The sequence below is a fragment of the Zootoca vivipara genome, chromosome 9 (assembly GCF_963506605.1).
Source record: "Zootoca vivipara chromosome 9, rZooViv1.1, whole genome shotgun sequence".
Taxonomy (NCBI): Eukaryota; Metazoa; Chordata; class Lepidosauria; order Squamata; family Lacertidae; genus Zootoca; species Zootoca vivipara.
The window spans coordinates 22607705-22729600 of record NC_083284.1 but is presented as its reverse complement, the minus strand read 5'-3'; the positions used below and the strand labels follow the sequence as shown (position 1 = coordinate 22729600).

The 121896-nt window shown below is 43.6% G+C and overlaps 2 protein-coding genes across 3 annotated transcripts; one reads left to right on the top strand and one right to left on the bottom strand.

The window, feature by feature from the left end:
- The first annotated feature begins 536 nt into the window (after positions 1-536).
- PPA2 (inorganic pyrophosphatase 2) lies at positions 537-18632 on the top strand. The gene is made up of 12 exons (XM_035113438.2): positions 537-866; positions 3261-3325; positions 4527-4571; positions 7218-7271; positions 7690-7809; positions 9157-9243; positions 10209-10335; positions 12931-13058; positions 15641-15726; positions 16323-16392; positions 17706-17745; positions 18413-18632. Exons 1-12 carry the CDS (start codon positions 665-667, stop codon positions 18439-18441), a joined length of 1053 nt encoding a protein of 350 aa, XP_034969329.1. The 5' UTR covers positions 537-664; the 3' UTR covers positions 18442-18632.
- Positions 18633-33826: 15194 nt separating this feature from the next.
- On the bottom strand, positions 33827-106034 carry TET2 (tet methylcytosine dioxygenase 2). 2 transcript variants are annotated; one of them, XM_035111806.2, is made up of 10 exons: positions 105667-106034; positions 53812-57250; positions 50608-50698; positions 48982-49075; positions 48192-48400; positions 46185-46335; positions 45175-45264; positions 40382-40519; positions 38912-39272; positions 33827-36964 (listed from the first exon to the last, which is right to left on the bottom strand). In XM_035111806.2, the coding sequence occupies exons 2-10, from the start codon at positions 57203-57205 to the stop codon at positions 35592-35594; spliced, it is 5901 nt and encodes a 1966-aa protein (XP_034967697.1). In that variant the 5' UTR covers positions 57206-57250; positions 105667-106034; the 3' UTR covers positions 33827-35591. The 2 variants fall into 2 exon arrangements, with proteins under 2 accessions (XP_034967697.1, XP_060134468.1); XM_060278485.1 differs by lacking the exon at positions 33827-36964 and adding an exon at positions 38146-38243 and having other exon boundaries at positions 105667-106032.
- Between the last annotated feature and the right edge of the window lie 15862 nt (positions 106035-121896).

Genomic DNA, 121896 nt, shown 5'->3' with positions numbered 1-121896 from the left:
CAATCCTTTGCACACTTTCCTCGGAGTAAGCCCACTGAAAACAATTTACTGTACATTCGGAAGGTACCACTGTATTATTGTATCGGAAGTGGATACAACTCTGTGTTTTAATCTTGCCGCGGCTGTATCTGCGAATAGGTTTTGTTTGTTTGTTTTCAACTCATTTTGCTATTTACTGAGGTTGCTCATACTCGGGAAATGCAGAAACAGAGCACAGTGCAACCCGATCTAACGTTAAGTTTTGCACTAATTAAATAGTACTGTTACCGGGGACTTCCTCCTAGGTAAACGTGCTTAGGACTGCAGCACCCCGTCTCTCTGCATGTTTACTCGGAAGTAAATTCCCTCCGAACTCCTGGTTCCCTCCGAACTCCAGTACTGGAACTGTAGAGCTACGGGGAAGGGACGGGTTTTGCCCTCCTTCGGGCTAGGCTGATAAACCAGATCCCCGCCTTGCGGGTTTCACGCCCCCGCGGGACTACCCACAAGCCCCATTCCCGGTTTCTGGCTCGCTGCCCGTTTCCTACTAATTAACCGAGAGGTAAAACCGGGCTGCTGGCAAAACCGGCCGGGCTGCGACTTCAAGGCCGTTTGCTGAGCATGCTCCAAGCTCCACCCGCTGCGCCGCGAGAGGAACTGCGCGGAGAAGCGGAAAGCACGAAGCATGCGTGCGGGGGCTGGCTTGGGTCGGCTGCTGTGGCTGCCTTGGGCGGTTCAGCGCCACCGCTCTTCGTGCAGGAGAGGGACGCCGGCGCGGCTTCTGCAGCCGTGGTTGCTGATCTGCCGCTCGCACGGCGGCCTCATGGCTCAGTACGGCACGGAGCAGCGGGGGCAGCTCCACTCGCCCGATTTCCGCCTTTACTTTAGTAAGTAGTCGCTCGGCAGGACCCGCGTGGGCAGCAGCGGTGACGCTTCCTTCGAACGCGCCGGCGTTCTATGGAACGCTGCCGGCAGATTCGCTTGGTTTGATCTTTGTTACATGGCGTTCTAGGGCGGGGCTTCAGCGCCTAGCGAACGCCCGCCCCTCTCCCTCCCTTCTCTGATGGGTGGAATTTAAGAGCAATTTAATAACAACAACAACAACAACAACAACAACAACAACAACAACAACAACAATAATAATAATAATACAGGGTGGTTCCGCCCCCTTCCCTTCTGATTGTACAGTAGTTCTAAACGCGTAATGAGTTACCGGGCGTCCTAGAGCGGCGTTTAGGAAAGGAATCCTTTCCCGGTGCCGACTGGTTATAATTTAAGATCCTTTGCTGGATCAGATCAGAGGTTAATCTAGTCCACTGTTGCGTTTCCTAGTAGTGAGTCAATTTGGAGAATGTGGTTGCTGAAGCTTCGTATCGAAATGTCTGCTGTGCGGGTGGGGGAGGGGGCAGTGATTCATGTTCGGGTGCCAACTGGAATCTGCCATGGCGAGGCTCAAGCTTTACGTTATCATTAAATTACGAAAAACAAAACCTAATTCAGAATTTGGGTGCGTAGCCTGTCTTGCTCTTACAATCACTTTTCGCATGCCACAGCGACAGGGAACTCTCTTCGTAACTGTGGATCTGAACAACCGATAACCCTACAAAGCGCAAATAGCAAACATATTACATACAGGGGTGCAGGTAGTGTAGAGCCACGGTCACTTGTAGCATCCTACAAGGGTGTATTGGAGGATAAGGCCATTTGGCTACTAGCCATGTTGGCCCTGCTCTGCTTCCGCAGTCGGAGACAGTAAGCTTCGGAGTATCAGTTGTTGGGAATTGCAGGAAGCTCTTGTGCTCTGGTCCTGCTTGCCGGTTCCCCACAGGTGTCTGGTTGGTCACTGAGAATAGGATACTCTGCTACCGTAGATGGGCCATTGGCCTGATCCAACAAAGACACACTTTGAATGCTCACTTTTCTCATCCTTGCAAAGTGTGCCCGGTAAGTGTTGCTGCATTTGCAGAGCAGATGTACAGCAGCCCTCCTGGTTTAAAAGTCCCATGGGGGGCCATAGTGCTGGAGTGCATGAGTTGCGTGCAGAGAGTCCCACATTCAACCACTGGCATCTCCATTATAGTACCTCCTCGCTTGCAGAGGTACTATAGACTCGCAAACAATGCAGCAGTAAAAATACTGACAGGGCACTGCCCCAGTGTTGACCTAGTGACTAGCCTCCCATGAAGGTAACTTCATACATTTATGTGTACCATAAATCTCCTCCACCATCTGATGAAATGAATCTGCATAGGCACACAGAGCAGGTAAATCACTGCAGCAACACCTTTCTATAGCACCTTCCTTCGTATCTGAAGACGTTTGCGTGCACACGAAAGCTCATACCAATGACAAACTTAGTTTGTCTCTAAGGTGCTACTGGAAGGAAATTTTTCTATTTTGTTTCTGCTACGGCAGACCAACATGGCTACCTACCTGTAACTTCCTATAGCACGTTAGCGGTACAGATCTTTGTGATTTACTCACTGTTTGTAAGGAATGATCCATCAAATGGTGAAATGTTGGCAAGTTCTAACACTAATAATAATAAATAATAATTTATTATTTATACCCCGCCCTTCTGGCTGGGTTTCCCCAGCCACGCTGGGCGGCTTCCAACAGAAATATTAAAATACACTAATTTCTTAAAGATTAAAAGCTTCCCTAAACAGGGCTGCCTTCAGATGTCCTCTAAAAGTCTGGTAGGTTTTTTTTTGACATCTGGTGGGAGGGCGTTCCACAGGGCAGGTGCCACTACCGAGAAGTCCCTCTGCCTGGTTCCCTGTAGCTTTGCTTCTTGCGGTGAGGGAACCGCCAGAAGGCCCTCGGCACTGGACCTCAGTGTCCGGGCAGAGCGATGGAGGTGGAGATGTTCCTTCAGGTACACTGGTTGCTAGGATCTGCTACCCTATTATCTAGAAAGTTAATTGAATTAATTGGGTTTTTTATCATTGGTTTCTTAGATCTGAAAATCATGGTGTTGAGGTGGGAGAGGAGGCAATGTTCTAGGTATGCTTGAATGTATATTATTGCTTACTGATTGTAGAGCAGGAAAGCAACCCAGCTTTTAAAGCAAGCTGAAAACTAGTTCTCTGCCACAATAATGTGAATTATTTGTGCTTTGAAGAGGAGGTGGTTAAAATTGTATTGCCAGGATTTTAGCTGAGCAAGCGGAGTTTTTAGCTGAATAACTACAAACTAGGTTTTTTTTACCAATAAAGATGCAAGCAATTGTATACACTGCATTTGTGTATGTGCTTATAACGTTTTGTTTAATCTTGTAGAGAATTCAAAGGGAAAATACATTTCCCCATTCCATGACATTCCTCTGTTTGCTGGATCAAATGAGGTAATTAACACATGTAACACTCTTTATTTGTTGAAATTGCTGGAAGTTGAGATCTTTTAAGGTAAGAATGAGTCTCTCACTATTAACTTAACTAGTTTTATAGTCATAACTTTTTATTGTCAGGAGAAAAAAATCATTTCAGCCAAATTTTGATTTCACCCACATATCATCAATTCTGAAATTATCAGTGACATTTGAGTTGTGGTCTTGCACTGGTAGATGGAGGTCAGGAGACCTCGTTAATTGCAGTGATCTGTCAGGGCCTGCTTTGGGCTAACTTGTGTGGTCCACTTGTTACTAAAATCCTCTTCCTCGTGGTCATCTGATGTATTTTAAATGTGAGAAGCAAAAGTGAATATTCAATACACAAATTCGTTACGCCTTAACTGTGTTATGTGTTTTTGAGAATGTATTTTCTGTTTTGGGACAGAAGTAGTCAAAGAAGCACCAAGTCTAGAATTATTTGCAAGAATTGCAGTAATGAGGATTTCCTATTCTGGAAGATAGGACAGTCTGCCGATCCATTCTTTCTTTTTTTATATAGCATTTTATTTTTTACAAGAAGAGACCAGGATAGTGTGTTCTATAGCAATCCTCATGGTTACAAATAATTGCAAATTCAAAGATCAACACATCTCAGGGATGGGGAACCCCAGGATGCATTCCAGTTAGGCAAAAATTCTCAAGGTTCGTGCAAGCAGAAGTCATCAGATTGAGAGGCCTAGAGGGATGCATTTGGGATGCTGGTTCCTAGGGCCGTCTTAAGCGCCCCTGGCGCCGTGGAGCGACGGATCCCTCCAGCGGACCGGCCGGCCAGCGGGCGGGCGCAGCTCGCGGCGCCCTCCTGGCGGGCCAGCGCCGTGGTGCCCTGCGCCACCCAGCCTGGCCGTAGGGCCGGCCCTGCTGGTTCCCCACTCCTACTGTAGATGAGTTGCTCATTCAACAAATATCCACAACCTTTAAATAACTTTTTGGGGGGAGGAAGGTGTTGAATGTAGTTAGCAAAGTCACAGTGACAGACCTATTCACAGCAATTAGCCAGCAAACTCATAATATTTTTGAACACTCTGCTGCTGAGCTTGACACCTGCATTCGATAGTGTTCAGTCAACCCACTTTATCACTTGGCACCATTTTTTAAACTTGTCTCCTTACGAGTTAGCCTTGTGTATTCACACTGATTTTTATATTTTCCTGTACAGGATAAGGAGATTCCTGCAAAGAGATCAAAGAACAGTGAAAGTGAGGTATGATCACAGAGCCCTTTATTGAGATTATTTGCTGTACCTAGTTTAGCAGGGGAAGGAGAAATGTGGGGGGCCTCTTAAAAACTAAAGGCAGTTGTCTGATGTGTTCAGTTCCTTGCCTTCAAGCCAGGGTTGAGGAAAATTAGGGTGCAATAATTCTGGGCATCAATAAGAGGATTTTGCTACACTTCTTGTCTTGTATCCACTATATGGTCTCAATTAAATATTCATATATTTCAGCAAAGCCTGTATTTGTCATTGCCACCACTCCAGATGGAATTTAATTCATATTTCAGTAGACAAATGTTTCAAGATACAAATGTCATCACTTGAAAGTCCTCACCCTTTTTGTGTCTCTTTTAAGTGGGCAACTTTTTTTTTAAAGTAAATCCTCCTGCATCTAGCAATATTTTTTTGGAAGATAGCTATAGTTTTAGGTAGTACCTTGGTTATCAGTATTTCTATGGGCCCTGTGAAACATCTATAGACAGAGTGTGGTGTAAACTAAGAAATTGTTTAATTTTAGGGGATGTTTACATCTGGCAAACAGCAGCCATAGACCATGAAGACTGCCTTATATGATGAAAGTGACCGGCAGATCTGAGTTGCTTTCATGGGGCATCAGTGGAAGAAACTGCTTGGTCAAATACAGTGGTACCTCGCAAGACGAATGCCTTGCAAGACGAATTTTTCTCAAGACGAATGCGTCTTGCGATCTGATGGTGACTCGCAAGACGAATTCGTTTTGCGAAAAATTCATCTTGCGAATCACAGTTTCCCATAGGAATGCATTGAAATTTAATTAATGCGTTCCTATGGGCAAAAAAAGAAATTTCAATGCATTCCTATGGGAAACCGTGATTCGCAAGACGACTTTTTCGCAAGACGAATTGACTCATGGAACGAATTAAATTCGTCTTGCGAGGCACCACTGTACAGCAATTTTGATGATTGCATAGATTTATACCTCTGGTTGGTAGTGTCATGGCTGTTTGTGGAGAGGTAGAGGGGGAGAGGCAGCTGCGAGGGTCATGCGGTACAGACACACTGGGAAAGCCAGCCTGCTGCTTCTGCTGGTATGTTTGCACCTCACCAGCATCTCACAGCACTTTCCCCCTCCCTCTCTACATACCATTAACACCAGTGATGTGACCAGCTGAGCATCTCTGCCCACGCCTGTGATGATGAACTAGATGACCAGCATGGCAAATTAATCCATTAGTTCTTGATCGCCTGGTTGCTAGGCCCTGCTTATTATATTAGAGCTTTGCCCACATGTTTGTAGCCGGGCGTGTTCGTGCTGCAGAATGAAGCTCCAGAAAAGTGTCGTCAATTCATGGGCAGTCCTACTTAACACGGGGGAATCTGAATCTTGGAATGGTCCTTCATGATTGAAAAAGTAGATCCATGCAAAGAAACTCATCGCTGTAGGCAAAATGGCTGGTGCAAGGCTGTACCACAAAGCCACCTCATAGCTATTTTTACAAATTTGACAGAGAGGGCCTGGTAAATTTCTGTAGGAAGCACATTTCAGAATGAAGAGGAGCCATCTTTTCCCCTTGTGTGCTAGCTTTCTAGTTTATGCATAGTTTTTAGGTGGAAGAGCGTTCAGAAACAGCACACATGGACACAGCCACACACGCACCATGGCCTGTAATGGTACAGTCAACTTGACTCCCTCACTGACCCCATCACCTTATTCAGCTAGCCTGATTCCACATCCACACCATGCATTTAAAGCACTAAGATACCACTTTAAACAGTCATGGCTTCTCTCCCCCCCACCCCCCACCCCTAGAATTATGGGAGCTGCAGTTTAAGTGTGCTGAGAGTTGTTAGCAGGCCTATTCCCCTCACAGAGTGGTTCAACAAACAATGCCTCTTTACAGGGAACTCTTGAGAACTCTATAAGGGAAATTGTGGGTTTGCAGCAACTCACAGCACCGTTAACTTATTAAAGGTGAAACTCGGGAAATTAGATCGTCAAAAAGTGCATTTATTTCAGTAATGCAACTTATTATTTTTTCTTTTTCTTTTAATTTTTACAAATGCTTTCTTTTGGAAATTCCACAGTAAGAAAACAAATAGTTACAATAATACAAAAATTAACATCGTGAATACATTTCATAAATGACATTCCATTTACAATTGACCCGCCTAACGACAAATAATTACAATTACAACAAATAAAGGCTTGACATAACTTGCTTTGCATGTCATGCATCTATCTCATATATTGGTTTCACCTTTTAAGTTGCATTACTGAAATAAATGCACTTTTTGATGATATTCTAATTTTCCGAGTTTCACCTCCCAGAATTCTTTGGGGGAAGCTATGACTGCTTGAAGTGGTATTGTAATATTGTATGGTGTGAATGTGGTCTTTGTTTGAAGGTGGGCCATATTGGCCAATGGGCCGCTCTAACCGTGTTTAGGAAGGGACTGTGATGAGCAAGCATGAAGTCTTAAGGCTGGCTCCCAGCTGGCCAGCCATTTCCCGCAGAGAGCTAGCACTGTGTTTCCTTTGACCCTGAAGAGTATGATAATAACCATGGTTGCTCTGTGCTCATTCTCTGTATATTTGTGTCTGTTTTCCATTAATTTCTTAGTTGTTCCTTCCCACCCACTTTTTCTTCTTCTGTTAAGGTTGTACTTAACATGGTTGTAGAAGTGCCTCGCTGGACGAATGCTAAAATGGAGGTAACCATGGACAGCAGCTTGCAAAAAAGTAATACAATTGGAACTTGGCAAAAGTTTGTGGCAGTGCATCTTCAGGTCCCGAAAAGGATTGAGGAGAGTATAAGATATATAAGTTGTCAATTGGCTTGAACACACCCTAAACAGCATTTTGAATAAAGCATCCCTTAAATGGAAAGATGCACTTAATATCATTTGGCCTGGCATGTCAAGGGAATTCCCTAACCCACCCCAATATTTTTATCACCATAAATATGTTCAATGTACTGTTTCCCTCACTTTGGGAGATGGGGCAAATATATAAAGCTTGACGCTTTGTTGTGTTGTACTCTATGGGGATAACCAGTTGAATCATTTTACAGTAACCCTCCTTTCCCCTCCCCTCCCAAATCTCTCCTCTCCATTTTGCAACATGTTCCAGATTGCCACAAAGGAGCCATTGAATCCCATTAAGCAAGATGTAAAGCAGGGCAAGCTGCGATACGTAGCAAATATCTTTCCCCATAAGGGCTATATTTGGAATTACGGTGCCTTCCCTCAGGTATTGTGGTTTTTCCCCTCTCTCTCTCTGTGAAAGTTTTCTGTCGTCTCAGCAAAGTCTAGTCATAAGTCTTATAATTTTTTATGAATGCAAAGTGGTTGCATGGAAAACAAAGGTGTTCAGGAGGCTTGTGCATTGGCTAGAGGGCTGGGGAGATGTTATGCAACAATATTTGCCATTAGTTTTGAGAAGTATCTGTATTTAAAAGCAGAATGTATGTGTTTCTGGGAATATAGTCATGCAGGCTCATAGTGGTCTGGTTCATGCAGAATTGTAGAGTTGGAAGGGGCCACAAGGGTCATTAGTGAAAGAGTCTTTTGCCCAACATGGGCCTTAAACTCGCAATTCTTCAGATTAAGAGACTATCATACTACTAAACTATGGTTTACTAAATCATGGCTTAGCATCATGTGTGAACCCAGTCCAGTAGCTTAACTATGGTTTATCGACTCTGGTTAAAGGTTGCCCATTAACCAACGTTTGTAGCCGATTTATAAAACTTAGGTAACATTATCCTCATCTTGGCATTTTGTGTGAGACTGGACCTCCTCCTCAATTACGGTTAAGGAGTTGTCATGTCCCCAAAGCTATAGACCCACAACAAAGAGCGAGTTTCCTGGCTTTTCCTCCTTTAATGGGTGAACCCAATAAACCAAGATTTAAATCATTGTCTGCCAGATGTTTCAGTTTTAACTATACTCTGTTAACTATGGTTATCCTTAATAATGGTTAACGTGTACCATGGCTTAATGTCATGTGTGAACCAGGCTAATGCCCAGGGTTTTTTTCTGCACAATGCATTTATGTTATATTCAAAACTTTGGGCAGATGGTGAATAGCATCAAAGTGGAGGTGGGACAACTGCTGTTATATGGATCTGTGCGTTATATGGATCTGTTCCTTCGCACTGATATTTCATTCATTATATTTTTGCCCAGGACTTTATGTCAAAACACACACACCCATCCTGATTATAGCTTCACAATTCCTTATAAGAGCGGGTTGTTACTTTTCTACAGCAGAGTGAAGATTTGACCCAGATCTCTACCCTAGCCAAACACCCTGTAACATGTGCCCCTCACCCCCAGAAATTGTTGGACTCAAACTCCTACCATACCTGACACTTGGAGCCATACATCATCTGGAGGGCCACAGGTTCCCCTGTATTATTTGTTGGTGACACCCATATGCCATGATCTCAAGGGAAATGATAGCCACTCTTAAACCTAGTCCACACAAGAAGCATGGCTCTTTATTTCTGGAATCTTTGTAACCTGTATGGACCAGGAATAAGGCAAATGTTGATCACCAGAGCTTAAATTTAAGATCTTTCCATGCTTTCAACAGACCTGGGAAGATCCCAATCACAAAGATGATAGCACAGGATGCTGTGGTGACAACGATCCCATTGACGTCTGCGAAATTGGTTCCCAGGTCTGTGTTAACTATTTGCTCTAGATTTTAATCTACTGTTTCAACTGTTTATTTTCTATTATGAAGTAGGAGAGTAGGCTGCAGCAGTCCAACTGGGAGATAGGGATCAAAACCTTAGTTTAGCTCTGTGGTAAGTTAAAGGTAAAGGGACCCCTGACCATTAGGTCCAGTCGTGACCGACTCTGGGGTTGCAGCGCTCATCTCGCATTATTGGCTGAGGGAGCTGATGTACAGCTTCCAGGTCACGTGGCCAGCATGACAAAGCCGCTTCTGGTGAACCAGAGCAGCACACGGAAACGGCTTGGAGCGGACCCTATTTATCTACTAGCACTTTGAGGTGCTTTTGAACTGCTAGGTTGGCAGGAGCTGGGACCGAGCAACGGGAGCTCACCCCATCACAGGGATTTGAACCGCCGACCTTCTGATCAGCAAGCCCTAGGCTCTGTGGTTTAACCCACAGCGCCACCTGCGTCCCTGTGGTACCTGCAACCAAATATCACAGCGTTTCCTTTTACCTATACAGGGTTCTAGCCAGCTTGCTACCTGTATAAGCTAGCTGTAAAAGCACAAAGAAGTCCAGCAAGACATTTTCCTTCATCCCTCCGGTTTTCCATTTTTCCATTCCAGATGATGCTTTACGCTCTGTTTCCACTAAGCATCTGCAATGAATAGGTGGTGTTTGTTTGTTTGCACTCCTGCAAACCTTGGGGTTCCTTCAGCACCCTAATACCTCTCTCAACCCCATTTTAGCTTTAGTATTGTTGGCACTTGAATTTGCTATTAGAGGGAGCGATGCTGAGACCTTGGGAGGTGAAACAATACCAGTGATGTGGTAGAAGCAGGCTGGAAAATTAACATACCTAGGAAAGAAACTCCGATGCAGCTAAAAAAAAACACACAATCGTGGAGTCTTTCTTCTTTGCAGTACTCTTCTAATTCAGAAGCTCTTCTTCTGTGCTTTTAAGGTTCGAACGCTCGGTGAGGTGGTTCCGGTGAAGGTCCTTGGAGTTCTTGGTCTTATTGATGAAGGAGAAACTGACTGGAAGGTCCTTGTTCTCAGTGTGGATGACCCAGAATCACAGAAGATTCATAGTAAGCATTTTTAACCTCCCTGTTAAATCACCCATTGCATCTAATCTACAAACATCCTGTGTTTTCACTGTCATTGTTAGGAACCTTGAGAGTTGTGAGGCTCTATAGAGCACTGAAGATTGCAAGCAGAACTTTCTCAGCTTGCCCACCGAGCTACAATTTGTAGTGTTTGGGGTCAAAGCCATCGTAGCTAAAGAGGTTAAAAATTGGCTTGAGTTTGTGTTTGTTAGATCTGAGTTGCTTTGTGACGTGTGAAAGCATTTGAATCCGTGACATAGAATTCCTAACCAATCTTTTAATGGCGTGACTCTTTCCAGTATATATAATACCCACCGTTCTAGTTACTATGTTGATGTTTGGTACCTTAAAGAGTAAGATAATTTATTATGGCATAAGTTATCATGGACTAGAGTCCACTTCTTCAGATGCATGAAGCGTCAACCTGAGCTACGTGTGGATGCAGGTGAGAATTGTAAACAGTGAAATTGGAGGGAAATGAAACGCTTAAAGTACGTACTGTGATAATCGCAATATTAACAGCTGCCATTTTGGGGGGAATACGTATCTTTATTATTTTCAACCTGAAAGCAACTTCCTCCAAGTTTTTAAGGGACTCCAGTTGGTCCATCAGTTACGACATTTTATGGACAGGGATGACTTGTCATGCTCTGGATTATTGCAATGCTGTCTATGTGGGGTTTTCCTTGAAGATGACGAGGGAATGTCAATGGGTCCAGAATGCAGCAGGAAGATTTGTTGGGTTTCTATCACATAACCCTTATTTTAAAACAACTACACTGGTTGCAAGTTTATTTTGGTCCCATTTCAAGATGCTCTTGTTAAGTGTTTAAAGCCCTAAACGACTTAGGCCTGTCTGAAAGGCCCTCTCGAAGGACCATCTTGATAGTTCCTGTACCTTTGGAGGCCTGGGGAATGGGAGAGGGCCTTCTGAATGGCAGCCCCAAATTGTGGAACTCCCTCGGAGGTGTGTCTGGCACCTTCACTGTACATCTTGTGAATTCTAAAGATACACCGCTTTACCCTGGCTTTTAGACACTTGAGGTGTGTATATTGTTAGAACCCACCTGGTTTTGTGTTCGCAAGTTGTTTTAAACCAGGCATCCCCAAACTGCGGCCCTCCAGATGTTTTGGCCTACAACACTCTTGATCCCTAGCTAACAGGACCAGTGGTCGGGGAATATGGGAATTGTAGTCCAAAACATCTGGAGGGCCGAAGTTTGGGGATGCCTGTTTTAAGCTGTGCTTTCATGTTGTAACCTGCTCTGGGACCTATATTATTGCCGTTAGTGTTCAGTTCTCAGGGATTTTTTCAGGTGCAAAACCAGAACCTTTGCGTACTGTATTGGTCCTCCACAGATAGTGTTTCAACACGTTGAGCAACAAGGAAGATTTATGAATGCTTTGGAGCGAATTTGAATAAACATTCAATATTGAGCAGCATGAAACGTGTGTGAGCTTCCCCCCCCCCCCCCACTGCAAAACATTGCAAATGCCTTTATATGGTCTGAAGTGGTGCTTCCTGTAAATGTTTAGAAGATGTCATTAAAAACATATGTCCTCTTCCCACAGGCTTTTTCCCCCTGAATGCGTGCTGCAAATTGGGTGTGTTAGCTTTGCTAGAGAAAGAAAAAGGGAGAGGGAAAATGCCCACACACTCATGTGGGGACACACACACACACACACACACACACACACAGTAGTTATGTACAAATTGCTTCTCTTGGTGCCAGTCCCGGTAGAGTTGGGAACCGGCATTCAGTTGCTCAAGGCTGCTTCCATGTGTTCATCAGAAACATGCGCCAATTCACATTAGTGATCCAACTAGCCCAGCGTTGTCTGTTTTGACTGACACCAGCTCTCCAAGATCTCGCTGGGGCTGAGGGGGTGGGGAAGGAGCCCAAAAACACCCAGAACACCCCTCTCCCTGTTCTTCACTATCCTTTAACTGGTGATGCCAGAGAAGAGCAGTGTCTCAGTGGTATAGGACATGCTTCGCATGCAAAAGGTCCTGGTCTCTCCAGATAGGGTTGGGAGAGATCCTGGTCTGGAACCCTGGAGAGCTGCTGCCATCCATTGTAGATGATACTGAGCAAGATGAGCCAGTGGTTTGACTTTGTATCAGGAACCTTGAATCTCCTGTGTGCTCTGCCGTTGAGTGATGGTACCTCCTCACTATGGAGGAAGAGAGTCCATTATTCACCTTGGAGACACTTTTAGGCTTGCCAGGGAGTTTTGTTTGTGTGTCAGTCTTAGCTCCCTGCTGCTCAGTAGCATAGCGTAGGTTACTAGTGCCCAGGGCAAGGCAAGTATCCTCAGTACCGCTCGCTGATAAGCTGGAACTAAGGGTCAATAGTTCACAGTGCCTTATGAGTATTGGGCACAGCGGAGAGCAGGATGGGGGATTGTTCGGGAGTGGGTATATTTCTGAAGCCCATGCAGAGGGTGCCCAAATCTGCTCCTCAGTCTACCCATGCGAACATTGGGAGATTTTAGACCCTATGGAGTTGGGGCAAATTGGGATATAGCGCTATTTTGTGCATAAGTATAAACACCTGTTTTTCTAACCCTATGCAGATATTGATGATGTCCGGAAGTTCAAGCCAGGTTATCTTGAAGCTACAGTTGACTGGTTCAGATTATATAAAGTTCCTGACGGGAAACCAGAAAATCAGTTTGCTTTTAATGGCACATTTAAAGACAAGGTGAGGTACTTCCTTGTGAAAGACGACAGATTTGCTAATGGTTCTCATTGGAATTGTACTCTGTGGAATAAAACTTTTGGAAGAGTTCTGGAATCTCATGCAAAAAAGGGTGGGAATCTCCAAATAAAGTAAACTTTTATTTGTGTTAAAAATGTACACCTGATATTTCACCTTTATAGTTCCATGCTCAGCTATGGAACAAGAAGCATTGAGCCTCACCATGTAGTCTCCAAACTCAATATTTGGATGAGAGTTTAGTAAAAGTCTCCCCAATACTAGCAATTCATGTTGGACTCTGAAAATGCTGCTGGGGAACCTCCGGCCCTCCAAGTCCCTCTGACCAACCCTCAGGACTGCCCCCAAGTCACGCCTCCTTCACCACCCTCAAGTGACTTTGGCTGTCTGGAATGTGGCCTTGCAGTGTGATGATGCCTCTTGCTTTCCTGGTTGTGGGGGACAGAGAGAAATGGATTGTGTAGAAACCTCTGACTTTGGTGCAGCTGAATTGTAGCCTACTAAACCACTGGCCTGGCCACTCTGCCCAGCCCAATTTTCTCTCTGGCAACACTTCTGTGAAGTTATGAATTGAAGGAGAGAAATGGATGAGTTAGGTTTTGGGGAGCCCTGATAGGACCCTGTAGGAATTAAGAGTGGGGCTCATTGCAGATCCCTGCATAGTTTATATTGCAGCACGTGTTTTTCTTTTGTCTTCAAATCAGGGATGGGGATCTAGGTGTTGTTGGACTCAAGCTCCCCATTGCCACGGGTCAGGGATGACAAAGGCAGTCCATCAACATCTGCAGGGCCTGGGCCTCTCTAACATTTGTTAGTCTGTGCTGATGTGCCCAATTGATTTTAGCTGGACTAAAGCAGAAGTAGTTAACACACAGGGTGTGGGCCAAATCTAGCCCGCCAAGCCACAAGAAGTGACCCTCCAGCCCTTCCCCTCTCTCCAGTTTTATCACTCCGTTTTGCCAGATAATAAATCTCCCTGTCTGTCTTGTTGAGGGTGCTTTTTATTATTATCATTATAAAAGAGCTCTTTATCTTCCTATGGAGGATCTCTGAAGAACGTTCTGAGTGATCTTTCGTCTCTGATCTCGTTCTGTAAGAGTACAAGACGGTGTTTTCTTCCTCTCCAGTGCTGGAGTGTGGGGAGGGTTCAAACCCTGCCTTTTTCAACAGATCCATTGGTGGTGATGGGAAGGCTATGTGCATGTGCGGAAATGTCTTTGTATTTGTGTTCATATGCAGGAGTGTAGGTCAAAGGGATGGAACAACTCACCTTTGAGGAAATTTTACAGCATTTGATACTTTTTAGTTTAGGGGGAAAGGCAAGCAAGGCAAGGAACATAATAGAGGTGGCATGGAGAACGTGGAGAAGGCTTTCCCGCCTCTTTCATAATCCTTGAGCTTGGGGACATTCAGTGAAGCTGATAGCTGGAAGATTTGGGGCAGATAAAAAGAAAGGACTTCTTTAAACTATTGAACTTGCTCCCACAGGAGACAGTGATGGCCGCTATCTTAGAGGAGGACACAAATTCTTGGAGAAGATGGCCTCTAGCCATGATGGCCTCCACAGTTGGAGGAAGCAGTGCTTCTGAGTACCAGTTTCTGGAAGCCACAGGAGGAGAGAGGGCTCTTGTGCTCGAATCCTCCATGTGGCTTTCCCACAAGCCCCAGGGTGGCCACTGTGAGAACAGGATGCTGAAATAAATGGGCCATTGGCTTGTTGTGGTCAGCAGTTGTCAGGGTTATAAAGATTTCGAAAGGTTGTGATGACAGCAACAAGAAATGGGTCCAGTTAGTCTTGTAGACAATTCTGCTGCTGTAACTTAGGATGTTTTGGAAGAAAACCCACCTTGTCTTCCCAGTGCCTGCAACTTCCAAATAATTGCATGGTCGTTTGAAAGCTTCCCCTTTCCCAAAGTGCATTGTTGTAAGCTCATTGACGGTCTGCAGCGTTCTCCCTCTTTGAGGTTGGGGGAAACTCCCAAGTCTCAGTTATATTCTCAGACTGACCTTAATTAGACACTTTCCAACTGTTTTACTGAGGTCCAGGGAGGGCCGTTGCCAAAACAGCTGGCGTTTAAAATATTAAGCATCTGCTGAAAAGCTTTGCCTAGAGCAGAGCCAAGGCATGAACTGAATTCTTTCACTCTGGCTTGGAGAGGCTTCTCAAAACGGTTCTGGGAATGCTAAGAGGGGTTAGTCTTCCCCCAAATATGGCTTCATTCCCATGGCCTGCATGAAACATAGCTGTGCTCAGGCCATTCCATTCTTACGAAATGCACCTTCTCATTCCTGGTGTGTGTCCCCCCCCCTACTTTTTTGGGAGCAGATCAGTGGGGGCTTTTTTGGAAGTTTCCACAATGTTTGGTCTGAATTGGGGGAAGTTACAGCTTCTTATTTTTAGAATGGAAGTGGCTTAGCAAATGTATTGGGACATTCCAAGCTCTTGTTCACCCTGTAGTCTTAAGTGTTTTTTGAGTTCCTGTTTTGTTTTGCAAATCATACAATGTAACATTGATTTTAAAGAGGGGGTGGAATCACACCTCATTGTCATTTGTTTTAAAAAACAGGCATTTGCTTTTGAAATCATTCAGTCCACTCATGAGTATTGGAAGGCTTTGCTTCACAAAAAGGCTGATGGAGGCGCCATAAAATGGTAAGCATTCACTTGACACACTGATCTGTTGAAATCCAGTGTGAATTAATGCTCAATTGACATGGGTGGCTTTTATTACGGTGGTTGCCTTTCTCTTCCTGAAGATCACTTCTGCGTACCGCCTTTGTTGGCAATTTCACTTAAATAAAATAATTAAGTCACAACCGCATGAGCCCCGCAGATTATTCAGTAATTAAACCGTAGTAACGGCTCAAAAATAAATTGGCCTGTAATCTCCCACTTGTAATTTTGCTCACACACAAAAAAGGGGGAAACCTTGGCTTTTGCTTGAGGATATATTGCGTTTCTTGACTTTGCTCATTCTAGGGCCTCATCTGCACCAGACGTTTAAAGCACTATGATGATGCTTTTAACAGTCATGGCTTTCCCCAAAGAATGCTGGGAACTGTAGTTTGTTAAGAGTGCTGAGAGTTGTTAGGAGGCTCCTATTCCTCTCACAATTCCCAGAGTTCCCTAGGAAGCGGGTTTAATTGTTAAACTGCTCTGAGTACACACCAGCTTCTTATGTTCCTTCCTGTTCACATTTTCTGACATAGCACTTGACCCAGTTGTTGGTAATTCTGTTCTGTTTTCAGCACCAACACCCTGCTGGAGTCCAGTCCGTATTGCTGCAACGGAGAGGAAGTCCAAGCTCTTGTGCAGTCTGTAAGGGAATTTTTTTAACATCCCGATTCTTAAATGTATGTCATTAATTGAAGCATAAAATTTCCAAACGTGCCGCGAGGTGTAAAACAAAGGAAAGACCTGGCTTGAAAATTAAATGGAGAACACAGGTAGAGTGTTTGTGTGTGATGGAGCGAACGGGGGACCAGGAATCTAGGTGGCAAGGGGTAAAAATATTTTGCAGCTTTAAGTACTGTTTTCTTTGCCATTTCTCAATCTGAGTAATTCTATTACCAGTCTTCTCAATGCAGTGAATGTATTTCTCTCTTTACTTATTTCTCTGAAAGCTCCATAATGCTGGATTTTCTATCTCGCTAATACTGAATAATAGCAAGGTGGACCATTTGTATCTCGCTTACTCTGTGTGCTGGCTTTGATTTGCCCTGTTGCCATGCGGTACTAGCACTTAGTGTAAAGCTCATTGACTAGCAGCAGTATACTGTACTCTTAATCACAAAGAGCATACTTTATTGCCTTGTGTAATTCAGTGTATCTTGCAGGAAAAGATAAAGTGTGTGTGTGTGTGTGTGTTAGAAAGAGAGAATTATTTAAAAGATTATTTTCGGACCATCCACATGTTTCCATTTTCTTTTTTAAGAACACAAAAACTTAAGCAGAGGAGCTAAAAATATCAGAGCCTGCTTTTATCCTAAAAACGAAGCCTCGCGTTCTGATCTGTTTATAAACGGGCTTTGCCAGCTGCAATGATTGCATCAGTTACGTCGAGAGTTTTCCGCTGCCCCCAGGAGTGTTCCCAGCTATTTAGCCAGCTGATTTTTAACTATTAATGCGCTAAAGTGCCCATTTTGTAAACTGAGTCATGGCAGTTGTACAGATGCAGCTCGTACAAGGAAGCTTCTGTTTTCTATGAAGAATCTAATCCAAGCTTTCGGAGACTCGTCTTCCCCCACTTTTGATTACAGCAGAATGCTTAGTAGTGCATGTTCAGAATGTATAGCACATGCTTTAAATGTGCTTTAAAAGTATGGTGCCTTTCAGTGCAGCCTTTTTAGTAAATGAAATGTAAGCTTGTTTCTTTTTAAAATCCCTACTCAAAGTCAGCCCCTTTTTGTGTGTGCATGAACCCTTCAGCTCAGCCTCCAAGTTTTGCAGTTAACCCTAAGTGTATGTAACTTAAATAATTGCAAGTTCTCCTTTTGTCGACCGCTGTCTCCCCTTCCCTAGTTTCCCCTAGTGTCGAATTTTTGATTTATAAGCTTGTTGGATTAGAGACATCTCGCTTTGCACGTTGGTGATGCAAAGTAAATAAATACAACTGACTGTTCTTTCTGTAGGTTCCATCCCCTGCAGAAAACTATCCTGTTTCCAAAGAAGGTAAGACCCATTTATCCAGGCTTCTTCATCCCACAGCTGAAGCCTGCCTATCAGCCACGCATGTGAAAATTTACAACCCTTGTTCAATGTCACATACAGTTTTGTTCTAGTTGAAAACAATATGATTGTGAAATTGTGTCCTGTGGTCCTATTTTCTGTGACCTGAGCAAGTAGGGTATCCCCCCCCCCGAAACTCTGGAATGATGGCATGAGATGTTTGCACACCACCTCTAGAACTGGAATTCTTCTTAAAGGAAATTCAAAATATATTGTATTTATGCAACTTAACATATATCATTATATCAGCGTCTTTGCTCCTTCTTGCTACTTGTAAACATTGCTAACTGCTGGACATCTGTTAAACATAAATATTTAGCATGACTGTGAGATCAGGTTGGCACAAACTTGGAGGGGGGGGGCTTCTGCTAGAAATTAAAAACATGTCTGTTTCCCTGCCCCTTTATGCTTGTTCCTGATGTTGTGCTTTATGTTCTTAACATTTTCTGAGTTGCTTAGAGAAACTTTCTGCAGCAAGCAATTTATAAACTGAACAAATAATTATATATTGATTCATACACAGACAGCAGTGGTCTGCGTTTGAGTATTCTGTCCTTTTAATGAACAGCCTAGTAATGAATAATATTTGTTCTGTTTTTTTTTCTTTTAGTTGATAAGTGGCATTTTCTCAGGCAGTGATCATGAGCGTTCCCTGAAGTCAGTCTGTGCCATCTATCTATCTTCTTTACACACATTCATTTTCTCTCTCTTTCACACACACATATTTTTTTTAAAACATGCAAGAGAAAATATCACCAAATGGATTCTAAAGATACGAGTCTACATGTGCTGTGCAAATTTCTATCATGTAAATAAAAGCAGTGATTTTACATTCTCTTTGTGGTATTGTGTGTGTGCGCGCGTAAAAATTTAGATTGTTACCTAAAATACACTTTTAACCAGGTCTACCATTAGGTAATAACTGCAACCCCCCTATGTGTGCTTTACAAAGCAGATTGTCTTTTCCGCCTTGCTCCACTTTTATTTTGTTTTTTAGACAGAGCAGTTAGGACTATCGCCTTCTCCGAGCCATTGTTCACCATCCATGACCCCCCTCAAAGCAGTTGTACCCAAATGTGCTGGCATAAGTAACTCTGAAACAGCCCTGTCACAAATTTTGCACTTTAGTACAGGCAACTCCAGGGACCCAGGTGGCGCTGTGGGTTAAACCACAAGGTCTAGGGCTTGCTGATCAGAAGGTTGGCGGTTCGAATCCCTGCAACGGGGTGAGCTCCCGTTGCTCGGTCCCAGCTCCTGCCCACCTAGCAGTTCGAAAGCACATCAAAGTACAAGTAGATAAATAGAGATCGCTCCGGCGGGAAGGTAAACAGCGTTTCCGGGTGCTGCTCTGGTTCGCCAGAAGCAGCTTTGTCATGCTGGCCACATGACCCGGAAGCTGTCTGCGGACAAACGCCGGCTCCCTCGGCCTATAGAGCGAGATGAGTGCCGCAACCCCAGAATCGGACACGACTGGACCTGATGGTCAGGGGCCCCTTTACCTTTACCTTTACTCCTGTTTTAGGCGTGACCTATTTGTGCGCAATTACGCGCACAGCGCCGAACCCAGAAGTGACCCGAAAATGTCATAAAGATGTCCCTAAAAGAGTGGGATGGGGGCAGGGCAGAACGGGGTATTTTCAGTCTTTTTCAATGGGTTTCCGATTTCATGCAAGTGCGCAGTGACCCGGAACGTACCCCTCCCCACACGCAAACAGGGAGTTGTCTACAATTAAAATTTTAGTTTCGTTTCAAATATGGCATAAAAATGTGTTTTTAATCCTTGTGAATTTTTAGCTACAAGGGTGAAAAAGAACGAGTGTGGCGTAATAGAGTGTTGGACTTGGACCGTGGAGGCCATGGTTGAGTAAGGAATCGAACCCTGAAGCTCACTGGCTGAATTTGAGCCAGTCACTGTCTCTCAGCCTGACCCTACCTCGCAGGGTTGTTCTGAGGGTAAAAATGGGGAGCCATGTACCCCACCTTGAGCTCAGTATATAAATATGTTCGAAGTAAAGGGCACACTCCAGTCAAAAGCATTTTAAAACCACTGATTTGAAAGTGTTGGGCATGTTCTTAAATATTTCCATTGGAATTGATGTGCCACAGCAGAGCTACATATGGACTATCAGATATCTTTTCTTAGTTAATGCAAACAAAATTGTGCATTCTTGACTGCACAATTGACTTTGATTTTGTTTACGTAGCCTGGAGTTGAAAAGTAAGTTCTTATAAAGATTTGTGGTTCAGCTTAGGTCAGTATGCACCTAATAAATACTCTAAGAAGGGCTTCATTGACCACCAATACTTGGGTGGTCCTGACCGAAGTCAGTGGAATGTGTTCTACATTAAATCAACAATAAAGTCAGCCGGACGCCTCTACAGCCAGTGTTCTGTACACGCCAGTTATTTACAGGCTCAACCATCTAAACAAGACAGAAAAGGGTAGAAAGAACAACTCGCTGGCATTGATCTGTAGAACGGTGAGTAATGAAATGAAGTAGACTTGAGGAATTGCCCAAGAAAGAACTGTGGTGTACCATAAGATGTCTTGTGATGTGTGGGTTGACCTGGAGTTCTGAACATCTGTCAATGGCCACTGTTTAACTCTAGGATAACTGGAGGTTACACTGGACTCACAGTTCAGTTATGTTATGGGATGTCTTATCTGCATGCAACTATGGGAGTGTTTGCTTTAGTTCACATATGAAACTACCGTCTGCTGAGTGAGACCATTGGTCTATGTGGCTCGGTATTGTCCACACCAGAGTTTCCCAACTACAACTCCCATCAGCCCCGTCAGGGTTGATGGGAACTGTAGTCTAGCAACATTTAGAGACCCAAAATTGGGAAGGCTGGTCTACACTGACTGGCAGTGACTGAATTCAGCAGAGGTGTTGCTGCTGGTTTTTGAGTCTGGAACATGCATGCAGGAAACCACTCACTTGGGGAGATTGGCTTGTTCCTGGGCAATAATAATAATAATAATAATAATAATAATAATAATAATAATAATTTATACCCCGCCCATCTGGCTGGGTTTCCCCAGCCACTCTGGGCGGCTTCCACCCGAATATTAAAAACAGCACAGCATCAAACATTAAAAACTTCCCTAAACAGGGCCACCTTCAGTTGTCTTCTAATAGTAAAATAGTTGCTTATTGCCTTGACATCTGCTGGGAGGGCGTTACACTATTGAGAAGGCCCTCTGCCTGGCTCCCTGTAACCTCACTTCTCGCAATGAGGGAACCGCCAGAAGGCCCTCGGTGCTGGATCTCAGTGTCCGGGCTGAATGATGGGGGTGGAGACGCTCCTTCAGGTATACAGGACCGAGCTGTGCCCTTGATGATGTGTAAGAACATCACCTCTCTCCCCAACCCCTGCCCATAAGTAACCAAAGAATGATCCGAACTCAGGAAATGCACAGTTCTCAAAGAGACCAGGAATTACTGCCAGCCTGTGTGTTAATGACATTTCCCTTCCATCCACAGGATCTGTGTAGATAAACTACCTGTAGATGATAGTTCAAAGCTTCATAGAAGTGCCAAGTAGAAGTGGAGAGATGGGCACTAGCAACTGCCCTATTTACTCCTGATACATTACACCAATCTAATTTACATCCCAGGAAGAATTGCCAGCTGGACCCAGAGCCAGAGGAGCCCCTGTCTGCATGAACACAGTGGGCTCTGAGGCATAGAGAGCAGCGGGAGAGGTGCTCTGGGAGTCTGAGGCAGGCAAGGACCCACAGCCCAGCTCCCTAGCTGGCCAGGTGGGGCTCGCTAGCTCTGGAAGGACGGTTTGATTCCTCAGCTGGAGCAGGTGAGGGTCGCCTGCCTCATCAAGTACAGATGCTGCAATCAGCAGGCAAAGCACAAAGGGAAGCAGAGCTGAAGTGCTGTGTCTGCCCACGTTGATGGACCTTGGCTTGGAGGCTGGTGGACCTCGAGGGACTGTGCTTCAGGTTTGACTCTGGACTGTATCCTAACGGCTGGACCTTGTAAGAAAAACACTGGGGCCTGATTTGATCAGTGGAACGTTTGGTATCTGGTGGGCGGGGCTTGTGTGGACGCCCTGGAATTATCTCCTCCCTTCAGGGTGTTCCATTAAGTTTCAGTTAAGAAACTTGTCTCTCCTTGTTTCTTGCCTCAGACTTTCCTCATATTGTTGTATTGAGTTTCTCTCATTACGTTATTTTTGTTACAGTTATCTTTATTATTAAAGCTTATGGTGGTTGACATTTGCGTGAGCCGCTTACGGTATTTTTCCTCAAAGAAAAAGAAACACTTCTGAGGAAAGGCCTGGAAACGATGCCTTATGAGGAACGGCTTAGGCAGAGAAAGTTAAGGGGTGATATGATAGCCATGTTCAAATATATAAAAGGATGTCATACAGAGGAGGGAGAAAGGTTGTTTTCTGCTGCTCCAGAGAAGCAGACACGGAGCAATGGATTCAAACTACAAGAAAGAAGATTCCACCTAAACTTTAGGAAGAACTTCCTAACAGTAAGAGCTGTTCGGCAGTGGAATTTGCTACCAAGGAATGTGGTGGAGTCTCCTTCTTTGGAGGTCTTTAAGCAGAGGCTTGAGAGCCATATGTCAAGAATGCTTTGATGGTGTTTCCTGCTTGGCAGGGGGTTGGACTGGATGGCCCTTGTGGTCTCTTCCAACTCTATGATTCTACGAAAGGTGTTGAATGCCCTAAACTGCACTAGGGAGGGGATGTTCCCAGTTTGCCAGGAGGATGGTTTGGTTTTGCGGTTCGGATCATGTCATTGCATATTGTTGTAGCCTCTTATTGTGACCCACCCTGGGCTATACTGCCCTTCCTGTAGGAAGGGTGGTTTAGATCTATCTTGTTTGAATTAATGTGGTTTCCCATTTGGCATTTTGAGATTGTACAGTCCAGGGAGGACTGTACCATTTGCTGCTTATACAGATTTTTGAATTGGCCAGTCAGGTACTTTCTATGGAATCAACTCACAATGGGTGATAATCTAATGTGAGTCACAGTTCAAGTTAGACCCTTTGAAATCTATGGACCGTCAATGGATTTACTCAGAGTATTACTAACCCTGGATACTGCCCAATGTGAGTACAGAGGCCCACATCCTTCTAAGAGTGATGTACACTTCAGAAAATAAATACACTTCAATATCTCTATTGAATATATATATGTATATGGAAGTTTTTAATGTTTGTTGTTTTACTGTGGTTTTATAGTTTGTTGGAAGCCGCCCAGACTAGCTGGGCCAACCCAGTCAGATGGGCAGCGTGTAAATAAGATGTTGTGGTTGAGTTTTTCATTGTTACTGTTTCTTACACTTTTTCTTGTGACGTTTGGAATAATTCATTATTCTTCCACAAACCAAGCTTAAAGTCCTCCTCATAAATTGCTTTGACCACACATAAATCTGTGGTTTCAAAGATCCTTTGATTGCACATGTGCTTACAGTCTAAAAAGCAGCTTGAGTTGGATATTTGTTGTTGAAATCCCCTGGTTGAGTTGTCCCGTTGAGCTGCCAAAGAGATCTTAAACATCTTTTTGGTATCTGGAAGGCATCAATTAGGGCACTTCACTTAGGAGGAAGGCTCAGGGATTGTTGGTAGGGTTGTGTGTGTGTGTGTGTGTGTGTGGTTCACAATGGGATGTTTTGTTCTATATCTTTCTTTTTACAGTTAGCTTCAAATGACTAGGCACCAAATGAATGGCTATTCTGTGCCGTAGGCAACTCTCTTTCCATTAAACCTCATCCCAGATGAGAATGAGTACTGTTTTTACTGAGTTAGTGCTTTGCCAGCAAGAACGTAATTCTGGTGAACTCGACTTCCACGCAAGCCAAAGCGGGACGATAGGTGGCATCATTAGAAGTCAGGACGAACTAATTTGCCACCTCACTTTTTCCACTGCCAAGTCAGCAAGGCCACTTTTGCTCTCTTTTTGGAAGCACGATTCCCCATTTCTTATTGATGCAGATAGGAGTTGGCAGGCCGTAATTACATTTTCTTTATCGACCACCTGATAACAAATCAATTCAAAATTTGCCTGGGCTGTCAGTTCGGTGATCTAAAATGACAGAGGTGAGTGGCGATCATTGTGACTGAGAACTGAATACCTCGGGGTGTCCAATTATAACTGCGGAGAGAGGAAATTCAGAAAAGTCATTTTAGCTTCCTTTATGTTGGCCCCCGAATGAGCAGCTACTCTGCTCCTTTCAGGTTTCACAGTGGAAAGAGCATTAATGGCAACGCTGAGCAATTTTGGATTCTCATGTTCAGGAGGTCGAGAATCAATGCTTCTTTCCCCTCGCTTCAACTAAAACAAATTTACCATCCATGCTGGGCAGGCTGTTCACGTCTGTACCTGCTCCGAAATGGCAAGAGACAAAACTGCAATAGTTTTATATACGAGTGTTTCTCTCCGCATCCCCCCCATAAAGTAGACTCTGTGAGTAATTGAAATATACTTGGAGTCGAGAGTGAATTTCATGCTCTTTATTCAGCTCGTAGTCATCAAGGAGAAGAAGAGAAGAATGCCCTTTTCCCAAAACCATCTGCTTATATACATTATTTACACAATGGGCTTTGCGTGATTGGCTACTTCAGGGCCACACCTGTGGGCCAATCAGTTTGTGGATTGACTTCTGTCAGCAGCCTGATTGGCTGCTCCTGCAGGCCAATCAGGTTGCAGATTCACTTCCACCTGGAGTTGGATTGGGTGGCTCCTGCAGACCAATCAGACTGCTGATTCTGGATCCTATTGTTCTATGATTCAGCTCAGTACATAACAGTAATGCACAGTGGGAACAAAAGGGGGGAGCGGGGAGGAACTCAAGCAGGAGCAAGCACCTACTTTAAGAGGGCTTGACGTTTAGCAGCAACATGGGGGTCTCAAATATAGAACTTCCAACGGGAGACTGTAGCAGGAATTATGAAGTTTGAATCTATTCAGTTCAGATTTGGTCAGGTCAAGGAGCTGCATTCAGCCATTCAGAGATTGGTGAGAGGTTCTGTAGCAGCTATTTCATACACCCATAATATTTGTGGTTTTATATTTTGGTTTTATTCTGTGAACCGCCCTGAGGGGCAGTATATAAATTTAATAATAATAATAATAATAATAATAATAATAATAATAATATACTGATAATGAACCAATTTTGTGCCTGCTGGTCCATATTGGCTGGCTTATGGCACAATAATGTACATGCTGCAATTTTACATGTAGTGAGTGATATAAAGGAAGAGTAAAAAAATAAAAATCTAACCTTGCTCATTCCCTAAACCTTCAGGAGCTCTGCCAGTCATGAGTCGGACTCAAGCAGTCTAGTTTCCAATGACACAGAGAGCAGTATTTCCTATAGACATCATGCCATGCCACGATTTATTTATTTGTTTTAACCTGACATATGACGTGAAACTCTAAAGGTGTTTTGAAGGTGGTGGGTTCCAATCAGATCATTATTAAATTCCAAAAGGATTCCAAGTGTAATAAGAATGCGCCCTTCTGCAGAAGGGTCAAAGAATGGCTGACTGTTGCGGCCACAGGCTTACCTCTGACTGTTGATACAATAGTGCTCTGCTCAGCTTATGTTTCCACAGAAAAGCTCTGCTCCAGAGATGGGGGAAACTGTGGCCCTTCAGATGTTGTTAGATTCCAGCTCCCATCAGCCCCAGCCAGCATCGCCAAATGGCCAGGGATGATGGGAATTGTAGTGCAACAAAGCCACAGGTTCCTCAACCATTGTTCTGCTCTCAAGCTAGATGCGGCAATCAGGGACTGAGTCCTTTATCAATTAGCCTTGATTAATTAGCCTTGATCAGAACTTCAGGGTTTGCTTGTTTTACGTCTGTGTGTCTGTGTCTGTCTTAGCCCTCTCTTGGCCAGTCTTAGAGGAAAGCCAACTTTCGTCCCAGTTCTGGAGTCTCTTGATGTCTGAAGTTCTTCTGTCCATCAATCATCTACATAGATAGCATTGATATCTTTCTGTGATGAGAGATGAAGCCCTACTCAGAGTAGACCCATTGAAATTACTAATCCTCAGTTAGTCATATACATTAACTTCAATTATTCTACCTTAGTAGGACTAGCATTGAATGCCACCCACCCCATTTTTTGGTGTTGATATGCTGACCTCTGTCCATGCTCTTGTCTTTAAGGAGCAAAAGTAGTATTTAAAAGTTGGAGTGTTTTAAAACTCAGGGCTTTTGACAATTTGAAATTACCACATTTTGTTCTTAGTGACATTGACATACATTTTTTTATCTTATTTACAATCCACTTGGGCAGATCCCAAAATATGCAAAAGGGGGGGATGTATATATAGGATGACTTCCTTATATTTATTTATTTATTTTTTTAAAAAAACCCTCCACAAGTCAACACAACCACTTACTATATAGCTGCCCAGTAGAGGGAGCTCAAGTTTAATGGTTAATTATTTCCTTCAGGGGACCCAGGTGGCACTTTGGGTTAAACCACTGGGCCTAGGGCTTGCTGATCAGAAGGTCGGCGGTTCGAATCCCTGAGACGGGGTGAGCTCCCGTTGCTTGGTCCCAGCTCCTGCCAACCTAGCAGTTCGAAAGCACGTCAAAATGCAAGTAGATAAATAGGAACCGCTAAAGCGGGAAGGTAAACGGCGTTTCCGTGTGCCGCTCTGGTTTGCCAGAAGCGGCTTTGTCATGCTGGCCACATGACCTGGAAGCTATACGCCGGCTCCCTTGGCCAATAATGCGAGATGAGCGCGCAACCCCAGAGTCGGTCACGACTGGACCTAATGGTCAGGGGTCCCTTTACCTTTTTATTTCCTTCAGAGTTGTATTATGGAGGAAGAAGTTTTAGTTGCCATGATTTATATACTTTGGTACTGCAGTTTTCGAGTCTGTTTTTTGACTTGCGAAATGTTCGAAAACCAAGGCGCAGCTTCTGATTGGTGCAGGCACCCCAGAAACAGTAGGCGACAGCCGCATCGGACGTTCAGCTTCCAAAAAAAGTTTGAAAACCGGAACACTTACTTCCAGGTTTTTGGCATTTGGGAACCAAGGCATTTGAGTACCAAGGCGTTTGAGAACCTTACCAAGGTACCATTGTACTGTGGTTCTCGTTGTTAGCAAATGTGGTTTATCCTCTCTATCCAGATATCATCCCAGGTACACACTGTTCCTGTCACTCTGGTGGCTCCCTGCAAAGGCCAGGGCTACTCTCCAGCAGATGCCATTGCACCAGTCTGCATCTTACCTTGGCTGAGACCAACTAAGTGCCTTCTGGCTTCTCTCCTCCCAGAATTGCCTCCCACTGTTGAAACCGCTGGGTCTGGCACAAACAGAAGAGGCCCTAGTTCAAGCATAGACAGCATACTCCACATGTAAGATCCTGGTTTATTCCCAGCAATCGCCAATGTAAAAAGCAAGTAATGTAGTAGACTGCTGCCTGAGAGGCCCCCCCCCCCCGAGTCAACACAGGGTATCAAAATGGCCAAAATACCCCTTTCCCAACCTTGGGATCCCAGAAGCTGTTGGACAACAACTCCCAGCATCTCTGACCTATTGATCACATTGGCAGGGACTGATGGGTATTGTAGTTCCACAACGTCTGGTTCCTCACACCTGGCATTCTTGGGAGTAAATATTCCAACTTATGTAACTAACTCTGGGATTGTAGTCCAGATGTTGGGAACATAGAGCAGGGGGTCTTTACCTCAGTGCCAACGCCAGACACTTGGGGACTCTCAGGTAAGGCAGCCTACAGTGGCTCCCACCCTTTAAAAGTTGAAAGAGATTGGGCATAAACCAATAATCCTCTCATGGTACTGTTTGACTTCCTTGGGTGCTCTGCTCCAAGCAAGGCTCATGGTTGGATCTCATAATGCAATCCTTAAGCCTTGATTTTAAAAACTTGATAGTGCATATACAGTCGTACCTTGGTTTCTGAACACCTTGGTACTCATACGTTTTGGCTCCCAAATGCCGAAAACCCTGCACCTTTAAAATTCAAGAAAAAAAAGAGACAATACCAGGAAATAAGTCGGTCCCTTAAAATTTTGCAGGCACTCACACCTGTTCCGTTTTACCATATGTCTGTTTCAGCAGCGATATTGTAAAAGCCCATTTTTGTAAGGTCGCGAATTTAAGCCGCACTTTAAACTTTTCTCAGTCAGAATTTGGGGGGAAAGTGAGGCTTATATTCAGGCCAATACAGTAAGTGTTCTGGTTTTCCAACATTTTTTGGAAGCTGAATGTCCGACGCAGCTTCCGCTTGAGTGCAGGAAGCTCCTGCAGCCAATCGAAGCCACGCCTTGGTTTACAAACATTTCAGAAGTCAAATGGATTATGTTTGAGAACCAAGATGCGACTGTACAACTCTTTTTGCTCTTTAGTGGCCTGAGCCAATAGTCTTAAGTTCTTGGATTGCTAGCTTAGAGAGAGGGACTCTCAGGCCTAGAGGTCAAATGTGGTCGCTGACTCTCAGGGTTCTCCCTCGGCCAACCCCTCCCCAACCACAACCTCTTTCCCAAGGCCAGATTCGTCACCAGCCCCTTGAACTCTGTTAATGAAGATGGGTGTGAGAGCATGTGTAGAAACTAGCCTAATGGAGAATTTTCTGGCTTTGCCCACTTTTGGCTTTGATCTCACCAATCCTAGGCCGGTGGCCCCCAGGAGGTTACTTGGAATGGAAAGTGGCCCCTTGGGCTGAAAAAGCTCCTCCTATAGATGGACAACTCAGTCAGTAGAGCATGATGAGACTCTTTAATCTCAGGATTGTGGGTTCAAGTCCCACATTGGGTGAAAGATTCCTGCATTGCAGGGGGTTGGCGTAGATGACCCCCGTGGTCCCTTCCAACTCTATGATTCTGCGAACAACACATGATTCCACAAGACCAGCACAGAGTGCATTAAATAAATATAAATTTTATTAAAAACACCCACATTTCAGCATTATCAGGAATGATATAATAAAACAGCTTTTCAAATAACCTGCATTCATTACATTACAATACTTACAGTATTTATAACCATTCTCAGATTTTAATGGACCAAAAAAAAGCCCCTTTGAAAAATGAGGGAAAGTTTCTTTAAAAATAAAAAAACCAACTCAAACAGTAGAACATAAGCTTAGAAAATGCACACTTTTTTAAAAAAAGGTCATTATCTTAGTGTCAAACTGTTAACGTTTCCTACACAAAAGTTAACCACTAGCTTTAAAAGTGAACTTTTAACGCCGCTGTGCGTCAATCAAGATGAAGGGGACAAATCATTCAAGTAAAGTTGACACCACTCAGAAGTATCTTCAAGTATGGCTATAGTCAACCTGATAAATCCTATACAAGCAATGGTATGTCTGCTCCCCCCTCCCCCCAGTTCACTGAGGCAGGGTACTGTACATCAAAATTACAACTTTTATTTACAATACATATTTCTCCTCCCGGGCCCCACTCCCCCCCCCAAATTCCCAAACTAAGTTTTCTTCTTCCTGCAAGCAATTTGGCAAATGATGGGGGTTGGATACAAGCCCCCCCCCTTCGGCATGTGGATGGGGTCTTCCACTCACAGAAGGGATGCCTGACACTTTGCGCCTGAAGTACCACAAGAGAAAAAGGGAACTGAGCAATGTTCCTGCAACTTCTTGCAGAATTAGCAGCACCCTAGCTGCTCTAGAACCGAGCATGGCGCAGTGTGAACTCTCCTGCACAAACATGTGAAGAACAGCTCTACCAAAAATGTGCATGTTGCTCATGGTTCTTTGGCAGGGCCGGATTTAGGCTTGATGAGGCCCTAAGCTACTGAAGGTAATGGGACCCTTTATATGTCCAGCTGTCCTTTGTCAACAACAAATTGTCGCTGTATTTAGTTTTTTGTTTTGTTGAATATACGCTAGATGGTAATTTATGGACCTAATAGGTATCTAAGGCCATTTGCACATAACAAAATATGTATTTTATCAAAGTAATTGATATAGAAATGAGCAAACCAGTGATATTTTAGGGAGCAGGCTAGCAGGCGGGGCCCATTACTTACATCATAGGAGCCTACACAACACAAAACACTGTTGCTGTATGTAGCTTTTATTTTATTTATTTATTTATCTATCTTATATTTTGGAAATATACATCCAGGTTTTTTCCTTTAATTTTTTGGGGGGCCCCCAAGAGAGTGGGGCCCTAAGCTATAGCTTGTTTAGCTTATACGTAAATCCGGCACTGTTCTTTGGAATCCAACCTAGAACCTGTGTTTAAATCGGCACTTCTTGGCTTAAGTCAGCAAAGAAATGGTAAATGCAAAAAGATGACATTACTGGAGGATAGGTTTGATTAACTAGATTCAGCAGCTCCCATGTGGAGCTCCACACAAGCAGAGGCTGTTTGGTTTGGGTTCAATGCAATGTCGAGAATCATCACTGATGAGGTTTTTCTCCCCAACATGCAGCAAAGCAGAGCAGCCTTGGCTTGTACTGAGGTCTCCCATATTCACCCAGCTTTGGGTGATTGCAAGGATGCTCATTAATTAAAGTTGCAAAGGTTAAAGATTTGTTTCCAAGTAAAATATTCAAAGAACTTGTATTTACAGTTTGGTGTTGGTAATAGAATGAGGAGGGGATGTCTCTAACTGCAGTTCTTCAACATCAAACGGTGATTATAATGCCACTTTTAACGGGCCAAATTAAGGCATTGGTCCTGTAATGGTCAATATTTATGTTGCCCAATTTACACACAGTACTATTGGTGGGACAATTCGATGTATAGAGTGAAGCAGCAACTCGTTTCATGGGTCAGGGGGCTTTGCCTCATAATATATTGCCCAGCCAAACATTGAGGCATTAGGTCTGCATTTTTTAAAAGCTAGATGTCCTAAGAAGAACATTGCTCGATCAGACCAACATCCTGCTTCTCACATTAGCCAATCGGATGCCTCTGGGAATCCTAAAAGCAGGGCATGACTGCAAAAGCCCCTTCTCACGGTAGGTCTTCTGCAGCTGCCTGCAGGCAGCAGAGTCACCTTGACTAGAATTTGCCACTTATTCTTCATAAAATTGTCCAATCTCCCTACTCGCAGCTCCTGCTCTCGGCAATTAGCTTTTAATCTACTTGGAAACACACAACCCTGTAGCAATGGCCAGTTGCAAAACCCTTGCCTTCAAAACAGGAACGAGGAGTCTGTGGCCGGTTCCCATCATCCCTAGCCCACATGGAAGTTGTACAGTCCTGCAACAAGTGGGGGACAAAGCCCCCCTCCCTTGCTTTACAGTCTCCCTTTTGCCCGCTCAGTGCATTCTACTTTGCATTTTGTGACTAGAACATACAACCCCTCCCAGAGGAAAACAGAGTTTAAAACGTTAAAACACTCTCCATCGCTGTATAAAGGAGCGGATGAATTGACACAAAATATAGCTTTAATCGCCATCAGTACGTTTACAAGTATTAGAGAAAGAGAAAGATTGAATCCTCAAACAATAGAATAAAATAAAAAACCCTCAAGGATAATATTTAGATCAACATTCACAGCACATTCACACACCCTCACACAATATTCTGCCTCTTGCACAGACCCTCTCTCACACTCACTCTCACCCCTACTCTCTCACACACTTGGATGATATGTTGGCTTACAAAGGAGATCATGAGCTGATATATATTCCTGAATTTTTAGAACAAAAATATTAAAAAGTCGAAGTTCAAGTTATACTTGCTATAATGTCAAGTAGCGAGTGTGAGAGAGAAAATATCTTGTTTTTCAAAGAATCGGGGGGGGGGAGAGGGGGGGAAGGTGATATAACAACATTATAAGCTCCCGCTCCCAATTTAACATCCTATTGCCAACTAGTGTTGAGGTATATGACAAGTAGGAACAGCATTCAAACATTTTAATGTATTTTTAGATCACATTGTATTTTAATAGCAGGCTGAGTAGCACCGTGATGTGAATTCAGCTCCAAACCCATATATATATATATATATCTACATATATATATATATATATATATCTAGATATATAATAGATTCATATTTATATATTTGTACAGTATTAAAATACTAAAGCATAAAAAAATTGTTTACAAGTTAAGTTACTTACTATACATCTCTTTTGCTTGCATTTTGTTTAATACAAATTACCAATTTAAAAACCCGCCACAGCAAGCCAGCTGCCTGTTCTGTATCCTTCTCCCCCCCCCCACCGACACAGAATCGCACAGAATAACCCTGTATCTCGTGTCTTGATTCTACTCCAATCTTCCTAGCGAAGATGGGCACCTTACACTGAGCAGCGTGACGTATACTGTAACATAAATAATCCATTGAACACCTCAGTCTGCCCAGCTATTTGGAGAACTTTTATGGATCCTTAAAAAAAAAAAAGTAGACTGAACTACACAATTATCAAGTCTAACCCATGCTGTTAATTATCTGAAGCTAATATTAAACAAAAACAAAATGTATATACGGTTTGAAGGATACACTCGCCATCATAATTGTAAGGAAAAACATGTTCACAGTACAGCTGTGTAAGATGAGCACCAAGAAATTGGAAGATAGAGAGGGGGGGGCAGATTGTGTTGCAAAGGGATTGCCTTGCATCCATTCAACCCAAGCATGATTCTGCCTTTAAAAGCGGATGTTCCTCTTGTACACCAGTAGATGTTTAACTAAGAGGCTTATCTACATAGTCTCAACCCCTATTTTTTTGGGGGGGGAGGAGGAAAAGGATGCTGCAGGGAAAGGGATAATCACTCTCCTCTGCTACTTCTCAAGATTGAAATTGCCCCTCCCATTTTTATTTTTGAAAAAGCATAGTATCAGGGCTCTTTTACATGGATTTGTCCCAAAGATAAAATAAGCTTCTAACATGTTTTAGTACCCTAGTGGTGTTTGTCAATGCTTCAGGCAGACAAAGTAGTTTTCAAGCACCATTAAAAAACACACACACCCCCACACATTTCCATTATTTTTTTCTCCTTAATCAGGCCTTGGACTTGATGGATGCATTCAAATGAGATCCAACAGAGCGTATATGGGCATGCAGCCTAAGGGCTTTGGGGCTTTTCTAGATGACCCCATCACTCTATTTACTTTAGTCAGCAGTATGCTATTCCGTCTCTGCACAACAGAGTGTAAGTCTCCTTGCTGAAGCATAGAGCCACCGAGAAAATATTTTTAAAACCCAATATTTCCAGCAGAAATATAGCAAGTCAGAGGAAGGGATGGGCTAGGAATTAAAAGTGAGAACTAAGAACACAGAAACATGGGAAGAGCCTGCGAAATCAAGCCAATGGGCCATATTGTCCAGCCTCCCATTCTCAGAGTGCCTGGGGGAGCAACATGGCATGTTCCAGTGCTGTGGTAGTGGCACATCAGCAGAGCACATTGATAACATAACCCTACCCATAGGGACCCAGGTGGCACTGTGGGTTAAACCACAGAGTCTAGGGCTTGCTGATCAGAAGCTCGGCGGCTCGAATCCCTGTGACGGGGTGAGCTCCCGTCAACCTAGCAGTTCGAAAGCACGTCAAAATGCAAGTAGATAAATAGGAACCGCTACAGCGGGAAGGTAAACGGCGTTTCCGTGTGCTGCTCTGGTTTGCCAGAAGCGGCTTTGTCATGCTGGCCACATGACCCGGAAGCTATACGCCGGCTCCCTTGGCCAATAATGCGAGATGAGCGCGCAACCCCAGAGTGTCACGACTGTACCTAATGGTCAGGGGTCCCTTTACCTTTACCTTACCCATATAGCATCTATAAACTAGCCCTAGTGATTTGCTCACAGGTAGCAATTCTGACCGCAGTCCCAAACAACCATAAAGCTGGTGGGAAAGAAATTTGCACCCAGCCAGAGGCTTTTTGGAATTTTTTACTGCAGTTTCCCCACAAGGTTCAAACAGTGAAGTCTAGGATTGTGACCACTGGGGATTAAATTTCTTTTGACCCCGAGTGCTCAGAAAAATCTGTCAAAATCTCCACAGTCATTTGAAAACTAGGAAGTTAAGCATATTTACCAAAATTACAAAGAAAATGCCTTTCTTCATCTTACTTTTTTAATAAAAAAAAATCTAAACTCAAAGAAGTTTTCTAGGATTTGCTGAAAATCCATTCAGCACTCCCTTCTCAAATCCCTCCTTTTTCACACAGTAAGCGTGGCCAATTGAAATGCTTCCCTGTCCTTGTCGACATTAGCCAGGTCTTTACTTTCCTCTCTATGGTACAAGGGGTACATAGATGAGCAAGAGAGATGGCCAGTTAGACACACTGCAGTAGGATCCTAAATTCTGATGTTCTGCAGAGAATGGCTCACACATTTCAATGAAGGACGATATGATACACTACACATGCATAACTGTAACAAAAGCAGGCACTGACTTTTTCTAGGGAAATGCTCGCTAGGGAGGGAGATAGTGGCACCTTGGTGAGCATTTCAATTTCAAATATTCTGATTCTTTCTACTTTGAGTTAAGTATTATTGGCAGTCGTACCTTGGTTGTCGAATGCCTTGGTACTCAGACATTGTGGCTCCTGAACGCCGCAAACCCAGAAGTGAGTGTTTCGGTTTGCGAACGTTTTTTGGAAGCCAAATGTCTGACGGGGCTTCTGCGGCTTCCGATTGGCTGTAGGAAGCTCCTGGGGCTGATCGGAAGCCACGCCTTGGTTTTTGAACCATTCTGGGAGTTGAAGGGACTCCCAGAACAGATTCAGTTTGACAACCAAAGTACCACTGTACTTGACTGGGGGGGCAGCTGCCCCCCTGGCTACACCCATGGAGGAGGAGAGCATGCAAACCCAAGGCTTGATTCTGCTCATTCATGTACAGTAAACAATGTCTTAGTGTTATGTCTCAAACAGGCTGCTGTCTGGATGCTGTCTTTGAAACTTCCATTGCTGAAAAGGCAGGCTGCTGTTCAGTTTAGAATGTTGCTTTTGCTTCTTTGCCCATGCGACCAACCATAATGAAAAGCTCCAGGGAGCTCCACACCATATATAAGCTTTGTTGGATCTTGGTCCTGCCTGAGCACAATTCCCATATTTTAAAAACTGGGTGTTTTTTTCCTTTTCTTTTAAGCACCAGATTACAAACAAATACAATTTGGATACAAACACAAAAATAAAAAGGTCCTGTTTGCCGTTTAAGGAGAGCACAGCATACTTTTTTTTAACGTTTTCATGGTTATAAAAGGCATTGAAACTGTTCAGCTGCTGCATTAGACACCATTCTTATACATAGCACCATGTTTTAGAATAGCCAAACAAATTCAGTGTTTTGCTTCGTATTCTTTGTGTAATATATGTCACTATCCTGATTAATAAAAATCAAGTCAAGATTAAGATTACAGCAACAAACAAACCCCTGCATGTTAAAAAGCTGCATTTCCAGTATTTCAGCACATCATAGATTCAGCACCAGTTGGTAATTTAAAATTTTTGCTACTGAAATACTACAATATTTTTACTTCTCTTAATTAACTTGCTTTCATTTAAATGGTCACAGATGTAAAAAAATTTAAAGGTTAAGCATACAGATTCTCTGTCTTCCAGTAAGTAGTCAAGCCAGTATTTCAATGTTAAATTTGCATAGGGTGCTTTGGTTTTTAGTTGTTAACATGTTACCTGTGACCAGTTACCAAATGAATGTGGTGGCAATGTTACCTCTTTTGCTGGTACAAGGAGGTTTTCCCATTGACAAGTTAAAAAGAAAAGGGGAAAAAATACTGTCTCTTTCCCTATTCCCTTGTCTCCAGCCTAAAAAGAATGACTACCTACCAACATAAAAAAAACACCAAAAAAACAGATGAGGTAATGAACGAAGATCTGATGTTTATATATATCTGTTGTAAGGCCCTGTAACCCGTGTAAAGGCATATGGAGATGTGGTAACTGTGGAGTTTGTGGTGAGGGACATAGTCCTTTGTGCAAGAGACCTGATGAAACGCATGTAGGCTGGCTCCAAATTCTCATTCAGTTCAGCAGGCTCCCGCTTCACCTTTTTGCCATGCACTTTCTGAGGCACATAATCCGGACCGTACTTTTCGCAGTCCTCCTCTTTCTCCCTCGCCTTCTCTGCCATCTTTGCCTCCCACAAAGCGAGGCCGTGCTTTGGCTCGTTCATGCTTTTGTGCTGGTAGAAGACGAGCGATATCCTTGTGGGGTGGTTCCTGTTGGGGTTCTTCAGCGGGGTCGTCGCGTGGAGCTCACGTTTTGCGCACTCTATGAGAATTGATCCGTGCGACGGGGCGACCGCCACACCACCTATATCTGGATCCAGAAAGCTCTGCTCATTGTCTGACCAGACATCGTCGGGATCTTCTGGCTGGAGCACCTCAGTTTTGTTTGCGCCTTCCTGGGAAGCAGTCCGATTGTGGTTAAGACCTGGAAGCATGTTTGACAACCCATTTTGGTTATGCTTGTTCTGGAGGTGGAGTGGATGAGCAGGGCCACTGAACAGACCCGCGGCAGGGTGGTAGTCATGCGTTAAGTGCGGAGGGGGGTAGAGATGGTCGCCATTTTTATTCATGTAGTCCACACTTGGATTATTTAGATTTGATTTCAGTCTAGAGGCGATGTCCATAAAAGGACCATCAGCCTCATGTGTGGGGTAAGGAGGGAAGGAACCTGCATGCTGAATATTTGGTCTAATTGTGCAACTGTTGATCGCATCTACCTGCACATTTTGGTTTCCGTAATTCAAGTACCTGGGCCCAAAGTTCTGGTTGCTTCCAAACCTATGCTGATATAATGTATGAATTGGAGGTAGACTTAGCTTAGATAGAGAGTCTTGGCTCTGATACCTAAACAAGTCCATATGCTGAGGTTGAGACGGATAGGAGTTGTAGTAGGAGGAACAGTTCTCCAGAGGCAAGTTTCCATTGCATTGATAATGGGGATATTGGTTATTTTGACCCAAGTGTACAGAATAGGGATTCATGAGACCAGGAGAATTCAAATAGGCTCCTGCAGGTTGTGAAGACGTTGGGTAGATATTCATGGGGCTGGACCCAGCATAAGGATCTGAGGCATGTGAAGAGTTTGGATATGAATTGGCTGGATTTGGCAAACCCATGTAGAGGTTTGTGGGACCTGAAGCAGTGTATGAATTGATGTGGTTTGACTGAGGTTTAGTAGGGAGGGCATGATGTGGATGTTGGTAGAGCTTCTGCTGTGACATGGCTGGTCCTGAAAGACGTAACAGATCTGTGGAAGGGGAAAGAGAGAGAGGAAGAAATAGCTTTAGGAGGAAAGAACACCAATTATCACAGGTACAGGAATTGTTTTCTGGCTTCTTGTGGAGAGGTGCTGCTACTCCAAACCCCTCAAAGATGTTGGTGCAGCTCAGTACAGGAAAGTTCTCCCCTGTATTAAGAACATAAGGAACACCATCACGGGTCAGTCCAAAGGCCCATCTGCTCCAACATTTTGTTCTCACAGTGGCCAATGAGATGCCTGTGGAAATCCCACAAGCAGAATAAGGAGACAATAGCATTCTCCTACTTGTGCTCCTTGGTGACTGTTTTTCAAGAGGTGCATGCTGTCTCAGATACTGGAGATAACATTTCACCATTATGACCAGGAGCAACTGATAGCCTTATCAGTGTATCTAAGGCTGTGCACATGTTGCCAGCTGGGCTGCGCTCTCTCTCTCTCTATTTAAAAAAACAAATTTTATTAAAGGTTTTCTTCGTTTACAGAAGTGCGTGCATTGTCTCTTTTTCAGGTTGTGTTTGCTACATTTCAATTACATTTGTTGTGAGACATTAGTGTTATATGCAGTAATCTTGACTTCCTTTCCTTGCTTTCTTTCTAAGCCCAAACTTCCCCCAAATGAGCAACCTTTTCTCATAGGTAAGTTGTTCCAGACCCTTTATAATTTTGGATGCCCTTTTCTATGCCTTTTCCATCTATTGAAGAGAAAACGGGGATGCTGCTAGGGAAAGAACATCCTCAGGAGATTGCATACACACAGCTTTTTGCAGCTTCAGGAACCCTGAAGGCTATAAGGGCATTTCTGTGCCCTAAGAGTTTGTCCAGTCTTCATACTTATTCAAGAGGACCATTCAGATAGAAGACTAAGGGCCAACCTGGATTTGTTAAATGCATTATTGCTATTCTCTCCACTTCTATGCACTTTAGAAAATATAAATGACACCCAGGGTAGCTGTAATAGGTGGGGATGGACAACATAAACCTTAAAAGCTCCCCTCTCAAATGACGGTACTTACATTGGAATGAAAGCTCCCACTAGATGCATTTTTAAATAAATATATATATATTTAAGATCACAGTAAGATTGGCCCTAAATAACCTCTTGAATTATTTACTTCTAACATACTTTTCACATGCTTTATCAATGAAAAGGCATTGGGATTGCTGGGTGGCCCATCGGCTGCCTCCATCTGCACATCAGGTGAATGCTTCAGGAAAGCTGCTGCCAGTCAAAGTAGGCATTATTGGGCGATGTAGATGGACACATTGCCTGAATTGGTATAAGCATGTATGTTTAAACAACTATGGGTTGAGGTCTTATAGCTTGAATCAAACACTGCACTGGTGTGAGGAAAGGCAGTATACGAATACATTAAGTAACTGAAACATCGTCTACATATATTCTGAAGTTGTCCACTGAACTATAAAAAGGTAAAGGGGCCCCTGACCATCAGGTCCAGTCGTGTCCGACTCTGGGGTTGCGGCACTCATCTTGCTCTATAGGCCAAGGGAGCCGGTGTTTGTCCGCAGACAGCTTCCAGGTCATGTGACCATCATGACAAAGCTGCTTCTGGCAAACCAGAGCAGCGCACGGAAACGCCGTTTACCTTCCCGCTGGAGCGGTCCCTATTTATCTACTTGCACTTTGATGTGCTTTCAAACTGCTAGGTGGGCAGGAGCTGGGACCGAGCAATGGGAGCTCACCCCGTTGCAGGGATTCGAACCGCCGACCTTCTGATCAGCAAGCCCTAGACTCTGTGGTTTAACCCACAGCGCCACCTGGGTCCCTCCACTGAACTATAGAAGACACTAAAAGCTGAACACATGCACTGCAGGCCACCTAACCTGCCTCACCCTTATCTTGAGTGCAAATAATACATATGGCACAGGAAACAGAACCATGAACCATGGTGCATACTCATTCATTACAAACCATACCTGCTAACTGCTTTGCATGACCTGACGCCTCTGAGATGGCCTGCTTTTGGCGTGCTGCGGTCGACTTCTCTCTCTCGTGTTTGCTGGACCCATTTTCCATAGCAGCAAGCTTCTCAGTGGCTGCTTTCTTAGCTTCCAACTTTTTTTGCCGGCAAGTCTTAACTGGCTCAGAAAGCATCCTAACTTTTCTCCGGAAGGAGCTAAGGACCTGGATGCTGCCGTTCCGTTTTTTCTCTTCCTGACCTTCTGCACTTCCGAACTCGTCCACATTGGAGACTTTGTACAAAGGGAGGACGTGCAGTTGCTCATCTTCGGGCGTCTGGCCAATTTCACGATTGTCTTCTCTGGTGAGCGTACAGACCTGTTGAAACGATAAATGCCCTCTTAGCATGACAGAGCACAAAGGTCTGTCGTATGGCATGTGTTTCTAACGGGCTTATTTGCTTTATTATCCCATCTTTTCTGCAACAAGGGCAAGGTGGCATTCTCTCAACAGCCCTGGAAAGCAGGTTAGACTGAGAGAGTGGGGGCCACAACAGCAGTAGTGAAATATGACCAGTCTTCAGGTGACGCAGAAAGCAAAGTCACGTCCAAGAAAGGGGAAGAGCTCACATCCAGTCAAGGGTGACATTTCTGCCTCTTCAAATGACTGAAGCATAACAACACCCGCCTAGTGCCATTCCAGCGCCCACTCAAGAACTATTGATGGATTTATTTATTACATTTATACCCCACCTTTCCTCCAAGGAGCTGAAGATGGCATTCATGGTTCTCCCCCTCTTCATTTTAACCTCACAACAACCCTGTGAGGTAGGACAGGCTGAGAATGTGTGACTGGCCCAAAGTCACCCAGTGGGGATTTGAACCCTGGTCTCTTGGGTCTTAGTCTTAGCACTCTAACCACTACACCACCCTGGCTGTCTTTAGAAGGTTTACTTAGGACCCATAGTGATAAAGGGAGAGAAGGGACACTGGATTAGTTGGCATCTCCCAAACATGCTGTTGGGAGTCGAAGCACATGACTTTCTGAGAAAGTCCTTTGGTTTTCTCCGCTTTAAAGGAATGTGCTTCCCTCTGCCTCCAGCTGGGAACTTAAGAGTCTCAGGGTTCAAATGAAGATGTCAGATTCTGCACTTTTTGCAAGTTAAACTTCCCATTCAGGAGCCGATTATAACCACATAGCTCTTGAGCTCTCCTAGTCTTATATTGTTTCACTGTGTAATAAAAGCAAGGCTAGGAGCAAGGATTTTAAGAATGAACCCTGGGAATCTCCATCATCTTTTAATTAAAAGTCTGGAGAGTTTCACATTCCTCTTCATATAAGCATGTCACCATTCTCTCTCCCCCACCCCCACCTCCCCGACAGCCATCATGTGGCAATTTAATAGAAATACAGATTATGAAAAAATAATGAACTTAATAGAGGAAATTAGTTCTGCCTGAGAACTGCTGCATGCATCGCTGACTTACCAGTGTGCTGCCATTCTGCATATTGTGCAAGTCCCTGTGAGCATGAGCACAGAAATCCAGGCAGGCAGTGACCCCTGAGAACGGACGACCTTCTTTTAAACCCAGACGGCACTCGGGTGCTCTGTGTTCATATTCAATCTGAAAGAAAACGCGCGCGCGCACGCATTACTGAAATATTCTAATTTAAAAATTGCTGTATCATCCCAGAGGAAATCAGTCTCGGCTGTGTTTTTTTGTTTTGTTTTTTGACCTAGCTGGATTATTTTGATTTGTCATGTGGAGTGCAGGGGCCAAGTAACCCCCCTGGGGGGTATATCCATTACAGTGTTGGAAGTCAAAACCTTGTAGGGCAAAGACAGTGATGGAAGACCGCCGGACTCCCTGAAGCCAGCACTGCTAATGAGCTACCAAGTATAAGATCTCAGGTATGACCCAATGAGGAGGCAGAACGAGACAATGATGTCAGGTGTCAGGCATATGGAAGTAGAAAACTGGCTTCCTTGGACCTCCTCCTTACCTCCTTACTGGGCAGGTAGGCTTGGCAATGCATTCTGGGTGAGGTGACCTGGAGAATGCCAGTGGCGCTGCTTTCTGTAGCAGCTAGGAAGCCTGCTTAACCATCTTCTTTTTTTAAGGTACTTTGTTTCTCATATTTTAAGACATACCCATAAAATAAGCCATAGCAGGATTTTTAAGCATTCAAGGAATATAAGCCATACCCCGAAAATAAGACATAGTGATAGGCGCAGCAGCAATGCCGGCCGCGGCAGGAGGAGGAAAAAAATAAGACATCCCTTGAAAATAAGCCATAGTGTGGTTTTTTGAGGAAAAAATAAATATAAGACGTGTCTTATAATATGAGAAACACGGTACTTGTTGCAGCTTACAAGAACCTTTAATTTTTGTTCTAAGGTTAGTGGGCTTTCTAGATGCCATGTCAGGCCTGAGGAATCTTTCCCTCCCCTCCCGGTGGTTCAAGGTGCCAGGAGAAAACAAGAAAGCTTTGAAGTACAATTTATTCAGTCACTGCGGTAACACAAACAATTCCAGTCTTTGCGCCATGATGGAGTTGCTCACTCTGGCTCCTCCCCCTTCCCCCAACAGCATCGGGTCCTACAGAAGGCTCCCGTTGCCAAAGGTCACTGCGTACATTGTTCTGGTACTCTCAACGACCGCCACGTCCTAGGGGACGGAGGATCTTCTACGCTGTCTACTGGCTGCTGTCCCCCTCCCTTAATTGTTCCAATTCTGCGTAGATTGGCTGCTTGCCTGTCTGTACCTTGTTATCTTCCTCATAGTTTGGCTGCAATTCAAAGCTGTCTCTCCTTCGCCCCCGTCAGCTACAGGAGAAAGCTGGGGGGGGGGGAGATCCCCAACAGCCCTCTGCCTCTTCATTCCAGTCCCTGACATGCCATGACAAACTGTGACAGCAGCAAGGGCACTCTCTGGGCCACCCTACCTAGGGACCACCATGGCACCTTCTCAGAGCAAGGTTAAGGCAAGGAGGAGGATCAATCCCACCCGTGTTGCTGCCACTGCCAACACTGGTAGGTGGCAAGGGTGAAGTGGAGGATACCACTGCTGTCACTGTAAAGAGGAAGAAGAGGGAGGCAGCAGTGGCATTACATTCTTGTGGTGCCTCCTACTATTGTCCCTTGGGAAAAGTGATGTGATGGATAACACCAAGGTCCATCTATTCCAGCACTCGCCATTGGTGGTGGCCAGGCAGATGCACAAGCTGGGATGATGGAGAGAGCTATTCCATGCTTTTAGCCTTGTAATGTGGCTGCCACAGGCACAGGCCTCCAATATATACTCATAGCAAATTCTCTTGATTTTGGAGCTTTTCAAAGTCAAAATGGCACCACCCAGGAGGAAAGAATTAGCAGCATCAAAGAGCCCCAATCTTTGGGTGCACATATTGCAGGGGTGCCAACGTGAATAAAATATTGAGGGGCCCAGGTAAGCCCTGCCTCACATACCGTGTTTCCCACATTTTAAGACACCGTCTTATATTTATTTTACCCAAGAAAATAAGCCTATGGCTTATTTTCGGGGGGGGTGTCTTTTTAATTTTTTTTTAACTGTAATTACGGCAGCCAGCGTTGCTGCTGCTGGGTTCCGGAGGCAGCCTGCAGGGTCGGTGCCCAGCTGCGCCGGTGCTGGACACTGGAGAGAGCAGGAGACTGAGCAGCCACTGCGGCATCGCGCTGCCAGAGACTCGCAGCCACTGAGGAGCTTGCGGCGCCGGGGCTTGCGGGCGGCTCTCGCCTTTCCGCCCTTTCTCCTGCTCCCGGGGGAGACGTGGCTTCTATTCCCCATTGCCAAGGGAACAGCCCGGGGGAGAGACGCCAGAGCTGAGGCGCCCCCCGCCCGCGGATCCCACGTGCCGCCGAAAACGGCAATGCTTAGGGCCCCCCACTCCTCGCCCGAAGTGGAGTAAGGCCCCCCGAGCGGTCCAGGGCTTGCTTCCGAATGCGCAGGGACAGGACTGCGCTGTTAAACTCTTTGCAAACTCCTTGCCCAAAAGAAAGCTGTCCTGCAGAGTGCCGGATCGAGGAGCCGGTCTGCAGAGTCAGCGCCCAGCAGCGCGGCGCTGGATTGAGGAGGCGGTGCTTCGTGCGGAGCTGCTGGGCGCCGACCGGGCAGGCCGCTTCCTCGATCTGGCGGCCTCCCGGGTTGGCGCCCAGCAGCGCCGCGCGGAGCACCGCCGGTCTGTAGAGTCAGCGCCCAGCAGCGCGGCGCTGGATTGAGGAGGCGGTGCTTCGTGCGGAGCTGCTGGGCGCCGACCCGGCAGGCCGCTTCCTCGATCCGGTGCTCCGCGCGGCGCTGCTGGGCGCCCACCCGGGAGGCCGCCGGATCGAGGAAGCGGCCTGCCGGGTCGGCGCCCAGCAGCTCCGCACGAAGCACCGCCTCCTCAATCCAGCGCCGCGCTGCTGGGCGCTGACTCTGCAGACCGGCTCCTCGATCCGGCACTCTGCAGGACAGCTTTCTTTTGGGCAAGGAGTTTGCAAAGAGTTTAACAGCGCAGTCCTGTCCCTGCGCATTCGGAAGCAAGCCCTGGACCGCTCGGGGGGCCTTACTCCACTTCGGGCGAGGAGTGGGGGGCCCTAAGCATTGCCGTTTTCGGCGGCACGTGGGATCCGCGGGCGGGGGGCGCCTCAGCTCTGGCGTCTCTCCCCCGGGCTGTTTCCTTGGCAATGGGGAATAGAAGCCACGTCTCCCCCGGGAGCAGGAGAAAGGGCGGCAAGGCGAGAGCCGCCTGCAAGCCCCGGCGCCGCAAGCTCCTCAGTGGCTGCGAGTCTCTGGCAGCGCGATGCCACAGTGGCTGCTCAGTCTCCTCTCTCCCATGCCCAGCGCTGCTGGGAGCCGACCCTGCAGGCATGGCTTATTTTCGGGGTATGTCTTATATTTTACAAAGGCTTTAAAATCCTGCCATGGCTTATATTATGACTCCGTCTTAAAAAGGGGGAAACACGGTAATCAAACACGAGATGTGGTGCATGGACACCACTTGAATGGCAATGCACATCAACTCTGGGACAGGGGCCTCGGGCCCCTCAAATGTTTTAGAGAGGGACGAAGGGACCTCGGCTCCTAGGAGTTGGCTCCTATGCAGCTTTTGTGCAGAATTTGGTGGATTTTTTTGAAAAATATATTTAATAGAGATTATGGGATAGTATTAGATGTGTGTTGTAATCAATGTATAAGGAGCATCTCATGGAGTGACATTATACTGTGTGAAATGAAAAAAATCCCAACCTAAGTTTACTAGCAGAATTAATTTTTTGGACCACTGCAATCAGTGCCATGAAGAACATGCAAGACCAACTGCTGCCAAAAGCTGAAGAATTCTGGTGTGGGAAAGATCTGAACCCTGGGTCAGTCCTGGGAAATTCTTTCTTGGGGATTTGACCATTACTTTCAATACAAGATCAGAAGAGGTCCCAAATAACTCCTTAACATGTTTCATCCATTGTTCGGGTTCACATAATTAGAAGTAATTCTTATCCCACTTTCCTCCATTATCATAAGTACATTTACAACAATTCTGATTTGCATTAATCATAGCACGCAGTAATCTTAGGAGTGGTAGCTATTTCCAACTAATTACTCTAAAATAAGAAGCATGTGGTATTTAAAGGCACTCTAAAGATGTCATTCAAGCTTTTTTTTAAACTTCAGATTCCCAAGGTCTCTGCCAAAGACTTATTATTATAAGAAACTTATAGCAGAGAAGCAGAGACATCACCTTGCCGACAAAGGTCCGTATAGTTAAAGCTTTGGTTTTCCTGGTAGTGATGTATGGAAGTGAGAGCTGGACCATAAAGAAGGCTGATTGCCGAAGAATTGATGCTTTTGAATTATGGTGCTGGAGGAGACTCTTGAGAGTCCCATGGACTGCAAGAAGATCAAACCTATCCATTCTGAAGGAAATCAGCCCTGAGTGCTCACTGGAAGGACAGATCATGAAGCTGAGGCTCCAATACTTTGGCCACCTCATGAGAAGAGAAGACCCTGATGTTGGGAAAGATTGAGGGCACTAGGAGAAGGGGACGACAGAAGACGAGATGGTTGGACATTGTTCTCGAAGCTACAAACATGAGTTTGACCAAACTGCGGGAGGCAGTGCAAGACAGGAGTGCCTGGCGTGCTCTGGTCCATGGGGTCACAAAGAGTCGGACACGACTAAACGACTAAACAACAACAACATAATGAAATTTAATGTGATTGCAAAATAAATCAGGTTGTTTTAGTGTTGATAACTAGCATCCCACCCATTTTTAGCCTACCTGGTTGTTATACGCATCAGGTGCCATTTTCTTGTAAGTGGGGGCCATCAGAGTCGAGAGAGATTGCAAATTGGACTCCAGCTTTTCTTCCTATTTTTCAGTAAAGGAGTGATTTCGCATGTTAACATTCAACTGTATTAAGTTTACATTGTAGTCCTAATTATCAATTACAAGCCAAAAAGGGGGGGGGGAGAGATGGAACAGAGATATTGCAATAGATTAAGTCATTGCAGATACAATATTCAATGCTAGTAAATCGGGAAACACAGAGGAAAGTTAAGGTTATAAAGCAGAGGAATTTTTAATTTGAAAATAAACCAGGGAAACTGCTGGCTTGGCAGCTTAAAAAAAATGAATGAAGGGGGAATGAAGTGGAGAAAATATGAAAAGTGTGTTTCTGTGCATGTGTGTGAGAAGGGGAAGGAGGGAGGGGAAGGGTGACTCTGCTCACCTTTGGCTTTGACTCCACCCATTACCTGCATTCAGGCCCTACCCACTTCCCCCTAAAGGATTGCAGCCCCTGACTTGGAAACACTTAGAAATAAATACCATTCAAGGGTGGAATCCAGGTACCAGAGTTGTACTTTGACAAAACTTAAGACCATCATCAAACACTGTGAGTCATTTTAAAAAATTGAGTCCTATCATTCATTCATTCCCGACCCTTTTCCCTGACAAAGACTTAAGGCAGCTTACTGATAAAAACAAGAACAGCTAAAATCATAAGGGGGGAAACCAATAATTTAAAAACAATTAAACATGGATAGGATAAAAACTATATATAATCTATTAAAACCATGCAAATGATAACAAGAAGAAAGCACCAGCCTTTTTATATTCAAAGCAGTCAGTTCCAACAAGAACACCTGCACCTCCTGGCAGAAGGACAACGGCAAGGGAGCCAGTCTTAACACCTCTAGGGTGTGGGTTCCAAAGTCTGGGAGCAGCTACCACAGCTAGAATAGAAATGCTTCAGAGAGTGCCACACATGCCATCTATTTAGTCCCTACCTCTCTTGGATCATCCCCCAATAGTTTAAACTTCCTGGGGATCTTGCTTCTGGCAAACTTGCACCCATTGTAGTACATACTCCATGAGCAGCCGAAGGAAAAAGATGCGCCACAACTCTCGGGGTCCAGGCCTTGGCATGCGCAAGTTCGCCTAAGAAAGGAAAGAACGGAATTTGTAGCAACCTAAAAGCATAGTGTGGACACCTGCAAAGAATCCCTGCCTGGGGAAAAATTATACATCATAATGTTTTTGCAGCTATATGCACTAAGCCCAACTTCCACATTCCGTGAAGAACCCTTCAACAGGCCTTTAATAAAAGTTTGTTAGAAAGGAGAGCCACCCTTTGGCCATGTGTCTAAGGAAGTCTTGGCCATGATGTTGTTGCAACCAGAGCAAGCTGCAGCCAACTGTTCATCTTCTATGAAAAGCCTTTAGTAGTACCAAGAGTGGTTGTAAGTGAAGTCAATTGCTTGTGTTCTACCTTCACCTATAAATATTTGACACAGAAGCAAAACAACAACCTTCTGTGTGTGTGTGTGTGTGTACGTGCGTGGTATGAAAGTGGTTTCCTTACAAGCTTCTGAAAACCAGAAATTCACATTAAAGTTGCAATTCTATACATACTGTGAAGAAGTACCACTCAACTCAGTGGGACTTGTTTCTGTGTATTTATACATAGTATTGCGCTGTAAACAATTATTTAAAAATGAAAACCAAAGGAATGCACCTTAGCTTTGAATTATATTGAATAGGTCCAGAGATCCCATGAGTGGTGGGACACTCATGAAATGCTCCAGCTGATAGAAGGAGGTAAGGTGATGTCTACTGACTCTCCTTCCTGCAACACCTCCACTTCCCAAGTTTAATCCCAGTGGTTTTGAGAGACACCCAGAACATCATGGGCACAAGCCTGCTGGTGGGCTGCAGAGGGAAAGGAGAATAGCCCAAAATCACCTCCATAACTTTCTATCTGCAGGAGGATCTGCAGATCAAAAGACCCTTCTGCAAACAGAAGGGCCTCACCTGTTTGTGGAAAGGCCATGCTGGAGCCAATCTTATGAATTCACAAAATTCCAATACAGTCGTGCATACCCAGTACACCATTTTTACCATGCCTTGGAAAGAGGTACCTTATTGGAAAGAGGTATTCTTATTGGTCTTCTATGGTCCTGTCAAAAGCCACCAAAGCACATGGCCAGATGAGCCATACTTGTCTCACTAAAACTGTATAGCTATTCAGGGCATTTAAGATGTATAATAAATACATAGTGAGGGCTAATTTGGAAAGACAATTTGTGTCTATTGGAATACATTTCCATGAGACCATATGAGTTCCTTAGGAAAAGTGGGATGGGAACACCCAACAGGAAGTTGTCTTCATAATATGATTGGGGCTGCAAAGACACAATACACTAAAAAATACATCCTCCTCCCACAAAGGATCCCGGGAAGTTTACTTTACCCTTCCCAGAGCTACAGTTCCCAGCACCCCAACAAACTACAGTTCCCAATATCCTTTTTTTTTAATAGAGGGGGAAATGTGTTTTAAATGTATGGCATGTATGCAGACTGGGGTAACTTCATTGAGCAAGGCACCACAAATGAATCTTGCTCCCTATGTGGTACTCTGTGTACTGGGTAGAATTTGTTGCAAGAACTTTGATGCAGCAAGGAACATTAACAGAATCATGGTAGACATAGAACTAGACTCCAGCCACTCATGCATAGTCCCAAAAAGGGTGTGCTGCGGAACTGAATGTGATGGGAGTTGTGGCAATGATAGAAGGGAGGTGAAATGGACTCTCTGTTAAACAAAGATGACTTTCTTGGTTACTGACAACATAAAGACAATAACTTCAGTGAGACCAATGACTAACGTCAGCTAAGAGCATGAAAGGGAGAATGTAGGGTGCATGACTTTAGTAGGAATTGTTGTTCCTTAAATCTAGGCATTCAAGCTACAGCAAGATCACATTTTGAGAGAAACAAGTACATACTTCACTTACTCTTCATTTAGAGCACAGCGACGGTTTGTTAGCGTGCCATACTTCCTTAAAGTTTCGGAGAGTTCAGAATACAGCTTGTCTGCTAGGCTCCGAGAAATTCCTTCCCACACCAAGATAAGCACTACTATCACTGCTGCTTCACAGCTGTGGCCTGCACGTTCCCGTACCAAGCAAAGGAGTTTTTCTTCAGTGCTACTTCTACGAATCACCTGCAAATACACACACGCCCCAAAGAAGTTTTTTGGTTTTTAGTGAGATGCAAAATATGATAGAACGTCTGTTTAAGGAAGATGTTTATGCTCATATCCAGTCTGCACAGTTTACTGCAGTGTTGTGTGCAGGTGGTTTTAGGTTCAATCCCTGTGATCTCAAAGTAGGGCTGGGAAAGACCCCTGCCTTGAGACATTAGATAGATGTCAATCAGAATATACAAGACTGGGTACATTTTCAAAATACTATACTTTCCTTAGCTCAGTCCAGTACTTTTACTAGGTTACATTTCATCTTTGTATACATTTTGTTTTGCAACGTTTGCATGATTGGGCAGCCATGAACTTTGAGATACAGTCTGTGTTTAGGTATTTTTTATATATATATACACTCATTTCAAGGTTATAATACCTCTTTTGACATCTATCCTAGGTCAGAGGCTTAAAAATAAATAAATAAAAATGGTAATATTCACTTCCCTTTTAAAATGATCTTCATATTTACAGCAAACAAATATTAGTATTCTTTGTTAAACTTACAAAAAATATATTTTATATGACCAAGTGGAAAAAAGGCTTACCCATTTAGCTATAGGACATCCTTGGGCACTTTTGCCTTCTTTCCCCGTATAGACAACCCGCTCTATCCTTATGGCTTTGCCTTTCTGTCCATAACTTTAAAAATCCAAACAAATGAATAAAAGTGAGCATTAACATTTGACCTGAGCAACAGAGATTCACATGCAGTGTGTGTATATATATAGAGTGAGTGAGTGAGTGAGTGAGAGAGTCGAGTCAGCTTTGTGCCATTATTTGTCCATTCTTCCTCAAATCACATCTTTTATTTGTAGCTATTATGTGTGTACACGATGCTTCAAGAAACTCACACCCTACTTTGCAAGGGACAATACGTTCATTGAGATTCCGGCATTTACAGGGGGTTGGACTAGATGACCCTCAGGGTCCCTTCCAACTCTACAACTCTATGATATATCTATCTGACCTCCTTGCTTAAAATAATAAAGGCGCGAAGTGTCCCTAGAAGAATATTAAGACCTACCCTACAGGGCTAACACTATTTGTATCGCATGTTTAGCATAGCAGCTCTAAGAAAGAAGAACCTTAAACAATTGAACTAATTACCTGAAAAGGAACTGCGCGTCATTTACATCTGATAATCTGCTTTATCATATCCAACATATATGGAAATGTAAGTGTGCAGAGGAAAAGGAAGCATAGTCTTGAGAAAAGGTGGACCGTGCTTTAAATTTGCCACTAGCTTAGCCCCCTTAAAATATGGGAAATTTGTGTTGAAGAGAAACAAGACCTAGAGTTCAGAATTTAGTTAATTTCAATTATGCGTGCCTTACATATAATGAAATCTCATGTGGATATAGCATTTGTTTGGTTGCCACTTGATTCTAACAACACAGAACAGGGGGAAAAACTCACCCCGGCATATCAGATTAATGTGCTGTAAAAGGTACTATGCTGTAGTACCTTTTTATAATGACCAAGTTTCCAAGCCAAAACTGGTCATTTATTCCTTTATGGCAGGCACCACCAACCTTCGGCCCTCCAGATGTTTTGGACTACAATTCCCATCATCCCTGACCACTGGTCCTGTTAGCTAGGGATCATGGGAGTTGTAGTTCCAAAACATCTGGAGGGCTGCAGGTTGGGGATGCCTGCTTGGAATTCAATGGGTGGTACTAGATTCCTTAGTGTAAATAAGCAGAAGGAAGATGAACTTAATTGTGTTGTGGCTTTTGTTTTGTTTTGGTGGGGGAGCCTGCTTGAGGTTTTCTTTCCTTGAGCTGCATATGCTTTTTGCCATCTCCCCTATGTACCTTGGCATGTGTGGCGGCACGACTGGGAATGCTAGGTCCCTTCCTGCTTTTACAGTCAATGCCAATTAGCTAATTTGGCAGGCTGGCCCTGTTGCTGGCATCTGCCTCAGAGTGGGCAGATCAGGACAGCAAGCCAGCCGACCTGTCAAATGTTGTGGTCCTCCAGTGAATAGCACAGTGCCCTGTGTTGGCAAAGCAGGAATAGCCAGCCTACCAAATAATTACTTGGGAGTCTGGAATTGTGGTCTTCTTTGTATGCAAAGACCGTGTGTGTGTGTGTGTGTGTGTGTGTGTGTAAATCCTGACATGCACAATGGATAAATTTTAATCTGCCATGTGCCTTAGCAAATTCATTACCGTTCTTCCATTATTTCTCTAATAGCAGCCACATTAGGGCCGGCTCCAAGATGGGTGTAGAAAGGGCCTTCGTCTTTTTCGATAATCTGTTCTGTTTAAAAGAAGACAGAAACAAAAAACAAAAAAGGTTAACGCTGTATGCTTTTGAAGATGACTTTAAAAAATATTACATAGTAAAGCGTAGGTTCACCTTATACACATATTTTGCTCACTTCAGGAAAAAAATTCAAAATGAAATTTGTAACAAGACCTGTATGCTTACGGGACTGTCTCTCCCGGTATGACCTTGTACTTACGGGACCGTCTCTCCCGGTATGCCCCGCGGAGGACCTTAAGGTCCATAAACAGTAATACCTTAGAGGTCCCGGGCCCGAAGGAAATCAGTTTAGCCTCTACTAGAACCAGGGCCTTCTCAACACTGGCCCCGACCTGGTGGAACGCTCTGTCTCCTGAGACCAGGGCCCTGCGGGACCTGATTTCTTTCCACAGAGCCTGTAAGACAGAGTTGTTCCGCCTGGCATTTGGCCTAGAGCCAACCTGTTTCTCTCCCCCATTTTCCCTTTCTTTTTCCCTTTTATATGAGGCTGCATTTTTAATTTTTAATTTAATTTTGATGTATGTAGTCTTGTTGTTGAGTTGTATTTTAATCAGTTGTTTTATTTTTGGTGTTAGCCGCTCTGAGCCCAGCTTTGGCTGGGGAGGGTGGGGTATAAATAAATAAATAAATATAATTATTATTTTTATTATTACTAGAGTAGACATATGAGTAAAACCAACCCCAAAGACTCTTGGGCAGGTCATCTTTGCACCCGATCATTCATGGACTGATAGCAGGCTAGGGGAAGAGTTACTATTTTTACTTGGGAATAGCTTTTAAAAAAAACAACCTTTAAAAATGGAAATAGGGAGTGATTGTACCAAACAAGAGAGTGAGCAATATTTGGGGCAGTTCTAATGCATAATGCCAGATGAACTTTTTTTAAAAAAAAATAAGGCATGGTTAATACAGTTACTGTAATAGGGGCCAATTAGGATTTTCTCTGTCCCCGTTACCATCAGGAATCAATGAAAGTTATTGCTGTGGAATAGCTAATAGAAGAAAATCAGATAGGGCATATTCTCGACTTTTGATATGTCAGCACCTCTGCTTATTGCTTATTTTTGGTGCAGAAATACTGGAAGGTAAAATCCCTTTATTACAGAGGCAAGAAACCTATGACCCTCCATATGTTGAGGAACTACAACTCCCATTTCCCCTGACCATTGGCCATACCACATCGGGCTAATGGGAGCTCAAGTCCAAGAAGAACATCTGGAGAGTCACAAGTTCCCCATTCCTGCTTTATTACATCTGGTTCGACTATAAATAAAGGTTGGAAATGTGTCTAGATTTTCATTGATAGTATCAACCTTTTAGCTTTGCAGCAGTTTCTGCTATCTATATATGCACCCCAAGGCCCAGTTTTTATTTTTTTTAAAAAAAAGGTAAATTGGGGTTCAGATGAATTCCTTTAAAATCATCTGTTGAAAATGCAAATGTCTCCCTGTGACCGGTTCTATAAAGGCAGAGCAAAGTTTTGTACAAAGCGTTGAAAGATTCTCACACATTGTGTCCATTATTCTCATTATGGTGCATACAATAGATGACAACTGTTCAGGCCCAAATCACATGCATCTTGAAATGTTTCAAATAAAATGGGGTATGGGGATATGTCAAAGGAGTGTACAGTAGAAGAGGATGCTAAATGTCCTGCTGCTCTTCTGTACCCCATAGCCAGTTGCCAATACAGAGAGAGAGCCCACCTGGAGAAAAGGGGGAGCAGCTGTGAAGGGAAGAACCACAAATGGAGGATTCAGAACCCTCAGACCATGCACTTATTTATTACATTAAATCACACCTCTATCCCTTTGCTTTACATGTGGCTAGGCCAAAGGTCTTTTATGAAGACATTATCTTCCATTATGTGCAATTTGGGCTTAAGTCAGTGATGGCCAAACTTGGCCCTCCAGATGTTTTGAGACTACAATTCCCATTATCCCTGACCACTGATCCTGTTAGCTAGGGATGATGGGAGTTGTAGTCCCAAAACAGCTGGAGGGCCAAGTTTGGCCATCACTGGCTTAAGTCATTCTCTGGTTGGGCGAAACAAGGTATTATCCCAGAATCCTTGTTGTGCCATACCTTCAGGTTTTCCATCTGATCTGATATCTACATACAAGGAACGTTCGAATCCTCAAAGCAGTGATACGTGGAACATCATAAGATAAGCATACCATGTTGTGGTTATTGCAAATATGCCAATTTAGGAACCGAATGGACTTTATCTCCTGACCATCCACTGGACTTTAATTTCTCTTGATATGTTCTGTTTGCATGATGTGTTGGTCTATGGAATTACACTTTGTGAGATATTATACGTATGTTGAATTGTGTTTGAAATAGAAGTTACATAGTCAAAAACAGCCTGTAACGTTGTGTGTGTTGTTACCAGGATTGCATTTACACAACCTAAGGTTTAGTAGTATTTTGCTTAAGTCATTCTGCAACAACACTTTTCCAGTGTCCCAATTCACCGTGACAAAACTAGATGCAGCTTCCTCATTTTACTTGCACAGGTTATTTCAAAGATACAGTTTTCTATTCTGTTCGCCTAGGAAATCATCTTGCATTTCTGGCCCTGCTCAGGCGATACCTTCAGAGGAGAAATCATATCTGCAAGAATCTCAACTCCACATGTGCCTTCACCTTGTCCAATCACACCCATATAACGTGCTCAGAATGTAACAAACCAGCCATCTTTTTATGCCCATATTTGATTGTGGGGAAACCTAGACACCATAAACCACTCCCCCCAAAAAGTGGAGAGTGGATCATGGAGTCAGGATGATTCCACAGCCAACCACATGTTGTATACTAGCATCATTCAACTCACAGTATTTTCCATGAAGGAAACGGAAGGACAGAGTGGCTGGAACTGCAGGAGCCTGAGATACGTATAATTTTATGGATAAGAAATTCCAACCTGCGAACTGAGAAATGCAGTATGGGACATTTATTTGAGAAGACAAGGGAAGTATTCCCTATAGTAGAAAGGGGAGGAGGGTGACGTGAGGAAGGGAGCTGGTTAGGCTTGGAAAATTATAGCAGAATGGTATTATCCTATTCATTTAAAAACAAACTCTGAAACATCAAACTCAACTCACCAACACAGCTACATGATGGGAAATCGTACTGAGTTTTGATAGGTGTGTCCAGTAGGTTTTTCACAGGAGTATCTAATAACTTGGAAGGTGACTCTAAAAAATGATTGAGAGCTGTTCCAGCAGCCGTTCTTTTGGTTGGTGTTTTTTCACTGGAATGAATGGGCTGTTGATCTAAAGAGGCTGCGTGGCTGTTGAAATCTGCAGCGGCAGAATTCCTTGACAGAATAGTGATGGGTCCCACAGTTTCAACTTTCACATGCTTCGGCGATTTGATAGTAAGGGACTTGTGATCAAAGGGCGTTCTGACCTGAAACTGTTTCAGCTGCTGCTCCATGGTTTCAATTATACTCTTTTGTTGCATGCTCTCACAGCCAAAGTGCTGAATCTCTTGTTTAATTGTTTTTTTCCACGCTTTGTTCTCCAGCTGCCCAGCTGATGCAGGGGTGCAGGCATTCAACTTGGAGCCAGCTTCAGCTTTAATAGGCTTGTGTCCCACACCGTGACAGGTGTCAGATTTGTTTTGTTGTTCTTGCCTGTTTAAGATGTGGCACCTGAGAGCAGCATGCTTCTGAAAATCCCTTTGAGGTTGAGTTGGAAGATGGCAGCCTCTCTGATCAACTCCTGCATGGGACGCCAACTGCTGACTGTAGGGTACGTACCTTTGCTGAATCTGGGCAGGTTGCGGGCTACACATGTTGCTGCTCAAATTAGAATATCCCTGTGTTTGCTGGAAGGGTAGTTGTCCAGCTGATGTTGGTGGAGACTGCGAAGCTTCTTCCTGAAAGCAATGGGGCACATCCTGTTTGGGGGCCATACTAGGTGCGTAATATTGCATATGCTGCAAGTCATGAGTTACGTTTTCTGCAAAGAGCTCGGTGTTCATAGGGTTTTCTTTTTTCTCAGAGGCTAAGTGCATGTTGTTCAGGTAGGAATGCTTCATAACAGTATTTGCTTTAAAAGCATGATTGTAAAGGGAATCTTTACTGTTCATATCAGACACTGGACCTGGCCTGACCTGGGAGTTTTGCATTGGGAAGTCAGCTGACTTGAAGTAATTGTTTGCAGTTTCAAAACATTCTTCCAATTTCAGCTGGCTGAAAGACGCCCCTTCTAGTTGCTGCTCTTGTCTGCTTTGGGAATGAGGAAAGGTCTGGGGAAGTTCTCTGCTCTTCATTTGCAGCGATTGCTGCTGGGAGCCCATTGTTAGCTGTGGACTGTGTGGCAACTGCGTTGGCTGGGTCTGGAGCATCTGTTGCAATATATGTGAACGGAGGAACTGTTCATTTTCCAATGGTGGAAGATTTAAGTGCTGTGGCTTTATCTGTGCCTCTAGGGACTGTTCAGTGTGGTGTTCAGCTTGCGGCTGGAAGTGGAAGTGCTTTGCATTTTGCTGCTGTTCGTGGGGTTTTAGCAGAGTATCCATATTTGTAGGCTGCGGTGAGTGCTTTTGGAATTGCATTTGCTTCTCAGCTGTAAGATGAGGTGGCAGCTGTGTTGCCTCACCTTTGTACAGTGCTGGTATCTGCTCACATTGTGTGATGTTCTGGTAGCAAGTTTGCCCTGTAACCTCCTTTGATGCATTGGGGCTCCCGGGATATTGTTTTGGATGGATCTGATCAGCTGAATTTGACTGAAGCTGAAGCATTGTCCTTAAGAGCACCTCATTTGATTTTTGGGGAGACTCACTGGGGCGAAAGTGAGGGGAAGATATTCCTGTCCAAGATGTTTGCAAGTGAGGGTGTGACTGATGCACCTGATTTTTCACCAAGTCTTCTTCATTGCTAGTTACGGTCTCCTGGTTAATTTGGCCCAGGAGATGTTGATAATGTTGTTGCAGCTCTTTCCTGCTTCCTACTATTTCTGTGTCTTGAACCTGCGGCTCCAGTTTTGACTGCAGTTCATCAGGATATTGTTGCCTGGTGCCTGGTGCCCTTGCAGAAAGCATCAGATCTCTTGTTTCATTGCCAGTCTGTTGTGAAACCTGAACCTCTTGTTGAAGACCCTGTTGAGAACTAAGTGCTTGCTGGCAAAGGCCAGGAATTTGTGCTGCAAGCTCCCCCTGCTGCTGTTGCTGCTCTCCATTCTTCTCTTTCTTCAAATGAGTCTCTTGACTTTGGGTCTCATAATGGCTATGCACTTCTGAAACACTCATGGAAAGAATGCTGTTCATTTCTGGAAGAGCAGAAGAAGCTGCAACAGGAGGTGGGCTGAAATAACTCTTCTTGAACATGGAGTCTTGTTGGAACAAAGCACCATTTTCCTCTGCTGGCTCTGCTGGTCTCTCTGAGCTATTGTTATGAGCTTTCGTATTGCTGTTGGGATTTAGTGAGAAATCTTGACTGGGTAGTGAGAAATCTCGACTGGGAACCTGCCCCATGTTTCCTGAAACATCAGTATTCTCTGTAGGGGACTGGCATGCATTTTCAGATTTTTGCTGCTCCAATTGTGGTTCTGGTTTCTGAAAAGTGTAGCAGGCTGGCAATAGGGATATCTTACTGGCGTCTTCTGTGCTGTGGACTTCAGTGGCCACAGACTGATCTAGCACCTGAGGCAGCTCAGAGTTTGAGGTTTGTGGGGAGTTGATCTGCCCTGAGGTATGGGATGAATGTGGTGTGCCACAAGTCGATTCATTAGTAGCCTGTGTGTTTATGGCATTTGTAAGAGATGTGTTTTTCTGCATTGCAATGGACACATGATCTGGATTATACTGAGACAGCGTTTTCTCAAGGAGTTCACCATGCATGTTTTCCACAGAAGAGGCAGAAACTATAGCACCATTAGGTATTGACACCGCCTTGCACTTGTAGAGCGAGGCAATGTCCCTGTTGTGGCAATTCATGCTTTCACTCTCCTGTTCATTCTGAACCTGGGGAGCAGGAGGAGTTTCTGAAGCACCACGGTTGTTTTTGGAGGACTGCCTGAGAACTGAAGCTGCGTCTTCTTCCATTCTAAAACCCACCAAGTCCTCCTCACTGCATGAATTGGGAACACTCGGTTGATCACTGCCACCCAAAGAGGTTTCTTTCCCTCCTTTTGCTTCTTCATCTTGTCTAAGCTTTTTGTTCTGGTGAAGCCCGTACAGAGAAGGCTCGCTGAAAGTGCGTTTTATCCCACCATTTTGCATATACCTGCCACAGTCTCTCTTTTCTTGCAGGAGGTCTGGGCTTATTCTGTTGTTTGCATTTCCTCTTACGGCGTGCCTCATTCCATAGTTGGCCTTGAAATGCAGCCATGTGTGGTCACCATTGACTTCAACCTGGCCCTTCTCTGCAGGTGGGCTCCCATTCTGTAGCTTCACTGACAAAGGCTCTCCCTGGCAAACATGAGAAGGATGTGGTATTAGAAATGGGCTCAAACTACTGCCTTCAACATGGTTGGTTCTATCCTGTTCCATCTGGCCTACTCTGGGGCCATCCACAAGGCTGCCCTCCTATTGTATCTGAAAGAGAGAATGGGGGAGGGGGGAAATCCATGTTTATTTGATGCATGCTACACAACCCCCACATGGCAATTACACACTTCATCTAATGCACTTCCGCTTCCTAGATCGAGAGCCTCATGGAAATTGTGACAGTGTCTAAAAGTGCTGGGATATATGTTATGTCAAAAAAAATACACCTGTACATCTTTCTTGGAGAACAGCAATGTGTATGGGAAGACTCTAGAAGCGGTCTAAGAATCGCAAGTTCTCTTTCCAAAAGAGATATATTACAATCAGTGCTGTAATGGAACTCAGCAGCTCTGAGACTGAACAGATGATGGGGTTTTTTTTAAAATAAAAAAATACACTCTCAAAAGCAGTGAACACAGCTGGACAGATGTTCTCTCTTTCATCAGGGGAGAAGACAGGACTAAACAGCTTTGAGCCTTCTGAGGTTCCAACATCAAAGCTTACAACAGCACCCGCAGAGAATTCAGAGTCCCAAGAATGTCTCTGAATACCAGTTGCTGGGAATTACACTTGGTCGGGGCGGGGAGTACTGCTACACTCAGGTCCTGTGTATGGGCTTCCCATAGGCATTGAACTGGCCACTGTGAGAACAGGATGCTGGACTAGTGGACCTTTGGCCTGATCCAGCAGAGCTCTTCTCATATCTGGAGGTCTGCGAGCTCCATCTTATTAGGACAAGCAGAGTTTCAAATCCTGTGAAGTTTGTCATTAAAAACACTGCTGCTAGAGAAATGGGATGTGAATGCTTCAGTATGATTAATTAACACCTGCTTGAATTATTAAAACAGGGCATTTGCATGCGATGATTGCTGCAGCAAAGCCACTCTTTGAAAATGCCACCTATTACACAGACTCCAGCAGTAGAACAAGATTGCTTGCTCCCTTTTCTGTGTGTTGCCTGCTCCCTTTTCTGTGTGATGTTTGAATACCGTGCTCCACTTTCCATGGTTATGTCTGCCTTACAATGCAAAAAGTAAAAGAAAACAGAAATTCAAATTTTTGCAGTTATCTAAAATGACCACATGTGAAGAAAACCCCCCCAAAAGTCCTAGAAAGTCCTCTGTATTAGATCTCTGCATTTAATAAGTGAGCTGGGGTGAGGCATTCCACACCCCCAAAAAATCCCATTAATTTTTTCATTTGTGCCCTTTATTGGGGCATAAAGACAAACCATAGGTGGAGGTGGAACTGTAAATATCCAAGTATGTCCCTCTGCAAGCGCAAGCTTTCATTCCAACAATTCCCACAGAAGTCCAAAATTCTGAATTTCATTCACACAGTGCACATCTAAAGTATGGTAAGCACGGCAATCCAAATTAATCCTAAACAGATCCCCCTTTACTGTCCTCCATGGGACAGGAAAACAACTGGAGGAGGAGAAGTGGGCAGAGGCCAGAGAAAGAACAGTGAGCGGAGGGATGTTATTTTTGCATCCTTGGGACCCCCTGGGAAACTCACTAGACCTGCAGGACCCAGGTATGGAAAGTGCAGCTGACTGCTGAATAGGACACAGCTGTAGGAAGCCCCATCCACCCCAAACACTAAGGTTAAAGTTAGAGACATGGGGCGATGTTAACAGTTTCCAGGCACCCTTTGTGAGATTTTTGTGGGTGAACTATGAGTTTGTTTGGGCCCTTAGAAACCAGGCAGCCGAGAAGGAAGGCATGTCAAAAGGATGTAAAATTGATTATGGTTCATATTTACCGGTATTAATAATTTCATATTTTTATTAATGCAACTGTATTTTTGTAGTATTTAAGTTGTCTCATGTTTTTTTTATCTCTATAAACTACTTATAGTGCATGCATATACATGTATCTCTGTATATGTAAATAATAAACAAAATTCAGGGGTTGAGAAGGGGCAGGATTGTGCCAGTTTAAGATTTCCATATCAACATCTGCCCACCATTCATGGTAGAAAAACCGAGAGAGAAATTAGCCAATGCAAAAGTCAATTGGCTTATTCAACTGAGTTTGGGACATGGCTAATATGTCCTTTAGTAAGGAAGAAATCACAGCCAAGTTGAAGGTCATCCAGGGGTCAGCAAACTTTTTCAGCAGGGGGCCGGTCCACTGTCCCTCAGACCTTGTGGGGGGCCGTACTATATTTTGAAGGGAAAAAATGAATGAATTCCTATGCCCCACAAATAACCCAGAAATGCATTTTAAATAAAAGGACACATTCTACTCATGTAAAAACATGCTGATTCCTGGACCGTCCACGGGCCGGATTTACAAGGCGATTGGGCCGCATCCGGCCCCCGGGCCTTAGTTTGGGGACCCCTGATCTAGGGATTTCTGTTGAAGTTGGGTCACTACCATCCGCTCAATATCCCCCCCCCAAAAAAATGGGGAATTAGCAATCTGCAAATAGCTGGACAAATCCCTTTCCCTTTTGTATGAAGCAAATTGTACCTCTTCCAAAGCAGAGTCTTTCCCCAAGTATAGTAATTTGTATTTCCTGCCCCCTTCAGTAACTGAACTCCAGCCAATACACTATCAGCTTCTCTCTTTCTCTCTCTCTCTCTCTCTCTCTCTCTCTCTCTCTCTCTCTCTCTCTCTCTCTCTCACACACACACACACACACACACACACACACACACATGACCAGCCATAGTTTATTAGAAATTCATGGCACATCAGTAGCATCTGCGAAGCAATGATTACATCTAGGACCAATTCTGCAGTCTAATCCATCATAATTATGACTGGCCTCTTTGAAGATGTCATGATGCATGACTTAGAACAGCACATTAGCGTGCAAAAGGGATAGGGATCGTATTTGTCCAATATGAATTTTAAATAATTCCACCCACACCAATTGACACTTTGTGAAACATGGAAATGTTGATATATTACTTTTCTCATACGGGGCCTAAACTATTGCCAATTTAGACGTGTGCTGTTACTGTTGCTTTTTAAAAGATGCCCAACATCTCTTTTCATGTGCCTTCAAGTGCACCATATTGAGAAAAATGCAAGACACTACTTTTCAAGGAGGAGGCTGGGACCCCTCAAATTTCTGTGGTGGCTGTGTGCACATGCCGTGCGATGTGCTCACCTCACTCGCACACTTGCTAAATCATGGGGGCAAGCTGGCACGCTTGCCCAAGACAGACAGGTGCCAACAACCTTGACCTTTTACTTCTATGCATCTACCACAATTCTCAGTCCAGCTGCTCATCTAATGAAGTAGGCTGTTGCCTGTCAAAGTGTATAGCGTGGTGTGTCGTGAAGTTGCTATGGTGACAGGGGGTCCTTTGGTTTTCCTACTGTTACAGTCTAGTGTGTTTATTTGTCTGGAGTTTCTTACACATTACTCATTTGCTATATTTATATACTGCCATTCAACAGATGGTTTTCCAAGAGGACTGCATAGAAAAATTGGTCCCTACCCCAAAACATATTAATTGTAAGATCCTCCACTACAATTCTCTCTTCTCTCTTCTCTCTTCTCTCTCTCTCTCTCTCTCTCTCTCTCTCTCTCTCTCTCTCTCTCTCTCTTTTAAAAAACTGGATATTACTTACACCATGTAGGTGCAGTTGGGAAGGTGGTATAGGTGGGTTTTGGTGAAGTGGTTACCTGAAGGGAGAAAAAGGTCTCCCTGGAAATATACTGTACTCTCTTCTCCTCAGGAACATTCCAGAAAGGTTGGCGAAACCAAGACAGCATTGAATGGCACAAGCTGCTTGCTCAAAACACACTTGGGAATACATCTCGGAGGGAACAGGTGCCTAATCTTTTTATGGAAACATTGTCACAGCAGCATACCAAGCATGGCTTCCGCAGATAGAGAAACCATTCAAAAGTGTGATCTTAAAATTAAGTCCAGCAACAGATGCACAGAGCTGCATAGAAACTCAACACTGTACTAAAGAGGCAACGAGCTGGAATACCATAGCCAGTTGATGTTCTTAGTCTGTCTCCCCTTTCCTTCCAAAAGGCCGGTATCTGCAAATGCAAACACGCTCAGTGCTTATCACAGTGATAATACACATTATACTTTCCATTTTATTAGTCCACTCTCTTTAAGGTCTCATTCTATTAAAATGGTATGGGGGGGACCCTGCCTACATCTGTCCATGGGCATCCATGTGAATTTTTTGGTGGGAGTGGGCAAAGTAAAGCACTGAAAAGGATGGAGCAGGCTGGATTCATAGAATCATAGAGTTGGAAGCGACCACAAGGGCCATCCAGTCCAACCCCCTGCCAAGCAGGAAACACCATCAAAGCATTCTTGACATATGCCTGTCAAGCCTCTGCTTAAAGACCTCCAAAGAAGGAGACTCCACCACACTTCTTGGCAGCAAATTCCACTGTCGAACAGCTCTTACTGTCAGGAAGTTCTTCCTAATGTTTAGGTGGAATCTTCTTTCTTGTAGTTTGAATCCATTGATCTGTGTCCGCTTCTCTGGAGTAGCAGAAAACAACCTTTCACCCTCCTCTATATGACATCCTTTTATATATTTGAACATGGCTATCATATCACCCCTTAACCTTCTCTTCTCCAGGCTAAACATACCCAGCTCCCTAAGCCGTTCCTAAGCGATTCCTTCACGCACACAAATGAGAAGGACAGTACCTGTACATTTTGACTCCTATCTCACATTCAACATATGCTAGAAACCTTTTCTTTAAAAAAATGAAAGCTGGGAATTATTATTCATCGGGGATGGGAGCACCCCCCTCAGATACGCATTCATCTGAAAGAAATCAGTCACCCACATTTCACTGCTGGTTAGTTCTAGTCTTCGCCAACTAAGGCTTGGAACTACAATTTCGAGCAGTTCCACAGGGGCCTTTTGTACCCCTCTCCCTCACTTTCCTTTTCAAATGTTTTCAAAGCTTTGAGAATGGCACGTTTGACTTTGTTCTGGCAGTTTGCCATCTACTGCCAATTCAGTTTCAGCTCCTAATCTTCCAAAGTACCTAGAAACCCAATTAGATTCAGTATAATTTTAGATGGCTGAAGGAGTACTGAGTTACTTCCTATATTTTCAGATATTAAGGGAGACATGCGAAAGGTTAATGAAAAAATGACCCTCTGTCGATTTTTCCACAGAGTTCCCCTTCATAGTCTGCCAAAAGCCAGTCACAAGATGTTATTTCACAGATTGGTAATTGTCTCCCCCAAGCATGGATGTAACCATTGGTTCACAAAAGCATCAGTGTGGCTAAAATGGATTATTTCTAAAACAGGAGGGCTTTCCTGACTTTGGTTTGGGTGCTGAATGAAGCTTTTATGGTCTATCCTGATAGCAATGCTCCTCCCTACCATTTTTAGCAAGTCACCAAGGAGCTTCATAAAGGATGTTAGGATGAATAGAAGCATTAATCTTATACCTTTGCTCAACCATGGGAGTGAGGAAAAGAGGTTGCTTAACTGGCCTTCCCTGAAAGCTGTGAAATACTCTCGATTCTTTGAGACCCTGCAGATAGATGCCTGAATTATAAGATGTCAGGGCTTTATGGCGATGCATTTATAGAATATTGGTAGATAGGCTATGATTTGGCTAAAAACTAAGAGGAGTCAGAAGGTAGAGTTCATCCAGGAACTCTGTACCTTTCCCTCTATAATCTGAACACTGCTTTGGATACTTCCAGTTTATAGTTCACAACCAACAGGCATTTCTAGGAATAGCACTTTTCAAACATACCATTTACTTAACCTGGGGTAAAGGTAAAGGTAAAGGTAAAGGGACCCCTGACCATCATGACCGACTCTGGGGTTGTGGTGCTCATCTCACGTTATTGGCCAAGGGAGCCGGCGTACAGCTTTCAGGTCATGTGGGCAGCATGACAAAGCCGCTTCTGGCGAACCAGAGCAGCACACGGAAACGAAGTTTACCTTCCAGCTGTAGTGGTACCTATTTATCAACTTGCACTTTGACGTGCTTTCGAACTGCTAGGTTGGCAGGAGCTGGGACCGAGCAACAGGAGCTCACCCCGTCGTGGGGATTTGAACCGCCGACCTTCTGATCAGCAAGCCCTAGGCTCTGTGGTTTAACCCACAGCGCCACCTGCGTCCCTAATCTGGGGTAGGGTTAGCCAAATGCATCTACCTTGGTTTCTCAATTTTCCAATCCTATTTTCAGTGCATCCCATTTCCACATACATCTACAATTCTTTTTCAAAAGTCTACATGGATTTTTGAATGCACTTTCATGCAATCTCTTCCAATAGACACATTTTTGTATGCAGTGTTGCCTAGTATATGCATTCGTGCAGGCAAGTTACCCATAACAGAATGTATTTCAGCATGCACTTTACGCCAACATACACATTTTTGAGTGCATTCTTTGGCTGGAAAAAAAAACCCAAAACCCTGTACTGTATTGCAAAATTCAGAGAAACATGAATATGTCTCCTAATATGGAAAGCAAACAAATGGCTGCTTCACCCCTACTTTGGAGTACTTGTATGAAAATCAATGAAATGCTACCATAGATTGTGGTGGTAGCTATGGCCTAAGAATATACTAGTGTGGGATTTCATGAGTCTGATGAAGCTGAGAAAATATGTCAAGATTAAGAAATCTTGGTCAAATTCCACAGGTGTATGTTCAGTTTGAAATCTTTTAAGGCTGCAAGCCCTGATAGAAATGTAGCAGCAGCTGTTACAAAATAAATAAATAAATAAATAAATGGATGACTGCATTTGGTAGCAAAGAGCCTTTGGAAAAATGAACAGCTGTGGGTGGAAAAACATGAGATAGCCACAGAGACCAATTATTAATTAAATCTAAAAAGCCACTCCTTTAAATTGAAATGCATTGCTTTCAAAAGCATGTAGGGATTTGAAGCTGGGTTTCCTAAGGCCCAACTCATTACAGCAGTGTTCATGAGTAATCTTTTTTTTTTTTTAAGGTGGGGGAGGAAAAGAAAAGAAACACCATTAGTACATTTTATAAAGCAGGCTCACGAAGTAAATGGTTATTTTTAAAGGTTACTAAAACATCTTGTAGAGCCTCCTGTGACCTTCCACCAATTGGCCCTTGCACCCCAACATTTCCCATTATTTCCTTCTTAATGTCTGATTTCCCTATCAACGGGAATTTTCAAGCTCCCATTTTGTGCGTTGGTCCAACTGGTGTCCCTCAATTCCCCTATGAGGCAGCTCCCCTATGAGGAAACATTGGGGGCTTTCTTGGTTTAGGAAATGGTGAATAAAGGAGAACATGATAGAGGTGTACGTTATGGATCTTCCCATGGAAGGTTCAGAAAAGACCAAATATTTCTCCACAGTGTATAGTTAAATGATGGAATTTGCTCCCATAGGATGTAGCGATGGGCACCAGCTTGGATGGGTTAAAAAAGAAGATTAGACCATTTCATGAAGGATAAAGCTATCAGCAGCAACTAGCCACAATAGCTATGTTTTGCCTCGACTGTTGGAGGAAGTATGTCTCTGAATATAAGTGGCTGGATATCACAAGTGGAGAGAACTGTAACACCCATATCCTGGTTGTGGACTTTTCATTGGCATTTGGTTGGCCACTGTGAGAACAGGATGCTGGTACTTTGGACTGATCCAGCAGGGCTCTTAATATTTTGTTTTAGAAGCGTATAAGAACCCTTCCCCCTGCCACACTACAAAATGCTCAGAGATTCATTGCTTTGTGTTGTTCAACTCAATTATTAAGTTCTCCCAATTTACTTTAAACTGCCCACTGCATGAAGATGTATGTACTTTCAAAACAGCGGTGTTCTTATGATAAGAAACACCCACAGAGGCTATCCCCACTTCTAAATTAATGCTTTAAAGTGCAGTAATTCAACCATGCCGCAGGCATAGGAAGCTGCTCTACTGAGCAGGTATTTGGACAAAACATTAAATGAGACTGATCACATCCAGGCTGCATTTAGGAAAGCGCATAGTAGAAGTAAACACATCATAATGATAAAGGGCTTCAGTTATAATCAATCTATTGGAATCACTGGCAAAAAGAGTGAGAGATATACCTATCCCTGGAATATGACCAAGTCTTTTCTTCTAGAGGTGTTAAGCAGAGGTTGCTGTGAGCAGTGGTGTTGACATGCTGAGCAGGTTTGTGTCAGCATAGAAGGCACACTATGCTGCCTCCATTGTCTGGTCCAAAGGAGGTGGTAGAACCAACAGTAGCTCACTGTGACTTGTTTGCAAAGCACTCCCTCTGAAGGAGCAGGTACATAGCTTACAAATACTTCTGGATACTTTGCTGCCACTTGAGATATAAGTTGCCTTCCACCCGCCTTGGTTGGTGGCCCAGTTGCACCCCTATCTGGACAGCGGTAGCCTAACTATTGTTCTCTATTCTCTGGTAACCTCTAGGTTAGATTACCGCAACGTATTATACATAGGACTGCCTCTGAAGATGGTTTGGAAACTTCAACTGGTGCAGAATTTGGTGGCCAAGTTGCTCACCAGGGCAAGACTGTTTGAGCACATTACACCGATTCTGGCCTGACTGCACTGGCTGCCAATTAGTTTCTGGGCCCAATGCAAAGTGCTATGCTTGGACCTATACCTCTACCTCTCTTTCAAATCAGAACCAATGAAGGCGGTGAAGGTCCTGTGTGAGTGCCTGGAGGCGGTTGGAGGGTGGATGGCGGCTAACAGATTGAGGCTGAATCCTGACAAGACAGAAGTACTGTTTGTGGGGGACAGGAGGCGGGCAGCTGTGGAGGACTCCCTGGTCCTGAATGGGTTAACTGTGCCCCTGAAGGACCAGGTGCGCAGCCTGGGAGTCATTCTGGACTCACAGCTGTCCATGGAGGCACAGGTCAATTCTGTGTCCAGGGAACCTGTCTATCAGCTCCATCTGGTATGCAGGCTGAGACCCTACCTGCCTGCAGACTGTCTCGCCAGAGTAGTGCATGCTCTGGTTATCTCCCTCTTGGACTACTGCAATGCGCTCTACATGGGGCTACCTTTGAAGGTGACCCGGAAACTACAACTAATCCAGAATGCGGCAGCTAGAGTGGTGGCTGGGAGCGGCCGCCAAGACCACATAACTGAAAGATCTACATTGGCTCCCAGTACGTTTCCGAGCACAGTTCAAAGTGTTGGTGCTGACCTTTAAAGCCTTAAACGGCCTCGGTCCAGTATACCTGAAGGAGCATCTCCACCTCCATCGTTCTGCCCGGACACTGAGGTCCAGTACCGAGGGCCTTCTGACGGTTCCCTCGTTGCGAGAAGCCAAGTTGCAGGGAACCAGGCAGAGGGCCTTCTCGGTGGTGGCGCCTGTCCTGTGGAACGCCCTCCCATCAGATGTCAAAGAGAAAAACAGCTACCAGATTTTTAGAAGCCATCTGAAGGCAGCCCTGTTTAGTGAGGCTTTTAATGTTTAATTGTTTTATTTCATTTTTCTGTTGTAAGCCGCCCAGAGTGGCTGGGGAAACCCAGCCAGATGGGCGGGGTATAAATAATAAATTATTATTACTATTACTATTATTATTACTATAAAGCCTTAAGTAGCTCAGGACGCGAAAGGAAAGTCCGATGCTGTAAAGAAAAATATTGCATAGGAACCTGGAATGTAAGAACCATGAATGGAGGTAAGCTGGATGTGGTCAAAAATGAGATGACAAGAATAAATATCGACATCCTGGGCATCAGTGAACTAAAATGGAAGGGAATGGGCGAATTCAGTTCGGATGACTATCATATCTACTACTGTGGGCAAGAATCCCGTAGTAGAAATGGAGTGGCCCTCATAGTCAACAAAAGAGTGGCAAAAGCTGTAATGGGATGCAATCTCAAAAATGACAGAATGATCTCGATACGAATCCAAGGCAGACCTTTTAACATCACAGTAATCCAAGTTTATGCACCAACTACCGGTGCTGAAGAAAGTGAAATTGACCAATTCTATGAAGACCTACAACACCTTCTAGAAATGACACCAAAGAAGGATGTTCTTCTCATTACAGGGGATTGGAATGCTAAAGTAGGGAATCAAGAGATAAAAGGAACAACTGGCAAGTTTGGCCTGGGAGTTCAAAATGAAGCAGGGCAAAGGCTAATAGAGTTCTGTCAAGAGAACAAGCTGGTCATCACAAACACTCTCTTCCAACAACACAAGAGACGACTCTACACATGGATATCACCAAATGGGCAGCATCGAAATCAGATTGATTATATTCTCTGCAGCCAAAGATGGAGAAGCTCTATACAGTCAGCAAAAACAAGACCTTGAGCTGACTGTAACTCAGATCATCAGCTTCTTATAGCAAAATTCCAGCTTAAACTGAAGAAAGTAGGAAAAACCACTGGGCCAGTAAGATACAATCTGAATCAAATCCCTTATGAATACACAGTGGAAGTGAGGAACAGGTTTAAGGATTTAGATTTGGTGGACAGAGTGCCTGAAGAACTATGGATGGAGGCTCGTAACATTATACAGGAGGCAGCAACGAAAACCATCCCAAGGAAAAGGAAATGCAAGAAAGCAAAATGGTTGTCCAACGAGGCCTTACAAATAGCGGAGGAGAGGAGGCAAGCAAAATGCAAGGGAGATAGGGAAAGATACAGGAAACTGAATGCAGATTTCCAAAAAACAGCAAGGAGAGACAAGAGGGTCTTCTTAAATGAGCAATGCAAAGAAATAGAGGAAAACAATAGAATGGGGAAAACCAGAGATCTGTTCAAGAAAATTGGAGATATGAAAGGAACATTTCGTACAAAGATTACCATAATCAAGGACAAAAGTGGTAAGGACCTAACAGAAGCAGAAGACATCAAGAAGAGGTGGCAAGAATACACGGAGGAATTATACCAGAAAGATATGGAGGTCTTGTACACCCCAGGTAGTGTGGTTGCTGACCTTGAGCCAGACATCTTGGAGAGTGAAGTCAAATGGGCCTTAGAAAGCACTGCTAATAACAAGGCCAGTGGAAGTGATGATATTCCAGCTGAACTATTTAAAATTTTAAAAGATGATGCTGTTAAGGTGCTACACCCAATATGCCAGCAAGTTTGGAAAACTCAGCAATGGCCAGAGGATTGGAGAAGATCAGTCTACATCCCAATTCCAAAGAAGGGCAGTGCCAAAGAATGCTCCAACTACCGCACAATTGCGCTCATTTCACACGCTAGCAAGGTTATGCTTAAAATTCTACAAGGCAGGCTTAGGCAGTATGTGGACCGAGAACTCCCAGAAGTGCAAGCTGGATTTCGAAAGGGCAGAGGAACCAGAGACCAAATAGCAAACATGCGCTGGATTATGGAGAAAGCTAGAGAGTTCCAGAAAAACGTCTACTTCTGCTTCATTGACTATGCAAAAGCCTTTGACTGTGTCGACCACAGCAAACTATGGCAAGTTCTTAAAGAAATGGGAGTGCCTGATCACCTCATCTGTCTCCTGAGAAATCTCTATGTGGGACAAGAAGCTACAGTTAGAACTGGATATGGAACAACTGAGTGGTTCAAAATTGGGAAAGGAGTACGACAAGGTTGTATATTGTCTCCCTGCTTATTTAACTTATATGCAGAATTCATCATGCGAAAGGCTGGACTAGATGAATCCCAAGCCGGAATTAAGATTGCCGGAAGAAATATCAACAACCTCAGATATGCAGATGACACAACCTTGATGGCAGAAAGCGAGGAGGAATTAAAGAACCTTTTAATGAGGGTGAAAGAGGAGAGCGCAAAATATGGTCTGAAGCTCAACATCAAAAAAACCAAGATCATGGCCACTGGTCCCATCACCTCCTGGCAAATAGAAGGGGAAGAAATGGAGGCAGTGAGAGATTTTACCTTCTTGGGCTCCTTGATCACTGCAGATGGTGACAGCAGTCACGAAATTAAAAGACGCCTGCTTCTTGGGAGAAAAGCAATGACAAACCTAGACAGCATCTTAAAAAGCAGAGACATCACCTTGCCGACAAAGGTCCGTATAGTTAAAGCTATGGTTTTCCCAGTAGTGATGTATGGAAGTGAGAGCTGGACCATAAAGAAGGATGATCGCCGAAGAATTGATGCTTTTGAATTATGGTGCTGGAGGAGACTCTTGAGAGTCCCATGGACTGCAAGAAGATCAAACCTATCCATTCTTAAGGAAATCAGCCCTGAGTGCTCCCTGGAAGGACAGATCATGAAGCTCAGGCTCCAATACTTTGGCCACCTCATGAGAAGAGAAGAATCCTTGGAAAAGACCCTGATGTTGGGAAAGATTGAGGGCACTAGGAGAAGGGGACGACAGAGGACAAGATGGTTGGACAGTGTTCTCGAAGCTACGAACATGAGTTTGACCAAATTGCGGGAGGCAGTGCAAGACAGGAGTGCCTGGCGTGCTATGGTCCATGGGGTCACGAAGAGTCGGACACGACTAAACGACTAAACAACAACAGCTCAGGACTGCAATACCTCAATGACCTCTCACCATATGAACCAATCTGGATGCTGCAGTAATCATCTGAGGCCCTTCTTTGTGGGCCTCTTCTATGAGAGGTCTGGGGGGGGTGTCCACATGAGAATGGCCCTTTTCTGTGGTGGCTTCCCATTTGTGAAATGCTCTCCCCAGGGAGGCTTGCCTAGTGCCTTCGTTACATGCATTTAGGAACCAGGTGAAAATGTTTCTCATTAGCCAGGCCTTTGGCAGATTAACATTCTATGGCTTTTAAAATGTGTGGGGGTGGGGGGAGAGGGGAGTTATTGGTTTGTGTTATTGTATATTTTGTACTGTAATTTTGTATTTTTCTGTTGTGAACCACCCTGAGATCAACGGATGAAAGGCAGTAAACAAATTTGGTTATTAATAAGGATAATAAAATTTGCCATGCAACCCAGACCAACATGTGACAAGCTCACTGTCTGCTTACCACATGTCAGTGGATGACAGAAAAATGTACAACTGTTAAGAGGTTATACTGTGGCCATAAACAAGTATGCTGCTGTAGGTTATCTTTAGCAGACAAAGGGTACCATTTAGCTGTGGAAGGAAAGGAAATTTATCAAGAAAGGAGAACTGAAAGAAGATGGCATTTTCCAAGATAATACCCTGTTTCTCATATTTTAAGACATACCCATAAAATAAGCCATAGCAGGATTTTTAAGCATTCAATGAATATAAGCCATACCCCGAAAATAAGACATAGTGATAGGCGCAGCAGCAATGCCGGCCGCGGCAGGAGGAGGAGGAAAAAAATAAGACATCCCTTGAAAATAAGCCATAGTGTGTTTTTTTGAGGAAAAAATAAATATAAGACATGTCTTATAATATGAGAAACACGGTAATGGCCACTCAAGAGCTCATAACCCACCTACTCTCAGCAGCCAGACACTGGAGAGACCTCTCAGAAGTAAGCATGGACCAATGGTATCAAATAGTATGGGAAACAACCTTATTAGAAAAACTAACCAATAAACCAGGCACCCCCAAACTGCGGCCCTCCAGATGTTTTGGCCTACAACTCCCATGATCCCTAGCTAACAGGACCAGTGGTCAGGGATGATGGGAATTGTAGTCCAAAACATCTGGAGGGCCAAAGTTTGGGGATGCCGGCAATAAACTGTAACTGACACGGGGACAAAAAGAAGAAGACACCCTCACCCTGGTATGGCTCCCCTTTATCACATACACAGCCCCACAAGACAACAACAAGAATCCGTTAACAGTATACAAATCAAACTGGCTAACCTGATAAAAACAACCACCCACCCCACTCGCACATGAAAACAAAGTTCACCACAGCTAATCACAAACAAACAACCATACCCTAGGCCAACCCCAACCTGTCTCACCACCAAAGGAATACAAGCGAATAGTAAAGAGAACCCGCACAAGCGATGACACAAAACCCCACATATACATAGAATAGAAGCATTGCCACCCCACCCCACTCACCATTCCCCCTCCCACCTCTTTCTCCCCTTTTCTTCCTAATGTACCACTAATGTCTCAACAAATGAAACTGATCTGTAGAAAATGTAACTTGAAAAAAGAGACATTGCATATACTAATATTTAATAAACATTTAATAAAAAATGTTTAAAAAGAAGAAAAAAGAAGATCAATATTCTGATGCAATAAGAAAGAAAAAGAAAGAAAGATTTCAGATACAACAACTGCTGCACTTGAGGCTGCAAACACACTAATCAATTTATAGCACAAAAATACAGTTTTCCCCAATCTGGAATAATTTCATGCTCATCCACAGCTTGCTGCTTTCAATCTAGTTTCGAACGCCCCCTTGATTAGGCCATACATGTTTTCTCCTCTCTGTTCATGCCCAGACGTACATGAAGAAGGAAGAGAAGATTGTGATCCTAGTAGCTGAGACCACCAACATCTATTTTCAAATGGACACACTGAAATCATCAGTCTACAACACGTTTTAATTTCTGTAATGAAACCAGTTTCTTAAGCACATTTCAGGGGCAAAAAAATACGCAATAGATCTAGTTTGTGTGCGGACTACAAAGAAAGTCTCCATTGATTCTCGTTATGTGTACACAACCTTACTATCAGTATTAGAGCTGACTGCATAACATTGCCCCTGTTGGCTTATGCGGTACCGAATGGGTTACCTGCTGAGATGAGGTCACCTGGAGCTGGACCCAAATGCGCTTGCAGCAAGAGAACACTACGTGGTAAAAATCTGCTATTTTGGAGGAAGTGGGCAAACTCTGGCTGAATGTGCAGTGTACACAGCAAAGTTTGGGCATAATTATTTATGTTTGGATAGATGAATTTTCACAGAACAAGCAGGCAGATAGCAGGACCTGTGTGTATCATGAATGGGTACATTCTGAGGAGTTGGATTTTGGTTTTATGAATGTATCCTACTTTTGTGCATCCTGTAAATGATGTGTTGGGTCTGTTCACACAACCAGCTAAATGTGACCACGTCAGGAGCAAAGCAAACCTCTCTCAACAACACATTCATTGTACCTAGATTGAACATATGAACTGGGCTACTGCTGTCAACACTGGAGGGGGGATATTCAGAATTTTATTTAGTGTGTGTGTGTGTGTGTGTGTGTGTGTGTGTGTGTGTGTGTACCACATTGTGTGTGTACCATTGTACCACAAAAATATATCAAAAGTGGCTTACCCCAATTAGAACATAAAACCAAACAGTAAAGACATAAAAAGGTGGAAAAACACGTTAAAAACAAAAATCAGAATGAGGGCAATTGGTTTTGGATGGGATCACCATAGGAAGCAGTCCTTAAACAAACAAACAAACAAACACACAGATGCAGCAGTGAGAATAGTGACTGAAAGCACCCAAAAGCACCATTTTCCCACCCTTTGAACATATTAATGGATGAACAGTCAGTGCAGCCCTAATTACAGATAGCTTTTTTTCTAAAAATGAGGTGGTGGTGGGGAGAAGGACTTTCAGTATTTTTATTATGCCTCCAGGCTGAGCTAGTGAACCTAATATTTTTCAGTTGCTCAACAGTTTCATAAAAGCAGGCAGGTGGTACCCCTTGCAAGAGGGTTGGTGTGAAATTAAAGCACTGCCCGCAATGAAGACAGAAACAAGAAAGTGCGCACTCAGAAACCAGGAAAAGAACAAAGATGCAGATTGTTTCATTGGTCCCTTCTCATTTTAATTAGGGTCTTCTTGGTGGGGAAGGTTGAGATTCTTTCCAAGGAAGTCCCTGGTTTTTTACACATTCTCATTCACTCCCCACAGAATGAATAATCACCCTCCTGCTTTTTTGCTCCGTGCTCTTTTTATTTTATTTTACAGAAGACACCCACAAAAGTCTAAATTCTTCATTGTTTTACAATTAACATGCTGAGTAAATGCAGCAGCACTCCCAAAGGATTTTGAGCGATGCAAAATGTGAGATACAAAAGCTGAAGCTTGTTAACGGTAAAGAAACCTGTGCTCTTTGAAGTCTGGAAACACTGAATCTGTTTGCAGTGAGGGACTATTCTTCCCAAGGCTCTCTTGTTAAAGGAACAAAAGGAGAGAAAAGCGCTTCCCCCTTTCTCAATGTGCTTCGGAGAATCTATTAGCTTTTGTGCAGAAGCATCAGCGACTGGCAGAAATTGCCTGCCATTTTGATTGGGCTGCATTAAGATGTACATTAATCGGCTGCCCACCGTCTCAAACCTCCCCTGTTTTGCTCCCTTTTCCAATCATCGTCTCACTCCCATAACTCAGCTGTCAGAGATGCTTCCAGCACTTCTGCTGTTGTTGCATCTCGTACACACCCATCCCTAGAAGAAAATAAATCCTTGTACATAATACACCAGAGATGTGAACCGGATATGGAAGACATTAAAATGGAGGGTATTGTTGTCCAGGCTGCTGCTGAACTCAAATTTTAAGAAGAAAAACGATTGTTCTGAGTCAGCTTTATGGCTTTCATGAAAAGGAAAGAGTTTACACTTCCTCTGGTTTGTTTGCTTGTTCTTTCACCACTCAGAAAAGGGAGTGGGGAATCACAGAATCATCGAATTGTAGAGTTGGAAGGGCCCTTGAGGGCCATTTAGTCCAACCCCCTGCAATGCAGGAATCTAAACTAGATAATATATGACAGGTGGCCATCCAATCTCTGCTTATAAACCTCCAAGGAAGGAGAGTCCACCACCTCTCTTGGGAGTCTTCCACTGTCAAACAGCTCTCACTGGGTGGACTCCACCAGTTTACCTCTCAAAGCTTCCACTCTCTCTTGAACTCTCTCTTCAAAGTCCCTTTCAACTTTCCCTTAGGGCAGGGGTTCCCAACAAAATTTTCTCGAGGACCCCTCATCGAGCCGCTATTGTGACAAGGACCCCCATTAATTCCTAATCCTAAAATTAAAAAGTGAGAGCCAAATTAAGAGTCTTTATATATTTTATATTTATACGTTTTTTACAGTTCTTCCTCTTCATCTGTAGGCCTTTGTCGTTTTAACGAACCACCTTTTAACCAACGGTCCATTTTTAACTACGCGAACTGTAGCTTCCGCGAAAAACAACGCTTTGTTTACAAACACTACTGTTTTGCAAAGAGGCAGCGCGCGCCAGGGAGGAGGGAGGGGAATGGAGAAGACAGGGTACCTGCGCAGTAGCACACAAATGAAGCCGACGCGCGCAAAGCATCTTGGGGAGGTGAGCCTTAGAATGCGCGCGCTGCCTTTTTGCAAAACAGTAGTGTTTGTAAAGCGCCACCTAACGGCATACAGCAGAACTACTGCCTCTTTCTAATTCTAGTTTTGCGCTAGACTCTGCTCATGCAGGAAGCGGCCAAAACAAAAAATCTGTTATCATACGAAATATATTTAATATATTTTTTATTCTAATAGCATCTTGCGGACCCCTCTGGCATAGCTCGCGGAACCCTGGGGGTCCCCGGACCACCTGTTGGGAACCACTGCCTTAGGGTACTTGATGACTATCAGTCTCGTGGAGGAGTTAAAAGAAAGAAACTCTCATGTTTGGGGAAATGAAACATTTACTTCACCCGCCTGTAAGTTTTTGCCAGCCAACCCTTTTGATGAAGACCTATGAATCAGGAAACAACTTTAAAAAGCAGCTAACACTGAATCGTCTACTATAGGTGATGACTGTACAATTTCCAGCTCTCGTGCAATAGACATTGCGTTCAGAGAGTGACTGTTACGTTGGAGAAATAGCCCTACCCCAACCCCTTAACTACAAGGCCTGCTACTGTGGTTTCTTAGAAAACTTTATCCTCCCTTCTCCTGCTGTTGCTGTGGAAATTCCAGCTGCCTTCCCACTTGAGCTCTGGCTACCATCATTGCTCCAGGTGTAGGAGAAGATGGGATTTTTTTTCTCCCAAAGGGCAGATATATTAGACAGAAGCAGGGGACATTTTTGCAAACTGAAACTGAGAAGACTTTCCCCCACCATTACTGCAGCAAGTCCAGCTGCTCGTTGAAGGGGGGGAAATGAGGTGAAATTGACAAATGGTTTCTCTCCAGGAATCCATAGAACAGAATAAAGGCTGCCTACACCTGGGGAAATGGTACAGCTGTTAAATTTCACTAAGAGTTAGATTATCTGAGCTTTGAAGAGAGGGTGTGGGTGAAGGAAGCTGGACATGGAAAATCTGCAAGGTGTAGGACATCAGGCAAGCACCCCTTAAAGGTGAGTGAATAGAGAGCGGCTATTCAGTGTCAATATGCAGATAAATCCCAGATCTATTTCTCCATGTCACCTGAGACAGGTGAGAGCATGCAGCCTCCCAGAGCAGTGTCTGGATGTAGTGATGGACTGGGTGTTGGGCAATATTGAAATCAAGTGACAACAAGATGTAAGTCCTTTGGGATGATGTTCCCAGGTCTGAGAATTAGATAATTTTCAGTCAGCACCTTTTAGCACCACATATTTCCCCTGCCTGGCAACCTGTTAATTAGTGCCAACACTTAGCCCACTTCTTAAAGAAGTTATTGTAATCATGGAGCATGGCCTAAATAAAAAGTGCTTTACCACAAATTAGAAAGTGCTCTAGGAGAAAATGAATGTGTGTGTGTGTGTGTGTGTGTGTGTGTATTGATTTGGGGAAAACAGATGAAAGCAATGGCATATTCAGGTGAGTGTCCCTTCCCAGATTGCATAGCCACACCATAACTGCTTATATGGACAGGAGACAGGGGGATATACAAACTGAAAAGAGCCCTCTATCCCCAAAGAGTGAAGAGTCAGTTGCAATTCCACACATAGCAACAGCACCATAGAAATTATTAGCAGTGCTAGGAGCTGCCAGTCTGGAAGCTATCGTGTGCGCAAGTACTTGAGAGAAGGCGACATGATAAAAGTGCATGCAGTTATTCAGGACATAGAAAAAGCGCACAGAGAAAAGTTTTTCTCCTCCCTCATAACTCTAGAACTCGTGGAGATGCAATGAAGTACAGTAGAATGTTGAGGGATTCAGAAAAGACAAAAGCACCTCCTCAGGACATACAGGTAGTTAAAATTATGGAGCAGTGATGGGCACCAATTTGGATTAGAAGTAGGTTAGACAAATTCATGGAGTAGCTATGAAAGCTACTAAACATGACCGCTGTGCTCTGGCTCCCTGCCTGAGGCAGTATGCTTCTGAATACCAGGTGTTGGGAATTGCAGGAGGGACATGGGCTGCTGTGCTCTTTGGGGCTTGCACAGGTTGGCCACTGTGAGAACAGGATGCTGGACTAGATGTGCCATTGGCCTGATCCAGCAGGCTCTTCTTACGTTCTTATAAACTTGACAATAATCCCTACTGAATCCAATGGGATTAATTTAAGAGTAAATATCCCTAGGAGCGTTGCTTAGGACCACCTACAATTGGATACATTACTGTGAAAGATAAGGCATACACGTACTGCAATTTGCATGTGCAAGTGAAATGTGTTCTTGAAAAAGTTTGCGTATACCTGCTGCGTATTTATGTGCCCACTATTATCAGATCAAGTCCTTTCCGAACTTTTTTTTTTTGTATGCAGAAATTGCCAGATAGTAGTAATTGCTGGTTTAAAAGCAGCCTGTAAGTATTTATCTTACTGGACACCAACTCCTGTGTTCTTGATTGCAGAGTAAATGAACCAGACAGTAGAAAACGGAGGGGGAATTCAGCCATAATACTGTGAGGGTGAGAGTAAAGAAATAGTGTTTTGTTTGACTCAGTCTGTGTAATCATCTTCCTTCTCTGAGCTAACTTTCAACCAACTGCATGACAAAGTGAGAATGTGGTTTTGCATTTCCTGTGGTTTGCTTTCTGAGCAAGATCTAAATCAAGAGGCAGTGAATGCTGTGGTCGTTAATGCTCTAAAAACCATGGAGGCGGGAAAATAAATATCATAAGGGTGGCTTGCCCATCACTTCTTGTGTCACCTGCAACTATCACCGCCATTAAGTACGAATGGCTGCTTTCTCTCTCTGCGCACTCACAGTGTGTGCTCACCCGACAGTCAAATACGGGAGAGCTCTGTGGCTACCTCAGTTCTGGCACTTTCCTTTTTTTTTCTCACTGTTGAAGACAGAAATGGGAAGGGCGGGGAGGCAGACCACAGAGGCAGCAACCATAGCACATTGCTGTGTTTCTCCCAGACAGAGAATTCTCCAAAGCACGCTTTGGCTAACCTTAGGTGGAATCTAAAAAGGTAAAGGAACCCTGACAGTGAAGTCTAGTCGCAGATGACTTTGGGGTTGTGGCGCTCATCTCGCTTTATAGGCCGAGGGAGCTGGTGTTTGTCCACAGACAGTTTTTCCGGGTCATGTGGCCAGCATGAATAAGCGGCTTCTGGCGCAACGGAACACCGAAAGCAGAGCAGCGCACGGAAACGCCGTTTACCTTCCAGCTGGAGCGGTACCTATTTATCTACTTGCACTTTTTGGCGTGCTTTCGAACTACTACGGTAAGTTGGCAGGAGCTGGGACCGAGCAACGGGAGCTCATCCCGTAGCGGGGATTTGAACCGCCAACCTTCTGATCAGCAAGCCCAAGAAACTCAGTGGTTTAGACCACAGCGCCACCCGCGTCCTGGGTGGAATCTAGACACATACAAAAACCACTCTGAAAATGCATTGAATTTTCCATAAGGCTCATCATCGCCATCTAGTTTCACATTGCATATTGCACTTAAAACACACTTAAAACATTTTACAGTGGTACCTCTGGTTACGAACTTAATTTGTTCCGGAGGTCTGTTCTTAACCTGAAACCGTTCTTAACCTGAGGCACCACTTTAGCTAATGGGGCCTCCCGCTGCTGCCGCACTGCCGCCGTGTGATTTCTGGTCTCATCCTGAGGTAAAGTTCTTAACCCGAGGTACTACTTCCGGGTTAGCAGAGTCTGTAACCCGAAGTGTTTGTAACCCAAGGTACCACTATTTGCAGCTGAGTCCTTAGACTCTGTGTTCTCTGCATACAGAAACCAATGGAGGTGCCACCCTATCCTCAGCCATCTGGATCTGCCCTGCCTCTGGTCAACTTAAGGTAGCATGGGTCTTTTTCTCTGCCCTTCATTATTAAAATAAAATAAAAAAGTAATCAGTGGACTAGCATAGCCTCACCTGCACAAGCAAAATCTGAATGTGGTGTCATTTCTAAAAGGTCATCTAGGAGACAAACCTCGGATTATCAAGAGAGGCGCTTCTGTCAATCCCACCCTCACAGGCACATTTGTTGGGGGTGCGGGAAAGGGCCATCTTGGGAGCTGCTCCCAGATTCTCGAACTTTCTCCCTGGAGAAGCTAGATTGGCTTCTTCTTTGTTGTCCTGGTGAAGACATCCTTGTTCTGACAGGCTTAGGGGAACTGACTGCTTTCAATGAAAGGACTGGTGCCCTGCTGCTTATATTGTAATTACAGTGCACCCTTGGGTTATGTTACCTTTGGGTAATGTAACTTTCGGGTTGCGAATGCGGCATACCCGGAAGTGTATTCTTCTGGGTTTTGCTGCGCGCAGATGCGCAGGAGTGCTCTGCACGCCTCAAGCATGCGCAGAAGTGCTCTATCGTGCCGTGTGCATGCACAGAAGTGGTGCCTCGACTTGCAGATTTTTTGGGGTACGTACGGACCCCTGGAACAAATTACATTCATATCCAGAGGGTCCAATGCATTTGTATATTTTAAACAAGATTTTATATATGCATATAGTTTCAATTATTGTTTAATTGTTTTTAATTGATTGTTTCTTCTATGTTTATAGCCATTCTTGTTTTTAAATGTAAGCTACTTTGAGTTCTGCAGGGGAAAAAGCAGAGTATAAATGTATCATCATCATCAAATTTATCTAATAGAATAACTCCCCACTTCTGCCACCAGGACTCTGTAAAGCAGTTGAGCTACTGCTGCATTCACAGCCCGGCCACTTGTGAAGGAGGACTTTCACACAGACTTTTTTATATATATAAAATCTCAAAGTAATGTGGAAATGTGGAGAACTGAAATTTGGAAAAATGAGAAATCAAGGGAAACTGAAATCAACAGATTCGCCCAACCCTACTCATAGTTTGGCAATATTGGGGTATCTGAAGAGAGAGGCTTGCTCTTTTGTCCTGATGTACAGGATACGCAGAAGTGTGTGTTTGTGTGTGTTTTCATAAAGGACAGAACACAGAACATAAATGTTTGGGGTGATTAATCTGCTGTCCTGCAAATACTGTTGGACTACTATGGACTGAAGACTATGGTATCTGACTATGGCAGGCATCCCCAAACTGTGGCCCTCCAGATGTTTTGGCCTACAACTCCCATGATCCCTAGCTAACAGGACCAATGGTCAGGGAGGATGGGAATTGTAGTCCAAAACATCTGGAGGGCCAAAGTTTGGGGATGCCTGGACTATGGTATCTGAAGAAGTGTGCATGCACACGAAAGCTCATACCAATGACAAACTTAGTTGGTCTCTAAGGTGCTACTGGAAGAAAAAATATATATTTTGTTTTGACTGGTGAGAGTTCAGTAACAACCTTTAGAGGTTAGTTACCTTCAAGGTAAATGGTAATATTCACAGGTTCCCCCCCCCCCAAAAAAAACCCCAAAAGTATTCTGATCATAGAAGATTTTTTGGCAGTTGCTTTATTAAAAACTTGGATAATAATTCATTACCTTGAGTGCAATGCTGACCAATGTAACCACCCTATGAACGCTCAATTGGAAGGGCATCAGGTACAGATCTAGATTTGCATGACTTGGACCAGCAGTTGAAACACAATTCCGTTTGTAATTGATGCACAAGTTTCTTCAAAATCAGATAAGCCTGACTGCAAGCTAATTCATTAAACAGTGGCTTGGACAAAGAAGCCTGCCAGGTTCAAGTAAGGACAGAGAAAAGTATGTGTCGTGACTAAAATGATAAATGAGGTCAAGTGTTATCAAGAGGGAGGTCGGCAGTTGCATAAATCAATCCCTGGAAGCATGGACCCATGAAGTATCTTTTTTTTGCTGCAAGTCTCCAATTCCTGCATGAGGAAATGCACGTGTTCCGAGCCGCCTGAAAGCAGGTCAGTTTATCTGCCCGTCTAGCCCAGGATTTATTGTTGTGTCTGGCAGCAGAGGCTCGTGCTTTCCCATCACCTGCTACCTTTAGCTGAAGATGTCACAAGTGACTATGACAAGCATAAAAGGCATCTCCCTTACCACTGAGCTATGGCTCCTTGCCCGAAAACGTAATTGGGAAACTATTAGTGTCCTGCACATTTACAAAAAAACAGGGGTGGCTCAACAGGGAGTGATGTTTTTGCCCAAACAGTACACTATATGAAGTTTATACTGAAATCCGAAGTTAAGATTAATGCTCTCATTTCAGTATCCATTCAGTGATGCCATCGGAGTGCTGTTTGGGGAAGAGGTCCAGTGCAGCAGAACTGGCTTGCCATAATTTGAAGTACGGTAAGTGAAATAAAATACACCGCCATCTCCCTTCCGCACACAGGCAGAAGGGGAGGGAGAACATTTCTGCTTGTTTATTTTCTTAATTAAACTCTGCAGTTTCACACTGGCATTTCCAATGCTTGTTTTAAAACTTGCGGCTGTCTTAAATGTTGCCTCTGAAGTTGTGATGAGTACAGTAGTAGTAGTAGTAGTAGTAGTAAAAGCAGAGCATCATAGGATTAAAAATAAAAATGAGAAAAATGGAAACTTTTAACTTTTGGAAACAACAACCACCACCTGATAATGTTTTTTAACAACAAGAATTAGAATGCTTCACTACTCTGGGGGCAACATTTTTTGAAAGTCTCACTTTTCGCAAAGCTCATGGACCTAGAGCAGGCATCCCCAAACTGTGGCCCTCCAGATGTTTTGGCCTACAACTCCCATGATCCCTAGCTAACAGGACCAGTGGTCGGGGAAGATGGGAATTGTAGTCCAAAACATCTGGAGGGCCAATTGTTTGTTTGTCTTTCTTTTTTGTCTTTTATGTTATGGGACTTTGTGTAAATAGCTGGGGGGACACCAATCCGTTATAAAATGGACTACCTTCGACTCTCAACGCCCGCAGGATTCTCTTGTGGCAGAAGGGGACTTGTGGGGGGTGGGAAAGAAGGTGGGTGGATATGTTTTGTATGCTCCTTTTGTGTGTGTGTGTGTGTGTGTGTGTGTGTGTGTTTGTGTTATCTTATAAAACCAATAAAAATTATTTTTTTTATAAAAAAAACATCTGGAGGGCTGAAGTTTGGGGATGCCTGTCCTAGAGAAACAAAGGGAAAACATAGAGCTATTAAGTTCATAAAAACATGATGCTTTGTGGACCCCCGATCTGACTGGTGGAGTTAACATCACACGTTAGCCTGGAAGTGTAGGAAAGACTTTCCAGTCACAATTCACTTGATTATTGAGCCCCCATGCAGAGCTGGTGCACACCTCAGTAAAGGAGAGCCTTTTTCATCTCTGAGTACAATTTTAACAGCTTCAACTGTGCTTACGGTGGTTTGGATATTTCCTTTAAAATGGTTTTAATTGAATAGTTCTGCTGTTCTAAGCACCACATCACAAATAGTAATATGTTTTTTCTTTTCATTCCAAAAGGTTAAACATAGGTGGACATTTTACTCTTTTTAATTGGTAATTGAGATTCATGAGCCAACTTTCCATTCAGGACAAAATTGGTATTCTTCGGATATCTGTGAATATTTTTGCCTCATATTAGTTGTTCCCTGAAGTGATGCGTGATGCAAGAGGAGTCAGAAAAGCTTTTTAGCTGTGACTTATGAGCAAACTTCAAGACAGGACACTTGCATCATGTAGGTTGCTTTATTGTTTCATGAAAAAACACTGCCAGAATATGAGTGCAGGTAATATTAAGAGTCCCAAATAATACAGTACTCCATTGGATTCCTCATCTGTTGCAGTGAAAACAACAACCACGAGTACCTTTTCTGAATTTGTCCCAAATAATTTAAAATCTGGCATTTAGCTCAAGTCATCTGTAAAAAAAAAAAACTTCATTGGCCTTAAGCAATAAGAATCTCTCTCTCTCTCTGTGTGTGTGTGTCTTGCTGATATTCATTGTTCAAGCATGACTTGAGACTAACAAGCCATTCCCATTGAAACTACGGTAGGTGTTCTTGTCTTTCTGCACCCAGAGACTTTTGGATTACGGTAAGCTATCTTACAACTGTGTTTCTAACAATGAGCAGGACTACGGTATATAATATCAAAGCAATTCAGAAAGCTAGATAAAGTCATTAAGGTGGAGCCACGATTGTCAAGTAATTCAGTGAACCTGACTGGAAGAAGGTTTATAGCAAATAAAAAGAAACGTTTCTTGATGCAATTCACACTTCTAGCGTTAACTGCCACAAAATACATTGATTCTCACTATCTTCAATGACTTTTTAAGAGAAAAAGACAAATCTGTGACATCTTGAAATAAAAATACTAATAAATAATACAAACAATTATGATTTGTATCAGCGTATAATTCAATGTACCAGCGTAATAAGGTGGAAGAAAATTCAAATCCACATACTTCATTGGAAATTTATTATTATTAATTATTATTATTATTATTATTATTATTATTATTATTAAAATTTCTACACCGTCCTCCTAGTAGATCAAGTTCTAGAAATAGAGTAGATCCTGCAAGCCTGTCCCTCTGTAAATAGATTCAATGGAATTCCTACAGTAAATGCTCCAATTCTAATGTGTGAACATCCAGACTAAGTTTCCCTGCTAGCTGCAGTTAAATCGGGTTGGGAGGCAGTACATGTGTGACGTCAAGTAACTCGGAGCATCCGCCAACAGGCCCAAGAGCCCTCTCTCCACCTTCCCAAATCTAACATTGATGCTTCTGCAGTACAGTTGTGAACTTGACCACAGTTCAGCCTTGATTGCAGTATTGAGGCCTTGAGGTTAAGGTGGGATAAATTGGTGGTTAGCAGAGAATCTTGGGGGGGGGGAGCCTACTATTCTTCTGACAAGATGGAGTCGGTCGAAAGCAGGGCTGGCGATTGATGTGGCCTGAAGCTCCAAGCACAGCCAGAAAGCCACAAGTATATAGATGTGAGAAAGCCATCTTAGCCAAGGAACGCTTTACATGCACCATCTACACTGCATGTCCTTGTGGTCACAAGGGGTGCTATTGTTAGCCACAGTCTCTCACTGGTGCAGATAAGCACGGATCCAGTTCACAAGTGGTCTCTTGCAAACCCCGGACGTGTCTTCCAAGCCACGTTGGTGACACCAAATGAAACAAACAAGCCACAACTGATTCTCCGAAGTCTCAAGAGTCGGAAACTGCTTTCAAACATGTGGTGCCTAACCCAATATAATCAGCTTCATTCATCAAGATCACAGCAAGCAAGTTTTAAGGTAATCTCTGGGAAAGCACAAACTGTTCATGAAGCCGTTTGCCCCCAGTGCAGTTGTGCCAGACAGCATCCTGTAATGATTTCTTTGGTGCTGGCACTAAAATGGCATAGTCTATATATATATATATATATATATATATATATATATATATATATATATATATATATATATATATATATAACACACTATGTGCAGCACTGCATGGGCTTTGTTTAATTACCTGCTTTCCCACTTCATTCACACCCTGTGTTACCTAAAGAGAATTGTGCCAATGAAAATATGCAAGGTCTGGGAGCAAGCATGTAGAGTCTCAAGTGAAAGGCAAACCTCCTTTTTCTTAGTCTTCATTCAAAGATGTGCTGTGGCACTGTAAAATCATGAGAGCTGTGAATTAGATCTATACTGCTTCTTCCAGTGCATGTATAAGAATGACTGGTGTCTTAAAAGACAATAATTATGATCCCTTCCTCCAGTTTCTCAGGATTTCATTGGCATGATAGTCAATGCTAGCAGATGCCTTTGTATCCTAGCCACCACTCCTAGTCCCTGAAGACTGAGTGTGCTAGGAAGTTCTGTCTGTGACCCATCTTTTGGGAAACAATGGGATATTGTGTTCCAGATCCAAATCTTGAAGCAAACCTGCAAGTACAGTAGTTTCTCTCTTACCCCAGAAAACAGTAGCTATGGTCAACTGCAGTGTCTACATTGCCAATGTTCTCCTGCCCCTACCGAAGATTCACTTGGGTGAAGACGATCACATGAAGGACAGCGGGGACATACTGGCCTCCAGGTTCTAAGGATTTAGCTATACAACTGCAAATATAATGTTTTAACTGTGTTTTATGTGCATTATACAAATGTGACACTAGATGGCAATGGTGAACGAATTGTGCGCATGCGCGCGCGCGCACACACACACACATTTTAAAAATGCATTTTTCATATATATGTAGATTCCACCCAAATCACTTGGAGAACCTCCAAGAGTACAAAAATCTCTTTGCTTCAGAATGCTGCCCTGCAACTCATGGAAGGCTGTCAAGGACTAAAAATAAATAAATGCTCTGAATATGCTCTGCAAAAAAAAAAAAAAAAACCATTGTAAAGCTCACAATTGAAAATATCACTGAGTTGTGATTTCATCTCTACAGCGCCATTTGGTGCCACAGTGTTATAACACATTTATAATGCTGTATTTTGACTAATGTAGCCGAGTCAAAGGAGAAAAACACAAACTGGGGGAGAAGGGGATTGTCAGCATGCTGCTTCATGTGGTTGTCTTCATGTAAAATATGAACTGAACACCCAAACGGGACTCCTGTGTACAAGATTAAATGGAATACAGTTATTGGACATGCTGCTTGTCAGACTTAAACATGGGAAATGATGGGTGCACATAAACTAAACCCGAACACTCCTATTTACTGTAAGGATTGCCAACATTATTTGTGGCCCATTAATAGGCAGTACTGCTTGCTATGGAAGTGCCCCCACATCTTCTAACCTAATCCCTAGAACCCAGAGAGTATATATACACCAGCACTGAATTGTTTGACTTGCAGTCTTAAGGTTTCCTGGAGAGGTCTTTCCTAGTCTTAGCATTTGAGCAGCGAGAGGAGCCTAGGATTAAACCTGAGACCTTCTGCATGCAAAACATATGTTCTCCCAGCCAGCCCCTTTGCTGTGTTTGTAGGGCACGACAACAACAGGAAGAATGGATGTACAGCTCTTTCCTTCATCCCTTGGAATTAGGGATGTGTATGCATGCGAAGAATTTGTCCAGCTATTGTACAGTAATGCATCAGCAGCAGAACAGAGCTTTCTTTAGAATATCAATCTTACCTCCACTCATACTCCATGTAGCTTCAAGGAAATCCTTAGCAAACCACAGAAAAATCAACTGTCCAGCTCCAGCAGAACGCACTTAAAATAAAAGCTTCCATTCAGGTGGGCGTGTTATCTTTTTATTCTCTCTTATACCACTTCTCTTAGCATCTGCTTCAAGAGCATTTCAGCTGTTTAGTAAGGAAACCACACATTACACAAACCACCGCATTCACAGCACAGTTTCCATAGTAACCATCTTATTAAAGCAGCCATCTGCTTTAAATATTAAACTTCATAAGACCATCGTGGCTTTAAAACAATATCACATGTTCATGAAATATTAAAACGGGGAACAAAGGGCTGCAAAGAAGAACTTCTCCTGATTTTTATTTTTATTTTAAGTCTGATGGGTTATCCTGGAGTTTGTTCTGACTCTTTAGAAACATAAATGTGTAAATGTGTAAGAAATCCATAAATATACCTACTGCAAAAGCAGTGTGTGTGTATTATTTTTGCATATTCACAGAGCAAGCAAACAAAAACTACATAAGTAGGGATTTTCCAAGGTGTTTTTTTTTTTAAAAAAAGCAAATTTAAACACATTTCATTTTAATAATCATTCATTCTTTATCACTTTTTAAGTACCAGATCTCATGAGCATTGCAAAAGAAGCGTTTGAGGCAATGGGGAACAAGATAGGTGTCCCTTTCCTGCACTGTTATATAATGAATAAATTTAAAGGTCTCATATTGTGTACAATAAATTTACTAGGAGATCATCTGCGAAGGATAGAATTACAACATAATGTCAGGTCTTCTTTCCAAATAAAGTATGAGGTCTGGAACCTTTAATACTTTACCAGCACCAATTTGAATTCAAATAGCAACCTGTTTTACTTAATGGTGACTTCAAGTTTAGATTTTTTTATTATTATTTATTGAATTTATATACCGCCCTATACCCAGAGGTCTCAGGACGGTTCACAGAAAAGATCAACATAAAAACCACAATATATATAATCAAAATAAAAACAACAACCCAATAACACACACACACACACACCGAAAAAGAGCCACATTTTAAAGGGGCATAGGATGTCAATCAGATCAACCTAAGGCCTGGTTAAAAAGGAACGTTTTTGCCCAGCACTAAAGGTGTACAGTATAATGAAGGCGCCAGGTGAACTTCCCTGGGGAGAGCATTCTACAGATGGGGAGCCCCTGCAGAGAAGACCTGTTCTCGTGTTGCCACCCTCCTGACCTCTCGAGGAGGCACACGAAGAAGGGCATCAGAAGATGGTCTCAGGGTCCGAGTAGGTTCATATGGAAAGAGGCGGTCCTTGAGGTATTGCAGTCCTGAGCAGTTTTATTTCACTGCGTTTTGTCTTCTCTACGTACTTAAACGTAGTCATTTTGTTCACTGACATTTCATACTGTTTGGTTATTGAAGGAGTACTATCAACTTTTGCTTTGTTTTGTTTTTTAACTACCCATAGAAGCAGTGAGTGATTTCTACCCTAGCCCTTTAGAAGCAACGGGTCCCGCTCTACACACAGTGTTTATTCAAAGTCCAGCAAAAGGGTTCCTTTTTCAGTTTCCCTTCTTTTCTGCCCCATTGCTGTTCTCTCCCCCGCTTTTCTTTTGAAGTAAGGTTATCTAAGGCAATATATTCTTTTCAGAAAGTCAGGTGCGCCACTTCTTGAGGACTACCCCGGAGTCATTCGGCAGTGAAGTACTTCAGAAATAAGAGGTTTACAACTCAAGACTGCTGTATTCCAAAAAGGAATCCTCTCTTCCTCTTGAACTCAATCTCTGCTTGAAGCACAGGAACTTTTCCTTGCATCAGTCAAGCAACTCAAGAGGCCTATGGGCCACTGCTGTGTCCTGCCATGCCTTGATGCACTTTCATGCAACATTCTTCTGCAGATACAAAATTACAAAGTAGTCTCTCAAGTCTGCCCTCAAATGCCTAAGATCCACTTCTTCAAAAGCAAAGGAGGAAGAGTAATTCAGCTCTTAGGTGCGGCTTCTGCTAAACCAGCTACGCAGGATTTCTCTTTCTTCTACTGTTTAGATGACAAACCCATGACAGCGTCTGTATTTATTCTGAGATATTAATCTAAACTGACACATAGCGCTTGCCTTCCGGCAGAAACCTCTTTCCCAATGTCCTGCACATCTATCAATCCTTTTCTCTAAAAATTAAGCTCTGTAGAATCCCCAACAATCTCCAAAGCACTCTGGCAGCTAAGTGCAAGGGGCAAAGTCCTCATGAGCATTCTATTATTATTATTATTATTATTATCATTATTATTATTATTATTATTATTATTGCCGCCTCACATTGTTAATCAGGCTTTGCAATAATGATAATACAGTGGTACCTCGACTTATGAAGGCAATCCGTTCTGCGGCGCTCTTCGTAAGTCGAATCCTTCATAAGTCAAAGTGTCCATTTTGCACTTTGCTGCATGCGCAGAACACGCGCACGGGGAAAATACTTCTGGGTTTGCGGACTTCGTAAGTCGAAACCTTCAGAAGTCGAGGCATTTGTAAGTCGAGGTACCACTGTACTGGTGAAATAATAACAAGCTGTCTGTAACACTTCAAGTGAGAGCTCCCATGATTCCTTGATTCTCTGTTCTAAAACACCGCACACAGAAAACAAGTTGCCACGCCTAGCCTTCTCCCTGACATGCTACTCTTCTACATGTAGGGAATATTCTTCCCCGTGCAGAAACAGCCATCCATTCAACCTGCAGATTGTATCTCGAGTCACAACACACAGAAATATATTTACTCACAGAAATATGTTTACCGGGTAGTGGCACCTGCCCTGTGGAACACCCTCCCATCAGAGGTCAGAGAGATAAATAACTATCTGACATTTAGAAAATACCTAAAGGCAGCCCTGTTTAGGGAAGTTTTTAATCTGTGATATTTGATGTATTTTAATGTTTGTTGGAAGCCGACCAGAGTGGCAGGGGAAGCCCAGCCAGATGGGCGGGGTATAAATAAATTATTATTATTATTATTATTATTATTATTATTATTATTATTATTATTATACTGTCACATCTGTTGTTATTTTCTCAAAACAGCATGCATTTCTTTCGTAGCACTTTTGTAATAAGAACTGTCAGGAACTACATCTTGTTAACCACAGTGTTTCCCAATTAGCAAACTATTATAGATTTCCTGTTTTTTCAAAAGCCAAGCCATGGACCCCCTACTTTTGAAAATGTTGATCTCTCGGTGGCAGCTTTGGTTATGTGAATGGTGCAAGTCCCAGCACAAAACTGGGTTGTGTGTCTTCCAGAGCCGTGAGAGCACGGTGGTCTCCAAACACGTTTTGGGGCATCATGATCTCCCATGAGATGCGCGTCTGACTGCAACTTCACACATTTTTGGGCACTGTGCGCTCACATGAGAGCATGCCCTCTGAAAAATGGGATTTGACAGACAGTTAATGGGTATCTGTCACGGTTACACAAACCTCCTGGGGTCCACAGACCAGCAATTGGGTTGTTTTATTCCTCCAGTCTGTTTCTTAAGAAAACTTCAAAACAACGTATTTTTATAAGGGTTTGGCTGTGGTTTTAGTCAGAGTGTATTTTTCAAAAGAGTGTAGTGAGCAGAGTGCAGCAGACAGCATTTAAAATTAGCTAAATGCTATGGGATGGCAATACTTAATCTGCCACTGGTTATCTGATATGTATGAAACAAGAACTGAAACACATTAGCAGCCAACTCAGTTTCAGGAGGTGAACTAAAAAGATGCAGCACAGATTTGAATGGCAGTTCCAAAGCCTGTATAAATCTAGAGAGTCTGAACAAAACAAATCTGGACAAAAGAAAAGATAGGTAATGAGAAGCAATTCGTGACAACAGAGCCACAGTTGTTCCCAAATTTAAAGAAACCATGCTTCACTTACATCCCAAAGTGTTAATATTGCTTGTGAACAGTAAAGACTGTCAAGATGTGGTATATTGAATAACTGCCCATTGTCAAGAGCATAGCTGCCAAGTTCTCCCTTTTTTAAAGGGAAATTCCCTTATGCTGAATAGGCTTCCTCGCGAGAAAAGGGAAAACTTGGCAGCTATGGTCAAGAGTGTTTCTGGGAATGCCTTGCATTGGACATGCAACCTTATGGTGATTCATGTAATCACCCAATGGGCAACTTCCCAGCCTCCCTTGCGCTCAATGAGTAATCACCATTGATTAAATGAGGAGAGGGAGAATTATGTAGCTCCTTGGAGAGAAAGGAGCTCCTTGAGCTCCTTGGAGAGAAAGGTGGGGTACAAATGTAGTAGATAACAAAGCAAGAAAATCCATTCATTCATCAAAGGACACTAGAAGTTCTATCATTGGGCATCATCAATTTAAGGATTATATATGCATTACATTCTTAACAGAGCTGCAAAGTAAAACTCTGCATTCACTTCAGGGTGGGAACAAAATGTGGTCTCATGAATAGCTCAGCACACACTCTTCATTGTCATCATGCATACACTGAGAAAGCTCAATAACTACTGTTTGTCTAATTAAGGACCCATTTTGGCCAACAGTTTCATCATTATCTTACATGCAGCAGCCCTGAAGCCCCCATTGTTTGTTTTTAGGCCCAGCAAAACCACTTCTATTTACCCAGGCTTTTGGTCCTTAATTGGAAGGGTAACTGGCTAAGTCTGTGTCCTTTTTTTTTTTTTACTCAACCCCTTTAAGTGGGATGGTAGGATTTGTCCCCCCCTCCCCCTACACACACCACTTCCTTTTCTAAGATATTCATGGCACACATCAGACTTAATGTATGGCATACTGAGTGGTTGATTAGCCTGAGCAGATCCCACAGTCTTCATAATTAAAAATGGAAGTGTGCAAAACCCTGATATCCGCAACTGATATTGCACAAAGATAATTACACGGCTCCGTGTATATAAAGTCTTCTGTATATGAAATCCATATGTGGAACTGTGGAATGAAAGTCTCCCCCCCCCACCAAGACCCGTTCTTTCCAAAATGCAGTTGTGAAAGTGGCAAATGGATTCTAATAAAGAATCTGAGACAAGTCCTTTCTGAAAAATATGTCACAACACAAGCTTCTTTTGTACTTTTATAAAATGTTCCAAGTCACTACGCACTTGAAGAAGCGGAAGCTTACGGCAAAGAAGAAAATGCCATCAAATTTATTCTGAATTGCCTGAAACACTTATTCAGGCTAGCTAATGGCTGCATGAGTGAAGTTATGTGCTCACATACCCAACGCGCATTTTCCTAGCATGTGTGTTTCCCCCACCTCCCGCCCAACTGCTTTGCTGAGTCTACGCCAACAACCGTGATCCAGGTCATTTTAGTGAGCGTGATACAGCACTTGCTAGCTGTTACATAACTGCCCTCAGGAATTCTGGGATCGTGTTTGTAAACACTACAGCCATGTGCACGCAGCCACGTTGCGAGACATCAGAATGACCTGGAACGCCTGCTTTCGAGGTAAACCCTGACACTACAATGTTTGTACATCCGAGCTGCGCTGCAAGGCGAAGACCAGCGTGTTCCAGTCTATTTTGTCCTAGCAAGTTTCATCACCGGTGCCCACAAATGGCCCACAAATGTCAATCAATTCATGCTGCCAGGCATTTTTCTCCCAGAGAGAACTTCAAGGCAAGGTCTCTTCAGTTCAGGCACCAAGAACAGTGCTTTCTACTTCCAGCATCGGTTGATTTGATATATACAATAGGCAAAGAGATGATATGAGCAACACAAGGATACACAGACATTTAACAGTATAAAAGCACCACCACAAAACCAAGCTTTCGGTGTTGAAAGGAGGAGACATTTAACTATTTCCACTCATTACAGTTGTATGGAAAACACACAAACAAAGCTCTATCACTTCCCCTCTTTTTTAGAGAAGCTTTCCTTTTGACAAACAGCTGAAGGGGTTCACCGAAAACGTTATTCATAATCATGTACATTAAATGTTCTACTAATGTATCCAGGCAAATGGAAAAAAGGGGGGGGGAGTGAATAGATTTGCCTCTGCCAAGGTATTTGAAATGCAGCTGCGAATCCCATTTGCTTCTGACCTTTACTGCAAGAGGAGAGAAAAGGATGGAGTTAAAACGTTGCTAAGCCCTGCTGAGTTTGCATTTCTTCAGACCGTTTAAGCCAGGAATAAGAAGGAAAATAGGCGAGGCCGGCCCCAAACTAAAACAAAGGGAGAACCTTAGAAAAAACAGCAATATTTTCCCCCCTTTTGCAGTAAGGTAACATGTCATTTGGAAAATCAAAGAGAAAAGAGTTCTAGAACTCTCAGCAATCAAGAAATAAAGTTTAAATAGAAGAGATATAAAAAGTGTGGGGTTTAACCATAATGTGAGACAACCTCAACATGCACTTACCTGGAAGCAAGACACATTGAATAAGGGTGTTCTAATTAATCAATTAGTTAGTTGTTTTATCTTGCCCAAGGAAATCCAAAGTGAATTACAACCAACCAACTGGACAAAAACACCCCCCCCACACACACACAGGTGCATCAAAACCAGCAGGAGGAAATAGATTTTTAAAAATCCCACTCACTTCAAAATTATAACTCTCATTTGCCCACAAATTCTTGGCGATTCTAGGAAGGTGAAAGCAGTGGGTGCCCTAGAGGAGGATGGCAAAAACAACAGCAACAACCACGCACCCAACAACAACAAACCACCTTTGGTAACAGAATTTCTTTCTAATGCAAACATTTATCCAAGAACTACTTGGATCCTATGAGTGAGCCTATGTCTCCAACATTCACAGTTGCTTCCATCCTTGGGAAATATGGGTCACTCATGAGATCCAAGCAGTTATCAGAGAAAAGGAGAATCGTCTTCCCAAACTGTACTGGGTATTGCTTCATGAGAACATTCCCACAGACCGCCAAGAAATTAAACAGAACTGCAGCCACCACATCTCTCTTCTGAGTAAGCATGCTTAGGATAGCTGCATGATAGTCTTTGCACCTGCGAAAAGCGTTTGCTAATGGCTGGCTAAAATGAATATGTTTTGAAATGGGTGCATGAAATGAAAGTTAGTGCCGCCATATGTGACACACTGTTTGAATCTGTGACAGCATACCCTGCTCAAACAACTATGAATGTGTAGCAGCCTGCCCACCTTAAAAAAAAAGTAAAGGACCTCTGAGAGTTAGGTCCAGTCGTGAACAACTCTGGGGTTGCAGCGCTCATCTCGCTTTACTTGCCAACGTTTGTCCGCAGGCAGTTTTTCTGGGTCATGTGGCCAGCATGACCAAGCCGCTTCTGGCGAAACCAGAGCAGTGCACGGAAACACCATTTAACTTCCCACTGGAGCGGTACCTATTTATCTACTTGCACTTTGATGTGCTTTCGAACTGCTAGGTTGGCAGGCGCTGGGACCGAGCAACGGGAGCTCACCCCGTCACGGGGATTCGAACCACCAACCTTCCGATCAGCAAGCCCTAGGCTCAGTGGTTTAGACCACAGTGCCACCTACTCCCACCCGCTCACCTTACCACCCCTCAAACCTGTACAGCACTTAAAAACCCCATGCTTACCTTCAACCGTAACAAGAAAATCACTGCAGTCGCAAAACGTTTGCCTGCTTTTTTGGTTGGAAGAGTTAAAATGTGTAGACTACAATTCTGGACAGCTAATCTGCTACAGCATGCTCTTCTGTGGGATTTATGCAGCCCTACTGTGTGTGTGTGCATAACTGTAGCCTGGGTTAAAGACTGCTGATTGGAGTGTTCGGCATTTCCCCACATAGATCCAAATAGCAAGGACGCACCCTGCATTACTTTCATATGTTGGCAGTTGTCTGCAGACTATTAGTCCTTTTGGAAAGCAGAAATTACGTCTACTCCCTATGGCACACAAGGTTTGCACTGCCCGGTTCCAGTTCTTTGTCAAGCGGTGAAGCTTCTATTTTTGGCTCACCGCAGATGACCTTGCTGTAAGCTACAGAGCTGAATGTCGCCAAAACAAAAGGAGATTATTATTTTAAAAAAAGCAGGGAGGGGAAAGAACCCTGAGTATTGTGGAATACTCCAACCAGCCTATAACAAGGTTATGATGGCTGTGGGCGATAATAAAAATGGAGGGGAAAGTAGACCATTGCGGGTGAACGGTGCCGACTCGCGAACTGTTGCACCCGCCAGACTGTTACGCAACAGCTCTTGGGAATTCTGGGAGGGTGTTTGTAAACAGTCAGACATGTGCGCAAAGTCCACGTGGTGCTGACTGAGGCTGGATCAGAAAAAAAACTCTGAATGGGAAGAGCAGCTCGGTCTGCAGCGTTGAAGGGAAAGCAAGTTAGAGCCATGCATCTTGGGGCCTTCCTGGAGAGCAAAATGTTGCAAAAAGTGTGCATCCCATCACAGTGGCAGACATTTCCTAGAACGGTTAGCTGCTTTCTCCAAAGCAAGGCGAAAATGTGTGCCAACTATTGAGGAAAGAAATCAGAAGGAACTGTGTGAGGAGTGAACAAGCTACGATGTAACTCTCTGTAACTCAAGTACAGGCAAAGGAATGTTAGCAATAAATTTAAAACAAGTATCCTAATGAAAATAAAGAACCGATACACTGGTTGCTGTAATGAAGATACTGAATTTTATTTTCAAAGTTTCAGCTTTCACACAAAAGACACTGTTCAGTGGTTTCCAACAGGATACCTGGTCCTATCTGCCTTGATTTCTAATGAAGTCCTTTGTGAGTGCATGAGTATTTACTTCCACATATATAGAAGACTTGATGGTTGCAGCATTTGGGTACAAGCGAGTATGAAGCTCTGCTTGAATATATTTTGTTTTTCTATCCACTTTACCCAGACACCTGGAAGGTTGCAATCTCAAACTACTAACCTGAAAGTGACTTCAGTCCAACAGGGCAATACTTGTCCATATGATTTTGAGCAATGCAAGAAGTCATGAACTTGTCCTATCTTTGAACTGGTAAACAACCTACAGATGCTAAGTCTGAACTAATAAATGGCCTCATTGCATGTGGTAGGTGATGTACACAAGTCAAAGAGCCTACAAGTTCAATAAAAGAAACCAGAGCCCCTTGTTTGTTGAAGTGGCGTGCCACAACCTTATCCCCTAACTGCTACTTTTAATTGTGGTTATTACTTCATAGTACAATTATTTTTGAAAGAAGCATGCAGAAATATTGGCACTTCAAGAAAAAGACAGGTTGGATTGAGGGTCCCCTCCCCCATCTGTTTGGTATTCAAAATAAAAAAAATCCTTCAGTAGCACCTTAAAGACCAACTAAGTTTATATTTTGGTATGAGCTTTCGTGTGCATGCACACTTCTTCAGATACACTAGAAACAGAAGTGTCAGACCATATATATATACAGAGGGTGGTGGGGGTGGGTGGGAATGGGAGATGGGCTGATGGGAGTGGTAAACCTGTAGATGGGTGTTAATGGCTGCTGATGGCTGCAATTAGTCCTGGGCTGAGGTGCTAAAGAAAGCTTGATCATGCATAACGAGATAAGAATCCGATATCTCTATTCATCCCAGGTGCTTCCATGGTTTTAAGCTTGGAAATCATTACCATTCCCACCCACCCCCACCACCCTCTGTATATATATAGGGTCTGACACTTCTGTTTCTAGTGTATCTGAAGAAGTGTGCATGCACACGAAAGCTCATACCAAAATATAAACTTAGTTGGTCTTTAAGGTGCTACTGAAGGAATTTTTTTATTTTGCTTCGACTCAGACCAACACGGCTACCTACCTGTTTGGTATTCATTTGGCTTCAAGACCTGCATTCATTCACCTGCCATTAAAAAGCCATGGCCTGAGGCTGCCTTCCCAATGAAATAAGTTAAATATTTGGGATTATTCACTGAGCTATAACAGACAGAAATGAAAATTAAAGCTGTAGTGCAAGAACTAAGATGGAAATCTAATTTCAAGAACTAAGGCCAATTTACCTGGATTAGCAATGGTTTTTTTTAATGTATCGGTAGAAAGTCAATAGGTAATACTTATTTTCCTGTATAAAGTTATTGGGCTTTCAGTTTCTGCCTCTAAAACAACTTATTTCAGTAAACACTGAGTGTTAAACCTATTAGAAATTTGACTTTTCAAGAGTAACTCCTTTACACCTCAGTGGACCAGCTATCGACTCCTACATACTGGTACTTCCACATGCTAAGTTTTTTTTACCATGATAGTAGCATTTTTGTGCAAGGCAAGCCAGCATGTCAGATATCCATAAGCTAGACAAATACTTCGTCAATGCCAGTTAGTCCAAAGGTACCAACAAGTTTAGCTCATGGGGACCAGCAGCCTTTGTGCAATGCCAGCAATGGTAGCTCCAAGCTAGCAAGGTACAGTACCAGGTCTCTCTTGTGTTACCCACTTCCTATTTCACTTAGGCTTGCACCCGTCAACAGTGGGGAAGTGGATAATGAGAGATGCCCAAGAACTAGAGCTGTTTCCTTCCACTTTCAAGTTCAGCAGTTTGGAGCAGGCCCTAGTTCCCATGTGCAAACAACAGGGTAAAAATATAACACAAACAATAATTATTCCCAGTTAGTACTTCATTCGAGCCCAGATTCCCTTTCATCTTGAGACATAGCCCACGCAGCCTCCATAGCTAGCTTTCCAGTGGGTCCTTTCAAACACAAGGATTTTGTGGAACAATAAAGCATTGTAAGGCACCCGAAGAACTCTGGTTCTGTGATGACACAGAGTTGCCATAAATAAGTAAACAAATGAAGGATTAATCATAGGAGCAGAAATATGCACAATCTAGCATTCCTATCCAGTCTTCTCTAGCACAACTACTACTTTGTTGGATTACAACTCTCTTTTTGATCTCAGCATCTCCATTTACTCTATTCACCACTTCCCATTCTATATACTAGCTTAGTGAAAAGGAAGTGATGTAACAGGAGTGAGTAATCAATATTCCTCCAGATGTTGTTGAAATGCATAATCTCTTATCACTGGCCATGTTAGCTGTGGCTATTGGGTATTGTGCAGTCCAACAACATCTGGAAGGCCACAGATCCCCCCTCCCCGGTTGTATAGACCATTAACTATTCTCTCAGTGTGATTCCCCTCCCTCCCAAAGTGCATTTAGGCTCATTTTACAAAGCACACTTTCTGCACAAGACTCTAGCCAAAGCTTCGCAGTTCAATCAGAAACTCAAGACTAAATGTCTATCTAGACCTCTAGCTGACTATATGTGCAGGGTAAAGGAATCATTCCAGAATTTTAGACAAGAGAATTAATTATCTGCGACTGCAGCCAAAAAGCCTTTCTCCCATATCCTGCTGCCTGCTTGGCAACTTATTCTCTGTAATACATTGCGCAAGACCTGAACTAAACTGTCATTTGGGGCAATTCCAGCCAAGAGATGTATATTTATTGTAGGTTCCTCACCTGGCAAGTCAACAAAGCAATCACCTCGCTTTTAATAGACTAATGGCACAGTTATTTCAGGTGAACAAATATCAAGCTCTACACAAGAGTTTCTTATGCTAGAGCAGAGGACAGAAAATGTGCAAGTGTACACTATCACAATAATAAATGCATGGGTACCAGTATACCCAGTAAAGTAATAAGCCCTCTCCAGGCCAGTACTCTTCCTCACCCTTCTACCTTACAGAGATAATTCCAATATTATGAATTAATTAATCATTCCAAATAGAGGAAGGATACACACAAACCCCCTTTTTAAAAAGGTGCAAAACTGTTGATCCAACTCCTGCTTTCATGCTTTAAACCTCTTAAAAGCTCTGCTTCAAGATCTGTGGGAGAACCCGTTCTTGGCATCCCATTACTGGCTGAAATTCACTGTGATGTGGAATAGTGCCTTCTCAGTGGTGGCACCAGTTTCACGGAATGCCTTCCCCTCTGTGATAATAGGGTCTTGCCTGCTGTAGGGTTAGAACTGCATGGGGAATTTTATTTAGCATTTCGGGAAATTTTCCATTGTAGTGGTTTTGATCCTGATCTGCAGCGTATGTTACATACACTGGAATCACTACACAATGAAGGGTGGGGTACAAATTGAAAGAGCAATTAAAACAGTACATCGAAACATTTCTAAGGGCAGGTTCATATAGTCAAGGACATCACTTGGTTATAGGATGCCAATGAAAGTATGAACGGACTCCATTTAGAAACACTTACGTACCTGTTATATATACACACATCAGTGGTTGATTCTCACATGCCAGTCAGACCACTCCTGAACATGTGAACTAGACCTAAGAGTCCATGTCCATAGATCTCCACACTGCATGACCTCTATTCCACACTTCCTTCTGTGAATAAGCAGTCACAGCTGTCCAGACATTATCAGCATTACGGCTATAGGGGAACCCCAAGCAAATCTGTTTAGTTTGCTTGGGGGCAAGAACGGCAGGTGATACACCCTTCTTGACAGAAGAACTACAAGCTATAATTCAAAGTCTCCGCCACATGTAAGTATTTTTCATGCCTGGCAATGGCAGGAGGTGGTGCTCTGCAAAATGTGTGGAGCTTTGCCTTCTCCATTTACATGATGTATATGGTGTGACTGTTTATGTATTCAGGGCTATTGCGTAGGATTGCAGCCACAACCTCCAGTGTTGCATATTATCTGGAGTTTCAGCAAAACTGGATTTCCTTGCAGATCTGCTTTAAGTCCCATTTTCCTTGTGCAGAGGAAAACATTTTCAAATGCCAATGAATAAGAACAAGAACAGTTCTCAACTGTTCTAAAATATATCTACAATATTGGCTGCATTCACACACCATGGTAAACCATAGGACAGGGGGCGCAGGTAAATGTGCTTTGCTTGCTGAAGCTCCATGATTCAATCTCTACCATCTTCAGGTAGGGCTGGGAAAGACTCCTGTTTGAAACCTTGTAGAGTGTTCAGATCAAAGCTTTTCTTGCACTCTATACTGTTGCAATCCTTACGAGAATCCAGAAGGCGGGGGAGTAGGAAGAAAGGCTTACATCAGTGGTATAGTACATGCTTTGCAGGCAGAAATCCCACATTCAGTCCATAGGAATTCTGGGCAGGCCTGGAGAATATTATTGCCTTAAACTCTGGAGCGCCACCACCAGTCAGTGTTGGAGAATGCTAACCTAGATGGATCAGTGGTCTGACTTGGTTTAAGGCAGCTATCCCATGCATTTGGGCTGGGGTTGAGGCCAAGAGAGTAGTTTGTCAGAAGCCAATTCATGACTTTAGGGCAGGGTTTCCCAAACACGAGTCTCCAGCAGTTTTCGAATTACAATTCCCATCATTCCTGACTACTGATCTTGCTAGCTAGGGGTGGTGGGAGCTGTAGTCCAAAAACAGCTGGAGACTCAAGTTTGGGAAACCCTGCTTTAGGACAATAGTAAGGCTAAAAAGGGGGTTCCCAATTCATAGTACAGTATCTTCATGAGTAAACTAGACACGGGTTAAATCAGTCACTAGCCCTTACAATTTAGGCTTTTAAAATCTTACACTGATTTTATTAGACTCTTCACAACATGTATCTGTGAGATGCTTTGTATTTTTGTACATACCATCTTCAGTTAGCAATTTTTCAAATAGATTTAAAAGACTTCTAAGTTTCCAGAGGTTAATTGAAGTGGATTTGTTGTTACCTGGTTCAGATTAAAATTACAACAGAGCTATAACAGAGCTATAATAGGTATGTTCAAATCTCTCTTTAGCTTCTATCCATCTCTGATTCACACTGCAGTCAGTTTTTTTATGATTCATAATGCATCCCACTGCGTTTCAGAACCAGATCAAACAAATAGCCTTTTCAGATGATGTCATAACATTAAGGATTGGCAAAATGCCTTCACAGCAGCCAGAGAGAACAAGACAAATCAATAGTTTATCTTGTTTGGCAAAATAATTTGAGATTGTGTTTTCCAGCATTGTTCAAAAGAACCACCAATTCTTTTCAAAACTTAGCAAGGGCTCAAAAGTAGACAAGGGAGGGAAAGAGTAAGAAAGAAAACAAAGGAGGAAAAACAGCACAGACGGAGTTAGCATTGATCTTGTACCAAAGCTGACCCAGTTGTGGCACTGATCATTGTTAAAAGGCTATGCTGCAACAATGGCAGTTGTGAAGAATGCTTTGGAAACTCCAAAATGCCATCACATAGAATTCTTCTGGGTGGTGACAGACACAGTAAATCTAGACTGCCTCTGCCCATAAAGACATAAGTGCTAACTTTCTGTATTGGATTAAATGTCTATCTAATCTAATCCACTTCTGACTCCTAGATGCCCTTGGGAAGTTCACAAGCATGGTGTTCTGAGAACAGCCATTAGCCATTCCTTATAATTTGGCTCCAGTATCTAGTAGTCAGCGATATTTTACCACTGGGTATGGCACAATATGCATATTTAGTTGTTATGGGCAATAGCTAATGATACATTTACCTTCCATTAATTAATCTAACACTAGGACCCACCTTGCCACACACAGAGGCTTTCAAAAATACCTCCGGGTGCTTGAATTCCATGGAGAAGCTTTCAAGTTACATATCCAAGCTCAAGTGAGCCCTGGAGAAAACAGCCGAGTATAAGTGAAATAAACATGGAGAATCTTCATCCCAGAGCAGCCACAAACCAACCAGGCCTTACAGATTTCCAGTTCCTAGAAGTTTAAGTTTCAATGGCTCTAGTGTGGTGTAGTGGTTAAGAGTGGTGGACTCGTAATCTGGGGAACCGGGTTCGCGTCCCCGCTCCTCCACAGGCAGCTGCTGGGTGACCTTGGGCTAGTCACACTTCTCTGAAGTCTCTCAGCCCCACTCACCTCACACAGTGTTTGTTGTGGGGGAGGAAGGGAAAGGAGATTGTTAGCTGCTTTGAGACTCCTTAGGGTAGTGATAAAGCAGGATATAAAATCCAAACTCTTCTTCTTCTTCTTTCTTCTTCTTCTTGACATGGCCATAACAATCTCTTTCAAGCAGATTGAAACAGAGTAGCCGCTCTCCTTGGTGCATGTAACCAAAGTGTTCATTACTATAATGCCATTGACAATCCCTTAGGAAGTACAGTTGTACCTCGGAAGTTGAACAGAATCTATTGCAGGCAGTGGCGGAGCGCGGGCAGGGCTGGTGTGCATCCTGGGGGTGGAGCGTGCCACTCGCATGGGCGTGGCACGCGTTCTGGGGATGGGGACAGCCGTGATGGCACCCTACCGGGATCACGCTGCCAGGGGCGGCGCGCTCCCATCGCCCCCCTCTTCCTACGCCCCTGATTCTGGGAATCCGTTCGACTTCTGAAATGTTCGGAAACCAAAGCGCGGCTTCCGATTGGAAGCTCCTTCAGCCAATCAGAAGCCCCGTTGGACGTTCGGCTTCTGAAAGAACGTTTGAAAACCAGAACACACACTTCCGGGATTTGTTCGTTCAGGAGCCAATTTGTTCGGGAGCCAAGGTGTCCGAAATCCAAGCTACGACTGTACAGTGAATACAACATGCATACAGCCAACATCTGCATCGTGGGAAGTCACTAGCAATATATTACATCCATGTGGCATCATCTGCATGAGCTTCCTATTGATTCCAGGCCCAAGTCAAGGTGACAGTTTTGACCTAGAGTCTCATGTATGGCTTGGGAGTATCATGCCTGCATCTTATCATGATCCTCGACTATAATCGGGAAAACTAAGTTTAGCAACTAAGTTTAGCATCTCACACAGAGAGGAATTTTTAGCAACTGCTTCTCAGAAGTTGCTCAGCAAAGTCACAGTTTTTCTGCTGTTGGGGAGTGTGGGAAATATCTGTTTGAGTCTCATATATGTTTACCTGCCCTTAAACAATCGACTAGCCCACAAATCCAGTGACAGCAGCACACACACATTCCAATCCAGAAATTTAAGTTTCTGGTGAATCATAGAATCACAGAATTGTAGAACAAGAAAACTTATTTACATTTGTCCGATGGAACATGAAAAAGATCTCTTTGCTCTCTTCAAAATTAGCAATACTCTACTGCCCTGAATAGAACGTTTTGCCAATAGTTAGCTGATCCTTGCAGGGAATTAAAAAGTGAATGTATTCCCCATCACTTTAAGGATTCCATTTCCCCTTTGTGCATTTATTATCAGGAAAGAAATTATTTCTCAATCTTTCATTAGCAATGTGAATACTCTAGAGTTGGCCTGGACAGTGAACATCCCATGGGCGTTGGGGAAAGTTGTCTTGTTTTTTTTAAGTAGTCAGTGGTTTGATCCAGACTAGCAGTGACGTCCCACATGTGTCTATTCACGAGTAACCTTTAATTAGTTCGGTGAGACCTACTCTCAGGGTAATTGTGTTTAGGAACACAGTCCGTTAGCTGAACTTGGGTTCCACTGAAATCAGTGCGAAAAGTTAGCCATAGTTAAACCTCAGCAAGTTTAATAGAAATAAAGCACAGCTAACTTATGGGATGGTCCAGCCAACTGCACAGTGCCAATTAAGTAGCATCCTAAGTAAAACAGCAACCCCAGCAGAACAAGCACTTGGGCAAGCTGCAACAAAATAGTGCAGTTTGCCACATGTACATTTATGAAATCTTGAGGACAGAGATGCTTTTGAGAAGGGCAGCCAGTTTTAGTTGATCCTGCAGGAATAATGTACTGATTTCGAAAGGCAATTTCAGTGCTACACATTATTTTGAAACTCAAGACAATCAGTGTCTTGTTTACTTAGAAGCAAGCCCCACTGAGATTAGGATTGCAGCCACAGTCACTTCACATTGCCCTTTTGCCATTCAAAATTGAGTAACAATTGAACAACCATAACAATTTATCAGGGCACAACACTTTTGGCATAACAAAGTCTAAGACTAGGAACCTCATTTCAAAAATGAGGTTAGTATATACATAACAATACAGTAAGTGAAAGGTCCTAAAAGTAATAACAACAACATGCTTTATCTCTAGAAGGGCAAAATTCTGATAAAGTTGTTCACTGTTTATTCTGATGATATGCAGTAACCTAGAACTCTCATCACATCCACTAGGATGTTCAACAATGGAACTTTTAAAGAGACAAAAGTCATTCAACTCTACAGTATATATTATGAATACATGTTGCTAAGCTAAAGGTTTTATCCTATAAGTTACACAAGTAAAGATTTAAGTACTTTTGAGGCAGGATCTAGATGCCCTGACCCTTACCAAGTACTAGATGCCACAGAATCTGTCACAGAACATTGGTAATATATTTATGGTAAAGGTAAAGGACCCCTGGATGGTTAAGTCCAGTCAAAGGCAACTATAGGGTTGCAGCGCTCATCTCGCTTTCAGGCCGAGGGAGCCAGCGTTTGTCCACAGACAGCTTTCCAGGTTGTGTGGCCAGCATGACTAAACCGCTTCTGCCAAAATGGAACACCATGATGGAAACCAGAGTGCACAGAAATGCCGTTTACCCTCCCGCCGCAGCGGTACCTATTTATCTACTTGCACTGGTGTGCTTTTGAACTGCTAGGTTGGCAGGAGCTGGGACAGAGCAACGGGAGCTCACCCAATCACAGAGATTCAAACCGCCGACCTTCTGATCAGCAAGCCCAAGAGCCTCAGTGGTTTAGATCACAGCGCCACCTGCAACCTTTACCATATTTATGCACTACATGATGTGGCAAATGAACTTTATGAACTGTCACGCTGATGCTCAGTGCTCCTAAGCAGAGGTACATTTGTGTACACCAATATGCATGCAGCCCAAGACTGTAATTTGGGATAGAGACCAATTTCACTGACTTGCAAAGAGAGGGATGAGCCCACTTCCATAATGTGAATGGAAGCTGTACTGGATCTCCAACCAATCTGTGTGTGGAGTTCCCAGCTGAGAAAGAGAATCTGTGTGCAGAAGCTGCTTTCAAAGGTTGATCCCATCAACAGTACTTGAGGATTTAATTTTTTGTTTAAGCTTTTCAGAATGTTGGATAGTCTTGACAATACACAACGGCTCAGTTCATGATTCTGGAAGAAAGTTTTCCCATTGCAGAGAGAGAGGTCTGGTAGGTGGATAGTGTTTTGTTTAAAGAAAACAGCTATTTTCCACTGTACTTCATACGTGTGTCACTAACTTAAATAAAACAACAGTTATTATCTGGGAACATATCAAGCAGCGCATGAGAACAATGCATACCGCTATTTTTATTATTACTGAAAAATAATAGAACAATGTGAGGAAATATGGACTTCTTAAGCTTATACCAAAAAAAAAAATCAACCCTCTGCTGATGTAACCAGAAAAAGTCAGCAAAGCACATTAACCTTTGAGGGGTAATGTGGGAGTTGTTGCAAACATCCCTTTCACTTCTCAAAGCAGGCTGCACTCAAGCTAATTGAGTGAATTTGTTAACCTCAGAGATAAGAGTGGCAAGGACTCACAAGGAGTTTCAACAGGTTCATGTTGGGGAGGTTTGGTGTTTTTTAGTTTTTGTTTAAGACCAAGCATGCATTGGGTATGGGGTTGTTTCTGCCTTCTGATCACCCCCCCTCCACTAACTGAAGCCTGCTCATTATGCTTGACCATTAACACCCATCTGCTGAATTTGTTTTACAAATAAGCTTTGTTCTATTGGCTTTAGTTCTCAACTGAAAGTGCCATCATGGAATACACATGCAATTCCACAAATGACTGTAAGGCTATTGCTATTCCTCCTCTCCACCCCTCTTCCTGGAGTGTCAGCCTGCCATTAAAATGCAAATACAATGGCCTTATTAGCTAGCAAACAACCACCCACTGACCTTCTTCTACAGAGGGAAGGCATCTTTTCCTTCATTTTAAAAAAATCCATATAACAGCCAGACAAGTCCTATTCTACCATTGCTTACCATCTCATGGTATCAGGTTTTGTATTTGCATACTCACCATCGAGGGGGAAAACATATCTCAAAATGAGATCATCATAGTGAACGTTTCAGTGGAAAGCTGCTAAGATCACATCAGCTCCTTCCATCCCCACCACAATCAGTTTACAAAGGCAAATTTTATATAATGTACACTCAAGAACTATTGCAGAAAGCCTGCTAAGTGGCAAAAAAGGGAAACACTTCCAATTCGATTAAAGCTCCCATTATAGATCTAACATATGACCTATGGGAGTGATTGTAATTAGGTTTAATGCTAAATAATAAATACAAGAAGGCACAACATTTTGCATTTGCCTAGCACATTCCTGGTAGATTATGGTTTAGTAGCCTTGATCTCGTTAAATGGTAATTATTTTAAAAGGGCATAAGGAAGCTTCCCTCGTCGTCCTCCCACCCCACCCCCCGCCCACCACCCACATTGAGTAACTGGCTCTCATCACGGGATCCAGAAATTGCGAAGCCAAGATAGCACAGAGAATTGCAAAGGTAGAGAAAAGAAGCTGGGGAGCAAATGTCCTCTCCAATCTCACTTCCTTCCCCAGGATGGGGGGCTTCACTTTCCTTCTGCGCCCCTGACCTTGCCGTCCTGAAAACTCCACAACCCCCCCCTCTCTTCCCCCCTCCCGCCCTCTCTCTTGGACTGCGCCTGCCTTTGTGTCTGCTTGTCACTCACCGGTAAACCAAATGAGAGCTGATTCATGAAAAGCACAAAGCCGAAAAAACACTTTCACACACAAAAAAATCTCTCTCTCGCACGCACGCCTCTCTAACCCGCTGGCAGAACGTCCCTGCCCTCTACGCTAGGCACCTCTCAAGAAAGAGTTTGCTTTTGCCCAGAGATCACAAACCCTCTTCCATTTTATCATCATTATTTTTAATAAGGGCATGCTCTCAAAGTTTTGGTCAACTAACCCAACCATCGATTTTTATTTTTATTTTAAAGCGACCCCCGCGTAAACTTGCTTTCCCCAAGGCCACTTGGGAGTCTCTTTCCAGAATAAAGCCCGGACGCGATTAAGAACTCAGCACGTGTGTAAGCGAGAACACACGTTTAAAGGGCGGCTGCAATTGGGGGGGGGGGTGTAGCGTGGAAGCGAAGAGGAGGAAAAAGAAGTGCAATTTTATAAAACAAAAACAAAACTCAAAGCAGACCGACTTCTCTGTCCAACAAGCACAAAGGTGTGGGGGGGGGGGAGGACTCACCCGCCCCAAACCCAAGTAGCTAAAACAGCAAAGTTCACAAGGCGAAAGCTACACACATACAGGGGGCAAAGAGGGGGGAAGTAACCCCCAAAATAGCTTCGAATTTTTCTATTTGTCAGCCATGTTGGCGAAGCTGCTGTAATTTTCTTTTCCATTCGGACCCGCGGAGAGTTGTGTGTGTGTGTGTGTGTTTCCCTAAAAGTCACACCAAGGAGCCCCACGGGCTACTAAAGGAGGTCAGAAAGGAGAGCGTTTCGGAGCAGTGGGAAAGGGAAAGAGAGAGAGAGAGATAGGGAAGAAGGAGAGAGAGAAGCGCGCCTCTGACCTCTTTCCAGCAGTCCCCTCCGCCTCGCCGAATCCAGCCGAAGCAATCTGCTCTTCCTGCTAACCAATCCTAAAGGGCAGCCATCTTGCTTCCTTCTGCTCCTTTACGAAAGCAGCCTAGCCTCCGCATCAATATTCATAAGGCCGTTTTGACGTCTGCTCCCTCCTCGCTCGGTGGAGCCCCAGCGTCGCTCCCAGCGGCGGACGTGACTGCCATCCGAACGAGGGCGGGAGAGGGGGAGGCTGCTGCTGCTTCGCCGTCTCCCCAACAGTGCCAGGGCGGGCGGCCGGGCAGGCGAGCGGGCTCGGGCTACTGGCAGGCAGAAACGCGAGCCTCTCCCCCATTGGGGGCTTTCCCACACAAAGGCGTGGGAGACCTTTCTATTGGGGTATATTGGGTTGTTCTAACAGGCGAGCCGGATAGGAAAGGGTGGTGGTGTTGTAACGTGCGTGGGGGTGTTTGGTGGGTTTATAAAATTATTTTTAATCACTTTTCGGCGCTAAAACCAGAAGGGCAGGAAATGCCAGAAAGCAGTCGCGCGCGCGCGCGCGCGTGTGTGTGTGTGTTTTCCAGCCTCCCCCCCCCGCCCTTTTCCTTGCTGCTGCACTGCAGCCCCGATAATGTGACACAGTTGCAGACAAAGGACTCAAAACAAGGAGCTGTCATTCTTAACAGATGTTGTTTCCTGGTTAGGGAGGGAGGGAGGGAGGGCGCGTGCTCGCTCTCGCTCGCGCGCACATCCCACTCCCGGTCCCTTTAAGCAGAAAGACGCTTCTTCTCCCACAATGGCTTGCTTGCTTGGCAAGGCGAACTTCGTCTCGGGCGCAGGCCCCGCCCCGCGATTTGCATATTCAGCGCTCGCTCGGGCGCCATTGGCTGGAAGCGCGGGCTCGGCGGTGCTTTTTAAAGGGCTGCTGCGCCCAAGTTCTCCAAAGTCCGCGGGGTTTCTCTCGCCGCCGCCGCCTTCAGGCCCACCTCCTGTTTACGCTGGGCATGTGAGCAGCACGTGGATGGCACCGATCAAGGTCGGAACTCTTTGGTGGTTTGTGTTTTTGCTGCAGACAGAAGAATCCGTTGGCTCAGAGAGAGTCATGAGGGATCAGCCCAGTCCTGTGGGATCAATGGGTCCGGGCATGTTTAACTGGACTGCATGTTGCAGCATATTCATTGAAAAACCACCCTGCGTTTTATTTTTAAGAAGTTGTAAAACGAGAACAGACTGCCTTTTGTTGCACTTTAAAAGAAAAAAAAGGAGGAAAGAGAGAAAAATTAATCCAAACCATTGGATCATTTTTGGAATGTCGTCAATTTGAGGGTCACAAATAAAAAGGATGGATGTAGAGCAATATCTTCCTAAACTATACTCGGAGTAAATCTATTGCAATCCATTGGTTTAAATTCCACCGAATGGAAATACAGGATAACAAGGCAGACGTTGTACAATTGAAACATGTATTGCAGAGAAATACGCACAAGCATTAGATACAAAAGAGTAACACTGAAGCAGCCCGTGGAGATAGTTTGTTGCTTTGAAAACTTGTTTTGCACATTTGTACTGATACAGTTTGTATTGATGAATTGTTTTGGTTTAAAGCATATGTATTTTGCAGGCAATAATAATAATATTTTTAATTATTTATACCCCACCCACCTAACTGGGTTTCCCCAGCCACTCCTGGCAGTTTATAGAAAATATATAAAAATCAGCAGGTGGACAGTCATTCTTAACCATATTTCATAAGCATACTGAATAGTATTATATACCCATATAATAATATGATTTATGATATGTAACAGGATGGTATATAATGATGTAGTTATTATTATAAACTAAGAAGAATACACAAGGGTAGATGTTACAAAAGACACTGGGCTTCACCACTTTGCTATTGATTGCATAAACTAAAGTGACTCTAAAGGTGCATTCCTAAATCCACTTACCTGGGAATAAGCAACCATTGAACACAATGATACTTCCTTTTGAACAGATGTGTATAGATAGGACTGCACTCTTCAGGGAGCAATCCCATGCACCAGAATCTGGTCTAAAGTTGCAACAGATCTAGGACCCATTCAGCAGTGGGGCAGATGCTGCTGCTGTTCTGCATAAGCCTGGCAAAGGGTAAACAAGCTTTTAAAATAGTGTGTCATACTGAGTCTCGACGTGACTGCGGATAATGGATTTAGGATCCAACCGAAGTACCCCCATTGTGGTCCTGCCTCTGCCACTCCCCCAGAATGCCCCTTTTGGGAATTTATATTAGCCTCAGCCCTGCCACCTTTGGTTCAGCTGGCTGAGTCAGAATAAGCAAATTACACCTGCATAAAGGTAAAAAAGGTAAAGGACCCCTGGACGGTTACGTCCAGTCAAAGGTGACTATAGGGTGTGGTGCTCATCTCGCTTTCAGGCTGAGGGAGCTGGCGTTTGTCCACAGACAGCTTTCCGGGTCATGGGGCCAGCATGACTAAACCGCTACTGGTGCATGGAGGACTGTGACTAGTGCCAGAGCACACAGAAACACCATTTAGATTCCCACCGCAGCGGTACCTATTTATTTACTTGCACTGGCATGCTTTTGAACTGCTGAGCCGAGGTTGGGGAGTTAATGCTGGCTGATCCCAGCTGAGCTGGAAATCCTAAACTGCTCATCCCAGCAGATCTTGCCATAGGATTGCCCTTTGGATGTGTGAACATAGGGAGCAAGTCTTTCTTTCACAGAACCCTCAGAATTCCCTATTTAAGGAGGCCCATGTGACGTTCATTCAGAGCTGTTGCACATAGAGTCTTGTGCATGGCTAAAAGGCGCAGAACCTCCTCCGTTCCTTTCTTTAGAAACTTTCAGAGACGTTGCATGATCACTTCCTCCTTTGACAATTTATTCCACTGCCTGACTGTTCTTATAGTGTCTTGACAGGATTATCAAGACAATCTAGAACAGGGTGGTCTAATCTGCAGCTTGCAGACTGCTTTTGGCAGACCTTGGCAACATTCATGAAAATTCATCTTAAAGCCTTAAAAAATGAAGTCTGATTACTTGAAATATCACTTAAATATATTAAATGTGTATTTAATTATCAATATTGTGTATATTAAATCATATTAAATATATTGCCAACACTTTAATTTACGCTGTGGAAATTTATTTCAGTGTGGGGCTCATGGGATCTGTGTCAAAGTACTCTTGCGGTCCACTTGGTATGAAAAGTAAGACCACCCTGATCTAGAGCAAAGTGGTTGCAAAAAAAAAAAAGTGCCGTTTGAACCTGTTTTATCCAAATCTGCAAACTGCTATTGTATCCTCCATCCTTTAATCACTATTTTCTCTAAATCACATATACTCAGTTCTTTCAGCTTTTAAAAACTAGGCCATGTGTGCCAACAGGCTATGATGCTATGCATGTTTGCTTGAAAGTAAACCCCACCGAGATCAATGGGCCTTACTCCAAAGCAAATGTGGATAGGATAGTACCCACACAGTTGTAGTAAGTGCTGGTTATGACCCCGAAAGCCCTATATGGCTTGACCCCAGGCTACCTGAAAGATTATATCTCCCTATACAAACCTGCCTGGCTCCTAAGATCCTTCAGTGAGCAACTTCTCTTGGTCCCATCAACATCTGAGCCATAACTGGTGGTGACATGAGAGATAGGCATTCTCTCTTACCACAACATACACATAGCTGCCAAGTTATCCCTTTTTTACAGGGATTTTCCCTTATGCTGAATAGGCTTCCTCGCGAGAAAAGCGAAAACTTGGCAGCTATGAACATACAGGAGGAAGCCTGATCAAAGATTATGGATTGGATCCATAATAGTTGCTACAGTCCTAACCCCAGTTATTGGGAAGTCAGCCCCATTGAATTCAGAAGAAATTACGTCTGAGTTGACATGGTTAGGATTGCACCATTAGTCATACATATATATCACTAGGCCATTGAAATGAATGAGATTTAATCATGACCAACTTAAGCACCATGGGTTTAAATGGGTCTGCTATCAGCATGACTAAGTCCTCACCCGGACTATAAACTTAAAACAGTATGGTACCACTTTAAACAATCACAGCTTCCCCTAAAGAATCCTGGGAACTATAGCTTGTTGTGGGTGGTGTGAGCTGATAGGAGACCCCCTATTTCCCTACGGTGCTACAATTCCCAGAGTTTCCTGGGAAGTGGGCCTGATGGTTAAACCACCCTTATCATCTTACCACATATATGCTTTGTCTGCAAAACTGGCATTGTTACAGGTGCCACATAATACTCTTTTCCTGGGATAAACCAATCTTTTAGTGTGGCAGCACCCACATTTTGGAACTCCTTGCCTATTGGCATCAGGCTGGTGCCTTCCTCGTTCTTTTTTCAATATCTACTCAAAGCATTTTTGTTAGGCAAGCCTATCCATACATGTAAAATGTTGACAAGTGTCTTAATTTGGTTTTCAGCTTCTTGTTGGTTTTAACTTTTTTTTAAGATGGTTGTTTCTGCTGTTTTTTTTACAGATAATTTTATTGTAAACCACTTTGAGAGGTTTCTTATTTCGTTTTACAACCCAACAGTATATGACTTTTGTGGAATAAAGAAATAAAATAATGTGTTCACACGAGGTGGCTGCACAGTCCCCCTGCCCTGCTTTTGTCCTGGTGCAGAAGCAACACAACTAACACTCTGTTATACTGTTCTTGCAGTGGATGGGCAACAGTGCCATGTTTGAATAGGAAGCAACCTTGGTTTGCCTCCGCAGGGACTGCTGGACACCTTAGTTTACTCAAAACACAGTGCCTGTAGATGCATGGAACTAGGTGTCTAAATTTACGGACATTATGTTTAGTAAAATGATCCATAAGGTCACCTCCCTTTTTTCATTTCATATTTTAAGCCTCTCCCTGCCCTGATCTGTGTCCTTCTATGTTATAACAGGTGGTTCTTGTCTGCCTGGAATCTTCTTTGGCTTTTGCCCAGCTTGGAAACAAGCCTAGACCCCTTCCTTGCCAATGTTCCCCCTCCTGTGCTATGACATATGTTGCTCTCTCTCTCTCTCTCTCTCTCTCTCTCTCTCTCTCTCTCTCTCTCTCTCTCTCTCTCTCTCTCTCTCTCTCTCTCTCTCTCTTAAAAAAGGAAAGTGCTTCTTAGCCCCAACCAAAAGAAGCAGTTGCTGACCTGAACAGCCTGAAGATCATAAAGAAAACATTTTTTCCTTAGGAATACTTTGCATGCAGCTTACTTGATACCCTTTTCTCTTGTTATATAGCATAGCAAAAGAGACACACAAGCATGCTTTGTTCTCTGAGCTGCCTGTAGTAAATGAGGGCATTCTTGAAATGCTTACTTTCCTAGGTGCGGCATGGCTATTTTTGAGAAGCACTCCAGTATGCCCAACAAGAGATCTTATTTCTTGATAAAACCAAGAACAGCAGTTCGAACAAAGCAGCAGGATATCGTTTCACCACAGAATGTAACCCTTGGCTGCAAAATGTCCGCCTTATGTTTTTCTGAATCAGCTTGGTCTCCAGGGCTGCTAATTGACACCATGGCTTTCAATGAACATATTTAAATTTATTTCCCACCCTATCCAGAAGGGCTTGGGGCAGGTTACAATATTACCGAAGTATTGTCCTTGAAGCAACGTAGTAAGGCTGTTACTAGGCCGAGATTCTTACTCCTTCAACCAGAGCTTCAGTGATGGGCAAGGATTCACCCCCAAGTTCTTCTGTGACTGTGCAGACTGTATGCATCTTCTTGTGGTGTTGGTGTGGGTTTATTGGAGGCTGTAGGCAATTCACAAACTTTCATTACCACAGCCTACCATGCATAGAGGCTGCATGCTGTGGCACAGTGTGAAACGGGTCAAAATCATTTATAAGTTCAAATTTTGATCTTCCTTTTTCAAACCATTTCGAAATGCCGAGGGAGTGGATGAAAATGTCCTTCCTGAAATGTATTTTAAGCACTTGAAATTTATGCTGAAAATGCTAAATCTGTAAAACTTCATGCACCTGCTCTCTGCCTGTCCATGACTGCCAGGGTGGTCTTTGCTGGCAATGAAAAACATTGCTCGACAGTGCAGTCTGGTGCATGTCTACTCATAAACCCATCCTATAGACCTCAATGGAATTTGCTTCAAGATAAGTACATATAGAATTGCAGCTTCAAATAAGAGACCAGACCAGTTTACACACAAAACCTAATTGGCTAGGTGTAAATGGGCAAGAATTTAGAGGAAAACTTGTGGCTACTTTGCTCCTCATTTGGTCCAGCTGCAACTGTGTTACCCAGAGCTAAGCTATGGTTCGTTTAGCATTGCGTCCAAATCTGGGCTCATGGTTTGTTGTGAACTTTAGCCGAGGCTTGTTCTTAGCTTACCACTTGTGGTTTGTTTGAGGACTATAAACCATAAATTTGGACATAACGCTAAGCTAAATAATGGCTTTAGCCCTGGCTAGTGAGTAGCAGGAAGAATAAAGTGCAGAGGTTTTTCCTCTGAGCAACCAACCAACCACAGTCTCACTCGTTTGCACTTAGCCATGGCTTGAGTTATGTTCAACCCTGCCACTGGGTCTTTTAGGTTAAACAAATTGACCATTTCTCACATGATCCCTGTCGACTTCTGAGCCACTTGCCTCATGGAGACCAGCTCTTTGCTACATCTTAAGCTCTCCTTAGAATCCAATAAATAATACTGCCAATTGTTTTGTTTCAATAATTCTTTGTTTGCTGCTACATGGTTTTTAGCTTAATGACTGTAATGATTGCTTTTGTATCTCACATAATATGCATTTTGTGTACGTTAAATCTATGGTATATTGCGAGATAAATAAATAGAAAATACTTATATAGCTATGTCATCAATGTTTCAGCATTAAATATCCATGCCCCTCTCCTCAAATACCACACTTGAAACTGAAATGTAAATTTAAAAGTTAAGTTTGACATCATTTTTTATAATCATATAATCAGGAAGTGTGTGTGTGTGTGTGTGTGAGAGAGAGAGAGAGAGAGAGAGAGAGAGAGAGAGAGAGAGAGAGTTTGAAGGAGCAACCTAAAAGTTAGAAACACGTTTGTGTTTTACTTGACAGGCTTGATTTGAATTTCTTATTATGGGTTCCTGTAGACAACAAACTACCTATCCGGTTGCCTGTAGCAGCTACACATGCAGTGAAAATTTCACTACAGCTACACATTTCTAGATTTATTAAAAGAGCAGGTGACAGTAAAATTCTCACCATCAGGTCCATGGATGCTACAAATGAATGTAGTTTTGTCTGCACAGTGGTCAATTTTCCTGTCGGGAATTATCATCCTATAAGTTGCTCAATTTAAAAACATTATGTGAATTAGGAAAGTTACTTCCAGGATCTACTTCTGTCCTGGGAGTGACCTCCAGTTAATTTGCTTATATCTAGTAGCAATGATGTTTTCCTAGTATTACTCACCTAGTATTGCTCATGTCTCAGAGCCCCTTTTGAATCTGACTAGATTCCAGGTTCCTATTGCTATTTCCTGGCAGTAAAAGCTACCTTGTAAACACAGTGCAAGATAAAGCACAAAAGCTCTGAAATAATTCCAAGAGGGTACAGCGTTGTCATTGTCCACTACTACTCCACTTTTTTGCATGGTTGTATTGTTAAGTGTGTGGGAGATTTTGCAGTCAAAACTAAGAATGCATGTCTATGCTAGTTAGTAAATGAAGGGGTTAAGGATCATAGAGAGCTGTAAATTTCTAAATAAGGCACTATTAGGTCACACCCCATCACCTTCAGGGAGGGAGGGAGGAAGTAAGGCTTGTTTCCTTCTCTCTCTCTCTCTCCCATGTAACTAGCCAGACACATGAGCCTGGAATTCCCAAGCCCATGTTTGAAGATACTTTTTGTGTTTTGTACTCAAGAATAGGTTTTTACCTGCATTGTTTGTGCTGTAGCATTAACTGATGAGTGAGTGAGACCTCTGATTATTATAAGTTAGCATTGAAACTTAGGTTTGTGGTCTATACACTGTGAGAGAGGGGTAGAGGTGTGGGAAACACATTGTGATCGCTCAGTCGTGGGATATTTAAAGGTCTAACAACCTATACAGTCATACCTCGGGTTACATCTGCTTCAGGTTGTGTCTTTTCGGGTTGCGCTCCATGCCAAACCCAGAAGTACCGGAATGGGATACTTCCGGGTTTCGGCACGCGCGCATGCGCAAAAGCACTAAATCACACTTTGTACATGCACAGAAGCGCCGAATTGTGACCCGCGCGTGCGCAGACGCGGGTTGAGAATGCTGTGGGTTGTGAATGTGCCTCCCGCATGGATCATGTTCACAACCCGAGCGTCCACTGTATTTAATGTGTTTTGCAAACACTGCATATATTCCAGTTTAAAACTCTGCTGGGGGCACTTTTGGCGAGACAGTGAGCAAAGCCCTGTGCTCTTTGAATTCAGGCAGTCACCCATTATTATTTTTACTTTCCCACATATGTGGGACTTCAGGATTAATTGGCATTCCCCAGTTACTTCCTAACAAATTACACAGGGCAGTAGAACTGATTCCAGTTCAAGTTCCTCTGGCACCACATACAGTGTGTCTTTTGGCCACATGCCCTCTCCTCCTCCCTAAACAGGAGAGTGACAAGGCAGACTATCAAGAACACCAGGAACTGATATTGGATTCCTGGAGGCTATTGCAGCTTTAATGTGATGGCTAGCTTGATCCAGAAAAAGACTCCAGTGTGGCGATGCTGCCACTTCTTGTGTCTCCAGCCCATTTCTTTGGCTACTGCTGACATTGCTGACCCTCTAATATTTATTCTTTGCATTTATTAGTTGCCTGTTAACCTCTAGACAATACACAACACAAATCAAAGTATACAATAAAATATCAAATAAAATAGCAATCATAAACATGCACATAAAAAACAGAAAGGACCATAATAGTGCTACAGAAGTTCAAATAAATGCTCAAATCCTGCAAAAAGGAGACTAAAATAATAATCTATGCCTCTTTTAATTTATATTAAAAATCTTAAAATGTTAACAGGACTGGATGAACAGAAAGGTCTTCTTGGAGCTTGAAATGTTACTTGTAGGCACCAGGTAGACCTCTGAAAATGTTCTCTCTCTCTCTCTCTCTCTCTCTCTCTCTCTCTCTCTCTCTCTCTCTCTCTCTCTCTCTCTCTCTCATATTGCCACACTCCATTCTTTAGACTTGTAGAGGGGTCTCCGTTTATTATCTTAGGACACAGTTAAGTCCTCATGGGGAAAGGCATCTCTTTAGGCCAGCGGTGGGGAACCACCAGCCTGCTGATCTGATTTGGCTTGTGAGGCTGGCTTCCACAAATCCTGCCCACCTGTCTCACACCTGGCATTATAAGTGATGTCAGGTGTGTGTGTGTGGGGGGGGGGGGTAAGTAAAAGCTGCAAAGGAGCAATTGGGAGCATAAAACGCACTCTGGATTGTTCTTTGGCAGACGGGGCTCGTTGGCAGCAAGCTCTACACCGGGATCAGCTGCGCCATGGAATTCCCAATTGAGAACTCTCTTGTGCAGCTAATGGAACTCGTCCCTTTGACACACTCACCTGCCATTGTAATAGTCACCCGCCTGTCAAAGTCAGCACACAGGGGGGTGGGGGAGGCCTGCCAGCTGGATCCAATTCACCACTTCTGTTTTAGGTACTGAGGTCCCAAGCTGTGTAGGGCTTTGCAGGTCAAAACTAGTTGTTTGAGCAGAGACCAGAAATGAACCGGAAGCCAGTGAAGGAGTGAAAAGGCTATTGAAAACAGGAACATAGGAGGCTATTGATTCAGAATATTGGTCTACCTTTCTCAGTATTGTCTGCAATGCTTGACAGTGGCTTTACATGGTTTCGGACAGGGGACCTTTCTAGCCCTCCTGGAGCTGCTGGGAGCTGCATGCAGAGCAGATGCTCAACCACTTAACTAATGTCCTTTCCTCACTGCCACACCAGCTAAAATTTCACTTGACCCCATTTGTACAGGAATATTGAGTAGCCTGTGAAGAAATGACTGATTCTTGAGAGTCAGTCAACAGATAAACAAAGGCATTGAGGAGGAGATTGTGTGAGGAGATTGTATTGAGCTCCTACTGGTGAGGAAGGGTAGCATCAGGACTGGCACAAGGACAGAAAGCAGCTTACAGACAGCTTCCACGGGGTCTTTCTATCCACAGTATACATCTGTTTCAGTTCATCTTACCTCACAGACTCCTGCTAGCAGCCGCCTAATGAGAAGAGCTCACAGACAAATTTTATGTTGGAGCAATTCCATGGACTCAAAGCCACGATTATAGAAAAGATGACCTCATTGCACACAACCTGTTTCCATCTATAAAACTGGGAAATGCCATCAGAAATGCCATTTACGCACAATCACACCTTTCAACTTAATTGAACATGGAATAGCTGCCGTCCCACTGGCTCCAAACTCAAATGTACATTTGCACATTGAAAACCAGTGTGCCAGCTGCACCCAGTCTGGGATTGGTCATGGTGATGCATCCCAGTTGGATCGCTGTAACTTGCTGTGTGGGGCTGCCTTTGGAAAGCATTAGGAAACTTCAGGAAGTTTAAGATGCTGCGGCCAGATTGCTGACAGGAGCTGGCTAAAGGGGGAACAGAAACTTGTTGTTACAATAGTGCCACTGGTTACCCATCCATTTCTGGGCAGAATTCAAAGTGCTGGTTATGACTTCCGATGCCCTATATGGCTTGAGTCCAGGTTATTTGAAAGACCATAACCCCCAAATGAGCTGCCTGGGGCTTTGAGATCTTCTGGGAAAACCTTTCTCTCCGTCCCATCATCTTCATAGGCACCTTTAGTGAACCCATAAGTTTTTCCAGTGCTGTTTTAAATAGGGTAACTTATTGAAAATTTTTTTAAAAAGTATTTGTATTGATTCTCTATTTCTAACTGTATTTGTTTTAAAATTAAAAAAATTCCTTCAGTAGCACCTTAAAGACCAACTAAGTTTTTATTTTGGTATGAGCTTTCATGTGCACGCACACTTCTTCAGATACACTGAAACAGAAGTAACCAGACCCTTATGTATATTCAGAGGGTGTTTGTGTGTGGGGGGGTGATGGGAATGGGTGATGGGCTGATAGGAGTGGTAAACCTGTTGATGACTGTTAACGACTGTTAATGACTGCAATTGGTCTTGCTGGAAAAAGCAAGGGCTGAGGTGCTAAAGAAAGCTTGATCATGTATAATGAGATAAGAATCCTATGTCTCTGTTCATCCCAGGTGGCTCCATGGTTTTAAGCTTGGTAATGAGTTGCAATTCAGCAACTTCTCTTTCCAGTCTGTTTCTGAAAATTTTCTGTAATAAAACAGCTGCTTTGAGATCTTGTATAGAATGTCCTGGGAGATTGAAGTGTTCTTCTACTGGTTTCTCTGTCTTGTGATTCCTGATGTCAGATTTATGTCCATTTATTCTTTGGCGTAGGGTTTGGCCTGTTTGTCCAATATAGAGAGCTGAAGGGCACTGTTGGCATTTGATGGCATACACAATGTTAGAAGATGAGCAAAACCATCTCAGGACTATTTAATTGCTTCAACACTGGTGATCTTTGCTTCTTCCAATACACTGATATTAGTTCGCCTGTCTTCCCAAATGATGTGTAAAAAAATTTGGACACACTGTTAATGGAATCTTTTGAGGAGTTGGAGATGGTGTTTATAAGTGGTCCATGTTTCACAAGCATATAGTAAGGTTGGTAGTACAATAGCTTTCTAAACAAGCATTTTGGTTTCCCTGCGAATGTCCCGGTCCTCAAATACTCAGCACTTCAATTGGGAGAAAGCCGCACTCGCAGAGCTCAGGCGATGCTGGATTTCGGCATCAATGTTGGCCCTTGTGGAAAGATAACTGCCTAGGTAGGGGAAGTGATAAATGTTTTCCAACGTTACACCATTGAGTTGTATTTGTGGCGCTGCAGAGGGGTAATTTGTACTTGTTGGTGCAGCACTTTGGTTTTTTGGATGTTGAGTGATAGGCCAAGCTTTTCGTAAGCTTCTGCAAAGATATTTAGGATGGTTTGGAGGTCATCCTCTGAGTGTTAACACACCACAGTGGTACCTCGACTTACGAATGACTCGACGTATGAATGTTTCGAGTTACGAATGGAGCTCCATCCGCCATGTTGGATGCGGCGCAAATAGGATTTTTTCGACTTACAAATTTTTAATAGGGGTTGCTTCGACTTACGATTTTTTAAAAAATCCCCCCCATAGGCTTCTACTTATGAATTTTCTGACTTACGAAGGTCTGTTCGGAACGGATTAAATTCGTAAGTCGAGGTACCACTGTACGTTGTCATCAGCATACTGAAGCTCTATGACGGAAGTCCCAATGAACTATATAGGACTTCTTTATGAGTAGACATGTGTAAGGATGGCATTATTGGTACTCCAAGTGAAATGCTAAGATGCCATATGGTTTTTCTCTGTCTACTGCAGTCTTCCTTAGTCTTCCTTCTGTACAGGTCCTCTGTGCATAGGCTCGACACTCAGGTTCAAATTATATGTGACATCGATCCCATAAATTGGCCTTGAATTGTTGCTCAGTGGTAGAGCATCTGCTTTACATGTGGGGCATCCCAGGTTCAATCCTCGGCATCTCCAGGTAGGGCAGGAAGAGCAACCCTTGCCTGAAACCCTGGAGAGCCACTGGCAGTCAGTGTAGACAATATTGAGCTAGATGGACCAATGGTCCGACTCTGTATAAGACAGCTCCTTTTGTTCCTAGTGTTCCAGCAGCTCAGAATTGGTGTTTTTCTCAGTGTTGCTTTGATAATCAGCAGTTCTCTCTGGCGTCGTGTGGTGTGCACATGGTGTGCCTATTTCCTCTGTCAGATGTGTTTGTGATGTCTAGCAGAGGGTTATGTCATCTTTAGTTTTTGTGTGTGGTTGCTCTCTTTGATTTATATGCCACTCCCCAGCTCCCACAAGAGAAGGGCCTTGCACACATATCTGATGCTCCGTAAGGCTTTCAAACTCAGTAAAACCAAAAAAAGGAACTGACAACTGACAGGGGAAATCCTAGATGGGAGGTCTCTGTGACCTAGATTCCCACCCGCCTTTAAACTGTGATGTATTTTTGAGACCCAGATTGTTTTCCTCAGGATTGTTTTCATTTACAAGTGTTCAACTAAGATAGAAACTCTGTGTCTGATGCCAAATTTGTCTCACGTAAAAAAAAAATGGTTGAGCTCGAACACCAGGTTTCATTAGCCAAAAAAATCAGGCTTTTTGTTCTGTGACTATTTTCAGAGGGGCAGCCATATTAGCTTTTTGCAGAAAAAAAGCAAAGGGCAGAGGAAGCTGCCTTATACTGAATTAGACCATTGGTCTATTTAGCTCAGTATTGTTTACTGATTGGCAGTAGCTCTCCTGGGTTTGAGGCAGCAGGACATTCCTAGCCCTTTCTGGAGATACCAGGGATTGAACCTCAGAGCTCAGACCTTTTACATGCAAAGCAGAAGCTCTACTAGTAAAAAATAGCCCTTCCATTAGCTTCCTGGATGAAGAGTCTTGTGGAACCTTAAAGTGAACATACTGTCCCGTTCTGCAATGGATTCAAATAAACAGGGCACAGTGTATAATTGGAATTAGTGGATAGATGTGTTGCATACAGTGGTATCTCAGTTTAAGTACACAATTGGTTCCAGAAGTCTGTACTTAACCTGAAGCGTACTTAACCTGAAGCGAACTTTCCCATTGAAAGTAATGGGAAGTGGATTAATCCGTTCCAGTTGGGTCCGTGGAGTATTCAACCTGAAGCGTACTTAACCCGAGGTATGAGTGAAAATTGGTTCTGGAAGTCCGTACTTAACCTGAAGTGTACTTAACCTGAAGCAAACTTTCCCATTGAAAGTAATGGAAAGTGGATTAATCCGTTCCAGACGGGTCCGCGGAGTACTTAAACTGAAAGTACTCAAACCGAAGCGTACTTAAACCAAGGTATGACTGTATTTGCAGAATTCTATTGACTGTTCTATTGACGCGGGTGGCGCTGTGGGTTAAACCACAGACCCTAGGGCTTGCCAATCAGAAGGTTGGCGGTTTGAATCCCTGTGATGGGGTGAGCTCCTGTTGCTCGGTCCCAGCGCCTGCCAACCTAGCAGTTTGAAAGCTCATCAAAATGCAAGTAGATAAATAGGTACCGCTACAGCGGGAAGGTAAACGGCATTTCTGTGTGCTGCTCTGGTTTGCCAGAAGCGGCTTTGTCATGCTGGCCACATGACCTGGAAGCTATACGCCGGCTCCCTTGGCCAATAACGTGAGATGAGCGCCGCAACCCCAGAGTCGGTCACGAGTGGACCTAATGGTCAGGGGTCCCTTTACCTTTACCTTATTGACTGTTAATCTAACAGAAAACTAATACAGCACAAGGAAGAGAGATGTCCATTATGCAATGGCCCCATCTTTAGGTTTAAGGCTATAATTAGTTTTAAGTTGACTTTCAGACACCTGAAGGAGCATCTCCACCCCCATCGTTCTGCCCGGACACTGAGGTCCAGCGCCGAGGGCCTTCTGGCGGTTCCCTCGCTATGAGAAGCCAAGTTACAGGGAACCAGGCAGAGGGCCTTCTCGGTAGTGGCACCCACCCTGTGTAATGCCCTCCCACCAGAGGTCAAAGAGAACAACAATTACAAGACCTTTAGAAGTCATCTCAAGGCAGCCCTGTTTAGGGAAGCTTTTAATATTTGATGGATTTCTGTATTTTAATTTTTTGTTGGAAGCCGCCCAGAGTGGCTGGGGGAACCCGGCCAGATGGGTGGGGTAATAATAATAATAATAATAATAATAATAATAATAATAATAATAATAAAAATCAGAGTTCCAAACGAGAGTATGAGACCCATTTTAGCATGGGTAGCCAACCTATTTGAGCCCATGGGGAGCAAGGGAAGGACTCTTTGGGTACACTTGTGCCCATTGCATGATGTTGGTGGCCCCTGTAAAATATCACAGCAAGACAAACCTGGATAAAGACCCAGCATTGTGTAGAGGTGACAGTGTCGAAATTAAGACTGGGGAGCTCCAGCTTCAAATCATCCCTCAGCCATGAAGCTCACTGAGTGTCATTGGTCCACACACACAAATTTGCAGCCTTGCTTACCTGACGGGGTTATTTCAGGAATAAAATGAATTTGGAAAAATTATGTGCACCATAATTGAGCTGCTTGCAGGAAAGGCAAGAGACAAATGTAATAAATAAGCAAGAAACTGTGAAGAGCACAACAAAAAGTGGTGTACCATACTCCTACTTGGGGCAGATCTACATCCAGTGATGTAACTAGTTATTTCAGGATAAAGCCTGATCTTCAGACTTCTCCCATCACTGTGATTCCTAGCAATGCACACCTTTCCACTACGGTATGCTCAGATGCCTCCCCTCTGGCCTTCTGGTTGTCCCCTGGATCATCCTCTGCTGTAGCACTTTCTGGCTCCAATGGTACCTCTTTTATCTCCAAGTGATTGGTTGAATTGCTCTGATGGAATATTACATAGCAAGCTGCCTTATTTCAAGTCAGGACATTGGCCACTCTTGATTCATATTGTCTGCATTGACTGACAGCAGCTCTCCAGGGTTTCAGACAGGGGTCTTTACCAGCCCAACCTATAGATGCTGGCGATTGAACTTGGTTTGTTTCTGCATGCAAAGAAAGTGTTCTAGCAGTGAGCCAACTCATCAATCATTAGAACATTTTTTTTGCTATGTAAAAGCTCTTTGTTGTTGTTGTTGTTGTTGTTGTTGTTTTGTCGTTTAGTCATGTCCGACTCTTCATGAACCCATGGACCAGAGCATGCCAGGCACTCCTGTCTTCCACTGCCTCCCGCAGTTTGGTCAAACTCATGTTCGTAGCTTCGAGAACACTGTCCAACCATCTTGTCCTCTGTCGTCCCCTTCTCCTTGTGCCCTCAATCTTTCCCAACATCAGGGTCTTTTCCAAGGATTCTTCTCTTCTCATGAGGTGGCCAAAGTATTGGAGCCTCAGCTTCACGATCTGTCCTTCCAGTGAGCACTCAGGGCTGATTTCCTTCAGAATGGATAGGTTTGATCTTCTTGCAGTCCATGGGACTTAATGCAGCACAAAAGAGATTTTGCTAAAAATGCCTCAGTGCCTCAGGTCAGTAAGCATTATAACCCATCATTTGCTCCATAGGTTACAACTGGCAACCTGCCTCCCCCCCCCAATAATGAAGAAGTTAAGAAGAAATGTCCTGG

Excerpts from the sequence above, each read along its gene's own strand:
- PPA2 (XM_035113438.2), top strand. The coding sequence starts at position 665 with ATGCGTGCGGGGGCTGGCTTGGGTCGGCTGCTGTGGCTGCCTTGGGCG. Across the intron at positions 7,272-7,689 it reads GGACGAATGCTAAAATGGAG|ATTGCCACAAAGGAGCCATT; the intron begins GTAACCATGGAC and ends AACATGTTCCAG. Across the intron at positions 7,810-9,156 it reads ATTACGGTGCCTTCCCTCAG|ACCTGGGAAGATCCCAATCA; the intron begins GTATTGTGGTTT and ends TGCTTTCAACAG.
- TET2 (XM_035111806.2), bottom strand. The coding sequence starts at position 57,205 with ATGGAACAGGATAGAACCAACCATGTTGAAGGCAGTAGTTTGAGCCCA. Across the intron at positions 46,336-48,191 it reads CGCTGTGCTCTAAATGAAGA|GCGAACTTGCGCATGCCAAG; the intron begins GTAAGTGAAGTA and ends TTCCTTTCTTAG. Across the intron at positions 45,265-46,184 it reads TGGGGGATGATCCAAGAGAG|GAAGAAAAGCTGGAGTCCAA; the intron begins GTAGGGACTAAA and ends ACTGAAAAATAG.